Genomic DNA, 144,179 nt, shown 5'->3' with positions numbered 1-144,179 from the left:
AATTTTCGTAACAAAAATGTAATTCTGTCAAAATGATTTGCAAAGTGCAAAGTGTAATTCAATAAGAATTATGCCAAATGCATTTACTTGTTTTTCTTTGGAAAATCCTCAGTTATAATTATTAGTTTGTATGTGGACACGCTCACCCACTCTTCTGCCTGAGTGACTCCCGTCATTTAAAAGATTTGTTTGCTATGAACACATCGTTCAAGAGTCTTTTATCACAGCACAGCACATACATGTTTCTGTTTTTAGTGTCAAGGGTAGTGGTGCTCTGTCGGATTATTTCACTGTAGAAAGTATGCCATGGAAGTCACCTTTTCGGCGTCAAGGTTTCCCCTGAGGGGGTTCTCCCTGGAAGTGTCTTTTTCATAAATTTTCTGCATTTTTTGGTCTCTGCTCAACGGTCAACGCCACACCTAATGTACCCGGTGCAGCCTGCGGTTCAGGGATCCATTCAGTGCTTGGCTACATTCACAGATGTGTCATGTTGTCATGGGAGACACCTTATTGAAAAGCCAGACACGCACATGCAGATGGTTACAGGCGCCAGACACACCAACACAGACACACACACACACAGACACACACACACACACACACACACACACACACACACACACACACACACACACACACACACACACACACACACACACACACACACACATGCACACACATGCACACACAGACACACACACACAGGCATGAACTTGGACAGACACATTCGAGATGGGAAACTGGAGGGCTGCTTAAGTGTCGTTGCTTGATCAGAGTTGATGTGCAGGCTGCACTGTTAGATTCAAATTTGTAATGTGAGCAATGCAGCGCTACCTTTTTTGGCCTTTTTTTTTTTTTTGGTCCCAGTTATCAGGTATCTACAGACGGTAACAGTGTCACTCTAACTGCGTGTGGCTATTAGCAAATTGAATTGGAAGCTATTTGCAATGAGTCTCATTTGCATAGAAAGCGGCCAGTTTTGCAGCAAATGCATAATACAGCATAATACCTCATTGCATCATTAATACCTAATTGCAGCATAATACCTCATTTGAATACCGCAAATTGCACTGGCGCACCGGGATGCTATTAGCGTAGCAGCACAGTTTGAGGTGCATTTCATCGTTGGTTGATGCTCTCCTTTTCTCTTATTTGCGCCATTTTAGCAGCTGCAAAAGACGCATAATTGCTTTGTGAATTTGCCTCTCTATATCTTATCAGTATGTTTATGCCTTTTGCAATTTCAGTGTTACACTGTAGCCAGTCGTAAAAGATTTGTTACAGTAATGATATATCTACTCAATATATAAATATATGTGTGTATATATATATATATATATATATATATATATATATATATTACGCAGACATGAAATACAGTCACAAAACATTTTTTACAGTATTTCCAAAATGCAGAAAACGCTAGTGTTTTGTATGTTACACTTGACATATCCAACAGGAGAAAAACACTAAAAACATTCAGTATTAGCCCTTTCCCACTTCACCAAATACCCGGTAACACCCGCAAACAATCGGCATTTCACCAGTGGGAAAGGAAAAACTCGGGTCTCAGTCCCGGGTCAAATAGCTCAGCAATAGACCCGGGTTTTAATCGACTCCACCTCCGATCGGCTCGGATGTTAACTGGACACCCAGGTCGATACGCTAATTTTGCACAATGAGAAGTGTGTTAACGTTCCTGACGCTGGCGCGTAAATACACAACGATATCTGTGTATCACTCCATCATTTCATACCCGATTTAGAATCCAAAATCAGAAGTTTATGACTTTTTTCCGCGTGGGGGACCATTAAATGTTATGAGTGTGGGGATCAAACCGTGGGGGCCAGAGTGAAAACCCTCATGGTACCTGCCGGTCCCCGCCAGTCCCTGCTCCCCGCCGCCGAAGGACCGGTGCACGCAGCATGGAGAATCCATGCTGCGGGTGCTCCAGGTTACTTCTACTGTAGTGTTGGGTCATTCATGAATGATCAGATTCTTTTGAGCGGCTCCATAACTTTTTTTCAAGTTTTACAGTTTTATGTCATTGTTTGTTTAAGTTGCTGTCTCCTCTTCTGCCACACTGGAACCATGACACGCCCCTTTTCCGGCGTGTTTGTGACTTCAAATGTGATGCACCACAAAAAAAACGGCATTTCTCCTGGCAATGGGAAAGGTGTAAATCACCTATTTATAGCGGGTTTAAAACACCTGGGTCAACCCGCTAGTTTTGGTGTGAAAACGGTATAAGATAAAGGGGTGTCTGTAAAAAAAGACAAAATAAATAAAAGTGGCTCATTTTCTCAACACAAAAATACAAAAACAAATGCAAAATGTGAGAAAAAATAAATAAGGCTGCATCCTGCCTCCTATTTTGGTCTGGCCACAATACCTCATCAACATCATAAGCGATGTTCTCCCTGGGTAAACAGCAGGGGAAAGAATCTTCTGGAGTGACAGATCCAGCCATGTATCCTCCACTGCCTGCAGAAGAGGTATGTGTGCGAGGGGATGGGGGTATCATACACCTTCCAAAGCCATGCCAGAAAAAAACTCTTCAATAGGATAGGAGAATTTAGGAATGGGGAATATTGTGGGAGGTAAAGAACAATAAACGATGAATGATTTCTCATTGAACAATTAAGCAACTAGTGTTTACACCTGTGGGGAGTGGGTGTTGCCAATCTGTTAAGTAAAGCTTGGCATTGTGATTGGCGTTGCTTTCCAAAGGAACAAAATATATTTTTATTTAGAATGTTGTGCCTAATGTTGGCTGCAGGGATTTCCTCCCATTCCAACACAAGAGGCATGTTAGCCCAGTGTATGCACTGCTGCCTGGTTTGATTCCCGCCTGGGGCGCTGTTGGCACTGTGCTCAGGTAGGTTATATCCCAGATAGGGGCCTTTCTGTGTGGAGTTTGCATGTTCTCTCCACGCTCACATCGGTCCCCTCCAACACACAAAAAGGACCTCAATTAAGACCATGCAGTATGATTTCCTATCCTGTCCCTGACCAAGACATGGATCCACCACCACCTGGGTGCAAAACGAAGTGAGGGCTGCCCCCTGAAGGAAGGACAGCTAGGATGGACAAAATGCAGAGGACAAAATTCTCCAGTTCACGTGTGTGTAAGCGTGTGTGTGTGTGTGTGTGTGTGTGTGTGTGTGTGTGTGTGTGTGTGTGTGTCTGTGTTGCACCTATGAGATCAATAGATGATGATTTTTCTCAAGAGCGTTAGTGAGGTCATGCACTGATGTTGGGCAATGGGGCGTGGCTCGTTGTCAGCATTCCGTTCATCCCAAAGGTGTTCAATAGGGTTCAGGTCCTTCCACACCAGAGACAGTAAATCATTTCTTTATGGGCATCACTTTGTTCACAGGGGCATTATCCTGCTGAAACAGAAAAGGGCCTTCCCCAAACTGTTGCCACAAAGTTGGAAGCGCACAATTCTCAAGACTGTTATTGTATTTTTTTTTTCATTGTATTTTGTAGCATTAATATTTCGCTTTCCTGGAATTAATGAGTTTTCAATGGATGGGCAGATGATTCCTCTATGGGGGCAGGGCTTATCTCTGGGTGGGCAACGCCCACCCCAGCCCATCCATAAACACACCCCTGAGTAGTGGTGTGCCCAATGTGGGCAAGTGGCAATTGCGCTAAAGTAAGTAAGTACATTTAGTAGCAAAGTGGTAGCAATAATGTACAATAGCATTACAGAAACTGTCAATCCAGTATTTATAATGCAGGGAGGTATTATAATGAACAAAGTATAATATATAGTATTATAAAGTATAGTGTAGTGTACAGTGACATAGTATAATGATATGGTAATAACATAGTACAGTATTTCAGTATAATATTACAGTATAATATAATATATAACATGATATAATCCAGGGTTACAGTCCAACGGGGTCCAGGGTTTGTACAACGACAGGATATTCAATGGAACCAGTTGAAGTTTGAGTAAGATTAATCCACGGATGCATGTAAAAAGAAAAGATGCGAGAAAAGACTTGTAGTATTTGATATCCATCAACACAAAATTCCTGCAAATTCACGCCTGAAATTGCCTCGATGCCGAATAAAAAACGAAGCAGACAGACAGGTTGGCTTCCAGAAGCTGTAATGATCCTTTAGTGAGCGGATAATAGGGATCTCTGTATCTTTTGTTGCATTTTTTTGGATTGGAGTCTGTTGCCTCCAGTGGTTTAGTATGGTTCAGATCCCTAAATCTTTCTCCTGCCTTCCCTCTTGTGCCCTCCTCCCCATCTTCACCGAGTACCACATCTCTGGGGACACATCTGTCACGATGCTTTTGAGGGGGAGGAACACAGGTACGCACTTGGTAAATGAGCACATACACACACACATATACACATATACATATACACAAAACGCAGATAGCAACATATGACCTCTTCTGTTGGCATCTGTGTCTCTTCGTTTTATTTATAGATTTTTTTATTTTAGGATTTCTGGTTTAATGCATCAAAGGATTTTCGTGTGTGGATGCTTTCTTTATTTTTCACACCAGGTTTTAATTCATCCTCAGGTTATTTTATCCAGCTTAGTTCCGAGACATGCCTTGCCGAGTCATGCCATTCATAACAGAGCCCCGTTATCAATGGCAACTATTGTCAGCAGTAAAATTATTGCCAATAGCTCCGAGGCAGGGGTTTTTGTTTTCAACTTTGCTGACTAATTTACTTTTCCGCATTTGATTATTGAATTTATTAATTTATTTGATTCATATTCATTGATTTTCCACTTGTTTGAGACTTTACTCACAAAACAGTTCAGATTCTGAATCTGAATCTGTTTTTCGGGCCCAGTACATTTTCATGTTCAAGGAATTTTTTGTGGCAACAGTTGGTGAAGTGAAAAACAATTAATAAAATCAGACTGTTGCATAGAAAAATAATGCAGTCTAAAAATGTAAAAATAAATACAATATATACTAATAATATTACAAAATATAATATTATTATATATAATATACAAAATGTGCTCTAAGACACAAAAGGCTATGGCAGGAGTGGCAGTTAAGATGCGTATTAAGTATTTTATTAGTATATTTACTATTTATACCCCGTCAATACTATTAAAAATGTATAAATACAAATATCGCTAAATGTTTTTGTACATAAATAATAAAAATGTAACAATGATTGATTACAGTACGATTGGTCGAAATCAATTTCACCTCTAACGCTCAAATTTATCCAACGGACTGGTCTTCATCTATGCCCCAGAGGAGTGGGCCTGACTGGGACAGCTCTGGAGGAGAAATTCTTTAGATATAATCTATGGAGGGGAAAAGCAGTCACACAGCTACAGGAGTAAAGGAGCTTGAAAATAGTTGAACTCTGATACGACACCTCGGCTGATAACGGAGGGGGCCAATTTGAGGCTTAGCTTTGTTTCCATGATCAGCGTTTAAGCTGATCATGGAGCAAAATGTTACTTTCCTCCGGGGAGGAATGTAGCCTTTGTGATTTAGCAAGTTGATGGTCCAGGAAGATCAATGGGAGAATAGGGAGGGAGAGACATATGACCAATTTGTTACAAATATCTAAATGATTGCCACTTTCATACACATATTGCCTGCATTTTCCAATGGTTAATCTAAAATTTACAAATGTGCTTGCCTATCGCTGTATTCTCTTCTCACTTTCAAATGTAGAAGAAGCGTTATAGAAGTGTTAATGTGTCCCTAAATACTGTTCCTGGATTTCTGGTTCAGATTTTACTAGGCTGTCCTTTTCGACAAAAAGGATTAAAGTCCCAGTCTGAAAGGCTGTGTGGTCCAGTTTCAGTTAAAACAGTGGAACTATTCATGTTCTCACATCCCTCTCAGAATTGGATGTAGTGTCCCCATAATTTTCTTTTTTTTCTTTTTTACTTAAACTAAAGCAGGACCAGCATATTTGTTTCTCTGATTGATTGATTTGTTTAGGGGTCTATTTAATCATTAATTCACAGTCTTTAAGTTGTTTTGGGTGTTTTAAGGTCTTCATAATAGAAATTGTACTTTGTCTTCTTAATTCTCAATGAACCATACTCCAATGGTCAGTTATTGCTCCTGACCCTGATGAACATCAGCTTGTGTTCGCTTCTGTCTCGGCCAAGCGGCCATAACAGCCCTTAAGTGCACCATCAGGGTTCTTCTCGCTGCCAAGCACAAAATGCATTTCCAACCCATTTAAGTCCATTTTGAACAGGATGGATGTGAATTTCTAACGTAAATGTTGGGTTTCCTGCTCATCAAAGTTATAGGCAGAGGGTAGTGACCTCTTGATAATTGTTAAACGAGGCCACATTGGACCGTATTTTAGTATTCTGAATGAATCAGCATGATAATTTAGATCCTAAAGCATCACTTTCGCTCTTATTCTCTCTACCTCTCTCACTTAATGGTGCTGGATCCAGCGCTGCATAAAAGGAGGGACATAAACGGGTCTATTTGCGGAGCATTCCTGTCCTTCAGAAGTTCTCAGATGTTCTCATATTGAAGTTGAAGATTACTGCTGCCAACCATTCCGTTTTTATCGTGACTCAAAACATACTCTTATCATTTTGGTTGATACAGGCAATTTCTTCAACCATATAACTTTATAATAAGGCAGATCAATCACAAAATGTTACTTTCTATGAAAATATTGAGGACTCTGACTCTGTTAAAGTCCAAGGCAAATTGGTAATCTGCCAGTGAGCCTTTTTTTCAACCAGGCAAAGCTGGTTGAAAAAAGCTTCATCTCTCTTCACTAGCTCTCTGTAGCTGCCCGCATCAAGTTCAAATCGTTGATGCTGACCTTCAGGACAGTCACTGGATCTGCATCCAGACACATTGCATCACGTATCGCGCCACATGCCCCAACCTTCCCTCTGAGGTCTGCAAATGAGCGGCGGCTGGTCGTGCCTCCAGTGAGTTCTCAATCCAGACTCCAATTGTTGTATTGACATAATGCACTAACAACATATGAGTATTTGCACTAACATACAAAAACAAAACAAAACAAAAAATCTGGTTGAATTTTGAAACAAATTTGAGGTTTCTCCAATGTCAATGTCTGCTTTGATTGTTTCTTGCCATGTAAGTCGCTTTGGACAAAAGTGTCTGCTAAAAGAATAAATGTAAATCTAAATGCAATCATGTTACTTTCAAAGTAAATAAAATATGGATAAAAAATATTTAAGTCTTTGTGTCTACTTTTAATTTATCAAAAAGAGACATGAAAATGGGATTTAGGTTCAAGCTGCTGAGGGGCCATTCCTTTCCGTTGGGAGACATGCTATCAGCTAAGTTTCCTGGTCTAATGCGAATTTGCTACGCAAAATCTGTGGTACAAGTTAAAGGATACCGGTTTTTATTATTTGTCAAACCTAGATATCTAGGACTTTCGTTGTGTCTCGAGTCTCAAAACTATTGGGAAGACGGAAATAAAATAATCTGAGTAGTTAATGTTTGATCGATAAGGTCATTAGTAGCCAAAGCTTCAGTCACCAAATGCGGGGTTAGAATGAACATTTTTTTAGACTACTGTTGCGACTGCATGCCATTTTTATTAGTAATGCCGCAATACTGCTTATAATGACTTGTACTGTAGACTAACTATCACTTGCGAATATTGGGCTCATTAGTCAGCATAGTGCTACTTTATGTTCTGTAGATAGATGTGTACATACTGTATGTGTTATTTATTTTCAGATTTTAATTTTAATTGTCTCTATTTCTTGACTGCACTGTTTTTTTTACTGCTGTAATGCCTGACTTTCCCTCCGCTGATTAATAACGCCCCCCTCTGGACAGCGGTCCAGCCGGCCCGCAGTTGTTGACATAGGAACTCATAAACAATGTATGTTTTCTGCAAATTAAGTAACATAAATTGGCTAATGTGTTTAAAGTGCAAGACTTTTGGTGACGTTGTTAAATATATAGTAATGGTGCCTAGTCTTGCTCAAAGACACATCAGCACGCTACCAGGAGGAGCAATCTTCTGATTTCTAGACCACCCGCTCTACCTCGTGAGTCACTGCCCCCTAATGTGACTGATGGGAGTCACTATGTACATAGTTGTAATAATTCTGTCTCATACAGTATGATACTTGCCCTTGAAGGCAAACTAATTAACACATCCATAAATTATTTATCTGTGTCTCCCAATGACTACATTAGACAATAGGATGGTTTTTCACAACAACATGCAGTTTTTGCACATCGCCTTGAGGCTGTCAAATTAAGTGTTTACATATACCTGTAGTAGGGACTGGTCCATTGTACTTGTGTGAGCATTTATGTAGGGGGGGGGGGGGGGGTCCACTCTTCCCACACTGTTTAAGGCAGAGCGATCGGAACAGATGGTAATGTGCGACAACGTGGAACGCCTGCTTAGTAACAGAGTTTTACATCGCCAAGTAATGCTGGAAAGATGGATAAAGGAGAGCCATTGAAGCCCCCAACCACAGCAGTATGTTTTTCACATTTGAGATATATTTAACCTTTTTCTGTTGCACTCAATATGTTGATACTAATCTCCACCATTTATAGAGTATATTTGACAACAATTTGTATTATATATGTTTTAAAGTTTTCGTCTGTCTGTCTATCTATCTATCTGTCTGTCTGTCTGTCTGTCTGTCTGTCTACATATCTATCTATCTATCTATCTATCTATCTATCTATCTATCTATCTATCTATCTATCTATCTATCTATCTATCTATCTGTCTATCTATCTGTCTATCTATCTATCTATCTATCTATCTATCTATCTATCTATCTATCTATCTATCTATCTATCTATCTATCTATCTATCTATCTATCTATCTATCTATCTATCTATCTATCTATCTGTCTATCTATCTGTCTATCTATCTATCTATCTATCTATCTATCTATCTATCTATCTATCTATCTATCTATCTATCTATCTATCTATCTATCTATCTATCTATCTATCTATCTATCTTCTCCTCTAAACTTGGGGGGGGGGGGGCAGGATGTAAAGTTATTTTAAACACACTCACTCACACACTAGTTACGCTCATCCTGTGTTAATAATGACTTTCTGAAATAATTGTTGTTATTCACCCCAAAAGACGTGACGTGACATGGAATGCAGACATTTGCTGTCAGCTTTGTCTAACGGCCTAATAGCCGGTCTGGTATATGGTGTATTCCACAGTCGGCGGGTAACGATGCAGCCGTGCCACAGGGGGTCGGTGTGGGGGCCAGACATCTCCATCTTTATCCTCAGGCGGCACCATGACCTACACACAAACGCACACAAGATTGTATTTGAAGCCCTGACTTTAACACAAATACATTTTTAACCACTATTTTTTAAACACTAATTACCCAACTTTAAACTATTCCCGAATAGTTCCTGGTAACACGATTATAATTCTAATAATGATTATTGCAAGTAGATATAGCGATGTTTAAATACAAGGCATCAGAAACTTTAGCCAAAGGATTTGTGCTGCTCTCTATGCTTAATCCGCTTCCATTCAGTGGTAAAACATCAGCCGCCGCTCTTTTTGTTTTTGTTTGTTTCAGCCCATGTCATTGTGTGTTTAAATGTCACCTGCTGTCACACTGAATTAATTTGATATTTTTTCTCCTTTTTTGGTGTTTGCTTAGAAACGGGGTTGCTCCTGTGGATTGCGATACACAAAGCAAATGCACAGAGATGGATTTAATTAGCCTCTTAGGGTTAGGTGCTCTTTTATTCGAGCTCTGACTAAAATTGATTTGGGTGGGGGTGGAGGTAGAACATTTTAACAACAACAACATCAACAACATTTTATGAATCAAATTTCTCATCTGGGCTTCCAGCTGAGCATTAACCTTCCACTGAATGTTTTTTGGAGTTGAAAAGGCATTATGAAGACATCCAAAAGACGTCCCTAGGAAAATATCAAAATTTCAATTTAAATAGGAATCTACGCCTGAGAACAGTGCTATTTAAACCTTTTTTGCCAGCCCTCCTCCCTAGGATTTCAGGGACTAGGTACAAATAAAGAATGTGTCATATGCAGACTGACATAGTTTATCCTAAATCAGGTTGAGCAGTCACATTTATTTTCTGGCTTTTATTGTGTATTCACACAGGCTAACGAGGGCAGAAAGGTAAACAACTAATGAAAAAATAATAATAATGAATTTCAATTTTCCCTCAGAATGATTTGAATTGCAAAATTCCATTGCAGTTCCATTATCACTTTGTTATGTGTTCCACAATATTTCTTGGCGCTATAAAGAGTAAATTCCGATGTTGCCAACTGAGTGCAAATGAGAAGGCAAATAGGATCCAACATCTCTATATATTTTTGACTGAAATCGGTACCACCATAATTCTCATCTGTGCTCTTACTACATCCATTACGTGAAACGCTCGGCCCATAATGCTATTCTGAAAAACAGAAAACACAAATGTATTTCAACTACATCAGGCTCAAAGTGATTATATGTGAGTAACTTGATCAAGATATGGGCATGTGGTGGATGGGGTGCAATAGATTCTCAGCATTAATGGCGGATCGATGACAAAGCCCGTTCTTTGCCCACAGAGACATTTACATGGCTAAACATCAAAAGCTGTGAAAATAAATCCAACATGGCAGCTATGAACGGCTGTCAACAGAATCCGATGTGGTGTCCCTCAGTGAGTCAAAAGCTTCATCTTACCTGCAAGTGCGAGATGTTAAGTCTATTTGAAACACAACTCTGCACATCAAAGATGAGAAAAGGAGTATCTTTCTTTTTTTAATAGTTTGTATAGTTATTTTGTTGCAACGGTACAATCACACATTGACACCTCCACCCTCCTACATAAGAGTTAGTGCGTTAATTACTTCAGAGGTCTTTCTATCACAACAAGTAGCTGTAGTGGAGCAGCTCATACTTCATTCAGTCCAGTGATTTGCAACTGTATTCACATCAAGGACCATTAATTTGGGACCACGACCTGATGCAATCGTTGTTGTTTGTGATACAATTTAGTCCAGAATGCCATACTTCTATACGTCTATACGTCTATACTATAATTACAGTGATAACATTGAAACTATGATCAAAACAGTCATGATTGTAATTCTCTGGGGTATCGTCTTGTTAATGAAATAATGTTGAAGTTTAATTGTTAATCATTTTCCTGGAGACCCCCTGGAACCTCTTGTAGGACCCCTGGGGGTCCCTGGGCTCCATCTTGCGAACTACTGCTCTAGTCTATGTAATGACTTGTAACAGCAGCCTAGAATTGTTAAACCAGCATTTCAGCATTGTAATATTGTAGTGAGGCTTCCCAATACTTGTTTCCTCACCTTCTGGTCCTGACTGATACATAAATTGACAAGTTATTGCACTGAGATACGGAGACAGTTATTGGACACCATTGGAAAACAAGTGGGCCTTCACGATCAGAAATTTCAGGACCCTGGACAGCTCTTCATGCAGCCACATGCCACAATGAACGAACATTTTTGGTAAACATATCATTAAAAAAGAACCTTTAACACTTCGCCCCTATATAAAAATCCATGTCAAATGGAATCCCATGGACACTTCTAGTTGATCGATTCGTTCAGGCTGTGTTCGCTCGGTGAACTCCGGCTCATGTTCGACAGGCTCGCCATGAGGGATTTGACTTTGTGCGCATAAAAGTTCCTCAGGTTGACCGAGGGCGCCTCCTTGACGCCCTCGTCGAAGTCGCAGCTCCTCATGGCGATTTCCAGCTGCTTCTGCCTCTTGTAGAAGAGGGAGAACTTGTTGAAAATGAGCGTGATCGGGAGCACGACCACCAGGATGCCGGCCAGGATGCACGCCGACGCGGTCAGCTTGCCCGCCACGGACAGCGGCACCACGTCCCCATAACCTACGGTAGTCATGCTCACGGTGGCCCACCACCAGCACGCCGGGATGGTGGCGAGGTCCTCGCTGTCCTCCCTCTCCACCGTGTAGGCCATCACGGAGAAGAACGACACACCCACGGCGAGGTAGAGCAGCAGCAGGCCCACCTCCTTGGAGCTGTTCTTCAGCGTTGCACCCAGGGAGCGCAGCCCAGTGGAGTGGCGGGCGAGCTTCAGGATGCGGAAGATCCGCATGAGCCGCAACACCTGCGCTACCCGGCCCAGGTTGGCCAGTGCCGGGCTGCTCTCCGCCACCAGGTTGACCACCAGGGTCAGGTAGAACGGGAGCACGGACACCAGGTCGATGGCGTTCAAGGGGTGTCGGAAGAAATGCGTTAGGTCCGGCGCCACCACGAACCGGGCGACCAGCTCCAAGGTGAACCAGCCAATGCCGAAGTGCTCCACCGTCTCGAACCGGGGGTCCTCCCCCGCGGGTCCACCGTCCCCGCCGCCCGGCGAACCGAACTCGCTCATGCTGTTCATGCACATGGTGGCAATCGAGCCCAGCACAACCAGAATTGAGAGCACGCTGATGACGCGGCTGGCCACCGAGTAGCCCGGGTTGTCCAGCACCAGCCAAACGCGCCTCCGGACGCGGCCCAGCGGCTGCGTGTCGAACTTGGAGGCGTCGTGGTAGAACTCCAGCAGCTCGTCGAGCGACGAGGTGGCGCCGCTCGCCTCATCCTCGCCCTCATCGCCGCTGCCGCCGTCCCAGTCCTCCCGCACCGGGTCCATCTTCCGGCAGTGGTAGGCGCCGCTGCAGCACGAGTCAATGAAGAACTCGTTGATGCCCCAGTACTCAATCTCCTGGCTGAAGGAGAAGATGCACAGCTCGGCCATGACGTGCAGCCGGCCCGTGTTGTAGAAGTGCAGCACGTAGGGGAAGAGCGCCGGGTTGCGGTCGAAGTAGAACTCGTCCTCCGCGTCGTCGTAGTCGTCGCACAGCTCCAGGATGGACTCCTTCGAGCGGCAGCGCAAGAGGCGCGCCAGACGCGTCTCGGGGAACCGGGATAGCGTGTCGGGCCGGAGCCTCCGCTTGAAGCCGCCCACGTTGATGCGGATGGCGGCGTCCTCCCCTTCAGCGATGCGCGCCCTGGAGCCCGGCGGCGGCTCCCCGAGGCGCTGGCCCGTCATGTCTGGAGATGGAGAGAGAGGAGAACAGGTGTGTGGGGCCATCACTGAGCAGAAGTGTGTGTGTGCGCGCTTTTGTGCGTGCGTGGGTGTGTGTGTGTTATTCGGGGAGGGGGGGGGGGGGGAGGGGGGGGGTGGTCACGCCAGGGAAACTCAACACGTGTTTAACGCGCGATCCTCTCCCCAGATGCGAATGTGTGGAAAAGGGCGTTTGCCGGCGATTACGCCTACATGAAGATAATTAAAATTTAAACAATGGAATTTATCCCAACTAATGTAATTATGACTGCCTCAAACCGTTGTAATAAATACAGCCATGCGAAATGCCACCCTGTATTTTTAGAGGATATGGAAAATAATTATAATATAGTATTATAATTATTATTATACAATATAATAATACAAATAGGAAATTAAAACTTACTTTGCACGATGAGCCCTGTTCACCTCACACGCCTACAAAAACGCACCCGGTGCCCATGCAACTGTATTCATATTCTAACCTTTTTTGTTAGAACTTGTAATAAGTTGTGTCCTTTTTTGTCAAAGTGAAGATGCACGCTCCTATGTTCGGCTATTTACCCAGAAAATAAACCAAACAACAACAGCAACAACAACAACAACAACAAAAATAATCCAAGGTTTCCAAGGCCATGCACCATGCGTTCTTTCTCGCAGCTCTACATCCACCCATCCAGTGACACTCGCTTCTTTTGTTTGTGCCAGGGAATTCCTCTCTCCCTCACTCTCCCCCCTCACTCCCCCCCCGCTCTCTCTCCCGCTCTCTCTCTCTCTCTCTCTCTCTCTCTCTCTCTCCCTCACTCTCCCCCCTCACTCCCCCCCCGCTCTCTCTCTCTCTCTCTCTCTCTCTCTCTCTCTCTCTCCCTCACTCTCCCCCCCCGCTCTCTCTCTCTCTCTCTCTCTCTCTCTCTCTCTCTCTTTATCTGTTGCTGCGCAGCAACACGTAGCCTCTTGCACCGCCCCTCCGGGGTGATCTCACCATCTCGGGAGGCGCACGGAAAAAAAGGGAGTCACGAGCGAGAGAGGGAGAGAGAGGGAGACGAAGAGAGACAGGGGGAGAGATTGACGGGGAGAGGGAGAGTGAAAGGGAGAGGAGGAGAGCGAATCACACCCCGGTAGACAGAGAGAGAGAGAGAGAGAGGGAGAGAGAGAGAGAGAGACCGACAGAATGGGGGTGAGAGGGGACTAAGAGAGAGAGAGAGAGAGAGAGAGAGAGAGAGGGAGAGAGAGACCGACAGAATGGGGGTGAGGGGGGACTAAGAGAGAGAGAGAGAGAGAGAGAGAGGGAGAGAGAGGGAGAGAGAGGGAGAGAGACAGATAGAAGGGGGGTGAGAGAGGGTGCGACTGAGGTGGGAGGGAGGGCGACAGAGGGAGATAGGATGAGATCGAGGGAGTGAGAGAGAGGGGGGCAATGAAAGAGAGAGAGAGCGAGAGAGAACCACACTTGGATAGAGACAGGGGAGAGACAAATAGAAGGGAGATGAGAGAGGGAGAGGCAAAAGTGGGAGGGAGGGAGACGGGGAGATAGGGGGAGATTAAAAGAGGAAGAGACAGAGAGACAGAGTGAGGCTGGGGTAGACAGTGAAAGAGAGAGGGAGAGAGAGTCACAATTGGGTGGAGACAGGGAGAGACAAATGGGAGGGAGGTTAGAGAGGGAGAGACAGGTGGGAGGGAGGGGGGACTAAGAGAGAGAGACAAAGAGTGAAGGTTGGGGAGACAAGGAAAGAGAGGGGGGGTCTATTTTTACTGTCTAGTTCAGCATTCATTCAGATCACAATTATTGTTGTTATTGCTATTATCTCTAATATGTCGTTAATATTCTATATTCTGTATGTATTCATTTATTCATTCATTCATTATTTTCTTAAAGTCTTTACTTCATTTTAGGTAATGTTTACATTATAATAACATAATTATATGTAATTTATAATAGTAACATTATGATTATTATACACTGTATACATGACTTGTTATGCTTTGACAATGTAAGAATTCTTGTCATGCCAATAAAGCAAATTTGAATTGTATTGAGAGAGAGAACAAGAGAGAGAGAGAGAGAGAGAGAGAGAGAGAGAGAGAGAGAGAGAGAGAGAGAGAGAGAGAGAGAGAGAGAGAGAGAGAGAGAGAAGAGAGGAGAGAGAGAGAGAGGGAGAGAGAGAGAGAGAGAGAGAGAGAGAGAGAGAGAGAGAAATCATTTTGAGGGATGGTCTGGATAAAAATGGATGGATTTTTAATAACAAATTTGGGTTCATTGGTCAGATGACGCTGAGCTTCCGTTTGGCTCTAAGAAATGTTACAGATGCTTTTTGGATGGTAAAACTTTTGTCGTGCTTACTCTCTCTCTCTCTCTCTCTCTCTCTCTATGTAAAACTGTGTTTTGTGGGTATCTGACCTGAGCTGGGATGATGTGAATGTATGAGGTTTGTGTGATGCTGTAGGTCCGAATTCAACAGTGTAATTGATTATAATCTTATAGAGCCTTAAAGGGGCATTGTGTTATATTGGTCCGCTAGCGTTTACAATGTGAAATGCACTGAGAATTCAATACATAACAATGACAACAAAAGTAATTGACAGTGACACAGCACTTCTCTCGACCGGATTACTGCTAACCAATCAATTTTCAGAGGCACCAAGTGGCTTGAAACAGTTAATTACAAGATTCAAGAGGTTTATTTGTCACATGCATATACATACGTTCATACATATATGCAGTGAAATGTCTTTGCAACGCACCCGAAGATTTTGGCAATACTTTCTATACAAAAAATAATAGCTAACCTAATTTCTACCTAGCTATGTTACTGAAACTAACTGATTCCTAAATTGTAATGCAGTTAGTGAATATAATAATATAAATAAAATAAAATAAAAATAAAAAAAGACTCATAAAGATTATACAAAGTGGGGGTACAAATAGAAGTAGAAGATAGGCTATTTGCATTTACAGATATGTGCAGTAAGGTGCATGTGAATAAAGTGTGTATGGAGATATACAGTACAGTATACACAGTATGACACAGCAATGCAGTAACACCATACAGAACAGCAATACAGCGCAGTATGCAGTGACCCAAAACAGTGATATGGTAACTTGCAGTACAGTATGCTACATACAGTACAGTAAGGCAGTGGGGCGTGTGAGTGTCTCAGGGCTTTTTGTTAGGACCCCTGGTGAGTTCAGCATTGACAGTCCTTATGGCTTGCGGGAAGAAACTCCATCTCAGTCTCTCTGTTCTCGCTGTGTGACTGCGGAGGCGCTTGCCTGACCGCAGCAGCTGGAACAGTCCATTGTTGGGGTGGTGAGGATCCTTCATGATCCTGCGGGCTCTGCTACTACACCTCCTGGTGTATAAGTCCTGCAGGGAGGGGAGGGTAGTTCCAGTGGTACGTTGGGCTGGACGCACCACCCTCTACAGGGCCCGCCTGTCCTGAGCAGTACAGTTCCCAAACCAGGCAGTGGTGTGGCCTATCAGGATGCTCTCCACCGCTCCAGAGTAGAAGGACTTGAGGATCCTCATCGAGACCCTGAAGATCTTTATAAGCTGAGGTAATACTTGCATTGTGGACATATCTGCAGACGTGTTCCGTTTATTTTACGCTTTGGAACAGTATAAATTCTACGTAGGTCGCCGTTGAAAGACTGCTGAAAATGCATTCCAACATTTGAGGGCCTTTATTATGTGACAGGCTCCTCTGATAGAACTTACAACAAATCGGATATTTTGCTTAATTATACACATTTAGATCATTCATATCTCTTGTCTATTTTTATCTGTGCAAACCATAATTCTCTGGTAAACAATGACCAGTGGTACCCCCCAAAAAGTTTGCAGCAGGGTGGCAAGACTGGGCCCATGCAATTATTGGGACAACACCAGGGCTGAATTAAGCGATTATCTTGTTGATGCAGAAGAGATTGGCTTCTACATGCATCACGATGTGAGTGACTGTATGCATAGGAATACCATACATAACTATAGCACTTTTCCCCTGTAGACAATGGATGGCATCTCTTAAAAAAAGAAAATCGAAATGTAGACTGATATTTACCGCAATCATGGCTCTAAACATAGAATAAATACAAAAATGTTGCCAAGTGGCTTTCCCAGCTGTCGGTGAGCCCCGAAAATTCATATCGAGTTTAGATTAGCAAAGCATGTGATATCACCCATTGATGCACTATCAACAACAAAGCTGATTTAGCTGCTTTAAAGCTAGAAGCTGCTTCAAAGTCAAATGGAACCTGATTGCCACCACAAAATTTGATTTGCTGAAAGCGGCTCTCGGGCGTGCAATCCACATCAGTGAATGTATCCCAGAATGCAATTATGCTGAGACTGAGAACTGCAAGTTACAACTCCAATTGACTGAAGTTGCATAAATAGTTTTTTTTTACTTCTCCACAAACACTGAAATATCATTTGCAAATTGAAACCAATATTGTAGGTACACTGTGTGCGTTCATCTTCAAAGGCCGCATTTTTCATCCTTAAATGGTTAATTTGCTTGCTTTTTTAGAATCTTTTCTGAGATTATATTTTTTCATTTTTCAGACAGTCCTGGATATTTATGGAGATGCATATTAAATTTGCATGTGGGTGGGTGTAACATTGAGGTGCCCCATGTTGGGCACACGCTGCTACGTGTATAGGCACTTGGCACTCACGCCGGGCGGGGCGTCTGGTCGGCTGCGGTGGGGCGGGCCTCCCCCTTGTGTGGGGCGTGGGTGGGCATGGGGGTCCTGCCGGCTCACCCGTTGGGCGGGCGGCTCGGGCGGGGTGTCGGTCTGCTGCTGTCCGCCGTTCTGTGCCGGCGGCTGCATCTTGTGCCTGCACCCGGGGGTTGGTTGTATGTGTGTGTCCCTGGGGTGCGGGGTCTCCTCGTGCGCCCTAGGACTGGGTCATGCTCCTCGGGGCTGGGCGTGGGGGTTACTCCACGGCCTTCTGGCCTCTCTTGGGCCCCTGGGGACTTCTGTGGCCGCAGGGCAGGGTACTTGGGGCTTTCCTGCAGCCGTAGGGTGTCCATGGGGCTGCAGAGTTCGAGGGGGCTTTGGGGCCCCTTCCGCTGCTTGGAGGCACCGCGACATATTACCGACCTTCTACACCAATGCCAATGGGGATAAGTCATGTACACTCACCGGTGGACATTTTACACACACACACACACACACACACACACACACACACACACACACACACACACACACACACACACACACACACACACACACACACACACACACACACCATCACACCTGCTTTAAGTGCACCCCAGCCCCCTCTTGGTTGCATTCCTCTCCTTTCCTCCCTCATTTACTGCCATTATTATGACAGGAAGACGCCACGTGACCAGTTGTAGTTCCGGTTTTCCTGGACCTAATTCACTGTTTTTCAATACATGTTGTTGTCCAATGTTCATGTTTTTGTGTAAATGTTGTTTGTTTCTATGTTTATTTGTCTCACCCGTGGTGAATCTCCCCCTCTTGGAGTAGTGATCAGTTGTTTATAGACCCAAACATGATAAATAGTTCTCCAAAGAGGGGGGTTGGTGGTGGCTCTCCATAACCAAAAACTGTGCTCTTGTCATTCTACAGGTTATCCACAGGACAGAGTTATTGCAGCAGTTGTTGATGATTTAAGAATTAATAAAGAGTTGCATTGCAGCTTGAGAACTTGAACTCCACTTGCAGACTAACTCTGTCCTTAATGCAATGGCATACAAATACTCTGTGGTGTACGCCCAGCATGCTCACAGCACAGGTTTAAAAAAAAAGAAAAAAAATGTGATGGTATTTTGTCTTCTATTTGTCTGATAATTATTCTGATTAATCAACTGGGAACTGTACTGCCCAGGACAGGCGGGCCCTGCAGAGGGTGGTGCGTTCAGCTGAACGTACCACTGGAACTACCCTCCCCCCCTTGCAGGAGTTATTCACCAGGAGGTGTAGTAGCAGAGCCCGTAGGATCATGAAGGATCCTCATCACCCCAACAACGGACTGTTCCAGCTGCTGCGGTCAGGCAAGCGCCTCCGCAGGCACGCAGCGAGAACAGAGAGACTGAGACGGAGTTTCTTCCCTCAAGCCATCAGAACTGTCAACGCTGACCTCACCAGGGGTCCTAACTGAGCCATGCACTAGGCTCCACTACCTACTGTACTGTATGTAGCATACTGTACTGCATACTGTGTCACTGTTCAGGGTTGTTCAGTGATACCGTATTGCTGCGCCGTACTGTTGTATACTGTGCTGTATTATCTCAAACACTACCTCACACTATTCACATTCACATGCCACTTTAATTCACATGCCACTTTAATGCACATATCTGTATATACATAGGCATATTCCTTCAACCTATTCCATTTTATTTCAATTTATTTTTTATTGTATTTTATTCTATATATTTTTTATCTTATTCTATAAGTATTCCACTTACTGTATTACGTTTTAGGAGTCAGTAAGTCGGTCTATTAGAAAGGAATTTTCTACTTTTTATTTTATTTTATTTTTGTACTTTTTCCTAGGACTTATTGTGTGCTATCACCGGGTGCGTTGCATTACATTTCACTGCATATATGTATGGAAGTATGTATATGTATGTGACAAATAAAAATCTTGAATCTTGAATCATATTTGGTTACTGGTGGACAGCCACTCTTCATAAGAGGGCTTCTCCTTAAAGGTAGATGCATATACTGTACTATACAGTATATGATGAAGGTCATAGGGCTGAATCATTGCTATGGTCTCAAATTATTATTTTAATTGTGTGTTCGGACTTTAGGGTTAGGGTTTTCTTCTCACCTTCTCACCTTTCAGTTAATTTGTGCAATGAACCTGGTTTTCTTTGGGTTTCAAACAGAATAATATCACTATGGGAAGGAGAGCAAATGTTATTCACATGGAATTGTTTTGTCATTTGATCGTTAATGCCAAGTTACAGGTTTTCTCTAGTTTAGTAAAGGCAATTAGTTAGGTTAGTTCCCTGCTCATATTGTGATATTGGAGATTATTACGCAATTTACAGTCCTACGGATCATCTACCCCCTCATACCTACGCACACACCGTCACGCCCCCACACACACACACTGCTGCTCCCCTCTGATTAAATTATGGCAGCAATACAGATCCTCCCCTATGAATGTTTCTCACTTGGACGATCCATCTTACAGCTGTGTGGGACTGTGATTATAATTATATCTAAACTACAGTATTTCTAACCCTGTCCAGTGGGCTTGGAAAGTCCTAATGAAATGATTGCCTGGGTAACATTATACCACTCACTGCAATTCCTCTTGCGATATCCATCTCTTTCATTCACTGGACTAGAGGTGTTAGGGTGAAAATACTTTGTATGACAGCTCTTGCATGAAACTAAGTTTTAGGATTACACTGTTAATTCAATCTTGGCGAGAGCTACATTTTGTTTTTGTTTTTAAATCTATGTACGATCTTTGTTTTTAAGACTTTTTGTATTGTGGGCTTAGTTTCATGTTTCTTAACATCACCCTATGACATTTAAAAACTCTTCATGGTAGTCAGGGTCTAGGCACACACTGTCTCTGACTGGATTAAAATCAAAATAAGATAACACTTTATTAATCAACAAGGTAAATTCAGGCGTGGGTCACTGTCCCTTAAATGTTATTCCTCTTTCAATTTTTCTCACATTTACTCCTTATATGCTGTAGTCACACAATCCTGCATGAGGAAGGGAATTACTGCTGTCTTCTTCCGCTGTTTTGTGGAGAGTTTTTTTCTTCTTTCGGGATGTATGGATGGCAGAGAAAGGAAATAATTGGGCTTAGAGGTAACGGCTCAGAAGTGAATGATGTATAGAGAACAGTGTTTCCCCTAGTAAATGTTATATTATGGGGGGAGGTGTTACTCACATTTCATAGACATGTGGTCTGTTTAATATCATTTTTTATATTTCACTGTTGAGACTGTAGATGCTGATATCGGGATTGACCATCATTTCAAACCTTACCAGGAGCATTTCATCAAAAGAAGTTCAGCACCAGAATCTATAGAAGTACTAATGGACTCTGTTTATATAGTCCTAAAATGGGAAAAATCCACCAAAAGATCATGTAGGGATGGGGAGAAACCGATTAACTTTTATTTGTTCGTAGAAACTCACATGCAGTAAGACATGATAAGATAACTCGCTATTAATCCCTGGAGAGAAATTGAGGCATAACAGCAGCAAAAAAAACCCAGTGCAGTCAAGAAAGATACAAATTAAAAAGTGATAAGAAATACAACATGTGTACACTATTTATCTACACAAAGTTAATATTAAATGGCGCTGGGCTTACTAGTGAGCCCAATATAGGCAAGTGGCAGTTAGTCTACAGTAAGTACAGCTGGGTTACAATAGGCCTATTCCAACATTACTAATAAAAGTTTCATAGAGCAGTGTGATAAGGCAGCGTAATATGGCATCAAGCTGATCTGACCCTTTTAATAGTTTTTATCTATTGAAGGTGTTTTGATGTTTTGTTTGATGAATGCACAATCTGCAGAAATCAAAATTTGTTTGGTGACATGGTTAGAATAAGAAATGCACACACTTCATTGCATTTCCCAAACAATAAAAGAACACCAAATCCCTTCAGGGTTAGGCTAGGCACCCTAAATCCTGGCATTCAACTGTTTCCCATACAGATTAAAAGAGAAACGCTCTCCTTTTTTAAAATATATTTTTTATTTTTTTACCTGTGCTGTCAGCATGCTGACAGCACAGGTGAGTATTTGGTGAGTATTTGTATGCCATTGCATCTAGGACAGAGTGAGTCTGCAAGTGGAGTTCAAGTTCTCAACCTGCAATGCAACTCTTTTTAAATTCTTTAACTGCTGCAATAACTCTGTCCTGTGGACGACCTTGAGGATTACAAGAGCACAGTTTTTTGTTACACAGAACCGCCACCAATACCCCTCTTTGGAGAACTTTCTTTCCACGTTTTGGTCTATAAACAACTAATTACTACTCGAAGAGGGGGAGAATGACCACGGATGAAAAAAATCAACATAGCACCAAACATGTATATAGAAAAATGTACATGGAAAAACAAACATAGACACAAACATATATATGGAAAAACATAAACATCGGTCGACAACAATTGAGCATGTGGCCTCTTCCTGTCATAGTTATGGCAGTAAATGAGGGAGAAAAGGAGAAGGATGACACCAGGAGGGTATTGGGGGTGTGTTCAAAGCAGGTACTGGTGGTGTGTGTGTGCCTGTGATGAGACCGCCTGTATGTGTGTGTGTGTGTGTGTGTGAAGTGTCCACCTGTGAGTGTGCAGGACTTGTCCCAAATGGTTCTGAAGTATAAGGTCGGTATTATATTGTCGTGCATCCAAGCAGCAGAAAAGGCCCCGAAGCCACCCCTAAGGCCCACGGCCGCAAGGAGACCCTGCTCCCCAAGACGCAGCTGCAGGCGTAGAACCGGGGCCGTGGGCACCAGACACGGACCCAGGCCCTGGGCCGACAGACCAACACCCCACCCGTTAAGAGATGTTTAACTTTGGGTCTAAAGGTCAGAAACGGTTAAATTTAGGTTTGAGGTTAGACATGTTTCAGTTTAGGTTAAAGGTTAGTGATGGTTGTTTGAGTATAAGGTTAGAGATGGTTAGGTATTAGGTTAGATTTAGGCATTAGGTTAGAAATGGTGTTGAGGTAAAATTGGTGCTAAGTTAAGGTATAAGATAAGAGATGGTTAAGTCTAGGTTTTATATTGGAGATGATCAACTGTAAGTATAAGGTTAGAAATAAGATATACTTAATTACCCTGGGTGTTACAGCAGTTCAGGAGGAACGTGAGGTAAGTACGCAAATTAATGTAACAAAGTAGTTAGTAGTAGTTAACAAAGTAGTTGTATGGATTTTAGGGCCCTCCGGCACAGAGACACAAACGACATGAGGTTGTTAACACCAGTTTATTGAGATGAGGCTCGGTGGAATTAGCCAGGAGCAGATGGAACATGTTGTGACAGGGCTCCTCTAAGTGCGTGAGTGGGGTTTTTAAATCTGCCGCTCGTTAGCCCAACCAATGAGCATCAGGTGTGGCTGCTCAAGCCATCCATGACGGCGTGGCCGGACCTGGCTGCTGCGGGGGCTGCTAGATGGTCCCGTCGATGGCTGCAGGACAGAGAAGCTAGCTACCAGTGGTTACCTATGGTGGTTGCTGCGCTGCTTCTAGCCCGGTCCTGCGCCGGACCCTCTGGATGCTGCGGTGGCCAGTCGGGAGAGGGTTGGTGCTGGGGCCACCCGTTGAACCACTGGTGGCTCCAGGGCGTCTTCGGACGGCCCTTCTGTGTCCTCTCCCTGCACCGGAGCCCCACACCGGGCACCAGTGTGGCAGTTTGGCCACATGTCACTCAAGTGGCGTTTTCAGGGCCCTCCTACACAGAGACACACACACGACAGGGGGTTGTTATCACCAGTTTATTGTAGAGATGAGGCTAGGTGGAATTAGCCAGGAGCAGATGGAACATGTTGTGACAGGGCTCCTCTCCTGCCGCTCCATAGTCTAACCAACGAGCGTCAGGTGTGGCTGCTCAAGCCATCCCATCCACCACAAGGACATTTTTAGAAAGCACCATTTCAGGACATGTTCAATGGACCGTGGCTGCTGAAAATCCTCTTGTAAGCTATAGCATCTATGGGGACAAAGACTGTAACCGCTCGAGAAAGTGGTCTGTAGTGGGCCGCTCTCTGAAATCTCGACACCTGTTGAATCCGGATTCTGGCCCCCTGCTGACACCGTCACATGTCCTGAGGATCAAAGCTGCTGTTGATAAATTGGCCGTTCGGTCCAGCGGGACATTCGCAGAAGCTGTTAAAAAAAAGGAGAATCTGTTTAGTCACGTTCTTCCGACACATAAATGAAAAAAAAAATTGCTTCATTTGTCTCCGTTCTTACGCTTTCACGCCAAGGTAATCACATAAAATCAAGCTTGATTATCGCAGCGGAGATGGCAGGCCGACAGAGGAGAGCACAAGAACAGAGGGAGCAGGACTAAGCATACTGCTCTAACCAGAGTAATCTATTTCTGTGGCTTGCTGTGAATGTAGCTGGTACTGTCTGTAATTATAATCTGGCCCTCATGGCATAGAACACACACCCACTGGCAAATATGGATTAATATCACAATACTTTAATACATCGCTGCATTTTACGAAAATCCTACCAACTACTTAACTTTCATTGACAATCTTTTAAGATAATAACATTGACAACTATAAATAATGTAATATTATGTAATATAATGTATGTATTTTGATGTATATCAATGGATGATGGATGGTGGATGTTGGATGATGTATGAATTAATAAATTTATTAATAATAATTAAAAATAATAAAAAATATGTACAGTAACATGTCTGTCGTGGTGGGGTAGAGATGGACCAGAAGACAGGTTGAACAAAATGCAGCTTTAGCTGGGTGTTTATTTTAGAAAAAGTGTGTCTTGGGGTGCATTGTTCGGACAAACCACCTGGCCAATAGATCACACAGGAACATGTAAGGATGATATGAGTTTGGAGTGATTTTATCAGTGTCTTGGAATACGAAATGTATATATATCATATGAACTATCTGGCTGATAAAATACCAATGAAACAAGTGAATGCATAAACACGAGATAGGGTAGTATGTGTGTTGATAAATGCGAAAAATAAGCATGGCGTGTGTTGTGCATATTGTAATATATCAGATTACAAATGAGTCCATAGTGAAAGAATAGGATTATAATAAAATATATCTGTTGCTGGAAAGAATATTGCATGGCCTGAAATAATTTGGAAATAATTAAAGAGAAAGTGTGTACGTGCTAAAATACCCTGATTGACTAACTAATTGTTTTCCCCCTTTCTCTTTTTCTCTCCTGGATCCGACCGTATACTGAATGGGAGCGGCAAAGACGAAAGCCACTCTGATGATGGTATAGACTGGCCCGGTGAAAACATGGGATCAGGCACGGTACAACAATTACAATTATGGGCAAAATTGGGTTTTCTGACGAACCACAGTTTTAGTTTAAACTAACTATCATTTTTGAAAGGAAAGCTACAATGTTGTGAAAAAGGAAAGAAGAAGAGAAAAGCAGACTGGAAAGCGTATGGGAAAAGAAGCACAGAATAGGGAGACAAAGCAGAAACTAAGTAATGCCACTTGCTGCCAAAAGATGGTTAATGTCCCAGCACCACACAAAATAAATCCCCTCTTCGATCTCCCGTCATCCTATTTACAACCACAGGCCCAAAATTCCAATTCCAGCCCCGGCTTCAGAACATGCCCAGGCCAAGTTCCAGTTCATAAAATCTTCCTTTTCCTAGTCCTTGATCATCATCTCCACAGAACCCCCAACAAGGACATGGAGTGAAAAGCGAAGAAACCATCTCGCCTGTCACCCACCACACCAGAAGCCAACAAGGACAGATATTCCAGCGTTAAATGGTTCCCTACAAGCTGATAAAAACGGACATCGCAGAGTCCGTTCTCCCCATGGTGGAATGTCCTAATCCCCAGGCGGGTGGTTATCCGGTCTTGGTCTACCAGTCTTGCAAGGTACAAGAAATAGCCCTGGTGATTGGAGTTCTTCCCCAGGTGCCAGGAACGGTGAAGGCTACACCACCGCCATTCAACGATTAGTCCAACAACACCGTCCCACATTATTTGAGTTACAACAAATTTTCATGAAAGTCTTAGGATTATGATGGCAAGATGTAAATGGGGGATGGGAAGACACTGCAGTTTTTGATCCTGCTGTTGGGTCTCCATACATGCCTCCATGACCCCATCTTTAGGATGCTTGACCGCCGTCGTAGGAGCAGTAGGACTAAGAATGGTGGAGAGCTTCAATGTACCCTTAGACGTAATGGACAATGAAGCTGAAGCTAACACCACAACATTATGTCACAGACAGCTTCATACTCTCCAACTGCTGCCCTTTCCACCTGTGTGGCAGAGAACTGATGTGCTTATTAGGCATTAACATCGAGTGTACAGAGAGAGGTCTTAAAGTTGTGTTAGGAAGGATGCAGAATACTCCATGATTCAATGTAGTCCACATGTACCAGGTTATCACTATGCCTGGGATTTACAAGCGATCCACATTCTATCAGTAATGAATTCGTAAGAAAGGCTAAGGAATTGTAGAAGTACAGCAGAGATTTTATGGACCCCTCAGAATCGCATTGTACTGCCAGAATAAGTGATGAAGGACAGGATGTAGAGTTTGAGAAGAAAGGCTTTAGGAAAAGTAGTACATGTGAATTGTTATCAGGAAAGCTCTCCACAATATTGTGCGTTAACAGTGTAATTGACCCCGGCACAGGCCCTCTGCTATGACGTTTATGATACCCTTCCGCATGTGTCGTTGGCCAAATGTGTTAGCATAACGGATTGGCTGGTGCGTCCTGATGGGATTCAATTTAACCCAAAAAGTATTGTTTGGTAGTTTCATTATTGATACATCTTTACGGGTGTGTGATCAATCCACCTCCTCCCTGTTGATACAATAAAAGAAAACAGGGACTTTTGTTCATCTTAATGATGAGGAACATGCCACATTACAGCGGGCGCCATGGATGCTCTGGGCCACAAATAAATATGATGGTGGACTATTGAGGGGGGCAACACCCCTCACAGTCACACCAAAATCTTCCTACCGACCGTGTAAACCGCAGTATCCATTGCGACCAGATGCTGTCTTAGGAATTACCCCAGTATTTTAATCGCTATTAGAAGCAGACATTGTTGTACCATGACCCTCCTCTCCATGCAGTACACCAATACTCCCTGTTAAAAAGACAGACGGGGTCTCGTAGCATTTTGTACAAAGTTACGTGCTGTGAATGACACTGTTCATCGCAGAGTGCCTGTTGTTCCTAATCCCAATACCATTTTGTCTCAAGTCCTGGGTACATCAAAATGTTTTACTGTTATGGGCCTTGCAAATTCTTTCTTTGGCATCCCTGTAGACAAAGACTCACAATCCTGGTTCGTGTTTACCTTTAAAGGGAAGCATTACACATGGACTCGCATGCTACAGGGATATGTGGAATCTCCGGCAGTGTTCTCTGCTGCATTAGGTGCTCACACCTACCATACCTACACCCACACCAGACCCAGGGGTGAACAGCTTACAACGGAAAAAGAAAATTCTGTTCAAGAACACAGACTGGAAGCCGTGGGGATTTGACGCTACCGACCTCCAAGAAAAAGACTCACTGAAAAGTTTAACTCCTAGTACTCTTTCCTTACCTACATAGCTCGACACATGTATAGCACTTTGTCATCCCGCACTGGCTATACAGGGCCCCCAAGCTCATGGTCAAGTGTTTTCTCCCTTAAAGCTACTCTCACCATTTGCTTAGTAAAAATTGTCTCTATAGCCCATTATTATGCTTACAGCACGCTTACCAAACCCCCCCGAAGAATGCACTAGGCGCTCCTTGTCAATTATTGCTTGGTTTGAACAGAATGGCAAAACTTTAGGTGGACACAGCTTCTCAGGTGAACGTGCAGATTGCACAATACCATAAAAACATTACCTACTCCGAACACATTGAACAACATTGACCACATTCCTGATCATTTTCCCTCCTACTCATGTGTTTTCAACAGCGGTGCCGGCCAACATATGGGCTACCCAGTGTTCTCACATCCTAGTCAGCCTCCTTACTAGACGATCAGGACTCCCTAAGACAGTGATATTAACCTTCCAAAATAATGTTACTATGGATGCACTGATTTCATCTGTTTTACATGGCAGTTATGTTGTCAACGGCTACTGGCTATGTGGGAACCATGCCTATGCCTTCCTGCCCGCAAACTGGGATGGCCGCTGTCATTTTGTTAATCTCACAGTTGAAAACTTACAATTGCTCCAGTTACCAATAACAGCACACGCCCTAAGCCGTCTCACCACACCTGCCACCCTAGATGAGAAATTGCCAAATTGAATGACCTGGTGTGGTTTCACTGGCGCATTTCCCTGGCGCATTTCCCTGGATGAGAAATGGGCCATCGGCCTTTTCCCAGCCAGCAGGTTTTCCACCTGCTGGCTGCTAATGATAAATCACACAGACTTATATTGTTAAACATTAAATTGCCCATGATTATCTCCTAGCAAAGACCGGCGGTCTATGTGTCTTCCTTAATCTTTCAGGCGACACTTGCCTCACTCTGATTCCTGATATCTTAGATAACCTTACTAGTGTTATCACGGCTTTAGAAAAGATCCTTGCCGCCTTTGGACCTTCAGATTCAGCCGGCTACAGTTTCAATAAATGGCTCATGAAGAAGATGATGTTTGCGACTTTTTATGATGTGTTTGTCATTATGTTCACATAATACATTTTTGTAATTTAAGTGATAACCATTAATTAATCCCATTTTATCTGTATAGCATTATTTATTTGTGTAATCTCTCCATGTATTCGTTGATACCATAGTGTGACACTAGTGTGACAGAAAATACCTAAATTAATACTAGTGATAGAAAATGTAATAATTGATACTTTATATATTATATAAAGTATCAGATCATGGATTAAATGTGGGATATTTCTATAGCTACATATTCTAGTACTGTTAGGTTTAATGTAGAGTATTTTCCCGTTAATATCCTGTGTTTCTAACCTCTATAAAAAATAATTTAAAAAAAGGTTTCCCAGTCTCCGCTGACCGCTGCGCGTTCAGCTGCATCTCCCCACTATTGTGACAGATGAGGGGTCGTGGTCAAGCCACGGCCTGCGAGTGACAGCACTGGTTTCTTCCCGCAAGTGCAACTGTACCAGGTCCACCTAATCAGCCCCATGGGAAAGCTTTCTTATGTGTTGTCTTGTCTTACAGGGGGGATTGTGTGGTGCAGGAGACGTGTCTCTGCAGACCCGATCGTGAGGCACATGAACCCGGACTGTAATTAATCCAACATTGCTTTATGTTCACGTTTTGGCCAGTGAGGGTGGCGCGTCTGACTGTATGGACCAAGGGAGGGAGCCACCCCCCTGGGGACTTGTGTACCAGGAAGTGCAGAACCAGAGCCTGCAGGATCATGAAGGATCCTTACCACCCGAATAACGGACTGTTCCGGCTCCAGCGGTCAGGCCTTTGCTGTCAAGCAGCAAAATCAGAAAGACTGAGATGGAGTGTCTTTCCACAAGCCATCAGGACTGTGAACGCTGATCTCACCAGTGCCCCCCCGCAAGACACTCACGCACACACTGACACTGATACTATAATGTGTATACACATACTACACACCTACACACATGCTGCTGCTGCTGCTCATCTTCTATTTGTTGCACACTTCAGATGTAAAGAATGAGTGTATATGTATGTATGTATGTGTGTATATATGTTTTATATATTTTATGTATTTATATATTTTTTTCTTGGATGTACAGACTAGGTTTCATCTATTTTGCACATAATATTTTTCTCATTGTACAGTCCACATTTCTATTTCTATTTTTATTCTATTTTATGACACTTTCAAGATTCAAGTTTCAAGATTCTTTTTGTCACACACATACAGGTATGCAGTGAAATGCAAGTGGCAGTGCACACTTGCATTGCAGCAGAGATTGTGCACATTTTTAGCAGCAGCACATTTTTAGCAGCAATAAAATTACCAATATAATGTATAAAATAGTATATAAATATAATATAAATGTTGACTGGACAAAATCAATTAATATTCCGTGCAAAAATAGGTAAAATCAAGTCAAAAATCGAGTCAGTACATCCAAAGAAAGTGTATAGGTATGTAGTGTGTTGTATGTGTATACACATTATAATGACAGTGTCAGTGTGTGCATGAGTGTCTTGGGGGGGGGGGGACACTGGTTAGATCAGTGTTCACTGTCCTGATGGCTTTTGGAAAGAAACTCTGTCTCAGTCTTTCTGTTTGTGCTGCTTGACAGCATAGGCGTTTGCCTAACTGCAGCAGCTGAAACAGTCCAGTGTTAGGGTGGTGAGGATCTTTCATGATCCTGGTATACAAGTGCTGTTGGGGGGGGGTTTACCATGGTTGTTCAGCCAGATACACCACCCTCTGCAGAGCTCTTACCTACATCGAAAAATTTAAACACACTGTTTTGGCCACGATCACGGGTGCCCCATTGCTAGCGCGCCGTGGAAACAGTTGGTCGGAGAGACGGTCAGAGTCAGCACAGTCGGTCAGAAAGGGAGCGAAAAGGACAAAGGCCAACTTCTCTCTAGACTGTGGAGCTTCCAAAACAAAATTCAATTATTTTAGGAGGATGGGCATGGAAACCCAATATATGTGGCTGTGATCCTTCATTCAAGACTAAGTTTGTGTAATACAATAAATGACATCTGAAAAAAACAAACTATTTCTGCCCAGGAGCCAAAATGACCACACTTTCATTATTTTTATATATATATCTTTATATATATATTTGTTATATCAAAGATAACAAATTATGCATTTTTACTTGTTAAATTTATTTAACTATTCATTGACTACTGAACGTCAGCTTAATTTTCTGATTTACTTTGATTAATTGTTGCAGCCCTTCATTTAATTGGTTGTTTCATCAACAGAATCACCTAATTAATTAACAGATATGGTGAAATTCTGTACCGCATGGGAGATTCTGCCTAAGACTAATCTGTCCATTGAGGTGGTCAATGCAGCTTCCCCACCACAGGGCTTTACAAGGACTATGTGTCTTTTATAAATGTCATCCGAGGCTGTACTGGCACTTGCCAAACAGGATTTGGTCTCATCGAATATGTTGTTCAGAAAGTAAAATAAGTTTACCCCACACATGTTTTACATCACTGAATAATTCTGAATGTTTGTTTGAGGCATGAGCCAGGCAAGTTAAGATGTCTGGGCCAGAGTGCAAAATGCTTGTACATAGTGATCTGTGTATTTTGCATTTCATCTCCTAAAATGAAAAGTCATATTTGAATCGGGACAGGTGTGAAAAATATTTTATGCTCATAGCAAATATGGCGTAGCATTATATGGTTGATCTACTTCTGATGAAAAAATGGTCCAAAACAGCAAAACATTCACTTATTTAAATTTTCCCACAAAAGTGAACTGCTACAATGTCGATTTCACAGCCAAAGGCCTGGGATGCAACTCTTGGGTCAACTGCCTCTCTTAAAACTGCCATTTGTCCATCAGTCAGTGAGCTTTCTGTGTCTGTGAAAATGTTGCTCTTCTTTTGACCCAATAATATCAGCCACAGTGCAGTGTCCAGGTTAAAACTCCAGTTCTAAAGCCAGCACACTGGTGAAGTGCTATGGCAGCAGTTTTTAATCTAACATTCGTGTCTTTATAACTTGTGGATATAAATATTTTTTCAACAAATGTCACCGCAAGGGATAACTGCTATCAAAAGCAGTCAAGTTGTATATTTGGACATACCTCCATGTGATCTGGAACTGGAATGGGTGATGGATTCGACCCAGGGCCTCCAGCTGATTAGGGGTCATATGGCCTTCTGTTCTTATTGGGTGATTGTCCAAGCCACTGTGGAAATGGTCCACATCATCTCGTAGCCATGGTAGGAACACAAATAAAATAATTTACCGGATGATTTTACGATTTGTGTCGATCTCTATCAAGGGCTGGAGGCTTGGAACTGAGTAGGTTCTTTGAACAATGCAACCCAAGTTGGTCATACGTGATATGACTCTAATGTTGTAGACGTAGTGCATGGACGCTCTGACACGATCATACTGCACCGGCAGTCCTTGAGCTTGCAGAAGTGCTTTCACCATCCGATAACCAGAGCAAGGATGCCTGGATTTGATGTCTCTCACATACTGGTCCAATTCCTTATTTGTCGGAGTGCTGTACAGTACCCTGACTGAGATATCAGCTTCAGCCATACATTGGTGCAGTATTGTTGTCTTTACAGCCCTTAAAGTGCAGCTATGTATGGGATGGACAATTGTAAGTTAATTGTAAGTCGCTTTGGATAAAAGCGTCTGCTAAATGAAATGTAATGGACAGGTTAGGCAGTACGAGAGGCAAAGTTGCACATGGGCGTTCATGTAACATGCGTGTGGGAAGGATCTCTTGTTCACCAAGTGAACAGTGATGGGCACCTAGCAAGCAAATTAAAAAAAGAGCAATTGTATTTCTTTTAGGATTCTTAGCATCCTAGCAGTCTCACGGTCAAAACGTGAGACTTGGCAATTTCTGAAATCCTCTTCCTGTTGCTGCTATTCTGCAAACAGGCTTTTTCAAAAATGTTTCAAATTGCATGGCCTCAGATCTTCTACAAATTGTCACACATCTCTTCTTTCAGGTTTCTTCCAACGGGCACTGAAAACAGCCTTCAACAAGCTGCCCTTAAAAACAAGAAGAATCTAGACACCTCACAAATGAACAATTTTAGGCCTATATCCAACCTCCCGTTTTGAAGAAATATCATCGAAAAAGCTGTTTTTCAACAGCTGAAAAATTTATTGGCACTACACAACTGTTTTGCTGTCTTCCAGTCAGGATTTTGATTGAAATCCTACTTCAAGGACAGGGACTACTTTGTGTCTAAAGGTAATTACACATCTGAGTGGACAAAAATGACATGCAGAGTTCCCCAAGGCTCCATTCTGGGGCCTCTTCTGTTTAACATCTACATGCTCTCACCTGCTCAGATTATGGAAAACAACAAAATATGTCACCATTATTATGCAAACGACACACAAATCAACATAACCATATCACCAGGGCACTATGGTCGAATACAATCACTGGGCAAGTGCCTTGAACAATTCAACAGTTGGATGTGCCAGAATTTTCTTCAATTAAACAAAAGCAAAACTGAAGTAATTGTCACGAAAGTCAGCGCTCAGATTCAATCTGTAACGTTAAAAACGTGTAGTCATTGACTCTGACCTAAATTTCAACGGCCACATTTAAACAATTTCAAAGTCAGCCTACTATCACCTTAAGAACATATCAAGGATTGAAGGGCTTATGTCTCAGCAGAATTTGAAAAACTTGTCCATGCTTTCATCTTTTGTAGACTAGAATATTGTAACGGTGTCTTTACAGGTCTCCCTAAAAGATTGATCTGACAGCAGCAGTTGATTCAGAACGCTGCTGCTTGAGTCCTCACTAATACCAAGAAAGTAGATCATATCACTCCAGTTCTCAAATCTTTACACTGGCTTCCTCTCTGTCAAATGACGGATTTCAAAATACTACTGTTGGTTTATAAAGCACAGAATGGTTTAGGGTCAAAATACATTTCTGGTCTTCTGCTACTTAACGAAACATCCAGAGCTCTCAGGTCGTCTGGGACAGGTCTGCCTTCGGTCCCCAGAGGCAAAACTAAACATGGAGAAGCAGCGTTCAGTTTTTATGCACCACATATCTGGAACAAACTCCCAGAAAACGTCAGGTCTGCTGCAACTCTGACCTCTTTTAAATCAAGGCTGAAGACCTATCTATATGTTTGCCGTTGCCTTTTCCGAAACCAAATATTAATTTCTTACACAGCACTCTCACCTTTATTTGATATTATGCATTCTATTTCTCAACTTTATTATGTGTTCTCCCTTTTACAATGTGGTTATGTGTTCTATTATTTAACTTTTTGCATTCTCTTGGCACTTTGTCTTAATGCTTTTTATGTTTTATGTAAAGCACTTTGAATTGCCTTGTTGCTGAAATGTGCTATATACAAATAAACTTTTCTTACCTTGGTGATGTAATGTTCGAACCCCTGAAAAGCCATAGCGATTATATACACATCTGATCCCTATCTCGTCCATGATGATTTCGGCAAACGATTCCCTTACATTATTTATTCAAAAACAACACACATCGTACTCACAAGAGCCCCATTGCTCTCTCTGGTCATCATCTTCGGTTCTTATTGGGCATGGGCGGGTTGAAATTGTCTAGCTTTCTTGGATGACATGACTGACAGACCGTGCTATGATAGGCATGATTGGGTCAATTGCATTAAGGCTCGATTACCTATCCTTTCGTATGTATCCCGGATGTTGCTGTCTGAATTTTTTCAGCTTGAATCTTTGGATCTGAATTTCGCAATTCAAATAAAATTTTTGGATCAGCAGTTTTACAGAGTGAATTTGAACAACCTGAATATAGCTTTTTGAATTTCTGAAACTTGAATTTTTGTATTTGAATTTTTTAACATTGAAAAATAATTATATTTGAATTTCAAAAACGTGAATACAAAACCAATGAATACATGTATGTATACATGGTTGTCAAAGCAAAATATTTCAATGCCAATCCCATGTCTAACATGGCCTTGATCTCTGCATGCACCACCTTTCTTTTGGGCTCAGCTCAATTTATTCAAAGGGGCCCTCAAATTAAGGGAAGGGAGCGCAATTTTGCTTTTGGGGTGGCCGGTGGATTGACTAACTGGCATTCACGGCAGCATGCCCACCACCAGCGCACAACTGCGCAAATCCCAGACCAATAGAAACAGGACATTATACAGTTCAAAGTTACGTTGTAACCCCGGTGATCCGCCATAGGATTGTGATGAGCCGCCTGGAAAACCATTTCCTGGTGGCTTTTGGGCAAGAGCAATTGCGTAACCTCCTCCCCTGTTTCGCCTGTGTCATTAACCATTTATCCTGGATTACCCAGAAGAATGCGTAAGAGGGAGCTATGCCAGTGGACACCAGTTGACCATCAATTCTCATCACCTGGTCAAAGGCTGAGCAGAGGGTGCTGTTCTGTGAATGGTTGAGCGGGAAATCTGCTATGGGGCTGACCTCAGGAGCAGTGTGTACTCTCCCTTGGAGGCTCCTCTGGCTCTCTCCACCAGTCACATCGGATGACCACGTGTCTCCGCTGAGCACCGCACACCCCTCATACTTCTCAGCCGGTTGTGAACACTCCCCCACTAAGTTCTGTAGCTTTTCAATCCTCTGGATTGAAAATCTTAATATTTCTCAATCTTCTGCAGCTGCCCTAACCCTAACCCTAACCCTAACCCTAACCCTAACCCTAACCCTAACCCTAACCCTAACCCTAACCCAGATATGTTAAGGATTTAGCAGTATTTAACAAACAGCTTCAAAGTTCCATCTTCTTCTGCAATACAATTACTGAACAAACAGCCATGAACCAGCAGCCGCATGATGCGCACACAGGTGCGCCCGTATCAAATGGAGATCACAGAAGCAGACGGGAGGGTTGTATGTGCCATTTCTCTTTCAGTTGCCGATGAGCTCTCTGACAGGGATAATAGTTTGCAGAAAATTGAAAGAGGGCGCAGTAGACACATTATCATCTGATGAATCATCACCATCGCCATCACACTGCTTTTTTGAGTGAGACGTGTTGGCCGTCCATCAAGGCCACCGAGGGACTTACTCTGGCTTGTTATATCCTCGGTGTCATTCCTTCTGTAACCACTAGGTGGGAGTATACTGAACAGGAAAATTGGGTTGCAGCCAAAAAGGCAATAAAACAAGTTTTATTGAGTAAAATAGGCAAAAAATAAGATTTAATGGAAAACAAGTCGGTGCTTAACAACAGCAAAACTCCCTTCTGAATGAAACGTTATAAATCATCGGTGTCTGACACAACCTGGCCTCGTTTTGTTTGGCCATTCACTAAGACGTTGATTTCCTTAAAGTTCAAGTTCAACTTCATTTTCAAGTTCATACATATATGCAGTGAAATGTCATGACACCCGGCGATTACGCAAAATATATATATTCTATTCTATTCTGTTCTAATTTCATTCTATCCTGTTGAATGATGAAGATCCGTGAAAAAAGGCCACTTGGCAAGTTTCATAGTTAGTTCGTTTTATACTCTTTACCTTTGGTTGGATGTTTCTATGTGACCTTTGAGTTGAATTGTGTTTTTATCAAAAACATATTTTTTTTTCCAGTGATTTATTGTTTTTCTTTTGATTTCCACTTAATCGTGATTTTCATTTCATGAATTTCATTTCATATATTTTTTTGAGGAGGAAATTTAAAGTTATGGAACTAGGCAATATATTAGTATAATACTTTAGACTAAATATTGCACTTTTACTTATAAAGCACACATGTTAAATCATTTATTGATTTATACTGATTTCAACTAAATTATATTGTTAGCGGGCGGGAAAAGTAAAGGTTGTGAAAGAAGCTAGGGCTAGAATGAGGTATTAGAACATGTTTCTCAGGGGTATTTTAGTAAATTAACAGTAGAAAAGGAAAGGACGGAAAAAAGATGGTTTTTCCTTTATTATTATGGAACGGTAAACAGGGCGGAACCAAAACAAGTGTTTCTTTATCATGGCGGTGCACGTCCGCCCAGGTCCCGAGTGAGCCCATCGCTCGACGCGGGAATGTCGGACCATGAGAGGAGATTCACCGTCGCACCACAGCTGAATGCGTTCGCTATTGTTCAGCTGAATCGGGGGGCATCGGCCGCGGGTCAGAGCACGGAGCTCCACCCACCGGGAAGCCACCACGACCGTGCGAGACACCCCGGGGACGACGGAGGCTGAGGAGGCGCGAACAACGATGTGAAGGAAGGAGAAGTTGTATTTGTGAGGAAAGACATAATGGAGAACTTCACTTCTGGTAATGAGTCCATAACTACATCCCCCGCTCACCTCACTGGCTACTACCACTTCCCAATCCAGGTAGGTTTTTTTGTTTCAATAATTAATAATTTAATAATAATAATAATTTGATAATTATTAATATTAAAATAATTAATAATATTAAAGTGGTAATCCATTTGAATATTTAAAATAAAATCCCATATCCCATATATTTAATCCCAAAAGAGCATCAAATTTTGATACTCTTTTTCAGCTGGCACTTTTTAAAAAAACTGCCAATAAATATATTTTTGTGTGTGTGCGCTTGTATGTATGCTGTTTCCATTGTTGGTGGCGGGGTCGGCCACCCTAATGCAAATATCAGACGCAAGTGAGACGTGAAAGGCCACCCACTGTGAATTGTATAAACCGGCATAAATAGTTGTGGTCACTGCTGATATGGATAAACATTAATTTAAAACAAGAAAAAATAAATATACCTACCACCCTCAACTGATCGAGAAAGAAAAAGCAAATTGATCGGTAAAGGAGGCCAACCTTTGAGGGAAAACGTAGAATTTAGAAGACGAATGGAAAATAAATTGTAAATCTGAATGCTCGAAACAACAACAACGTAGCAATTTCGAATGGAATGCTGGGTAATCCACCCGACGCAGATGTACGGTACGGATTACTACTTTAATACACAAGCAATGCCGTTGAAAAACTTTGTGGCGCTCTCGCGGCTCAGCCCTATTCCAGAAAGTAGCACTGGCACTGCCGCCAGATCAGAAAAGTATTCTTAGTAAACAGTCCAGCAAAAGAAAATAGCTTTTGAAGTGTCTGTGGCCATCTTTTTGGCATGAGGGAATTAAAAGAGAGATATGGGGAGACAGGAAGCCTCCTTTTGGATGCCATTGTCCTTACGGAATAATTATATTGTGGACACTGGTCCCCTCTGTCGAACACACATTCCCGACACGCTGCATCTTCAACCAATTCTGTTCATTGCTGTTCTGTGTTTCTCTGGCACCCGTGTGTGTGTGTGTGTGTGTGTGTGTGTGTGTGTGTGTGTGTGTGTGTGTGTGTGTGTGTGTGTGTGTGTGTGTGTGTGTGTGTGTGTGTGTGTGTGTGTGTGGCACTCATGGGTGGGCTGTGAGAGAATTGAACTACTGTACCAGTCCTGAACAGCAAGGCTCCCCAGCTCTCTCTTGCTCCCTATATTCTACCCCTCCACCTCCCTCTACCCCTGCACTACCGCTACCCTACCTCCCTCTTCTCTACATCCCTCTGCTCTACTTCTACCCGACCCCTACGCTTCTCCAACTCTACCTCTACTCTACTCTACCCCCTCTACTCTACTACCGCTCCTCTACTAACTACTATAGTTTAACTTCATGAGTGATTATAGTTTAATTTGTCCACATAAAGACAAATTATTGTATCAAATATTTATTGTCCTTTATTTGAAGTGTATCTGTTTTCTTAGGTCTCCGTATGTGATGCTGATCATCAGACTCATATTTTACTCATCCCTGTTTATCACTACCTTTTCCCTCCACCATCTAGAGCTTATTGAAATGTCGTGAATGGAGCATCATTTTTCTTCTTGCTGGTTTCTTTATTATTTGCGGCCAACAGGCCAATACTTTGAGTTACGCCACAAGACAGACAATAAAGACCGTTGTTTTCACTGTAACTGCTCATTCATTCATCAGACTCAACCCACACAAAAGACATTTCTGTTACAGTGACCTTAAGGTATTTACAGTACTCAGTATTTCTAGTATAAGCCCCAACTTCTTCTTACCATCCACTATTTGGTAGCGGGAATTGAAGCGTGGGGCCTGTCCAGAGATCAGCCCATCCTGGGTGGGGACAGATCACCATTGTCAGTGGATACAAAGGGCAGCGTGTCTGTCTGTCTGTCTCTTCCCACTGTTGGCCTGTCTGCCCGTTCTCCCTGTGAAGCGGAGATAGATAGAAGTACTGTCTTGTCAGTTGCTCTGTCAACCTGTCGCCCAGGCTCCACTCTGTTCTATTCTGTCCTTTCCCATCCCTCTTTTTTAACAGTCCTAGTTTACATCCAGATGGGAGATTTCTGCTCCCTGACTTTGGCAGCTGAGTGGGGTTAGCGGGGCATTTGCTGTCTCTGTCTCTCTTACAGAAGTACATATATTAGTTTTGAATAGATGGTTTTGTTCAAGCTAATGAAAAACACTGTTGCGCGGGGATGGTTTGGTTTAAGCAGCCACACCTGTCTTGGGTCTAGGTAATTGGGCCCGGGATCAGGGTGACTGTACACCTGTTGCTCATTTGAGCAATCACCGAGCAACCGGTGACCCCCCCCCCCCCCCACACACACACACACACACATACACACACAGGGGGAGCCTCTGTCATGACAATGTTCCATCTTGCCCACTCTCTACAATAAACCGCTGTGCTTGCAACATCTCTGGCTGTGTCTCTGTGTTGGAGGGCCCTGTAAAAGCCACTCGGCTGGCGTGTGACAGGCGGAACTGCCACAAACACCTTGTTTGCCCATAGCCACTTAGTAAAGGTGTTGTTTGCCTGTGTGTGCAGTGTGTGTAGCATTCTCTTAGTGCATGTGCAAACATAGATAAAACCTACAAAAATGTGTGATAACTGTGTGTGTGTGTGTGTGTGTGTGTGTGTGTGTGTGTGTGTGTGTGTGTGTGTGGTTTTAACTACAGCAGTTCACCTTAACCCTGCAGCAGGGAACAGATGAAACCTTGAATTATTTGATTGTTTGGCAATTGCCACCGGCCTTTTCTGAAATCCAGATAAAACTGTCAAGTTAAAATGACGGCTCAATGAGATAGACGCCGCATTTTATCATGTTTGTCAGGGTTTTATTGACTCACTTCCACAAATAAACTATTTTGGCTTACTTTGGCCATACTTACTGTATGTAAAAGACTAGAAACAGGACTTTCAGCTTCCTACTGACAACCAATAGCCAAGGTCACACTTGGATGTAATGCGCTGTATTGTATCGGAAAAAATAGTTATAAAAATATTGTGATATTACTGTTTTTCCAAACATGGTCAAAGAATGCACGACCGTACATACTATGAATACAATTTGTGTTTCCTGTTTTTTAAAGATTTTCTGTTTTTCTTAAACCTCATTGGACCGCATTTAAGCACAGTGAAAAGCTGCAGCAGAACGGTACGTTTCTCAACGTTAAAGCATTCAGTTAAAAATGATGGGAACCAACATTTCAATAAGGCCTGGGTTGGAAATTGCAAACCTACCCTTAATAAAATCATCCCTTGTATTTTGCAGAGAGCCATAATCCCTCTAAATGTGAAGACCTGGAGGAACCCAACCCTGCAGAAAACACATTCATTTGTGTTAATGACATGAATATATTGATATAGGTACTGTTATATAACCATACTGAAGCAGATATGAGTACACACACGGTTTTTAATCATGTCAAGTGGTTTTGTCACTCACAAATTAGCCAACAAATATCCCTGCTACTGCACGCTTTATCTTGGAGTAGAAAAAAAGTAAGTGTCGTGTGAGCTGGAGACTCCTCCTGCCATGCTCCGTAAAGTGAGTAATATTTGTCAAGTAGGTAGGCCAGTAGCTGAGCACTCCCAGTGTGTCAGCTTGGCCTGTCCCGGTAGCTCTGTTTGCTTTTCCTGCCTCAGGAAAATGCTCTCTCTTTCTCTTTCTCTCTGTCTAACAGACTATTTTGTCCTCCCTTTCAGCACATTGTTCAAGTCTCTCTCCCGAATTTGTGATGTCTGGTGGGTGAATTACTAGTAATAGAGAGTAATGAGAGGGTGAAGTTGCATTGTCTCAACAGCTCACATCAAGACTGTAGCCAGAATAATAATAAAGAAATACAACACAAATATGGAAAAATGGAAAATGGCAATATATGGAAAATTTTGAGAATAATAAACCTAAAGATAAAAAAATAAAAAAATAAATTAAAGATTACAATGAAAAAGAGGTCATTCTCAAATTAATATACAATTCGGAGCCACTTGGAGAGGGCAGCTGGAACATGACAGGAGCCAGGCAGATCCGTGATTGTGGCATGGTTGACCCATGCCACCCTGTCGAGTCCTTGCTCGGATCTTGCCTGTAATTATATCCCCCTTGATGACGTAATTTCGCGCTGGCGCCTGAAAACGCCCCAAGGCTGCATTTGTGGAAAAGCAGTTACAATGCTTTATCTGTCCACCGAGAGGGAGCAGTGGTTCAAAATGTAAAGCAACTCGCAGATACGGGATAATCCTGCGTTTGTTTAATGAAAAATAAACATGTTTTGGAGTGGAACATTTTTTCTGTACATCTAATAGAATCAATATATACATCTCTGATTTAAAAGGACGAATGGTTTGAAAGAATGAATTAATGTGGGGGTTTTTTTTATTGTAGATTAATTTAATTGAATGAAACTAATAAACACTGTGAGTGACAGGTGTTTTATTTTACATAAAATAGTTGTGAAATATCGCAACAAATATAATTGCAATACTAAATGTATCGCAAAGCACGGCATATTGTGCGTTTTCGCAATGTAGGAACTTTTTCATCGTTCTAAGGACCTTTTTGGAGGAACCTTCCCTTTTATTGTGTCCGCAGGAATTACTGTAGGAACGAACGTTGCTCTTAGGACTCCGTTTTGACCATCTTATTCAGCTCCTACTCCAGAGCAAAGAATAACCGGCACAAGAAGAACCTTCAGTGATTGGGTTGGTGATGGGTCCAGACCTAAGACCAGGGGGGGGGGGTTCTCCGACAGAAGCTCAGATGCAGAAATTTGTTGTGATATTTCACAATTATTTTAAATAATATAAAAATTTGATAGTTCAAAAACCCTTATTTTGAAATTTAAAGTCCAAAGACTAGAACTTATAAATCCACACACTTGGCCACTTTAAAAAGAAGGAAAACTGCTGTTTACATCAACTTCCGCTTTTTTTCCGCTAAAAAAAAATCTGACAGCAAGCATACACTTGTGAATTAGCAAATTCCCATTCTGGTGGTTGTGTAAATGGTTGGTTGCGCAAGCGGATTCAGGCTGGGTGGGAATATGTCTTAATGTACCTCCAAAACAATTGGTCAAATTGTGAATATTCACCATATTAGGACTACAGGGACTGCAACTTCATGTGAATTTAGGTATTGCATACTGTGGTTTACTGACCACAACTAATTTCCGGGCATGGCGGACCCCGCCACCAACAATGGAAACAGCATAGAGAGAAGCATGCAATGGTTTCCTAAAAAAAAAAAAAATATGGAAAGTTAGATTTTTATTTTATGCATACAAATAACCTGTGTTGTATGCTAAGCCTGCTGACAGCACAGGTAAAGAAAAACAAAAGGGATCTTTAAACAAACAGCAAAAAAAGCTAAAAAATGCCTTTCCAACCGGCTCAAGATGAGGTTAATGAAAGCGATCATAGCCAAGTAGTCTCAGAGGAGAATGCAAATGCGACATCTCCTGTAATGAGAGCATCCTCGGGCGCCGACACCCACCCACCTTTAATGCCCTCCCCGATCTGATCTCTATTTCACGCTCACACACAAACACACACAAACACAGCCACAGTTAGAGCACGATCTGCCCTCGGGGCCCTTTGTATTATTAACCAGCAGTCTTCTCCTGGAATCAGTGGCAGCGGAACGCCACTTAAACTCTGTCTTACAACGCTCAACGAGGGTATCGATCTGAGTTTAGGGAACAGGCCCACACAAGAATACATTGCAGTCTTGCTTTGAGAGTTACTTAATACCACAGAGACACACAGAACTATTATGGCGCTACAACAGTGTTTCTACTTTGTTGTTAAGTCATAGAGAATAATACAGTAATGATATGTTTCACTAGAATGATCTCATAGTTAATTTATAGATTTACTATTAAATCTGTGAAAATTAGGGATGGGCGTTTTCAACGACTAGTAAGAATTTCAGCCAACTTGTCAACCAGCCACGATGACCCCACCCCCCCAACATAGACCATTAACCCCATGTTAAAACAGTTACCAGTACATCAATTATATAACTACAACACATGCTATTTAAAATTATTCTTTTATTTTTCTAAATAGGCCAAGTGCTACAGTGACCAAACAAAAACAAGTTATGCGATGACAAAACGAAAATGGTGAACATTGCAAGTGACTCACAGTAGTAGAACTGTGGTAAGACTTTATCCCACTTTGTGAGCACTCTACCTTTTTCTCAAATTGGGTAAAATAACGCCACACTTAGCTCCGTCTCACCCCCATCATTCTCTTATACACACACATTGCACAGTCTTCTGTGTGCTACACTTACAGTCCGGGCAGAGTTTCTCGTGATGTGTGTGCCAAACTTATTAGAGTCTGGGTGGAGCTTCCCGTCGTTGTGCGTGTGCTACATTTATTAATCATGAATCGCAAGTCGATGTCACTCCCTGAATCGATTAATTGACTAATCATGCCCATCCCTAGTGCAAATTAATCATATTATTAAATGAACAACTAACGCTTGGCAGGACATTTGGAAGTAAAAAAATAAGATACTGATACAGACTATAATCATATTGAAATATTATGAAAGAATTAAGCAATGATTACAAGAACTATACAATTAGACGATTGATAGTCCCTAAAGTAATACTAAAGAGTGATTATAAGTAACCATAAATAATAACTACCATTATCTTTTACGCTAATTAGATTTAATACTATCTAATACTATAGTGTATGCAGTACCAGTCTACGTTATTAATGTTATAGACTGATATACCTGTACTACAGAAAAAAACTAAGATTAATTAAATATACTTGAACTACGTGTTACTTCGGCAGATAGATAGATTGATAGACAGACAGATATAAAATATATAGACAGACAGATATAGACTGTAGATGTTTTGAATACAATTCTACATGATCAATGCTATAGACCATATGTGTCAAACTCAAGGCCCGCGGGCCAAATGTGGCCCACCACGTCATTTTATGTGGCCCGCGAGAACTTAAAAGGTCTGATTATCTTATAATGCCGATCATGTTACCCGTGAAGTGACAGCATCCCATCACTAGATTGCAGTGTTTCTACATCAGTGCCATTTTCCTAATTAAGAAATACAAACAATGATCCCAAAATGTCCAGGAAGAGAAAAATTGATGCAGATGGAAGGCTGTTTCAAGAAAGATGGGAAGGTGAATATATGTTTGTGCTTCAAGGAGAAAAAACGGTATGTCTTTTGTGTTATGAGGCAGTGGCGGTTGTCAAAGAGTACAATCTACGTCGGCATTTTGATACCAAACACGGAGCTAAGTCTGCCAAAGTGAGCCTTCAAGAAAACCAACAAATGGTGCAAAAATTAAAAGGCAAATTGCGATCGCAGCAGGATGTGTTCAAGAGCGCGACAACCAAAAACAATGCGGCAGTGAAAGCTAGCTTTATTATGGCTGAAGAAATTGCCCACGCTGTCTTTTTCAGAGGATGCATTTTTGAAGCAGTGTATGCTGAAGGTCTGTGAGCAGGTGTGTCCCGACCAGATACAGACTTTTAAAAATGTCAGTTTATCAAGAAACACCATCATGGACCGAGTTAAGGAACTAGCAGGAAACCTGGCAACACAGCTGGCCGAAGAGACACGCAGCTACATAGCTTTTTCATTAGCTCTTGATGAAAGCGCAGACAACACGGATACAGCGCAGCTATCCATTTTTATTAGAGGCGTCAAGTCGGACCTTTCTGTCACTGAGGAGCTGTTGGATGTAGCTGCCATGCATGGGACCATAACAGGATGGGACATTTTTGATGCGGTGGAGAAGTCCGTAAGTAAAAATGCATTGCCTTGGGAAAAATTGGTGGGATTAACTACAGACGGTGCACCTGCATTGTGTGGAGGAAAATCGGGCTTTGTTGGATGAATGAAGGAGAAAATGCAAAAAAGTAACTGTCAGACGCCTCTGATAATGTTTCATTGCATTATCCATCAAGAAGCTTTGTGTGGGAAGGTGCTGGGCATGAATGATATAGTGACCACAGCCATGAAAACAGTGAACTTCATTCGGGCGCGTGGCCTAAATCATCGTCAGTTCCAGCTGTTCTTGCAGGAGATGGGCTCGGAGCACGGCGACGTGCCGTACCATACAGAAGTACGGTGGCTGAGTAGGAGCAAAGTCCTCAAACGATTTTTTGAGCTTGGGAAGATATTGCTCTTTTCATGCAGAGTAAAGGAAAACCCTTGTCTGAACTGTCAGATCCAAACTGGCTGTGTGACTTTGCTATGTTGTGTGACATAACTGAGCATCTCGCCCAACTGAATCAGAAGCTGCAGGGACGCAAACAAGTCATCACGCAGATGTCCGACATGATCACGGCTTTCCAGCGTAAACTTGATCTATGGATGTACCAAGTGAAACAGGACAATCTTGCCCACTTTCCTGTTTGTCAGAGCATCTCAGCCGCATTTCCTGGTACTTTTTCATCTACTCAGCTAGCTACTAAACTGAGCCAGTTAATCAATGAGTTTGATCGGCGCTTCTCTGACTTTAGAGCACAGCACTCAGGCTTTGCCATCTTTGCCAATCCTTTCACCACCGACGTCTGCACTGCACCCCAACATCTTCAGATGGAGTTAATAGAGCTTCAAAGCGATAGTGGCCTGAGAGCAAAGTTCCAGGATGCTGCAATCCAGGACTTTTGCCGTCAACTGCCCCCTGGTTTGATGCCACAGTTTCGACTTCATGCTGCCCGTGTTCTGTCTATGTTTGGGAGCACCTATCTGTGCGAGCAGATCTTTTCAATCATGAATCTAAACAAGACCAAGCACAGATCACGCATCACTGATGACAACCTCCATGCTGTTCTACGGATTGCCTCAGCACAAGACCTAAAACCAGACATTGAGTGTCAGACATCTGGTCAGAAAACACATAGGTAAGCATTTTTAAAAACCAAATTAAAATATAATAAAATGTATTTCAACCAAGAACAAGAATAGTTAAACTGTGTGCAATTTAATGATTGTGCTTGCATTTTGCTTTGTGTTTGTTATTTTCAGAACATGATCAATGGAGGAGGATGGTGGATCCATGTGGTGTGTTAAAGGACAGGCAGCATCTCCTCATCAACTTCACCTTAAAACTGACCAATATAGTTGTGAACTGAGACAACTGTTGTGTTGTTATTTTGAGTTTATTACATATACTACGTTATATGTGTAGCAATGTATTTAGTGTTTGCAGGTTTATGTGTTTATGCAGACAAATGTTCACTGTAATCAAACCATCTCTCATTAGTTGGATGTATCCCCTTGCAAGGCTGTGTGCAGCCATTTGTTTATGTAAAATGCTACACCTGTCACACATGTTCTTAGCAGCTCACAATTGTTAGTTGGACCGTTATTCTGCCCCTCTCAACTATGACAAAAAAGTTTTGAACAAAGTTAATGTCATAACTTGTTATTTATCCTTATTCACTTGGATAGTTTGATCGTTGATTGATGGAATAATGTGGGTTTCATAAGCTGACAAATTAAAAGGATTTATGTTATAACAGAGCAACAAGCAAACAGTTCTTTTTACATTTATGCAAATATATATGTAATATTTCTAAGTTGAATAATAAAAATCCAGAGTTATTTAACATTAAGGAGTAGTTGCATTTATTTTACATCACATTTAGCTACATTTATACCGCCTCAAAGTTACATCTGGCCCTTTGAGGGCAACCATTATGCTTATGTGGCCCTCTGTGAAAATGAGTTTGACACCCCTGCTATAGACTAATACCTATACTATTAAAAACTATTATGATTGAACAGTGAATAATATCACACGAACACACTATAGCATTTTTATACTAATACTGTAATAGACTATTACAGGTTGTCTGATGTTGATGTCTGTTTTTGTCCCACAGGCCTATTTCCTGGGAATCATCATCTCTATAATTGGGAATGTCATCATCAGCATTTCACTCAACATACAGGTAGGTATACCCTGTACCTGATGCTCAATCATGATTTAGAGTATCAAATAGTGCTTGACCTTCAGCATAATTCCTTCAGTTTGTCTTTTCAGTTTTCCATTGTTTTGTAATCACTCTACTAAATGTTATTCTCTGTGTTTCTGAACCATGTTTGATAATGATCTATGATTGTATTTTCCTTTGACAAATTTCAGGGGTCTATACCCTAAAGGTCGCTAGGATCAGACGGCCATAACCCATGATAGCTAACGTAAGCGGCAACTGGCAGTCTGAGCTCAGCGGGTTCTCTACATGCCGCTTTGAGCTAAAGTAGTCTGACACAGTAAAGTCTGGATCAGATGTGCACGCTCTCGATATTTAAAGGATCAACCAACGCAGGAACGCAGTTGAATACAGGATCAATACAGATTGTGATGTTTCCTTCATATCTACAGAGCAAGAATTACTGATGGAACAATATTTAAACAATATTCAAACACATGATTGCTAAAAAGGATGATGGCGAAGAAAATGCATATTTTATAATGTTGTCATAGTTGCCTTTCCACCTAAACTGATCTGAAATAAATGTTCTGCATGTCCCATTGATACAAAATTGCGTTCCTCTAAAATTGGTTGTTTAAAAACAAAAATAAACTGATGCGAGGCCTACACCAACTTGCAATTTTAAACTTATGTTTTTTAATCACGTTTTTTTTTTTTTAAAGAAAGGGCAAATTGTTGCAAATAATTGTGTTCATATTGTGTGTGTGCACACTTTTTTGCCAGGGTATGTTCAGTCCCACTCATATCATAACCTATAATATAAAATAATATCAATATACAGTATATAAAATATGTAGGCACCTCCTATATATAGCTGCAGAAAATAAGATCCAAACATATTGTGTAAATTTTGAGGGAAAATAATTACCTGCAATTGAATCTAACACTTGTTTGATGTGCCTCGCACTTTGGTGGTCCTGGAATATACAGTAATAAATAAATCTCCAACAAAACTGCAATTGTTAAAAAGCGTAATACAATGCATTTGCACTACACTTAAGGGCTGATTGCTGCTTCACAAGGCTGCAAGTTACATACAGATAATCCTCACTTAACGACCGAGTTCCGTTCCTAGGACCCTGTCGTTAAGCGAATCGGTCGATAAGGGAGGACCCATGTTATTTCACGGTAAGGGGGCGTGGCGATTGTGAACACTAGTGTAGTGAATAATGACAGACTGCGGGAACTAGACTGAGACTGAAACGGTGATGAGAAGTTTAGTGTGTATATAGTATATACAGTGTATATTGTGTATATAGTGTATATGGTATATACAGTGTATATAAATACACATAAATACATAAATCTAGCTACTGGGGGTGCACAAGCCAGTGTATCATCAGTCCCGGCCCTAAGCCCGGATGAATAGAGAGGGTTGCATCAGAAATGGCATCCGGCATAAAAACCATGCAAAATCAAACATGCGGAAAACAAATCTGATTTCCATACTGGATCTGTCGAGGCCCGGGTTAACAACGACCGCCACTGGTGCCGTTAGCCAACAGGGTGCCAGTGGAAATTGTGCTACTGTAAGAAGAAGAGGGGGAAGGCGTGTCTGGAGACAGCAGGAGAAGAAGAAGGGTAGAGAGTAGAGTTGAGAGTAGGAACTTTGAACGTTCGCACTATGAAGGTTAAAGAGAGAGAGCTGGCTGACATGATGGAGAGAAGTAAGGTAGATGTACTATGTGTACAAGAGACCAGGTGGAAGGGGAGTAAGGCCAGGAGTATCGGAGCCGGGTACAAACTGTTCTCCCATAGAGCGGATGACAGGAGAAATAGGGTAGGGATAGTCTTGAAGGAAGAATATGTCAAGAGTGTTTTGGAGGTGACGAGAGTGTCGGACAGAGTAATGAGCATGAAGCTGGAAATTGATGGGCTGATAATGAATGTGGTCAGTGCATATGCTCCCCAAGTTGGGTGTGAGAGGGAAGAGAAAGAGGAATTCTTTGGTGAGTTGGATGTAGTGGTGGAGAGCATCCCCAAGGGAGAGAGAGTGGTCATTGGAGCAGATCTCAGTGAGCATGTTGGGGCTCAGAGAAGGGATCAGAGACATAGGTGACGAGAAGGTGATGGGTAGGTATGGTGTCAAAGAGAGGAATGTGGAAGGACAAATTGTGGTGGATTTTTGCCAAAAGGATGCAATTGGCTTTTGTGAATACGTATTTCAAGAAGAGGGAGGAACACTGGGTGAGACATACAAGAGTGGAGGAAGGTGCACACAGGTGGACTACATCTTATGCAGAGGTGCAATCTGAAAGAGATTAGTTACTTCAACGTGGTGGTAGGGGAGTGTGTTGCTGGGCAGCATCGGATGGTGGTCTGTAGGATGACTGGAGGCCCAGAAGAGGAAGACAGTGAAAGAAGAGCTAAAGATAAAATGATGGAAGTTCTAAAAGGAGGAGTGTTGTATGCAATTTAGGGAAGAGGTAAGATAGGTGGGAATGAACAGTTACCAGATGACTGGGAAACAACTGCAGAAGTGTTGAGGGAGACGGCCAAGAAGGTACTCGTGTATCATGTGAGAAGAGGAAGGAAGACAAAGACTCTTGGGGGTGGAATGAGGAAGTACAGGAGAGCATAGAGCAGAAGAGGTTGGTGAAGAAGAAATGGGATAGTCAGACAGATGAAGAAAGTAGACTGGAGTACAAGCTGATGCTGCGCAAGACGAAGAGAGAATTGGCAAAGGCATACGACGAGTTGTATGAGCGGTTGGACAGTAAGGAAGGAGAAAAGGACGTGTACTGATTGGCAAGATAAAGGGACCAAGCTGGGAATAAGCAGGTTAGGGTGATGGAGCATAATGATAGGAATGTGCTCACTAGTGAGGAGTGTGTTGAGAAGGTGGAAGGAGTACTTTGAGGACTTGATGAATGAAGAAAATGAGAGGGAGAGAAGAGTGGATGATGTGGGGATAGTGGATCAAGAAGCGCAGCAAATTAGCAAGGATGAGGTGAGAACAGCATTAAAGAAGATGAAGAGTGAGACTGAGTGAACATGGACTTTACAAACAGACACTCTGGTGAGAAAGGTAGCTGAGGAAATTCCGGGTCTCGGTGAGGATCCTCAAATCCTTCTACTGTGGAGCGGTGGAGAGCATCCTGACAGGCAACATCACTGCCTGGTTTGGGAACTGCACTGCTCAGGACAGGCTCAGGACAGACTTATACACCAGGAGGTGTAGTAGCAGAGCCCGCAGGATCATGAAAGATCCTCATCACCCCAACAACGGACTGTTCCAGCTGCTGCGGTCAGGCAAGCGCCTCCGCAGTCACACAGCAAGAACAGAGAGACTGAGACGGAGATTTTTCCCGCAAGCCATAAGAACTGTCAATGCTGACCTCACCAGGGGTCCTCACTGAGCCACATACATAGGCTCCACAACCTTCGGTACTGTATGTAGCATACTGTACCGCATACTGTGTCACTGTTCTGGGTTGTTCGGTGATACCGTATTGCTGCGCCGTACTGTTGTATACTGTGCTGTATTATCCCACAAACACTACCTCACTTCATTTACATGCCAGTTTAATGCACATATCTGTATATATATATTTGCCTATCCCATATACATAAGCCTATTCCCTTTATCTATTCCATTTTATTTTATTTTATTTTATTTTAATCTATATATTTTTATTTTATTCTATAAGTATTCGACTTACTGTATTATGTTTTAGGAATCAGTTAGTTGGCCTAGTAGAAAGAAATTTCCTTGGACATATTGTGTGTTATCACCAGGTGTGTTGCATTACATTTCACTGCATATATGTATGAAAGTATGTATATGTATGTGACGAATAAACCTCTTGAATCTTGAGTGAAAAGGCAGTTGGCCCAGATTACATACCCGGGAAGCATGGAAATGTTTAGGTGAGATGGCAGTGGCGTTAGTATCGAGACTAACGTTTAACACCATCCTAGAAAGGGAGTGGAGAAGAAGTGTACTGGTACCCATCTTCAAGAATAAGGGAGACGTACAGAGCTGTGGTAACTAGAGGGGAATAAAGTTGATCATCCACAGCATAAAGTTATGGGAAAGGGTAGTGGAGGCAAGGTTAAGAGGAGAGGTGGGGATAAGCGAACAGCAGTATGGTTTCAGGCCAGTAAAGAGTACTACAGATGCAATGTTTGTTTTTAGAATGCTGATGGAAAAGTACAGGGAAGGCCAGAGGGAGTTGCACTTCGTCTTTGTGCATTTAGAGAAAGCATATGATAGGGTGCCGAGAGAGGAAGTGTGGTATTGCATGAGGAAGTCAGGGGTGGCAGAGTAGTACGTAGGAGTGGTACAGGATATGTAAGAGGGCAGTCAGATAGTAGTAAGGTGTGCAGAAGGCGTGACAAAGGCATTCAAAGTGGAGGTGGGATTGCATCAAGGATCAGCTCTGAGCCCTTTCTTGTTTGCAATGGTGATGGAGAGGTTAACAGATGAAATCAGGAAGGAGTCTCCGTGGACTATGATGTTCGCGGATGACATTATGATCTGTAGTGAGAGTAGGGAGCAGGTTGAGGAGAGCCTGGAGAAGTTGAGGCATTCATTTGAGAAAAAAGGGATGATAGTCAGCAGGAGTAAGACAGAATACATGTGCCTGAATGGGAGGGAGGGCGGCGAAAAGCTGAGAATGCAAAGAGTGGAGGTGGAGAAGGCGAGATGAGATGGAGATGAGATCAAGTACTTGGGGTCGACCATCCAAATCAGCGGAGAGTGCGGGAGAGAGGTGAAGAAGAGAGTACAGGCAGGGTGGAGTGGGTGGAGAAGAGTGTCCGGCGTGATCAGTGACAGAAGGGTTTCAACAAGAGTGAAGGGGAAGGTCTACAGGACGGTAGTAAGACCAGCCATGTTGTACGGTTTAGAGGTGGTGGCAATGACAAAAAGGCAGGTGGCTGAACTGGAGGTGGCAGAGTTGAGGATGTTGAGATTTTCATTGGGAGTGACAAGGATGGACAGGATTAAGAATGAGTACATTAGAGGGACAGCTCAAGTTGGACAGGTTGGTGGAAAAGTGAGAGAGGCCAGATTGAGATGGTTTGGACACGTGTGTAGGAGAGATGAGAATTATATTTGGAGAAAGATGCTGAGGATGGAGCTGCCAGGCAAGAGGAAAAGAGGAAGGCCAAATGTATTTCCCGAACAAAGACTTAATTAAGGTTTATGGATGTGGTGAGGGAGGACATGCAGGCAGTTGGTGTAAGGGAGGAAGATGCACAGAACAGAAGGTATTGGAGGCAGATGAACAGCTGTGGCGACCCCTAACGGGAGCTGAGACAGCGTGCACGCAGGGAGCACACCGCGGTATTGTACTCGGCGTACAATACCGAGTTGGAGAGTTGGTCGTAAGTCCCAACAGTCATTAAACAGGTAGGTTGTTAAGTGAGTAGTAACCGTATGTAGTTTATTTTGAAATGTGATTCAATACCTTTCATAATGAGGTTATTCTGGGACCATAAATGGGTCTATTCCACTGAGAACGCAGCTCCTTCATCAATCAGTCATTTGCGTTCGTGTAAATAAAAAGAAATATTTTGATATTGTGTATATATACAGTATATATATAAAACAATATTGCTTGCTCCTGTCCAGGCTAGCTCCAAGGCATACTGTATGTTGCAATGGTAACCTAGCTGGCATCTTTTCTAGCTGGCTCTTAGAGCCACCCTAAGAGAACCCTCTTATACTGGAAGTTAGTCAGGCTAGTGGAAGTGAACCTCGCTTACGGCGTAAGTAACCTTTAGGGAATATCCCCCAGCTTTGCCCGACACGCGAACAAAGACATTCGCGTTTTTGTCAAGCCTACAAGCCTAATCTACCTCTGGTAATTTGCCTTGCGTAGTGCTTGGGTATGATGGCCTGCTGCTAAGATAAACTGCTAATCCAGCCCTTCTTTTGGACAGAAATATGCCCACGTTCGTCAGTCCCAGCGCGGCTCCAAGCCCTACTACACCTCGGTGCTGTGGTGGTGCGGCGTGGTCCTCATGGGCATCGGGGAGCTGGGGAACTTCGCCGCCTACGGCTTCGCCCCGGCGTCGCTCATCGCCCCCCTGGGCTGCGTGTCCGTCATAGGTAAGGGGAGCGTCTGCTTTCTTGCTGCGGATCCTGTCGTATAATATGAGACCATCTCACATCATGTTAACCCCAGCCAACCAAAAATAAATCCCTCTTTTCTCTGGAAACGTGGAAAGCCCAATACTCAGAGGAAATGTCAGGTTCTGTACATCGCAAATCTGACATCTTAGCTATTTCTTTACTGTCTCCTTTTATTCACTTCTTGGAAGTTGGCCTAGTTCATGTCATGGCCTTGAAAGAGGACCATTAGAGGTAGCTTTCCCTCGGAAAATACATTTAGAAATGTATTTCCCGAACAAAGACTTAATTAAGGCTTATTAGACTTATTAATCTTAATATTGCTCATGGTCTCATTGAAAACCCATACCCATTCAAGATACCGGTGGCACCTTTGATCAATACAGCATGTTTGTGGAAAAGGCCTGTTGTTTTAAGTGGTTTGTTTGTGTGCATGACACACCTTTCTGGACCTGCAAAAATGGTCTTAGAAAAGACATCTCAAGAGCAAATACCTCAGCCAAGCCAACGCTTTCATATAGGGCTGGGCGATAAAACGATTTTGATATTTTTCAGGAAAATATCTTCCACGATAACGAGGATTGATTTCTGAGATTTATTTTCAATACAGTTCTTTTGAGTCCGCTTTCCGCTACGTAAAAAGACACAACATAAACAGCCAATCGTACAGCAGAGAAACAAACTTAGTTTAACTAAAGCAACACATCCCCAACCCCATTTCCATGTCTGAATCTCATAAAGAGGTGTCGCGCCAATCCGTTACGCACATATTAACGTTATTATCAAACATGAAGTCTGACCAGTGTTGAGCGCTGAGGCTTCCTCTGCTCTCTCTGTCCCCGGCTCGACAGCGCCCGTATAGAATTACAAAGTGCAGATTCTGAAACTTCTTGGACTGTTCTCAGACAGCAATGATGATCATATATTTAAATGTATATAATATATATGTATTTATAATTTATTTTATTTATCTCTATTTTGGTTTACATGTTTATTCTTTTATTTATTCTGTGTTTAATGTAAAGCCATGAGAATACACGTAAAACTGTAAATTTAGCATTATTATTAAGATTAATAAATATATATTATGATAACTATCGACAGCGATCAATATAAAAAAACATATTGTGATAACATTTTTGGCCATATTGTCCAGCCCTACTTTTATAGATGAAACCTAGTGGTCGAAGAATCGCAAGTACCATGAATCCCAAATATTTCAATGAGTCGTGACTAATACCTCAAGAGGAAAGTGTCCCCTTTATGAACAGACTGAAAAAGGAACGCCAACCTAAGGAAGCGACCAACAGTCGTGAAGTACTGTACAGTCGTGAAGTACTGTACAGTCGTGAAGGACTGCGATAAAATCATTTTTATCATTATCATTATTATCAGCCATTTATTGTCACAATATTTTTTTCCTCTTCGTCAAAATAAAATTAGCAAGATAATTTCAATAATGTCTTCCGCAGATTTGTTCATTTATATAGGCAAGGGGCAATGGCAATGACAAGCCAATCAGATTGGACGGTCTAAAGCTGACCTTTCATCTCTGGCCAATTGCATTTGTCGATATAGAAAGAAGCCCCACCACCTCCCTCCTGGGTAGGTTGAACATGTAAACTCAGTGGAGACCGAGTCAGTGTCTAAAATTAGCAACTCTGAGGAGAAGGAGAAAGATGATGGATGGTTGATAACAGAGCCACATACATCGGTTTTTGGGCATTTTTTGGGGATATTTATGTTCCGACCCAAAGTAGACGGTAAATATCCATTGTAAAATATGTCGCCGAGATGTGCTGAGGAAAGACGGGCACAACACAAACGTAGTTATTTCGATTTAGGCCTACTTGCCATTATTATTTTGTTTTTGATTTTATAAAATGTTTATTTATGTTAAATGTTAATTAAAGAAGCTGCACTTTTATTACTTTTTGTTTTTGTTGACTTACGTTACGAGCACTGTGCAATGTTCATTAAAAATGCTGTTTACAATTGAATCTTCAGATATTTTTCCCCCTATTTTTCTTTGAGATTTCTATTGTTGGAAAAGAGAATTCGAAATGCTGCTGAGTTTTGTTGTAACCATTTTTTTACAATACAGATTAAAATTTTAGTGTTTGTTTTGGACAATTTCATTCCACCGATAAATGTGTTTTTAAATTGCATCACAGCATACCACTGTCTTTTTTATAAAAAAAAAAAAAAACTTAAGCGCTAAACATGAATTGGGATTTTTATATACGAGTATCGTGGTCATTATCATTATCGAATGTTATGCAGTATTTTATGGTGATAACATTTTTAGCCATATCGCTATGGCCATATTATCGGCATTCAGGCCATTGATGATGCTCTTTAGCCAATTGGAAAACAAAGTGTGTGTGTGTGTGTGTGTGTGTGTGTGTGTGTGTGTGTGTGTGTGTGTGTGTGTGTGTGTGTGTGTGTGTGTGTGTGTGTGTGTGTGTGTGTGTGTGTGTGTGTGTGTGTGTGTGGACTATGTGCACAGAGAGTGCACATGGCCCGTTGTTTTCCAATTTTTCTGCAGCTGCCCAATGCAAACACTCTGTGAAGACAGGTTAAATATTGAACAGGTACACAAGCACCCAGCAGCCCAGTCTTCATTGCACAGCAGGGAGGGAGGGATGGAAAGAAGCAGTGACTCACGGTTATTCATGTTTTACTATTACAAAGCTGTTCAAGTGGTTTTCCCATAACAGTGACAAACAAAGAGATGAACAGTCAGCGGATAAAAGCCCCCCTGATAGAAGCCGCAAATCCTGTTAAGTAGACCGTACCTTTTGGGGATTTACGCTGTCGGGGATTGGCGTAATGCTTTGACGACACAAAGGTATACATTTAGGACTTGGAGATTCTCTACAGTGCTGCGGTATCTCCTCCAATAACAAAATCACGTCTAAGCTTTGTCAGTTTTTATCGTGGTCAATGTCCTGGATGTGCACTCCCATGAATATCACATGGAAATCTCACATTTGCAGCAGTCTTTAAAGTTTTTTTTAAAAGAGCGTCTGGGACAACTAATGAGCAGCCGGAGATACAAGTGGGTGAAGGACTCCACCCCATTCAACACAATGCATTCTAATACACACACGCACGCACACACACACACACACTCTCACACACACACACACACACACACACACACACACACATAAATCCCCCCTTGTGAGGACACACAACAGGAGGCGGGAAGTAGGAAACAAAGAGGAAATTCAAGTGGAAGATGTTGGAGTTTGATCTAGAGAAAGCAGCAATACGAAGGAGGATACAGCTGACTGTGTGTGTGTGTGTGTGTGTGTGTGTGTGTGTGTGTGTGTGTGTGTGTGTGTGTGTGTGTGTGTGTGTGTGTGTGTGTGTGACGGTGTGCGAGGCGGTTGACGTTGTGTTCCGCAGACTGACACGGCGAGCAATTACCACTGTTCCCGTGTTCCTGAACACCCCCTTTCTGATTCCCTGTTGTGTGAAAACATATGGGGGGGGGGGGGTCATAATTCCTGCTGTAAACCGCGCCAGGGTTGTTTTAAAGATTGCCGATCCTGGCACGGAAAATATTGAGTGGTTGAATTTCACCCAATATGTGCTGTCAACGGTGACGAGAGAGGAATCGAGTGACATGAAGCTTACATGAAGCTTTGGGTGCTGTCTCTATCGGACAACTCTTTCTACAGCGTATTTCCCCAAAAAAGCCACAGAGACAGCTGGTGTGAAAATTCACTGTGGTATTACTGAGATTTATTGTAGAAGTAGCACAGGAATGACACAGTCTTTAAGGAGAGTGCCTCAGGCGTAGGCGGAGTATGACACAACGGGCCCCTGGGCACAGACGCCTTTTATGACCTCCCCCAGAACTCAAAATATATCGGAATTAATGTTTCCCTTTGGATTGACATTTTTTTGAGGGAGATTGTGAGATCACATTTTGGGGTTTTTCTCTCTTTCTACCTGTTTCTGTGCAGAGCTGATTAATACCCACAGTGGCGGGGCAGTGCTCTATAACCCTATGGAAATCTATCCCAAAACAGTTTGACTTATTAGTTGTGAACATCAAGCTATGAAATAGTTAATCATTGTCAGTGGTTGGTTGTTATCGCCTTCCATCAGCACCAGCTTGTACCCTAGCAGCCTTACTACAGCAATTTGACTCCCTAAATCTCCATCAAATCATATCGCTCCCTACCAGGTAGGACCCCAAAAAGCCTGAAAAGGCTACATTGATTGATGCTATCTTCACAAACTCCCCTCATACGTACCATTCTGGTGTGTTTTCCAATGGTATGACCGACCCAGCGTTTCCGTTATCCATTAATTGCCGGTTTTTGACCAGAAAAATCTGTTGAAGTCAAACTTATATTAAAATCTCTCTGGTCATAGTGTTCGGTGAAACTAATTCCCTCCAAGCACAATTAGTGCTCGGTGGATCATTTAGATAAAGTCCACAGATCTGTTCATTTTCAAGCTTGGCAAGTTGCAACGGGAAGACAATCAGGTCGGACGATCTAAAGCTGATCTGAAAGCTTCACCTCTGACCAATCACGTTTGTCAATATAGAACTAAGCCCCGCCCCCTCCGCCGTGGACGGGTTGTACTTGTAAACACAGTTGACACACACAGTACATACGGAGTGGAGACAGCCAGAGCATCTAGAACCCTGAGGAGAAACACAAAGATGACGTATAGTTGACAACAGAGACACATACATCCGTAGTTTGGCGGGGGGTTTTTCTGTGTTTAAGTTCCGACCCAAAGCAGACTGTAAATTTTCATTGTGTAAAATATGTCAATGGGATGTCCCAACAAAGACGGACAACACCACAACCTTTATTATTCAACCTACTTGCCATATTTATTTTGTTTTTTGATTTGATCAAAATGTAATTTTAGTGAAATGTGAAATCAAGCGGCTGCACTTGTTACTTATTGTTCACAAACAGAAATGATCTGATTTCAAGTAGTAATATTCGTAAATTTAAATTATTTATTTTTTAAATGGCTTAACTGACAGAACTTATTTTATTTTAAATAATGAATAAAAATATTATACATCTACATGCCATGATGATCTCATTCTCTATATATCCTGCTTATCAATTGTTTTTAAGCTCAATAAACACAGATCATATTTGTGGTGTGGGGATGGTCTAAATGAGCAGCCACACCAGACCTGGATCCAGGTGATTGGGTCAGAGTGGCTGCATACCTGTTGTTCATTGGTTGGTCTAATAAGCAGCTAGGTAAAACTGCCATCCCCACACTCACTCAGGATAGGAGCCCTGTCATGACATGTTCGATCTGCTCCTGGCTAATTCCATCCAGCCTCCTCTCTACAATAAACTGGTGTCTACTTTATTGCCTGTGTTTGATCAAACTGCTCTGCTAAACAGCCTGTCAGCATCAGTCATAAACAAATCCTAAAAACCTTCAACACTCAAGCCTTTTTACATGACCTGGCCAATGGGGAATGGTTTAGAGCCCGAAGTCATCATCTTCAGTCTTAATAAAAGATCTGATCTGAATTAGTTCACCGCCTAAACTACCATCTCAGTCAATTGGGTGTGAAAATGCCAGAACGTTTGGCTTTTCAATCTCTGAGGCATTGGACTCAGATTCTGCACAGAAAAGCACACTAAACAAACTGCACAGGTAACCATAGATTACCCAGAATGTGTTCGAGGTTTTCTCGAAAGCCCCTTTCTCACTTGCACTGAAAGCCGTAAGTCTACTGGCAATGTTCTGTATTGGCGTCACGTGGTAACAGGAGCCGGTGTTTATGTTCCGTAAAAGTCATTCCCTATATCTCCCCACTCTTGACCTGGTATCGTTTCCAGGAAAATGCCGGTAAGGCTGTGAATGGGAGTGAGTAGAAATGGAAGCAGTAACATTGCCGTAAAGTCGGGGTGGAGCACAATCCAAATAAAGCACAAATAGTGGGTTTTTACGAATATTTATTTCGTACAAATATATGAAAAAAGATTTGTTTTTGGAAAGAAAAAAAAAAGCATTTGGAAAAATGCCAATGAAAATGATCACACTAATTACATAACATTGGGTTAGGGTTATTGCGTTCGGGGACAGGGGCTCTGTCAGCGGAGGGAACTGAGACCGTCCAGGAGGGGTGGAGAGACAGGGAGCGAAGTGTTGGTCTAAAAAACGATTCTGTTGCCTAGTCTTGCGTGATATTAGTCATTAAGCATTACCAAATGGATCCATAACAGTCATCTACATGGGAACAGACCCCTAAAGTCCTATTGATAATATGAGGTGAACACTCACTATGACAGTGCCATGGCGACACTTCAAAGTAAATGTTTAGGCCGTTACAGTAAAAAAAATTGCAAATATAACAATAAAAAATGTTGGTTGTATATGTGTGTGTGTGTATATATATATATATATATATATATATATATATATATATATATATATATATATATATATATACATACACATGCATACATACACACACACACACACACACGTGTGTGTGTGTGTATATATGTATATGCGAGGCTTCAAACAGGATGTTCTCAGAGGGAAGTGGCCACTGAGCTTAGAGTGTCACAGAGTGTCATCAGCAGGTTCCAACAGAGATACAGAGACTGGAAGAGTCACAGAAAGGCATAGAAGTGGACGTCCTTTGGCCACATCCCACACTGATGAGCGCCTCATTATGAACAGTGCCAATAAGTAAGACAATAAGTTGAGACAATAAGTCGACTTATTGTCTGCTGAGGCATGGCACCCCACTCTTCTTGAAGGGTGGTCCTCAGGTCATTGAGGTTCCGGGGCACAGAGTTACGAGCCTTTACACGGCCACTCAGCTGAGCCCAGAGGTTTTCTGGGATACAGGTCTGGAGAAAGTGCAGGCCACTCCATTTGAGGTGCCCCAGTCTCCAGCAGCTGTTCCCTAATGATGCAACCTTGATGAGCTGGAGCATTGTCGTCCATGAAGATGAAATGAGGCCTGTGTTGTTCATGCAGGGGCACAATGACTGGATTAATGATGTTATTCAGGTAGTATGGGCTTGTCACTGTACCATTCACCAAGTGTAGGGCAGTTCTGTATTGACTAGACACACCTGCCCACTCTGTACCACCACCACCACCAAAGACTCGTCTGGTGACAACTGGGCTGATGCATAGCGCTCTCCTTGACGTCTCCAACATCATTGGCGGCCATCATTTCTGCTCAACGTGAATCAGCTTTCATCAGAGAACAGCACTGAGGCCACTGGTCCCTCATCCAGCGTAAATGCTCCCTGGCCCATGCAAGACGATGATGCCTGTGCCTGGTGGTGTGGTCAGGTACTCTTGCAGATCGTCTAGCACGCAGACCACGCTGATGTCAACGGTTTTGAATGGTCTGACGTGACACTTGGGTGCCTCTCACCTCCCTTAAATGTGCCTGGAGTTGAGTGGCATTCATCATCCGGTTCCGCAGGGCACTGTTCACAAGGAAGCGCTCATCAGTGTGGGATGTGGCCAAAGGACGTCCACTTCTATGCCTTTCTGTGACTCTTCCAGTCTCTGTATCTCTGTTGCAACCTGCTGATGACACTCTGTGACACTCTAAGCTCAGTGGCCACTTCCCTCTGACAACATCCTGTTTGAAGCCTCACAATGGCGAGGTACTGTTGATCAGTTGTTAGGTGTCGTCTTGGTCTCATGATGTCAAATTGTGAACAGCATGATGAAGAGGACTGTTTAAATACCAATTCTAATTGAACCAGGAAATGTATTGGTCGATTCATGGATCAAACACCTGTTGTGAATTTTGCCGTTCAGCTCCTTGTTAGAGAACAGCAAGTTGTGCAAAAAGTACTGAAACATTAAACAGTTGGACATGTGCATTCAAAAGTTTAGAGAAGGTCAAATTGAGTTCACCTGTAAAGGTTATAGTGCATTTTAGGTTCATCCTGAAATTTCACCGAAAGCCGAATATCCCTAACTTTTTGTGAGTAGTGTGTGTGTGTGTGTGTGTGTGTGTGTGTGTGTGTGTGTGTGTGTGTGTGTGTGTGTGTGTGTGTGTGTGTGTGTGTGTGTGTGTGTGTGTGTGTGTGTGTGTGTGTGTACTGTATATATGTATGTATATATATATATATATATATATATATATATATACTGTATCTCAGAACACATCAGAAGGAGGGGAATACCAGCCGGCTGGGATCCACATGGTAATCGCCTGGGAACTGACTGGGAATTGGTTGCCATGCGACACTGCATTGTTGTGGCCCAAGGCTATTTAAGATGTCCACCATCAAATTGACTATCAATATAATCTTCTCTATATGATACTTTATCTTTCTTTTAGGTAAATCATGTTGTTTTAGTTATACTGCACCACTTCTTTGCATTTTAGATTTTTCAAATACTGTTTTTATATACTGTTTTTAAAAAGTTATTTTAATCACTACTATGCCCTTATTTTACTTATTATGTAAAGTTGAGTTGGCTCTGAGACTAAGAATCTCATTATTGGTAATGATGCTTGCATTGTTATAAAGTATCTGAGAATAGACTTGAAACTTGAAACTATAATTATATATACCTAGTTTGAGTGCTCCCATGACAACAAAAACTATTGAACTTTGTGATTTAAAAAATGTAACCCAAGAAAGCAGCTTCTTTTTTGTAATTGAAAAGCTGTGCAACATGTAGATTAGATCTCAGAATCATAAAGACCTGTTCTTCTTCATATGACAAAAAAATTCTGTTGAACTCTGAAAAGGTGACCTCTGGTCAGGGTTCAAATATCTCAGGTCCACTGAAATCTCTCTGAAATGTGAATGTGCTTGTGTGAAGTTAGCGCCATCTCATGGTGATCCACTGAAATTGAATGAATGGGCGCGTTAACAGTTGAAATTAAACACGCCCTGGTCAGGACACATCAGAAGGAGGGGTCTACCAGCCAACTGGGAGCCGCATGGTAATCGCCTGGAACTGAATGGGAATTTGTTGCCATGCGACTGTCAGCCATCAGGCTTCCGGCTGGGACAGCCTTCTTTAAGTGGCTACCACTGTACAGCCAATCAGTTTACAGCGTCACATTAGGAGCCACGCCCACCCAGTGAGTTGAGCTTGCGTCACGTGAACCATCACAATTCTCATTGGAAGAGGGCGCTAGTGAGTCAGCTCATGAATATTAATTAGGGCAAGGCCACTCCTCATTAGTTCTTTGGAGGATTAAAACTTGCTTCTTACCAAATCCAGCAAACAACAACAACAACAACAAACTGGAAGTCCATTCCTACACATGCAATAAGCTATGACGCGCCTCATTCATTTAAAATGGTAAATGTCAGACTACTAGCTATTGAATTGGAAAAAAAGAGGTCTCCCATTTTCCCCGACATATTTTGTGACGCAAAACCCAGATGCACTTCATCTGACGGCCACTAGTGGGGAGGATCTGACTGTCAGATGTGATTACAGATTCGCTGTGAAGCAAGCTTAAAAGTCATTATAGATAAAACGATAGAAATACATAATTAGACATAGAAATAAAATAAAAAACATTGCTGATGGCCATGTTTTATAACGCGGTGTTTGAAGTTGGTAGATATAAAGAGACTTAAAATTGTTATTTTTTGCTCAGTCTTTAAGACTGTATCCTCACAAGACAAGACAGTATCAGGCAGTAGCTTAGCTGGGAGACGTGAGCGAGACTCGTTATATCTTTTTCTTTTTCATTTAGCCTTTGTATAAAAAACAAGTCACATGGCGCACCTAAGAGAGCAGGCTACAGATGCAGGAACACACACACACACACACACACACTAACACACACGCTTCCATATGACAATAAAAAAAGATGGATTCACAGACGCACGGTAGCGGTGGCTGAACTCCGCATACCTCGGCACGCCCACCCCCGACGCCGCCACACTCGCCGCATTAGCGAGGGTGGCGGGTCTCCATACTTTTTGTGTGGGGTTGCCATGGTTACGCCTCAGATCCAGCGGATCCAGCCGGTCCCAGAGGCGAGAAGGGAAGGAACAGCCACTAAAGGCTCGCCGGATGATAAAATATTAACAGCCGCTCCATGTACTGCCGTTATTGACGCCGGTTCGACGTTGACAATTTCGGATCTGGACCCGGGGGGGCTCCTCGTCCCCTCCCCCCCATCACCAAATCACCCCCATCACTCTGTAAAAGAGTCTGCAGGAATGAGTTTGACGCCTGGACTCCTGTTTAACATGGGTTTTGTTAACGACAGAATCGGTTTATCAGTGTGTCAGATGCTGCTGTAACCGTCTGTCTGCGTGCCTGTCTGTCTATCTCTTAACGAGTCAGTTCTGCCTGTCAAATATTCTATCCACCCCTATCTGCTTGTCACACACATCTATCCACTCTTTTCTGGGAGATTGTGGCGTTTTTTATTATAGCCTGCCTGTCTGTCTCTCTGCCTATCAGCTTCTTCATCTCCCACTCTCTCCGTGGGCACATATCTCTGTCCATCAATGTGACAGTTCAATCTGTGTTTATTCCCCCCCTGAATCTGAGTCCCTCGCATTTCCAATGGAAACATTAAGTGGTGGACTTTATCTGAGACATGGCTGATGGAATTAAAATCTATATTTTTTTTGTAGCTTAGGCGATTTCATGACTTTGATATGTTGATAATGGATTCATTAAAAAAATGAGCCACAGCATGTTTTCCTCTCCATTTGAAAAGAGATCAATTTATCTGCCTGGTTTTACGGTATACTTTATGAGAAAAAGTTCCTTCATTTCTTAAAAACCAAAATATAATGCATGGCCCACACTACAAGATATTTTAAATCTTAACAGATGTTAACGACATATCATGATAAACTTAAGTTTTGTTCTTATACTCAAAAAATCGGGACTTTGCTCACGATTGTCCGAAGGGAGGAATCGGGCCCAATATCGGCTTTATTATGTTGTAGTGCATATCCCGCTTAAGTAATAAAAATTGCCAAAATGCCAAAATGTACTCTCTGGCTGTAAAACATTTATTTCATATTTAATTTGATCGCACGGATTCGATTGGATTCAATATTGACGGAATCTGATGATGAGACAGCTCACGATATGATTCTATATTTAATATTTAATTGAAGGTGCAAATGGTTCCTTAACTACAAAACATTCAGTAAACAACAGTAGCGTTACAATTTTCGAATAGATTCAGAAATTTAAACGTTATAGAAATGAATCGTATCGCAGTTTCATTTTTTTGTTTTAAATACAATGGTTGAATCATATGCACTCCAAAGACTAAGAGTTGAGTGTTAAACTGCATGTAGCACCGTTGTAAATATTAGAATGAGCTTGTCTTGGCGGATGGCTACATTTAAAATACATTTAAACATCTATTTCCCCCTTTGTTTTTTCCTTTGCAGCCAGTGCTATCATATCTGTGCTTTTCCTCAAGGAAACGGTGCGGGCATCGGACATTTTTGGTAAGCAGATGGTGAAAATCACAATCCCTGCAGGGGGCTTCCTGTAATCGAAATATCTATTGTCAAATAAAAAAGCAAAAATATTATTTTTGTATTTATTAAATTTTTATTGTAAGAAATGATATATTATTATATATCACTTTTTATTGTTACTATTATATATATTTTTATTATTGTTGTTTAGAATTCAATTTTTTATTGTTCATTTATTTTTATTGTTTTTTTTGTTATGTTTTGGTTTAAATTCATTGTTTATAGATTATCATCACATTAATTGTAAATGTCCAAATTATATGTATAATATATATTGTGACATTTTTTCTATCTTCTCGTCAATTCTTAGGTTTATTGCATACTGCAGATAGTTGTATTGCATATATGTGCGGCATTTATGTGAGCTGCTGTGACACCGCGATTTTCCTAGAGAGATAAAGGATGAATAAAGTATCGCTTACCACTATATATGCCTTCAATACTTCTTCTCTCCGTCCTGCAGGTGGCACCCTGGCAGTCACAGGGACTTATCTCCTGGTGACCTTCGCCCCGCACACCTGGGCACACATCACTGCCCAGCTGGTCCAGTACTACGCCATGAGCTGGCAGTTCCTTGTTTACCTCGTATGTACTGTATCCTTCATCGATGGAGAATCCAAAATTTCTTGATTAGAATTCTCATCACTGTCCGTTACTGTCAGTACTTACTGAGGCTTGACTCTGACCCGTTCTCCAACGACTTAAGAACTGTCTGTGACTCATCCTCTAAGGATTTGAGAATGGACTCGGACTTCAGATTTGACTCCGGTTCGCCCACCAAAGCCGTGAGACTTTTTCAGACTCGTCCTCCAAGGACTTGATAACTGAATTGGACTCGTCCTTGAAGGACTTGCAAATTGACTTGTACTTCAAAGACTTCGGACTTGCATTTGATGACTCTTGATTTTTCTCTGCTTGAAGTGACTTGAACTGTGAACAAAAGAAAAAAATATGTTTTAGCTTGTCCCTTTCCTTATCTTTCTGGTTTTGAAACCTCTCTATTGAAAACCAAGTTGAGGTGCTGTTTTAGCCGAAGTCCTTCATCCACCAAAGTACTGTCGGACTTGCAATTACATTGCCAGGACTCCTCCCGCCATTCATCTTAATTTCTCCCTGACATGTTCATTTCTTTAAAATTAAAGGACAGTTCTGCACAGTATGTTAGGCTGAGAGAAGAGCCATGTGGTGTGTAGGAAAAGAAAGAGGGATTGGAGCAGAATTTCAGTCCATCTGTTTTGTTTGAATGAGTCGTCTGCATCACTGATATGAATGGGCTGTGGAATGCAAATACAGTCAAACCCGGTTTCTCTGACCCTGACTTATGCAAATGTACGGCTCAACCCTATTCTAGTGTTGATCAGTAACTTCACAATGCAGACCTGAAAGGCGCAAAAAGAAGATCTCTGTTGTCTATTGTCAAATGTGGGTTAGGGTTAGCCTGACAAACAGTGATATGATGATATGATGTGATGTGATATGATGACGAAATGTATATATTGTAAGTCATTTTGGACAAAGGCGTTTGCGAAATTACTTAATGTAATTAAGGAACAGTTCTACTGGCGTCTTCAATGGGTCAATCAATCATCTCAGAGTTTCTTTTTATGAGGGAACAGAATCCCCATTAAAGGTTTGTCTGTACCCCCCCCCTTCTCTCTCTCTCCGTCTTATCCTCCAGCTCATAGAGGTCATCGTCTTTTGCATCCTGCTCTATCTGTACAAGAGGAGGAACATGAAGCACATTGTCATTGTGATGCTACTGGTGGCCCTACTCGGTATGGACGAGGGGAGAAGGGGTGATGGATTAAACCGTTTTTTTAGACAGGCCGAGGTTCCTCTGTTGCCTGGTTACCAAAGGTTGGACACGTACATGGTTCCATTATCATTTTTCCCCCACAAAGGTTCGGATAGTGCTGTGGTGTGTTACTGGCGGTAACAGTAACAAGGAAAGCAAGATGGAGGACAGTTCCATCCTCCTTGAAACATAACATGTTACAATTGCCTCTGTTTTATAATCGTTATGCAACAGAAATATACGCAACAAAAATATGTACTGAAAATTGTAATTAATAATATATTTGCATTTCACATATAACAAAGCGTATAACCATATATTGGGAAAAAAAAAATAAAAAAAAAAAATATATATATATATACAGTATATATTTGAATAATTGTAATAATTGTTTTATTTATAGATGTGTGTATGTGTGTACTATATATTTGGGTATACAATTCTATGTCACAATTGACAAATATACACTGTATATAAAAATGTAAATTCATAAATACAGCAATCCTCAAATTTCAATTGTAGAATATTAAGATTTGTAAATAAAAAATGATTTACACTTCACAAATAAATAAGTAATACATTTTTGGTGGATGGAGCGATATACAGTATGCCTTTTGTTTGGCGTATTAAAAATTCATAATACAGATGTGTTTAAGGCCAAAAATGAGTGTCAATACTGACTAATACGTTTGTTTTTTTGCATAGAAATAGGACCAGTACAACAAATCTCGTTGGTTTCACTTCACTATGCAAACCTGCATGGTAGACGCAAACAACACGTCTTTTCTTTCCACGTCACTTTCTGCACAAGTGTGTACCCAACCTGTGGCTCTCTGTGTTTTGCGGCAGCCTCCCTGACGGTGATCTCAGTGAAGGCTGTGTCCGGGATGATCACAGAGTCGCTGACGGGCAGCCTGCAGCTCATCTACCCCATCTTCTACGTCATGCTCATCGTCATGGCCGCCTCCTGCGCCTTCCAGATCAAGTTAGTCAGGGGTTTTTACTATATCTGAAATTGTGTGCTCAAATAAATCAATTACGCTGTTGATTCTGTAACAACATAGTAAGTACATAGCAATAATTTATTATTTTGCTCTAAACTGCCGTTAAACCTCACAGAAGAAGAATTCTGTGCATGGTATTGCATTTTTGACTATTTCATTTCATTTTTTATTATTTTCAGACTCTTAAGCAGTTTTCTTTTTTCAATTAATTGTCATTGCACAGAGTACAAGCACTGAGGCAATGAAATGCATTTCACCCATCTTAGTAACATCTTAGTATCTAGGAGCAGTGGGCTGCCATATAGCGGCGCCTGGGGAACTGGGTGTCTTGCTCAAGGGGACACATCAGCACGCTATCAGGAGAAGCCGGGAAAGAAACCGGCAATCATCTTATTACTAGACGATCCACTCTACCTCCTGAGCCACTGCCCCCTGAGTGGAAAAAAATGCTAGTTGTCTGTAGAGAAACACACCAATTCTCACCCTGCCAAATTCCTTGTATATGAAAACATACTTGACAGAAGAAACTGGTTCAGATTCTGAAATGTCATACTATGGAAACACTTAACGACCCGTAACACACACTCTCTCTCTCGCTCTCTCTCGCTCTCTCTCTCCTAATTTTCTCAGACATAAAAAAATTGTATGCAAAATCATGTATTGGACGCCGTGATGGATGAGCACTCTTGTGTTTCCGCGTTCGGCAACCCAAGGTCATCGTAGTCCTTGTTTTCCCCTCGAATAAACAACCTCCTCCCTTCCTTCCACCACAGATTTCTCAATCAGGCGATGAAAATGTTTGACGCCACCGAGGTGGTTCCCATCAACTTTGTGTTTTTCACCGCGAGCGCCATCATCGCAGGTATGCCGACTGATAATTCTATATAAAAAAATAAATAAATAAATATATATATATATATATATATATACACACACACACACACACACTACATAGTTAGTTATAATATATATTTGTATTATATTAAATATGATATACTATGTTATACTATGTTATTATTATTAATAATAATTAATTTTTAATTTATATATTGCCTGAAATTTCCTATGGGGGATCAATAAAATACTCTTATATTGTATATGTCGATATTGGTTGGATCTATTTGTGTGTCTATTTATGAATCTTGGCATAAAGAAAATTGTATTCATTTTAATTAATAGGCGCCACATTGCATCAAACATGAAATTATTGCTTCAGTATAAAAAGGCATAAATTACTATTTAAGGGCTACTGCTAAAATATAAATCCATAAAAATAAATTAAAACTATATAGAAAATACATTGAATTGATAACCTATATTTGAATAGCACCTTTCATGACATAAGTGCTTTACATTAAAATAAGGCCATCAGATAGAAAATGAAAATATGTATAGACACCTCAAAATGTCCTCTAAATTCCTTAGTTATTCTAAGGAACTCTTCTCTACGTGTGAGAGTCAACGGCGTATTTTTTTTGAAGCTTGAGGGAACAATCCCCAATTATTTTCAATGATATGACTTGCTAGGATGTCATTTTTTGATGTACGGTAAATATTGTTGAGCTCTGACAGGACTGTGGATCACCTGAAGGCCTGTGATGTTTCCAATGCATTTATTTTTTTGGACTAAAATGCATTCGAAAATTAAACCCTGGAGTCTGGTCCTTCTCAGGGGGAAACATTTTCCATCAAAGTAGATTTTTCAATGCAAAAGGCATGCTGGCTTGACTTCGAATACATTTGTGGAGGCTTTTATCACTGCTGTAACCTGCTTCCACTGTTAAAAGTCCATTTCGGCCTCCAGTTTGTTCTTTTGTTCTTTTCCCGCTAAATCAGTATAAAGATAATCCTACTTAATCTAGAATTTTGTTGCTTAATTTAAGATGAATTAGCTGCAGACGAGGAAGTCCTAGACTAAGGTCTTTAAGGACTAGTCAGGTCCTTCTGTCTAGTCTTGGTGCTGGACCTAGTCCAGATAATCAATTTTCTCTATTGTCAAAGTCGACCTGGGGGCCCACGTCCATTCACCACCTCCAAAGATAAAGCCGCCTCTGACCAGGTTTGAGATTAGCTCTATTCTTCCTTCTGGAAATCCGATTTTTCCGAAGACGAATCCGAAGAAATGGGCAAGCCTGAGACTATTTTTAAACCAAGACCGAGAAAGGCCATTTTAGTCAGTCCTAGACAGTCTTAACTGTTTCCGCCAAACCCCCTTAATTATTTACTGATGGTGCTTTTTCGAGGTTGCAACTCACTCATTCATACAGTCGACATCCATCATTTTTGACGTGAAACTGATTTTAGCACGAAAAGCTAAATTTTCCAGCTCCTGTTAAAATGGTAAGAAAGTGACTTGTGCTTATCCGAGGCCGAGTCATCACGGAGTAAAACCATGTCTTCATATTCGTTCTGCCTCTTTTTGACGACAGTATTGTGATTATAAGTCTAATAATACAGTGGTACCTTGAGTTACGAGCGCACTAACATACAAGTTTTCCGAGTTATGAGCCGTCATTCTGGCGATTTTTTTGTATTGATTTGCGAGCAAATATTTGAGTTACGAGGAGCGAGCTTCAGGTACACCACCGCTGGTGGGCGTGGCGAGCGAATGGGGCCAGCATCCCACGTCTCTCCTTCACTTCACGTGGTTACCTGAGCGTGGAAGCATCTCTTTTGTGTTTTGTGCTCGTGATTTGTGCTTTTTGTGCAGTTATTTTGCCAATTTTAAAGTAAGTGCTGAGGAGAAGAAGAAGTGGATTATGTCCATTGACTTAAAGCGCAAAATAATAGAAAAACATGAGGGAGGTGTGCGTGTGATGGAATTAGCGAGGCAGTACGAGCGTAGTACTTGTACGATATGTACCATACTGAAGCAGAAGGAGACGATAAAGGGTATTACGCCAGCCAAGGGCGTTAAAATAATGTCTAAGCTGCAGACCGCTGTCTGAGAATCTGCTGTTGGTGTGGTTGACGGAGAAGCAGCTCGCAGGAGATAGCGTGACGGAGGGTATCATCTGCGAGAAGGCAAAAATGATCGACACATTCTTTAATTGTGTTTTAATACAATATTTGTTATTTATAAATACATTTTTCTTATTTAAAAACACGTAACAAAAACAAATTGGGGTGGTTTTTTGGGGGCTGGAACGGATTAATGGCATTTAAATTAATTTCAATGGGGAAAATTGATTTGCAATACGAGCAGATTGAATTACGAGCTCTGTCACGGAACGCATTAAACTCGTAAGTCAAAGTACCACTGTACTAATCTATACAGAAAAAACCTCAACCACTTTGACTCATTGGTGCTCGGTAGTAGCGTAGTGTTAGGAACAGAACCACATTTTAAATGAGAACCTTTTGAATCTATTACCGTGTCTGTGTCAAACTGATTTTATTGTATTCATTCATTTTGCAGGAATCTTGTTTTACCAGGAGTTTGAGAGCTTGTCCGTATTGAACATCTTGATGTTCCTTTTCGGGTAAACACTCACCATGTGATATGCATTTTGCTCTATCCCTTTCATCCTTTATACAATAAGGTTCAAGTACAGATATTTTTTATTTGGTATATAACCCCTCTGCACAACTCCACAGCTGTCTTCTGTCTTTCCTCGGTGTGTTCCTCATCGCCAGAAACAGACCAAAGATCAAGCAACAAGACGCCGCTTTTATTGCCATGGATAAAATCCCCGGTGAGAGATTAGAGACTGGATTCACCTCGAACAGTTTTTCCCCACTTAAATAATGAAAAGGCTTTTCCATTAAACTCTTTTCTTGGAGATGTGGTTGTTGACGGGTCACCTGGTAAAAAGTAAAAAGGTAAAAAGTTTAATTCAGTGAGTGTTACGCAGTGAGTGGGGGAGGACTTTCAGTGAATAATGAACGAGAGTCAAGGGTCAGTTCGGAGTTGCGAATGGAAACTAATTTGAGTGAAATGAAAAGAGTAAATGCGCCATTCGACATGAATGTGACCTTTTTTTTTTTTGCCTTGAACTTTAATTTAGTTCTAAGGAATCCTTTCAGAATGTGAATTGGAGATCCACTCGCTAGCATCCACTCCTTAAGTCGGAATGGCTCCCGACTCATTAAAAAGGTTCGCTAGTGGTCCATAATAAGCACGCGTCAACATGTTTCTGATGTTTTTTATTGGGTAACAAGGATAGTGGTGTGCTGTGGGATTAATTGGGTTGGGTCCGTTTAATGAGCTCTGCCGTCTTGCCGTCACAGGGAGGAGAACGGACAGGATTCAGCCTGAGGCCAAGCCTTCAACATACGGCTCGCTGGCAGCCAAGCTCATGTGCAACAGAGCTGGCCAAGTGGACGATTTGTAGGACACTACTCCATCTGTCTGAAACGGTTCGGTGTGGATTCAGCCGTTCAGACAGCACAAATAACGGCTGTTTACAAATGTATATATAAAAAAAAAAAAAAAAAAAAAGCATTGTATGTATTCAAAATGATGGCAGAAGAAAAATCCAGCTCAATGGAATTTTTTGGCGGTCCCATTCAATTCTGTATTACAATTGTATATTATGTTCCACTTGCTTTCATACTCAATACACTAAACGCAAATCCTTTCAGTGTGGCTTTATTTTCATTTTGAAAGAAAAAATAAGACACACACACATCCCCCTATCCTCACAACAACAAGGCAGAATAGAGTCTTCTCAAACCTCATCTCAAGAAAGCTAAAACCTAAACCTAAAGTCAGGCAAACAAAGCAGGTGCACCAGTGCCCTCTCCTGGTAGGTCCCCCATGGCTCCAATAACCCCCCCCCCCCCAAAAAAACACTGCACATGTTGGTTAAAATGGAGGCACTCAAACCAAGTAGTACTTTCGAAAGGTGTATAACATCCCGTCAGCTTTTTGCTCAGCCATCGACTTGAGATAATGTGCCATAACAAAAATGCTGGAGGTATGCTTCCGTTGGCGGTCAACCCTACTTTTGTCATGCTATTCAAACAAAAACATTCCAACACACTGGCCAGAAAATAAAATAAATGCACCCAGAGTCCCCGTTCAAAAGGCTTAAGGCTTTTTACAATCTGCCCAAACTCAAACCGAGACACCAAGCACACGCCTCCATCTTCATCTAGCAGTGCCTCAAATAAACCAGACTCAAGTATTGGAGGGGGAAGTTTTAGTGTTGCCAAGCAACAACACTGCCACCTACACATTATGGGATGTGTGGGAAACCAGTGTTGGCGCAAGGTGCAACTATAAAGAGAACAATTGCTTAGAAAATAAAGTTGTCCAATTGCATTTCTGCATGCAGTAAATACATGCTGTTTGTGGAATTTCAATTTCAATGACAGCTGAGTCAGAGATTTGCGATGTCATTCATCTTTATTGCGAGAAAAGGAGAAGCTTCAATGGTCCTTGGAGGCCGTTCAGACTTAATACAATTTTACTGGCTCATAAATAAGAAAAGAACCCTCAATAGCTCGGAAGATTAGGACCTTCACTTTCATAACTGAAATGCAAGACATATTTCTAAATAACAAGGTGATGAACACCCTGTGAACTTAGAATTTTATGAACACATGCCTCTATGGGGGACTTATATGTGAATAATAAAATTGCTCACTTCCAACACTTTCACTAAACTCATGATTTACAATAATTATTCAAAGTAGCTCAAGCTAGCCGACTCAACGTCCCTCATTTGGAAGACGTTAATGTGAAGAAAACTTTTCACAACTTGAGAAAAAAAATAATAATTTTTAAACAGAACCAAGTATTTCTCTTGTGATATTTACAATTTGATGTTCTCCTTCTTAATCAATGCTTCCAGCTTCAGACACTGGGTTTACCCCACATACGACATTGTGAGATATACACCACCAACACTTGGTGTGCATTATGAAGCACATTGGGGCAAATAAAGTAAAAAAAATTGCATGACTGTCAAAATATCAACATTAAATATCCCCAATATCCTGTTTAATCATTTGTTTCTGGTTTTGTTTTGTTTATTTTCAGAGATTGCAGAACAATTGATGGAATCGAGAATGGCTCGGTAGCCTTTGGGTGAGCTTCAACCTGGTGCAACGACTTAAGGCCCAGGGAAACCCAAGATAAATGTCCTTTCAGAACACAGGAAATCGGTCCAAAATATGCATTTTGTTCCTAAATTTCACTGCAGACGATCAAATAGCTAGGCGGATGCTTAAACCGGTCGCCTCCAGTACGCAAAACCAAAGTACAGAATCTGAGGGAACCTCACTTAACTGCAGCCACTTTTGACCATGGTTACGACTACCCTGCTTCAAGTTTTATGAAAGGATAGTTGTGTTTTGTTCATGCAGTGACTTTATGTGGTATTGATTTAAAAAAACATATAATAATAATAGATCTATCATGATTTAATCGCCATTTTCTGCATGGACTGGGATCAAACCTCTATGTTGACTTTTGCAAACCGGTACTGGAGCGAGTTGGGGTTACGCAGCAGCAGCCAGCCTCTCTGCTCCACCGGTTGGCTGAGGAGGGTGCTGAGGAGGCCGGCCAGGCTCACAAAGCCCAGGGCCTCGCCACAACCGGAGGACAGGGAGAAGTCTCCCTGCGTGACCCAGCCCAGTGCCACGCGGGAACAGTGGCCGGTGACACTCGGGAGAGGGCGTGGCCACAGTCCGAAGGTGAGGTCAGGGGATGAGGAGGGGCCGGGGATCTCAGTCAGGAGTGTGGGGCGGGAGGACTGGGAAGTAGTGTCAGAGGAGTGGGGTGTGGGCCCCAAGGGCTGGTCTGTGGCGTTGGAGGGCTGGTCTGTGGCGTCAGAGGGCTGGGGAGTAGGGCCAGAGGGCTGGGGAGTAGGGCCAGAGGGCTGGGGAGTAGGGCCAGAGGGCTGGGGAGTAGGGCCAGAGGGCTGGGGAGTAGGGCCAGAGGGCTGGGGAGGTTTCGGGTCAGAGATTTTGGGCATTTCAGACTGCGAGGAGTCCATCTTGCGGCGCTTTGTTTTGCTTTTGAAGTGGTCTTTGTGAGGGGGCTCCTGCGGCCCGCTGCAGCCGGGCTCCTTGAGCCGCAGTCTCAAGTCCTCCAGGGTAGGTGCGCACACCAGGGCGTGGAGTTCCGGTTTTCCCTTCAACGGCAGCGATAGACGCACCCAGACCAGGCTCCGCCCGTGGGCCGAGAGTAAGGAGGAGGCAGACAAGCTGTCCAGAGGCAGCGTGTCCCTGCCGCGACGGGACCTCTGACCTTTGGAGGTGGTGGGTCTGCACCAGTCGGAGAGCAGCCTCAGAGACTTCCTGTGCCTGGACAAGATAGAAAAAAAACACAGTGCAGTGTAAAACTCACAATGAATAATTAATGCTTAACAAATGTATCAACCGAGTGGTCTTAAAAATACAAAATTCCTCACTTGCTAATGGACAAATTCAAAGGGCAGCCAAAATGAATTATGAAATCAATCTGAATTGTTTTGCTCATAAAATGTGGCATCATTCACTGCTGGTGTTGCTGTTTTTTTTGTTTTGTTTTTTTAAATGAGGATAGATTCAACTCTTCCCCCTCTGCTAATCTGGATGATGAATTACAGCAATTTGAAAGTGGATGTACTCTGGGTATTCTCATCATGGGGCGCCATGATGATGGCAGCAGGGCAGGATTAGGGCTATGTATCACGCCTGTCAAAAGCTGCAGAAGAAGCTCACAGAAAAAAGCAGAGGGATTAAAACCCACAGCAAAAGTCAACTGCTACGAGACAGTTATAAATTCGATTTAGTGGCACACTGTTTTAAAGTATGAATCCTTAAGTTGGTTTGTAATGGGTGGATTACACTACAATACCCAGAATTCCGTGGTTTAACCTCGTCTTCACAATAAAACGGTCACATTCTTTTCTTGAAAGGGTGTGTCTTAATCTTTTCTTCTCATTGATCACCTCATTCAGAAAGGTAAAGAAATAATCTGCTGGAAAATATTATGAATCCACACAGGTGGAAAGGATGGGAAACGACAATGAAACTCTCTGTACCTCAGGACAGAGAAGGCACTTTGGAATCCTTCAGTGGCCGCCTGTGCTCCAGCATTTTGGGCCCAACTCTGTCCTTGTCTATCACTTGTGATCAGCTCCCACTCCTCGGCCAGCTGTCGCCAGGGGCAACGGAACGGAGCCAGGCAACCATGTTTGATGTAGTTGGTTCTCTTGGCAGGCGGGCGCCTATGGGAGAGGTGGGAAGGTTAAGTCCCCATCAAACTGCTGGGGCAGCCAAGTTTTGTAGAGAATTTTACTGTTCATGTGACCCGCTGCGTGCTAAGCCACCGCATTTCACTGCGCTGTAAAAACATCGAAAATTCTATTCTTGTGTCAAAAATGAGACTGAAATGTTCCTCAAGTTGTTTTCTATCTCTCAACGTATTTTCAAAACTGAGTTTAATTTCTAAATATTAGATAAATATTAAAATGTTGAGGATACATGATCCATCAGCATTAGACAGCGTGGGGTCACGCAAGTATAGTGAGCATGAACTTAGAATGAAAAAAATCACATGTGTTACACATGGTTCCGCTGCAGAACAGCTCCGCAACTGCGATCAGAGCAATCTTTTCTCCAAACAAAGCAAATAAAAAACAGTTTTTATTCTGGATGTATTTCATTTACTCCTTTCCTGCTGCTGCGTAGCAGATCACTTCTGAAAAAATTCCTGCCCGTGTTCTCATGTGGCGGTGGCAAGGGCCCTGTGGTCTGGAACCTCACTAGAGAACATTCCAACTCTGTGATGGTTAGGGGGCTTGGGACCATGTACCTCGGCTCAAGCTCACGGATGAAATCTTGGAATCCAGACCCATGCAAGAATTTAATTGCCCGCATATCTTCAACATGATCAACAGGTCAATTTATCTGTGATCGCCGTTTGGCGGTTAGCTGGTAATCCTTGCGATTACCAGTGGTCATTTGTGCCTGCTTTGGCTACGGTGTTGGGGGAGGGGGGGGGGGGGGGTGCTGAGACTGATGCCGGAGAGTGACAGACAGGGCAGCAGAGCACACGGCGTGGCACAGACAAAGCTCATTCATTTGCGTGCACAAACAGGACGTATGTGAGCAACATTTTTATAAAAGAATTCTGCTGAAACACTGCATTTTTTCACCCAATGTTAATTTGCAGATCTGAATTTCTTTTTACCCCCCCCAATTCAAATGGCATTCAAATAACAAAACATCTTTTGGCAACCCTAATGTTCCTTACTTTTATAAAAGTCCACACACTGTCATTCAGATTTAATGGTAATGCTGTGATGCTTGGTGAAGTTTAAAGATTTCCGTTCTCAAACATGTACAGCATGTGTCTGGTTAATCTATGAAGCAGGTCTTGCATTACACTAGATAGTCATTTTTTGGCAGACATTCTGGTGTTCCTCAGAACATTCATACTACTTGAAAGATGTTGAGCGTTTCCCTTCCTTCACAGATCGTATAGGCTCTGGGCATTTCAACGGAGAGGCCTGTCGGCAGAACTATTGTACAGTCACAGCTGTTTTTGGGGGTAAACTGGAAAGTAATAGATATGTATGGAACCGGGTTTAGGTGGAATGTAGGTGGGACAAAGCGCCCCTCTTAAAAGGCCAAGACTCTCTTGTTGCCGTTTCTCCCAATGTAATCACCTGTCCCTTTTATAGTTATGTTTGGCTAAAACGGTGCCATTTTGGTGGACACAATCCGTTATGAAGAAATCTGATTATGTTGGTGTTAAGAATGCGTAAACATCTGTATGACTCATTACATTTGTGTGACTCAGCGATATTACAAATAAAACTCTGTTGCTTGTGTAGCGTGTGTCGTTGGCAGTGCAGGGAAATTTTGCTCATGCTTTTTAATTGATCATTATCAAATTCACTTCTTGTACATGTCTGATCTTCGTCGGGGAAAGGCGGAACCCAACAACAGAAACTACGTATAGTGGAGCCCATGCATAATGCAAATCCATTGAATGGCTGTTTGAAAATGGGATTCCGTCACAAAATACTATTACAGATTATCTCTTTAAACTAAATGTAGCGAACCTGCAATGTGCAAGTAAAATGGCTTCACTTTAAAAAAAGGAAAATCCATCTGGGTTGGTTTATATAAATTGAATAAATCAAAATGTAAAATCCATAAATTGTTGCTGGGAAAGCCGTTAGAAATTATGGTAAGGGCTGGAAGCACTGCTAACCTTTTAAACTTGTCCAGGAGCTCTGCCTCCTGTTCTTTTTGGAAACGGACACCAGCGGCGCAGTCCGGGTAATCGTGGGGGAAGTGGGGAGCTCCTTTGTTCTGCGAGTGTTTTAGGCTAACCTTCAGACCTCCAATACGGACACCTCTGTACACCTGTGAGAGAAACAAATTGCACAGTTCCACAGTGTGGAAATAATGTCTGATTATTGTTTGTTGGTCAATAGAAACTTTCTCACCTCATAAACCAATGCCATCAGATCCAGAAGTTGCAGAGTGAGCCAAAATTTTACAAGTGGAATGGCAACTAAGCCAATAATAAATGAAATCTATATGAGGACCAGCCAACTCGTCAACCACAAAACATTTCATATTCTAAGTCTTCAGGTACAGGGAACGCTATATTCTCAATTTAGTCCCCTTATGATTCATTGATTTCCAGAAAATATATGATTTTTCCCCAGAGAGAACACAAAGTTATGAAACTGCTGCAAATACTTTGATTTAGTCATTTAGTAAACTATCCAAACCAACTAGCAAATCAGTACATTTCACAGTAGAAGTTGAATGAGAGTCCAGGTGAACCAGACCTACCAGTGGGACCCAAAAGGCCATCCCCCAGCCCTTGGGGAGAAGTAGGTCCCAACCGCTGCCCCAGGAGCTCATCTCCTGCCCCGTCTGCTTCCCAGGCTGGTGTACCAGCAGGACTGGGACCCGGCCCTGCAGCGGGGTGGGGCTCAGCCTGGAGCCTGGCACCAACACCTCCCTCCTCATGCGGTTCATCTCCTGTCGAGACGGCGCATGGGAAAGATTAAAAGGGGGAGGGCTACTTAAAACCCTACGCGCTCTGTGACGCACAAGAGATGGATGCTCCACTACATCACAAACTAAAGATGAACATACAAGGCAATAACACCAGAAGCGCGGAAGGGAACGTCCGAGCCCTGTTTTCATCCTGCCGTGGCCTTTCCTAAATATCTGCACTCCAAACGCCTACAAGGCTAGAAGTGGAATAGCGCAATGAGAAAAAAACAGATGCATTCGATTTTCTAACATTTAGCAACACAATTTCCACCTTAATGTGCACAATCTCACTGTACTGCTGGTACCAAACTGGAAAAAGGTCTCTACCCCTGCATTGCACTATTTTCGTAATAGGCGTTATAGAAAATATCATAATTTAAGATATACCAATTATACAATCTGATAATATATAATAATCAGATAGAATTTCACCTGGGACCAGATCAGATGAAGGATGCCAAGATACAGTGATGGGTGGTCAAACGTGCGCTCAACAAAACTAAGAAGCTTCTCGAGGAGTTGTGGACTGTTGAAATTAGATGACGCACCTGCATTTTATTCTTACCAAAACAGAATTGCACTTATTACAGTTTTAGACTGGGTATTCATTACCTGCTCTGACATCTTGTTGTTGGTGACATTGTCGCGGACTTTGGCGTCCCACAGGGAGCTCTGACAACAATGCTCTGGCACGCCGTGCAACGTCAGCTCCCTCCTCTTCTCCACATCCACCTCTGAGGGACAAAAAAAAAAGAAAGAAAGAAAGCGGACAAACGGCCGTCACCCGTATGACCCGCGTCCGCATTGCGCAAGAGATTGAAATCCTCAGCCCCTGGTCACACCGGCACCTAGGGCTGCGACACTTTGCGCCAAATTAAATTAATTACAATCCAAATAGACTTGATCTACTGAATATTCCAATATTCAAGAATATTCAGTCTTCAATTAAATTTGCAAATCTATGCCATCAACTATTTGTTGTCGAATGAGGAAGTCAACATTTGAGCCGTATCATTTATAATATTTCACACAGCTCTGCAAGAATATAAACTGTTACACCGTAGAGTGACCTGGCGTGGTTTGCGATCAGTTGTGAGCCAGGAGTAGAAGGCTAAATAATGCTTCCTTTGCAGTCTACTTCGCAATGCATGCCGAGGAATCTCGTCTTGTCAATTTCTGTCATGACCGGGGCTTTGGGTTGAAATGTCTGGAGAATTATACTTGGTGCACTTGGCAGATTTGTGTTTGACACATGTTTTACTCTGCTATTAAGACCACTCTTTTGTTTTTGGGTTAGGTTTTGCAAAAGAAATAAAGAAAAAATAACTAATCTATACTGCTTCAAAGAAGGGAGTTAGTTTAAAATTGTCTGCATTCCTCTCTTAGCTACCCGGCAGGTCAATTGGGACACAGTAAATCATTTGCAAAGGCTTTTGGTTGTTAATGGAAATAAGGTTTTACAGCACATGGGAGTATATGATAACACAATGTATACTCACCCATGAGTTCCTGTCAAGAATTGGCATAACTGGCAAATTAGCTTATATTTACAGGTTTTGCAAATGATCTGTAACTCCCTAATCATTTGCTATTTGGTCCCAGAACCCGACTAAATAGTGCTGTTGATTGAAATGCGCAAAAATGTCAACAGCATTGCTGCAATTCTGCTGCAAAAATGACTCCATCCTAGTGTTTTCAGTTTGGATGTTGCGGTGAGGCCCCAGCACTAACCATTTACAGTGGGTTGCATAAACACTTCTATACTACGACTAATATACTTAATCTTCAGGTTGGTTTCCTCACTGTATCATTGTGAATACACTTTGTGAACTGTGTTCAGAGGTGGTCGTTTTGGGTCAAGTTCTTCATTTGAAATGTATGCGTCAAGCCTGCCCACAAGGTCTTGGTCTGAGTACAGGGTCCTGCCAGGATTCGAACCTGGCACATCTGCATGGCCAGGCAGAGGCTCCCCAGGAGCACAGAACCAGATTTGTACTCTGTGAACCAGCCTCGGGACTTCAAGCGCCTCTCCTCAGATATTGCCTATGAAACACAACTTTTTGTCCCTATAAAACCCTGCAGCTCTGTTGACAGTGTGGCTGTCACACACTGTCTGGTGTTTTGGTGCTTGACAAACCATGGTGCACCGCTTATAACACAGTCACTATAAGACGTAATGTTTCAAATTCCGTATTGGCTTTCTCTGAACATTGCTTTACGTTCCACATTGCAGGACATACTCGGATCTTGATTTGTTTAAGACCCTGCACACTTTTAAAGAACATACTTATAACAATGAAACTGACTACTGCTAGTTGTGGAAAGATTTTCTACCTTCAGTTTGTTATAGCTGGAGGATATCACCCCTCTTGAGTATCATCGAGATAAAATAAGACAACACTTTATTAATCCCCCAGGGGAAATGCATGCTAGCTTTTACCTTGTGCCAGCAGTACATCGGGCAAAGCTTTGCCCCTCTTCTTAGGCAGGTTCACTCTGGGGTCATCTACATTCAGACCCAGCACTGTGCCTGGTGGGATCTCTCCTGTGGAGTAGATGCCTGGGGGAAACAAAACCAGGTTATAGCCACACACACACACACACCATCGTGTAGCAAGGTAATGGGCTGCAGGCCCAGAGGAAAACTGGAATGATAACCAATTCAGGAAGGGAGGATGTCAAGAATATGGAAAAAAAAAACAAAAACAAAAAAAAACTGTTTTGGGTAGAACTTGGTGTGATTAACTGGTTTCACTATTAACAAAGCTTCAAAAAGCCACGATTCCCAAATGTATTTTAGAACCTAGCGACATTCTCTCAAAAGGCAGCATTTAACTGGGTTTTGTGTCGGAAACCGCCATCACTTTCAGGGCGAAGTGTCCTGTAATTGATATTAGCCACCAGTCCACCCAGAAGGGTTTAAGTCAGTAGAGTGTTGCATTATAAATATCCCAATAATGATCGTACGGTCAAAATCTCATAGTGTGAGATACCTACCTTTGAGAATCTGAAAAGTATCTGCTTGCTGCCGATGTAGGGCCATCTTACTCCCGTCTCTACAGTGCTCAGGCCACCAAAGGGAGGATGTCTGAGATTTGTTAGGGGGCTAAAAACAGAGAAATCAGTTATACATGTGAAACAATTGCGACTCCCATTTCAACGTTTGTAATACAAAATGTCTCACGTCGCAGTCCGTAGCGGGCTCCAAGGTTTCTGTGAGAACAGAATGTGACTGTGGTCCAATGAGACGATACCGCACAAGCTCCATCGTCAGGTCACTGCAACAAAAGAAAACACCTGAATATGAAATGCAAACTGTATAATAAAACTCTTTAAGTCAATAAGCCAATATCTGGAACCAATGAATCAGTCTGGAAGAGTTCAAAAATGATTCCAATACAACTTATTAGATACCAATTTTCTTATAGCTAAAATACATAATTAAAAATCCTAAAAGGTCTTCCAGCATGAGTTAAAGCCATTGTGCAAGGCTAATGTTTTTTGAGTGGCACTGTGCAATGTATAATAAAGTTAAAAAAAAAAAAAAAAAAAAAGTTCTCCACAAAATGATGTGGGGAGAAGGATTTTGCGATTTTGACAATTTTCCTCCAAAATTTTTTTGCAGAATAGCCAACATTCTGACATTTTCATAATCAGAAGACAGCAAATCCCTCTTTCCCTCATCCAACGTTTCTGTTACACAATTACTGAATGTCTACTGTAAAAATGTGGATGCTGCATATTTTGTCACACCGACACTGATGTTAGTTGGTTAATAACATAAAATACATATTGTGGTGGATGGGATGACTGAGCAGCCACATTTGATGCTTGTTGGTTGGGCTAACGAGCATCAGGTTTGAAAACCCCATCCACACACATCTCTACAATAAACCGCCGTGTGGTGGCGAATCTGCCAGAGTGGGTACTGTGGCAGATTCGCCACCGCATGCCACCCAAGGGGCGTGTTCATGGACCTCCGGCACAGAGACACAGAGGACGGGGGGTTGTAAACACCAGTTCATTGTAGAGATGAGACTAGGTGGAATTAACCAGGTGCAGATGGAACAAGTCATGACACAGGCCTCCCATCCTGAATGAGAGCCATCCCATCCGACACATAGATATAGGAGATAAATAAAAGATAGATATCTATCCAGACATTGAATTATCTCAAGTTCCAATTTGGAATAAATGGATATCTGGATTCACAAACTATAACTAGTGAGGTTCTGAAGCCAGCTTAGATTACTGGACTAACTTTATAACAATTCCTGTTGATCTGGAGGTCCAGGTTGTGGGGGTGTTCGGAGCTCTGGTTCCATCCCCGAGGATCTTCTTCACTGGAGGTCCGTCAGCATCCCTGCAGCTGCGCTTCCTTTTAGTCCCGATTACCTGTTCGGCCTGGGGGGGCTTTGCAGGCAGCGGCTCTGGCGTTGGGACCACACCTGCGGGGGCCACTGCTGGAGTGACGGGCAGGAAAACTGCCTCACAGCACTGGCATGCGCTTTGCAATTCCGGGAGCAGATCCTAGAAGCAGGAAGTGTGAAGGTATGCAAGACTGACCCAAGAGAACATCCTAAATTCACGGGCCAAATGATTAAAGACATTAAATAAAGTACAAAGTCAGCGGTCGGTGAAGGGAGTATTTTTCCACTTCAACAGTAGCTGCTACCTAGTCAATCTGAAAAACACACCCTTTTCGGTAAACAGCCATGTTCCATCTTTATCTGACTCATATATAGAATATATATAAGTATGATACTTTTTATTGGTAAAGGCAATGGAAGTCAAAAAATCGTATTAAATCACACTTTTAATCTGGACTAAGTAAAATGGCCGTTCTTAGTCATGGTTTAAAATAGTTTCAGACTTGCCCTTGTCTTGGTTTAAAAAAAAATAATAATAATCTCCAGGAGGACGATAAGCGCTAAACCAGGTCTATCATAAATCTTAAATTAAACCTGGCAAGAGGCAGGTTTAACTTTGGATTAATGGAATTGGGCCTACAGGTCGACCTTGACAATAGAGAAAATGGTTTATCTGGACTAAGACTAGCATTAAGGCCAGACAGAAGGCGCTGACTGGGTCTCCATGATCTCAGTGTAGGACTTTCTAGTTTAGAACACATTAATATTAAATGAAGCATCTTCTCAGAAAGGTATTTTAAAAATTCTCTTAAAATCTTGTGACAGTAGAAGTTCAGGCGAGACCCCATGAAACCCACCGTACCTGTTTCAGTGTGGGATGTGTCCAAATCCATAGCTGTCTGTGTGTGGAGCCCTGCGTCCGGGGTTTCCAGAGAAAGGTGACGGGGCCCAGGGGCTGCGAGGGGTAGTGCCCAGCTCTGTAGACGACCACACTGCCCTGCCTTCGCCCTGACAAGGAGACTGCCGTTGCGAACGTAGGACCTGTTGTTCAATACTGATACGATTAGCACTATAAAGTATGATATTATCAGAATAGTTTTTTAATGCAACATAATAGCGCAAAAGATTCAACAGGCAAAATAAATAGCGAAGCTAAATATGAGGAAGAGTAGTGCTGATCAGTGCGGGTAACAGATACTGTATGTGTACAGGTGCTTTTGTAGACGATTACCTGTTTCCTTGCTGGTGAGCTGCGACAGACAGGCCAGTAGCTGCTCCTCCTCCCCCTGCAGCTCGATGCAGCAGTGGTAGGACAGATCCTGCACAGATTAGACAAATCAAAATAGCTTTACATGAATCCATTCATTTGAAACATTCTTTAACATTAAAATAATACGATAATTCTCCTTAAACATTCTCCTTCTGCTACTTATTGAAAACATTGATGTGACTTTATAGACATGTAAATGCTTCATGAATAACATAAGATAAAACATTATTTACCTTTGAGGGAACTAGCTGTGTAAACAGTTACTTGAGGTATTACAGTAAAAAAGGTGCATAAAAAGTGAAAAATTAAATAAAACAAATTATGAAAATCACTGTTATGTGTTTTTACAGCATTAATATAACGCATAATGTAGCTAAAGTAGGATGTTGCACTTAAGTGTGTAAACATAGAAATTAATTTAAAATCACAATTACTGTCACTGGACATGTAATGAGAAATAGTAACCACTAAAGGAAGCTACAGAAACTACACCGGCAATGCCAAAAGTGACTGCTCCACCATTATAAGGCTTCTTGGCCTAAATAAATAAAGAAGACATGATTGCCTGTTTGCCATTTGGTAGGGGGGGCATTTAAAAGAGGACTGACACACACACACACACACACACACACACACACACACACACACACACACACACACACACACACACACACACACACACACACACACACACACACACACACACACACACACACACACACACACCTGTAGCAGGCAGTGGCTGCTCATGGCTCTGTAGCAGGCGCGGTAGCACTTGGTGGTGGGCCTGTCTCCAAGGCAGTAGCCCCACTTCTTCAGCACGTGGAAGCGTTTGGCGTGCCAGATGTGGGTCTCCAGCCACACGTTCTTCCTCTGCCGCCGGTTGAACTCCAGCAGCATGTTGCCGTGGCGCCGGCGGGCCTTGCGGCTCTTGTTCTTGGCCTGTTCCTTCTTCTTCGGACCTGCCTTCAGGCTTTTCTCTCGCTAAAGAGACACGGGGGAGAAGAGCAGAATTTTAAAATGTCAACACTTTACTATCACGGTTAGGGATGTTCCGACCCGATCTCAAAGATCTGGTCAGATCAAGGAATTTTTTTTGACTGCATCGATATCTGTTCTATAAGCCTGATATGCTGAGACGGGAGCAATGCTGTGAGAGATGGGAGCATGCTGTGCTCTCGCGAGAAGAAGAAAGTGAGTACAGATCCAACATGGCAGCGCCCAGCTGCAGGAATTTTTTTTGACTGCATCGATATCTGTTCTATAAGCCTGATATGCTGAGACGGGAGCAATGCTGTGAGAGATGGGAGCATGCTGTGCTCTCGCGAGAAGAAGAAAGTGAGTACAGATCCAACATGGCAGCGCCCAGCTGCAGGAACTAAAACACAGAATCTGCTCTAATACACACACACACACACACACACACACACACACACACACACACACACACACACACACACACACACACACACACACACACACACACACACACACACACACACACACACACACACACACACACACAGAGAGAGAGAGAGAGAGAGAGAGAGAGAGAGAGAGAGAGAGAAGAAAAGAAACACCATGCGAAACCAAAGTGGAGGACCTCGAGAATTATATTGATTATTATTATAACGAGTATGTGATGGAAGAGAACCAGGACCGAAACAATCCAGCAAAAAGGAAGACGGCAGACTCATCAATGGATACCGATGATCTAATATCCAGCGTTGTAGAGGTTAGTGTTTTGGATGAGATTAAGAAGAAGCTGGACATGTTTGGTCCGCTCCTCAGAGACATTTCTGAGATCAAAGCCGGACTTTAATTCCTTTACCCACGGTCGGCAAGATTCAAAAAGACAACGCGGATCTAAAAACCTCTGTGAAGCCTCTCAACACGGAAATGGAGGCTGTAAAAAAAGAAGAGAAAATAATGAAAGACTATCCTGGATATCCAATCCAGAAGTATGCGGGAAAACCTCATCTTTTCTGGGATCCCAGAGAATACAGTCTCCAGAAAAAATGGTCAGAGACTTCCTCCACACCGCCCTAAAACTCCCCCACGGACACCTTCAAGCAGATCACCTTCCACCGGGTTCACTGACTGGGACGACGCGTGGGGAACCATGCGTAGCGGAGCCTCCGCGACCGGTTTTGAAAGAAAACAGCAGGATTGCAGTTTGGAAATACTTTGCATTTGAGGCAAAATGTCAACCTAAAAACCTAACCTTTTTTTCCCCTCCTCCAGACAGCGCTGTACCGTGTTTGCAGTCCCATGGCGATTTTACTGTCTTTTTATTTTACATCTATTTAAGTTTATGTTTGATTTTCTTTAATACATTTTATATTTTCCTAACTTGTATGAAGCCAATAGTGTAAGCACAACACAGATCTTTTTTGTTTCGGTTCAATAAGGGAACGGAGCAGCAGGGGGGCGCACAGTGGAGCGCAGATCACGGGCGCAACATCAATGGCGTCCCGATCCCGGAAATGTGCTACCTCAGTGCCCATTCACGCAAAAAAACAAAAACAAAAAAAATGCTGCACTGTGCCGTGGCGCATCGCATCCCGTGAGGAAACACACTGTCTCCTCTTTCAGTTGCTATGGGACTAAATTGAGTAAAAAATGGATGTTTTTTGTGTAAATACTTTACTTGTAAATAATAAATCCTACACTTCTGTAACGGGGAGAGTCTCTATTTCCCGACCAGACTTTAATATGACACAGTTTATTCATATTTAGAGCGTTTCAATTATTTTTTTTTCATATTTTTTTTTTTATAACACTTTTTTGATTACCTGTGGACATTTAGTTGATACATTTATTTAAAATACCGTATTTTCGCGACTATAAGGCGCATATAAACGTCTATTTTTTTCCTCAAAATGTGCGGCGCGCCCTAAAGTGCGGTGCGCCCTATGTGTGTTCCGCGGACATAAGGCGAGGTGGCCCGAGTTGGAGGAAAGACTCGAGCGGTGGATCATCGAGCAAAGAACGAGTGGGGCGAGCGTTTCGACGGTCACTGTTCGACTAAAAGCAGTAACGCTAGCGGAAGAAATTAAAATTGAACATTTTCAAGGAGGTCCGTCGTGGTGCTTTCGTTTTATGAAACGGTGCCATTTTTCCATCCGGACCAGGACTACAGTAGCGCAGCAACGTCCGGCGGATTATAATGAAAAGCTGGCGAGCTTCCACTCCTACTGCAGCAAACACATCGCCGACAAACGCATCCAGCCAAGCCACATCACCAACATGGACGAGGTGCCGCTCACTTTCGACATCCCGGTGAATCACACGGTGGAGAAGAAGGGGACCAGCACGGTAGCGATACGCACAACGGGGTATGAAAAGGCGCCGTTTACTGTTGTGCTTGGCTGCCACGCAAATGGACAGAAACTGCCGCCTATGGTGATTTTTAAGAGAAAGACTTTGCCTAAAGAGACTTTTCCAGCTGGAGTCGTTATTAAGGCAAATGAAAAGGGCTGGATGGATGAGGAGATGATGAAAGAGTGGCTGAGGGAGGTGTATGTAAGGAGACCAGGTGGTTTTTTCCACGCATCACCATCGCTGTTAATCTGTGACTCCATGCGTGCCCATCTCACAGCCGATGTGAAAAACAAGGTGAAACAAATGAACGCTGTGCTTGCTGTTATTCCGGGAGGTCTGACAAAGGAACTTCAACCGCTCGACATCGGTGTGAACCGGCCGTTCAAAGTAAGGCTGCGAGCGGCGTGGGAGCGATGGATGACCGACGGAGACCACGGTTTCACGAAAAGTGGAAGGCAGCGCCGGGCAAGTTACGCCACAGTTTGCGGATGGATTGTAGATGCTTGGGCTAACGTGTCTGCTGGCACTGTTGTTCGAGCTTTCGCAAAAGCCGGCATCATTTCCGAGGAGCCGCACGGCACGGAAAGTGACTCTGACAGCGAAGAAGGGGAAACTGGCATGTCTGATTTAGCGCAGCGGTTTGATTCAGAAACAGAGGGTGATGACTTCGATGGGTTTGATTAATACTTTGTAATAAATACATGAATAAAGCACAAACATACTCAGTTTTGCTCCCGCTCTATTTTTAAATACGCAGTAGAGGTATTTAAACGTAGTAGAGGATATGTACCGGTATATAAAACCCGCGCCCTATAATCCGGTGCGCCTTATGTGTGTGTTAAATACAGTAATGGCACACATAACTGAGACTGCGCCTTTTAGTACGGTGCGCCTTATGGTCGTGAAAATACGGTAAGTGTACTGCAAAGACAATACAGACAATAACATGAGTGTCAAAATTGCTGAAGCTAAAAGAACATTTGAGTCTCATTTATTATTATTATTATTATTAAATTATATATATATATATCTGCCACCCAGCGCTCTAAATATTGGCATCAGCAATTTTAAAACCCATATTGCTTGTCCACTAGCCATTACAGTAAGTATAAAATAGGGATGTTCGCCAAAGGAGGACAAATGAGTGTTCGGCTCAAGGCTGTGCTGGTAGATGGACACGGTTCTTCAAAACTGGACTGTCCGATCTAAAACTGGACGGTTACATTGTCTTTTAGGGGCTAATGTGATTTACGTTCAAATGTTTTTGCAGCTTTTTGAGATGTGACATTAACGCTGAACCAATAATCATTGGTTTTACACATATGTTGATTATGTTTATTGGTTATATATAATGTAATCAGACTTTGATTAAAGAAAAAAACTTTAAAATGATGCATCTGTCTGTGTCTCTGTATCACTGATGATACAGTGATAGAGAAACAGTGAGAGATAAGGTGTTTTCGCACTGAATAGTTGTGGGGACTCCCTGAGGGGAACTAGGAACTGGGGAGGTCCCCCAAGAGCTAGATACCTTCAAGGGCTTTTTTTCTGGTTGTATTTGCACTGTCTACATTCGACCGCACTCGTCTCTGTGCCAGAGGGCCCTGAAAACGGCACTTGGGTGGCGTGTGGCAGGCGAAACTGCCACAGTGGCACTCCGTTTGCTTCGTCACCCTGGGGGAGGAGGTGGGCCGTGCTGTTCCGGGGAATAAGCTCCCCTAGAAGGGGACCAGTTATTTTTTGTTGGACAGGTTGGTCTGAGGTATGGGAACCCTGTTTCAGAGTCTAGTGTTTTATCATTTTAGGTATGGTAACCCTGTGTCAGAGTCTGTATTATTAGGAATGGAAATCCTGTGTCCGAGTCCGGCATTTTTCTTTCCTTTGTTTCCCTCTGCTTGGTGTTGGGGGGGTGGGGTAGGCTTTGATTCTCCCTGGCCTCAGTTTGGTGTCCGTGGTATGTGGTGTGGGGATGGTGTGGTTTGAGCAGCCAGACCTGTCCTGGGTCGAGGTAATTGGGGCCCAGGATCGGTGTGGCTGTATACCTATTGCTCGTTGGTTGGTCTAACGAGCAATCAGTAAAACTCCCATCCCCACACAGACTCAGGAGAGGTGCCCTTGGCCGTTTCTCAATACCAAGAACGCGAAGTCCGGACTTGCGGACTTGGTAGTTCAGACTTGGCAAGTTTCGACTTGGTAGCACAGACTACCGGGGACGGGAGGACGCAGGACGGTCATTCTGCGAAATGCATTCTGGGATACTTGGCTGTCCCAAGTCCACACAAGTCACCACCGATGCAGCCTCGATAAAATGGGCGGAGCAAGTCCACATCCGGGCATTTAGACTGGACTTGGCTTGATGCGTACTTTGAATTGGAACAGTACTTGGGCTGCGACTGATGACGTTTCACAAGTCCACAAGAACACAAGTACAGACAAGAACGCAGATTGAGAAAGGGCCCTTGTCATGGCATGTGACATGTGTCCTCGGCGCCAGCTGTGGCCAATTGGACTGACTGGCCAATCACAGCAGCTGGGAAGGTTCTTATATGTCTGTTTGTCTTACAGTGAAAGAGCCACGGCAGGGAACGTGCGGAGCCCTCCGGAGAAATCCCAGTCGGAGCCTGTCTTTAAGTTATCTGTTTTGTTCAATGTTCCGCACATGAGCGTTTTTTGACTGGAACTGATATTAATAAAACAAGCCCTGCCGGCGCTTCTTCACGCTTAAAAATCATTACAATCTTACGATGGTTAAATTATGATTTTTGGGAATGTTGCTTTTTCTTTTATAGGGAACCCCAACATCTTCCAATTATTTTCCAATACTGTTGTAATTCTTACCATTCTGTTCGCCGCATCTCTCAGCCTGCAGGGCAGCCTCTTGGTGTTGTGGCTCATGGCCCGCCTCCTCATGTGTTTCGGCATGGCTCCAAACACATGGCAGCTGCCCGTAGCCTTTGTCACAGCTTTTAGCATGGCGGTAACTTCCGCAGCCCTGGCCGCCACAAACGCTTTGGCTGGATAGAGGCAGAGGGGAATGAATGGTTGTTATTTGTTTAACATTGCCATTTATTCACCTGCTGAAATAATGCCATGGATATCAGCTAAGACGAGGCCAATGCAGGTAGTGCACTGAGCCCAAGATTGTAATGACCTAATCCATAAGATTGTCTGTGTGTCATTCGTTTTTCCCTTGTCTTTGCTCTAAGGTCCTTTATCTACGTTTTGGCCAAACACCTTCCAGGGTAGCGATGTGGAACTCTGTTTACTGTGTATTCGTTTGGACAAGTACAACGATCATGACCTGAACATGCGCATGCGTCAGGACCCTACGAGCGATGGCTGACAACCATTGTGTTGTCCACCGCCTCCATTAAAAAGCAACTATCAGGTACTTTTTTATTTTGTATTAATTTACAATCTTGGGCTCGTACATCGATATCGGCCGATATTCACCTTGTTGCCATCAGCCTTTCAGCAGATAAGATGGCATTCACCGATGGCAGTGGCCGATGTATCTGTGTCACATCAATTTTGCGCTGGCTAAATACTGCAATGTGCGAAAGCAATTCTTTGATATTGCATTGGAATAGCTAGCAATGCTGCTATCCCCAAAATATCTCTCCCTTATGTGTATTAGACAATGTATGCATTGTACTTTTAACCTTTGTGTAACCTATGGTGTAAGTATGTACAAACTTGGATGTTGTTGGAACTAAATGTCCCGATTGTGCTGCGCTGAACGTCTAAACTGGAGCTAATCCGGTGAAACTCACATCACTAAACCTGTTGTTAGAAAGCTGATAGACCCTTTGTCGTCAAGCCAACCACAACAAGAAGTTTTTACCTGATTTATCACTATCATGAGCTGAGTATGCAATTTTTATTTATTTTTTTTTAAACGGTCGACCCCAACTTATCGTTGGAGAACCTAACTGGAACTCGAGTGAGAGCATTTTTTCCCTCTGTGCTTTTAAACACATTAAATAATAACTGAAGTTGTTGTGTAATCAATTCTTTATTTGATTTGTCTCATCCCTGAGTACAATAATACAAAATAAGATGCCTGCAGTGGTAAATTTCCACCACAAGTATTTCCCACACATAGACCGCCCAGGTACAGGTACTCCTCACTTAACAACCTACCTGTTTAACGACCGTTTGGACTTACGACTAGCTCTCCGACCAGTCGGTATTGTACCCTGCGTGCGCACTGCGCCTCCATGTCAAGCATCTCATCACGCATCACTGTTCTCAGTCTCGTTCTTGCAGTCTATCACTATTGACTACACTAGCCTTCGCGATAGCCACACCCCCTTACCGTGAAATAACACGGGTCCTCGCTTATCGAACAATTCGCTTAACGATATTTTTTATAATCTCAGATTTCCACTTAAAAACTGACTACATGAAATAAGAAACATAATTATACATACAAGTAGAACAGATAAAAGCTTGATTACTAACACAGTTGCATATAAGAATAAGTTTGTATGTGTGCCTTTACCAGGGATGAATTTGGGCAACTCCTTATCGTATCCCTCGCCATCTTTCTGATGTCCCCGGTGCCATCCACCACGGTAGTTGGGTTCCCCTTCATGGCTAGATGATCCGTGACCACTGTGACCTTGTGGAAAAACAACAATAAGACTATTGATTGATTGCTGCAGGAATAAAATGATGGGGAGAACAACCTTTTCACAATTATTAGGGCTGTACCCTAAATCAGAATTTTGTCGGTCGAATCCGATTTGGCTTTTCTATGGGAATATTCGACTAGTTGGTGGTGGGCAGGGCCGGCTCTTTCTATAGGCAAGATTGGCGGCCGCCCTAGGGCACCATCCCAAAAGGGGGGGGGGGGTGATTGGGGTGCATTTTGCACACCTGTCTCACTCTCCAATGGTACCGCTGATGTGCGCGCTGGCGATGGGGTGCCCACGATTGGCGTGCCAAAACAGTGGTTTTATTTTAGCTGTAGGTTGTTTTAGTTTACGTCTCCTTATGGAACGAAACAAGTGGGTATGGAATAGTAGTTTAGGGCCGCCCCGTGAAAGGGGGCGGCCCTAAACTACTACTAAACTACTATTAAAAATGATCGTTATTTAAAAATACTATTGATTTATTTAATATCAATATTCAATCTTCTCTTCTGTGTGCCAAAAATCCACTCATGTCTTCATGTCTATGTGATGATGGTCCCATTATGGTTTAATCCGCTGTCACAGGGACACTTCCTGAGAGGCCTCCAGTGGCGATGCCCTGTCTCTGCTGATCACACACACACACGCTTGGAGTGCACCCCAGAACCCTTCTGGTTGCATTCCTCCCGCCCCTCATTTACTGCCATAACTATGACAGGAAGCGGCCACGTTGTAGATTCAGTTTTCCTGGACCTAATTAACTGTTTTTCCAATACATGTTGTCCAATGTTTATGTTTATTTGTCTCACCCGTGGTGATTTTCCCCCTCTTGGAGTAGTGCTCAGTGGTTTTTAGACCCAAACATGATATAGTTCTCCAAAGAGGGGGGTTGCGAACGGATACGCTAGATGGCGGCTCCGCGTAACCTGCGTTCCTTTGGAGCATTGCTTGTGCACATCCACAGAAATAAACGCTACGTGTCCGTAAGATGCAATTCAACACATGACCAGCGGGGGGGGGGGGGGTATATTTGGATGTGACAGGCAGGTCTGCAGCAGACTCTGAACGAACTACAACAATGGTGGAAAGTTTTAAAGAGAAACTTGTATTGCTTGTCCGCAATTAATTGCATTTACAGCGATAAATATTCTTGCCGGACTAGCTGCGTGAGATCGTTATCATTTTACAAGTCGACGTGGAACCTCCTTGGTTTTTTTCACCTGAACGTCAGCAAAACCAAGGAGCTGATTGTGGACTTTAGGCGTGGATCACAATCGAGGACGCACGCGCCCTTGTGGATTAATGGGACTTCTGTCGATAGGGTGAGCAGCTTCAGATATCTGGGAGTCCACATCACAGAGGACTTAACATGGACTGTTCACACAGACACTCTGGTGAGAAAGGCGAGGCAGCGTCTCTACCACCTCAGGCAGCTGAGGAAATTCCGGGTCTCGGTGAGGATCCTCAAGTCCTTCTACTCTGGAGCAGTGGAGAGCATCCTGACAGGCAGCATCACTGCCTGGTTTGGGAACTGTACTGCCCAGGACAGGCGGGCCCTGCAGAGGGTGGTGGGTTCAGCTGAACGTACCACTGGAACTACCCTCCCCCCCTTTCAGGAGTTATACACCAGGAGGTGTAGTAGCAGAGCCCGTAGGATCATGAAGGATCCTCATCACCCCAACAACGGACTGTTTCAGCTGCTGCGGTCAGGCAAGCGCCTCCGCAGTCACGCAGCGAGAACAGAGAGACTGAGACGGAGTTTCTTCCCTCAAGCCATCAGAACTGTGAATGCTGACCTCACCAGGGGTCCTAACTGAGCCATGCACTAGGCTCCACTACCTACTGTACTGTATGTAGCATACTGTACTGCATACTGTATCACTGTTCAGGGTTGTTCGTGATGCCGTATTGCTGCGCCGTACTGTTGTATACTGTGCTGTATTATCCCAAACACTACCTCACACTATTCACATTCACATGCCACTTTAATTCACATGCCACTTTAAATGCACATATCTGTATATACATAGGCATATTCCTTCTATCTATTCCATTTTATTTCAATTTATTTTTTATTGTATTTTATCCTATATATTTTTTATCTTATTCTATAAGTATTCCACTTACTGTATTACGTTTTAGGAGTCAGTTAGTCGGTCTATTAGAAAGGAATTTTCTACTTTTTATTTTATTTTATTTTTGTACTTTTTCCTAGGACTTATTGTGTGCTATCACCGGGTGCGTTGCATTACATTTCACTGCATATATGTATGGAAGTATGTATATGTATGTGACAAATAAAAATCTTGAATCTTGAATCTTGAAAACCCTGCAAAAACAAATGGAAACAAATCTGAGACTTATGTACGAGCACGGAGGGAGATGCTGGAGAAACTGAGCGGGAACGGCGCCAATGCCGCGTTTTGTCCGGCAGTCTTTCTTGATCCCTTCTTCTCAAGAAGATATTTGATATCCCTCATCTGCCCCCTGCTGGATTTACTTTTTAATCATCCAGTCACACACAGAGTACGCAGGCAAGTATGTGGACAATAACGCACACACCACAGCCACTTGTCTATGCGTTAAAATAAAGATGTATATAAAAGATATAAATGTATATATACACATGTTAAAGAGCTTTATATTCATCCAGTGTTTCAGAAGTTGCACAGGCTTCTTATACTTTTAAAGGTGCAGTGTGTAGAATTTAGTGGCATCTAGCGGTGAGGTTGCAGATCGCAACCAACAGAACATATCTAGAGATGTTCAATTTCGAGACTGTGGGCGTAATTCTAAAAACCTCTAAATGTACGACAATTTCGACTTGGCATCGTTTCAAGGTATTTTTCCGTCAAAAGTGAAATGGTATGGAGCTGACTTGGAACCAGCCTGATTATTCACCTGTCAATAATGTATGACGAAAAAATGACCCTGCATCTTTCATAAATAATCCCATCACGGCTCTCGTCTCGGGCGAGTTCTGACAACGGACATATAAATAAAGATAAACAAGACATAAACAAGAAACGGGCCATGGCAGTACCTGACACGGGGGTTTCTCTGCAGTTCCGCGGGCCGTATTGTACACTGGCGGGCTGCTTGCTCAGTTTCTTCTCCCGCATCCTCTTCTTGGCTCCGGACATTTTTTTCCTGCAGAAATGCGACCAAATTATTATGGAGACTTGTACTTGCCCATCCAGGCGCACTAAATACCATCAGTCCAGTCGGGAGACAACTGAAACGTCACGTAGACGTACCGCGTTCAACTTCCTTTCACTATTTTACGAAATCCTGTGTAATGCAAGTCCAACCTTCAAAACGTTATAACGACGGTTCGGCGTTTTCTGAGCATCAACTTTACACACACACGCACGTCGTCAGACTACACGTGAGCGTGTGTTGGCGCATGCGTACTAGTGTCTTCCGGGTATTCGGCTGTATGTGTATTGTATAAGCGCCGCGAAAAAAAATCATACACGTGAAAAAAAACAAAAAAACAATCGGCATGCTTTTACTTTGGCTGTTTTATTCATACGACGTGTATAAAATGTAAAATTATATTTTCACATCTTAATTTCAAATCGACGTTGGATCAAAACATTACTTTTTTTCCGCAATCTTTACGCTATTTACGGTCAAACACAACAAGCGTGACCATGGTTGCGTTGCGTTAAAGAGCTGAGCTCGGTCAACTCGGCTCAGTGGTTCGCATCTCCGAGTTAAATGGGTTCCATTGCGATCTGTTCGGGGGTAATAGTGAATCCTGTCGCAAATAGTTGTTCGTTTCGTCAAGCTTGTCAATTCTACAAGTCGGAAAACGCATAACAATCTCAAAACAATATGGTAGTTTAGGTCTAAATAAGGGTATTTTATTATTTTTCTTCAAAGGGGTTCTATTCTCTGTTACTACAACGTGCGTGCCGTCGTGTCGCTCTGATGCCAGCTCTGTTCTCTCGGTGAAGCAGGGCCAGGGAGCTTTACTCTGAAATTCTAACTTAAATTGCCGTCCCTTCGCACATTCCCAAGTGGGACGTCTGATTTTTCCGATTTCCAACAACAATGGGATGCAGCACCACGCTGCCGTCACCGCGTTTAAGCGCAGTGACGGCAGAGCGCAGGTCTTGATGGACAGTAATGGCTGCGCTCGTTAGAAGGATCGTCAACACGGCTAAGGCTCCTGAAGCCATCGGCCCATACAGGTGAGGTCTGGTGGTTGTGCTATTGAGAGGATCACCGCACTGTGCGCAGGGTACCCAAGTATCTTCTCCGCTATAGTACCGGAGTATTTATTGAAGGTGAAGGAGGTACATTTGGACATTATTGAATTAATTCATTGTCAACTGAATTGAGCTCAAAACACAATTGAACACGTCCGTTATGTTCCTGTTGGAGGGTTTGATATCACTCCCCCTCTAAAAGGGGCGCGGCCGATCTTGTCCAATAGCTGCGAGCGTTGAAAATGACTTGACTATAAATTCCTTAGAAATATTAAATACTAAATAGTGTGTAAAGACCCCTCGTTTTCAACATTATGATGCAATTCTGTTCTCCAACCACAAAAAGTTGTGCCATTTATATTGTTTTTGTTTGCATTGTTTGCCATGTAATAGTTTTCGAAAGCTAAACGAAATTTAAAAAAAAATGGATCATGAGGATGAAAATGTTGATTATAAATTGCTCCTATTTTTCGATACATTATTGTAATAAATGTATTTATTTCCTACCAGCCAAGCGGTTGTGATAGACCGGACCGTGTTCATCTCAGGACAGCTGGGGATGGACCCTGCTAGTGGACGGCTGGTTGTGGGGGGTGTTCAGGCCCAGACCAAACAGGTAAAAAATAAAAATAAATCTAAAAAATAAATGTATACATACAGTATATAACCTCGAGTTTAAACACAGAAACATATGGGATCATCTTAGATGCTATCGGCAGTCTCTATATTTGAGACAATAGATAGATAGATAGGTAGGTAGATAGATAGATAGATAGATAGATAGATCGATCTGGCAATATACAATAAGATTCAAGATTTTTATTCGTCACTTACATATACATACTTTCATACATATATGCAGTGAAACGTAATGACTAATAAACAATAGAAATATACATAACCTAAAAAATTAACAATAAACAATAGTAATAAAATACATCTCCATGTTTCTATTAAAATAGTTCATGGCACTTTGGACATGCATATTTCTACTTCTTCTCTGCAATGAACCCCCCCCCCAAAAAAAAAATGTCCAAACAGGCTCTCCTAAATTTGGGCGCAATCCTCAGTGCTGCCGGGTGTGGTTACAACAATGGTAAGAAAGTAGTGATTGTTTGTTTATTCATTCATTCATTCATTCATTCATTCATTCATCCATTCATTGATTCATTGATTCATTGATTTATTGATTCATTCATTCATTCATTCATTCATTCATTCATTCATTTATATTTTTTATGATTTTATTATTGTTGTTGTTATTATAATTGCATTATTATTATTATAAAATATTTATATCATTTAAAATAAGAAAGAAAGTAGTGTTGATTAAAATGGGATTTTTTTTGCAACGGCCGCTTTTTCCTTCAGTTGTCAAAACCACTTTGCTGTTGGCTGACATGAACGACTTCACCAATGCCAACGATGTTTACAAGCAATGTGAGTATTAATGCGGTCAATGTCTCAAACCTATTCATTTCTATGTCAGCGTGTTGTCCACGATAAGCTCATAAGGTTAAAAAAAAAACAGACATTTCATAGACACTTTTTTTTGTGTGAGAAATTATAAAATAATAAGTCATCAGCAAATGCATTTTCTGTGTAAGCATATATACATCCACTGTATATACAACATATAAGTAGGTCTTTTCAAATTTTTGAATCACGAAGGTTTGTATTTCGGCAGGTGCAATGACATGTACGAGGGGTATGTTATGGTGATCATTGGTGAATATCTACAGGCGATTAACATAAAAAAGTATAATAATAATAATAATAATAGTAATTAATAATATAAAATGAGACAATGAAAATAAAGTAAAAATAAAATAATCAAAATTAAGAATCTATCAGTCTATACCATACAAACTATCCACTATCCACTGTAGACTTTGGACGATTGCACCTCACATTTTGTCCACTAGGCGTTTTAACAGTCCAAACGAACAAAGTCAACATTTCACCTGGTTCTGCACACTAGACTTGACTTGAATACCACTGGAATGGTACTTAAAACCCTCCAGTTCACTTCTTCATTACATATCAGTCTATTTGTAATCCACTGTAGGCCTGAGTAATCAATCAAATACACACCACATTGCTGTGATGGCTCTACAGTAAAGGTTTTGCCATGTTTTAACTCCCCCAAAGCACATTTAATGCCATTAGTCATTCATGAGTTATCAAAGATGTATTATAGTAATAGTAATAAATAGTAAATTATGTAATAGTAGTTAGTAATAATTGTGTGATTATTTGTAATATATTTGCCCAATTAAGTTACAGTTGAAAGCTGAATGAAGACATGGGCCTTCATATTCTTTGTAATGTTATTGTCGTTGTTTTGTTTTGTTTTGTTTTTTATGAAATTCACAGTGACTTTTTTTTGCCAATATTAATGGCAAGGATTAAAAAAAAACAACACAAAATTAAAGTTAATGAGGGTGCTGAAATCCAGATAGCTGAGTTAAAATACTGGAGTGGACTTTTAATTGTCATCTCCAATATTTGAACACGACAAAAAAAGGGCAATACTTAAAGTTGGCAGTATGTCCTTTTCAAAGTGGTAATCCATGAGATTGTTTTGGAGAATATTTTTTGTTACAAAACTAGAACCATTTTCGAAGCCTTACATAGAGAAAATGCGATATCACACATTGCAGCAAGTGTTTCCATGGAATGATCATAATATCAGTGAGAGGACGTAAACACCGTTTGGTCCACAGTTGTAAAGCGTCTTTAAAGACAGTAAAACAGTCTATTGTGGATATGCAATGCCTCAAAACACTAACATTTAGATTTTAATATACACTCGCAAAAACAGCTTTACCAACAAGCCAGAAAAGTCTTAGAATAGAATCCTGGAAAAAATAAAAAATATAATAATAATAAATTTGATTTGTGTGTATAAGAATATTTTTGCAAGGCTTTGGAAAAGGATTTCCTAAAGTATTTCTTTTAATTAAATAATTAGTCACTTTTCTAAAGGCAACAGAAATTTCAACACAGCTTTCTGTCTTTTAAAAATACATTTTATGGACCGTTTTTTATGGATCCCTCCCTGTCAAAAAATCTTGTTCTTATTTAAACAAATCTCACCAAGTAAAATAATGTAAATAAAATATGTGCCCCCATTGGCCAATTATTTCACTTGATTCAAATATATAGATTTTTTTCCATGAGATTTTTTGGAGAAAAAAAAAATCCTTGTTTGATATATTTCAAATAATGAACTATTAATAATTTACCTGATTTGATACGATTGCACCTCACATTTTGTCCACTAGGCCTTTGAACAGTCTAAACGAACCAAGTCGACAATCTGTGAGATTGTTTTGCAGAAAAAAAATCCTTATTTGATATTTATCCCATATTTGTTTAGCTGGAACTTTAGAAGAATTGGCCTTTCAATGTATTTGTGGTTTGCATGTGCTTCTCTGTATGATATTTCCATTGTTGGTGTATGGATTACCACTTTAAATCCTCTGTCCACTTGTATTTCCATGTATTTTTTTATGTCTATGTGTCCGCTTTATTCGTCGAACATATGTATTAATTTTCCTAACTGTAGTTTTCAGCACCAATTTCCCAGCGAGAGCCGCCTACCAGGTTGCCGCTCTGCCCAGAGTAAGTGCCTGCTAAGGATTTATGGATTTTTCTTCATCTATTAACTAGAACTTTGCCCCCCTAAAACAGGGCCCTCGAAGGAATTGCAGGGTGTTCAATTTCTTTCCCCACTGAATTGTGGTGTGGGGTATTGTGGTTTCAGGAGCCACACCTGTCTTGGGTCTAGGTAATTGGGCCCTCGATCAGGGTGGCTGTACGCCTGTTGCTCATTATAGCAATCAACGAGCAACAGTTAAATCACTCATCTCCCACACCACAAATATATTTACTTAACTTACTTAATGCCCGGATTAGACTACACAATATTTTTGTGTATCAGGATGGTCACCATGTCAGATTAGGTGATCATAGTGCCATCATTTCTTGCCGTGTCTTGGTCAGGAGACTGGCAACACTACGTGTATGACCCCGACCAATCATCGTTGCGCGAGCTCACAGGTCGTTGCGTGGGAGGGTCAAGAAACTGTCAACAAATATGGCTACAGAAGTGCTATGTGTGATGATGGTGGTCTTGTGCTGCGAAAAGAAAAATAAAAGAAAAAAGCAATTGTGGCCCTGTTCCAGTATAGATGCAATTGTTTGGACAATCCGCATCGCCTCCCAGACGGACTCCGTTTCCTCCCGACGGAGCCGGGACAGAGTCTCCGTCCTCGGATGCGCCTGGAGCGGGGGGATGCATGCTAATGACCAATTGTCATGTAAAACGTTCTTACTTTTCCCTCCCACTGCATCTGTCTCTCCGACCTCATCTCCCTGTCACTCTTAATTAGGGTGGACTTGTGGAGATCGAAGCAGTCGCTGTGTTGGGGCCCCTGACCGATGCATAATGGCTCACAAACAGTCCCCTTAGACCTTCCAACTTCCAACCTCTAGATCGTGTTGTATAGCAGTTGCTGAATTAACCCATTTCCCGCATTGAGGTTTATTTTAATTTTTTTAATAATTTTATCAATTTTTACAGGACATTAAAGTGATAAACTGAGCACCACTGTGTGTGTGTGTGTTGCATTTGTTCAACTTTTCCATTAGTGTTGATGAGAATTTACAATGCGACTGTGACCATAGTTCCACATCAATCCACATAGGCTGAGATCGATTGAGAAAACTTTTTTTCTTTACTTGGGGATGGTTGGGGGTGGGGAGGGGAGGGTGCTTGAGCTGAATCATCCTACAAACAGGATGTGGAAATCACAAAAAAAATCTGTTGGTTTTTAAAAGCACTTTATTAATTACCCTAATAGGCACATCACTAGAATGCAGAACTTAAAAATGGACTTGGTTTGTTAGACCAAGCTTTTATGAATTCTGGTAAAAGATAAAATTGGGTTAAAGTAAAAAAAAAAAAGGCACAACCATCTTATGCATGAGTAGATGAAGCTTTATTGGTCTGGCACAATAAAATATCAGCGGTATCATAGGCAAGAGTGTGGAGAATATTTTTTGTTACAAACCTAGAACCATTTTCGAAGCCTTACATAGAGAAAATGCGATATCACACATTGCAACAAGTGTTTCCATGGAATGATCATAATATCAGTGAGAGGACGTAAACACCGTTTGGTCCACAGTTGTAAAGCGTCTTTAAAGACAGTAAAACAGTCTATTGTGGATATGCAATGCTTCAAAACACTAACATTTAGATTTTAATATACACTCGCAAAAACAGCTTTATCAACAAGCCAGAAAAGTCTTAGAATAGAATCCTGGAAAAAATACAATAATAATAAATTGACTGGTCTAGATTTGTGTGTATAAGAATATTTTTGCAAGGCTTTGGAAAAGGATTTCCTAAAGTATTTATTTTAATTAAATAATTAGTCACTTTTCTAAAGACAACAGAAATTTCAGCACAGCTTTCTATCTTTTAAAAACACATTTTATGGACCGGTTTTTATGGATCCCTCCCTCTGTCAAAAAATCTTGTTCTTATTTTAACAAATCTCACCAAGTAAAATATGTGCACCCCCATTGGCCAATTATTTCACTTGATTCAAATATATAGATTGTTTTATTGTTTTTGCAGTGCACCTGTATTGCACAACAAGCTGAAACGAAGGGGGGGGGGGATCACATGGTACCTTAGATTCATCATGAAATAATTTACACTCCCAATACAAATCATTTTTTCAGCTGTGAAAATAGAAAGGAAAAACAAAGAAGCTTTCTGGAGTACTGTAATGAAAAAAATCAATAAATCGCCATATCGTTTGCTTGTATTCCACACAGAAGCCCCTTCAGAGAGGAGTGTTCAAGGTCAACCTTTCTACTCGACTAAGAAATTAACATCCAGTTATTCTGGTTGAGTGTTCTTTGCACCAAAAAAAGTGTAATACATGTTTTAGTTGTAGTTTAAGGCACTTAACTTCCACTTCATAAATTTCCCATTACATCATAAACACCTTGGGGGAAAGAACATCTGGGTTTCACAGCATTGCTGTGCATTTTGAGTTATGATAAAAGTAGGACTTTGTCGGCCTGGTTCCCATCTACTGTACTTTTGCACTTGCATTCTTATCACCTTGGTACTTTCCTGTCATCAAAAAACAAAAGTGGAACAACCACAGTACCCTTGAAATACAATTACAATATTAAACCGCCAAATCCTGTTATTTATTTAATATCAAAATTCAATCTTCTCTTCTGTGTGCCAAAAATCCACTCGTGTCTTCGCGTCTATGTGATGATGGTACCATTATGGCTTAATCCGCTGTTACAGGGACACTTCCTGAGAGGCCTCCAGTGGTGACGCCCGGGTCTCTGCTGATCACACACACACACACACACACACACACACACACACACACACACACACACACACACACACACACACACACACACACACACACACACACACACAATCAGTGTGCATGGACAGTGTATGGCAAACAGACAACATCATAACCGTTGGTGATTGATACACAGATTCAAAATGGATTCACCAACATCTGCAATCACCTCACAAAGAAAAAGTCAAAATGTATTTTTAACTAGTACATGCCTGTTCAAAACTTTCTAAGACAAGACTTTCTAAGACATTTTAATAGCACAGTTTAACAAAATGTCAATGATTCAGCCCTGTGTTCCACAATAGAAGATGAAACTGCTGGTTAAAAACATACACCAGGGAAAGACACTCTTTGTAACCCAGATGCGTTTATTGAAAGTTTATTAATATATTACACGTGCATTGTGACCTGCGCAGCCTTGGGTCCCCAGCAATACACCCGCCAAGTGTGAAGTAGATCGGATGTGGAGATAATTGAAGGACTTTCTAATCGAAGGACATACAGTACAGACAGACAAGAGATCCTGCCTTTATAGTTATATTATAGTTGGATAACCAAGTTCTGTCAAAACAGTACAGTAGTGAATAGACGTATCTCAGAATGATTCTTAAACCTCTCACACGTGCATGCATGCACCCATTCCCGATGAATAAAGTCTACCATGCGGAGATTGAGTCTTACTTATGTAATGCCTCTCCCAGACCAAACCAGTATTCTGCATATGCTGCCTGCAGGGGCCTCTGTGCCCCAAAAAAGGACAGTATGTTCTTTCAGTGTTCAAAAAAGGTGTGGACTGGAGCAGAGCCCACTCAAGACTGGTCCATAAAAGTCAGCCGCTTACAGATAATGGAAATTAACCCGAGTGATACATTTAAAGAGGATTCTATGCATTACAAATATGCTCAACTGGTATGGTGAGGCAGCAACATGAACCTGAAGACTACACATTGAAAAGTTTCACAGCGGAAATTAAAGCCCTTTTACTATTTATATAAGCATTGACACCCATATTAACTCCAAACTAATTGTGTCATTTCATTTATTTTCCAAAAGGTTAAAATTCCACAGCTAATCGATCAAAACGTAGCAAATTTTGGGGAGAAATGCAGACACGTGTGGCGTTGCAGGAAATTGGAATGGACCACTTCAAACACTCCATGTTGGGCCATTGTGCTAGCAGCACTGTCTGGATATGGCCAACAAACTAGAGAAAGACTGTGTGTATAGATTTGGCATTGTCCCTCACACTGTCTGCATTATCTGTTTGGCCACCCAGTCCAACACTATCTGCTCTGTAAATTTTGTCAACTAGAATAAAAATCACAGCAGCAGTTAGAGGGGATTGTTCATTATCAGAACAGTTGAATACAGCTTGTTGCCGCCTTCAGGGATATGGCAATGTATGTGATGGATATTCTCATAGCAACCACTCAATGCATTGGAGGTGAAGGGGCCAAATGTAAAAAAGTTAATTAAAATAAAACCTAACTGACTTGGATGGGTGAGTTGTAGACTGCTGATTAATAATTACATTTACATTTAGTCATTTAGCAGACGCTTTTATCCAAAGCGACTTACAATTATTCAAACACCGACGGACGCAGCCATCAGGAGCAATTAGGGGTAAAGTGTCTTGCTCAAGGACACTACAGCATGCTAGCAGGAGCCTGGGATCGAACCAGAAACCTTTAGATCACTAGACCACCAGCTCTACCGCCTGAGCTACCATCCCCGTAATGGTCGTCCACGATGTTAACAAGAGCTTATCTTGTTGATCGTGTCTGGTGTGAAGACTCTAAGCTTTGGGAACTAATCCATCAATCTCTTCTACTCTGACATGAATGCCTCAGTTCTTTCAGCCCCTGGCAGTAGTGGGCAACCCAACCCCTTGAGTGCCAAACCCTCTGTCATTCTCCTATTGTCTGTCTTTAAATTCTGCTTCAGGTTAGCATGACAGGTTTTCTGAAGTAAACATGCACCAAGTTAAATCTGGTTAATAAATTGGATGATAAATGAGATAAACCCTCTGTGGGATATTTTATGTCAACAATCAGAGTTGTCAATCTCTATTACAATCATTCGACAGCCCTGGCTGGTTTGTGCACATCCGATAGAGATGAAATGTATCAATGTGACTTTGCAGTACCAAACAGACGCCATTGCAATGTACTCCTAACTTAACAACCTACCTTTTTAACGATCGTTCGGACTTACGACCAGCTCTCCGACCATTCTGTATTGTACGCTGCATACAATACTGCGGCGTGCGCACTGTGTGTGCGGCGTCTCAGTGTCAAACATCTCATAGCGCATCACCGTTCTCAGTCTCAGTCTCGTTCCCGCAGGCGATCAGTATTCACTACACTAGCGTTCACAATCGCCACGGCCCCTTACCGTGTAATAACACGGATCCTCGCTTATCGACCAATTCGCTTAACGACCTAGTCTAAGGAACGGAACTCAGTCATTAAGTGAGGAGTACTTGTATATTGAAAAACTAAAGCACCGTTTTAAAAATATATTAGCTTGATATAATTTGAATAGCAAAACAGTGTTGAACCAAAAACTGTAGTGGTTCTGCTTTAATTTAATTTGTTGTCGCCTACCTGCAGGTATGGGTTCAGGGGCTGGCGCCAGGTGATTGGGTCACCTCAGGGTTGTCTGAAGTAGGCTCAGCCCCAGACGCAGCTGACGAGTCTGCATTGTCCACTCCAAGGTCTGAGACTTTGCCTGTCGCCTGCACAGCCTCAACGACAGGTTCCTCAGCAGGTATTTCTGGGGCTTCTGCCGCCTGCACAGGCCCAGCAGTGATGGGTTTGCCTTCCGCTGGAAGGACAGTTTCGGCAGGGGTTTCTTTGGTCTCCTCACCAGCAGGCTGACGATCGGCCTGGGTCTCAGCTCCAACTGGAGCTAAAGGTGGGAAGACTGGGATAGTAGCTGCAGCAATCTCTGGATCAATTAAAGGTACCGTAGCCCCAATTGGTGACAAGATTCCACCTATTGCCACTAATTCAGCTGGAGCTGTTACTTCCATTGGTTTGGAGGAATCAACTATCAGTGAGGGTTCCACTGGTAGCAAGGGTTCAACTGGTCCTGAAACCTCAACTGGTGCAAGGGCTTCAACTGGCACAGAGGTTTCTACTGGTCCAGGGAATTCAACTGGTTTCAAGGTTTCAACTGGTTGTGAGGCAAGTGCAGCCAACAATTCAACTGGTTGGGAGGCTACCTTTTGAACTGGAGAGTCTCCGCCCACAGGGACAGCAACTTTGGCTACAGCAGGCACATCAGGTGCATCTTGGACAACAATGGGGGCATCTGCCTGAACATGTTCAGGTTCAGGGGCCTTCTCTGAAGACCCAACAATGGCCTCAACCATGGGAGAGGCCTCAGTCACAGTGACTTCTATGGCAACAGCCTCCTCCACCTGGTCAACTGTTTCCACCATTCCTATAGTGAGTATAGAACTAACAGGGACTTCTACTGGAGCAGCAGAAGCTTCTACTGGGGCAGCAGGAGCTTCTACTGGGGGAGTGATCAATGGAGTGGCTTCTACTGGGGCAGAAGGGGCTTCTACTGGGGCAGCCATGGAACCTGGGGCTTCTACTGGGGCAGCAGGAGCTTCTACTGGGGCAGAAGGGGCATCTACTAAGGGGGCAATGGAAGCAAGACCTTCTTCTGTGGCCACAAAGGCTTCTATTGGGTCAGCAGGGGCATCTACAGGAGCAGCAGTACAAACAGAAGCTTCTACTGGTGCTGTGGGAGCTTCTAGTGTGGCAGCAGGGGCTTCTCCAGGAGCAACAGTGGAAGCAACGTCCTCTGCTGGGGCAGCAGGGACTTCTACTGGGGCAGCAATGGAACCAGGGGCTTCTTTTGGGGCAGTGGAAGCCTCTAGTGGGGCAGCAGGGGCATCTACTGGGGGAGAAATGGAAACAGGGACTTCTACTGTGGCCACAGTGGTTTCTATTGGGGCAGCAGGGGCTTCTACAAGGTCATCTACTGGGGCAGCAATCGTAGCAGGGGCTTCTACTGGAGCAGTAGTGGGAGCAACATCCTCTACTGGGGCAGCAATGGAAGCAGGGGCTTCTTTTGGGGCAGCGGAAGCTTCTAGTGGGGCAGCAGGGGCATCTACTGGGGGAGCAATGGAAGCAGGGACTTCTACTGTGGCCACAGTGGTTTCTATTGGGGCAGCAGGGGCTTCTACAGGAGCAGCAGTGGAAGCAAGGTCATCTACTGGGGCAGCAATCGTAGCAGGGGCTTCTACTGGAGCAGTAGTGGGAGCAATGTCCTCTACTGGGGCAGCAATGGTAGCAGGGGTTTCTACTGGGGAAGCAAAAACATCTACTAGCACAGCAGTGGAAGTAAGGTCCTCTGTTGGAGCAACAGTGTCTTCGTCTAGAGCAGCATGGGCCTCGGCAGCTGGCTCTGGTTCTGGAGCCGCAAGGAGGTCTTCCCCAGAGCCCAAATCCTCCTGGGCCTCCAGGGCCATCAGCACATCCTCTGTTTCATAATCTGCTTCCCGCTGGACACTGCCTAGTAAAGCAGTCTGCACAGAGAGCTGCTTCTGGATGCTCTTTGAATCTTCAGCAATGGTGCCATTAGCAACTCCTGAAAACAGAGACAGGTAAGGTTAAGTTTGAACAAAGAATGTATTGATAGCTGGTCAACAGTATTATTTTTTAGTAGGTAGATTCTTCCCGATCTGGCTTTCCATTGAGAATAATGCAAAAAAGATTAAGAAATGAACATCCAACTCAATAAATTGATAACCTTATGTTGGCAAGTGACAATGATTACAGTACACATGAGCAATTAGCAACACAGTGTGTTTAGGTAAGTTAAGGTAAATTGATTTGCAAACTTGGAAGGCGGGTGCAACATCATTCTTTATGCTAATTACTTTGTTTAATAAATTGCCAAATTTGTCATGACAACACACACTCTATAAAAACACACCTTAACTGTGATGAATTCCTTTACCCCAAATATTTCCTAGATATGACTCTTGAGATAAGGGCTGTATCCGACTCAGAACTTTGTCAGTCTAATCAGATTTGGCTGTTCAATGCAAATATTCGACTATTCGGTGGCTGTGGGCGATGGCATTAGTGGTATTAAAGGGGCCCCGGGGCTAAATTATCGTAAGACCGTTGTATCGATAAGCTTTGATGTTACCGGTACGGTTAACGAATTTTAGAGAAATTAAGAAAAATGATTTTCTATTAAATTATCTAACCCATTTCTAAATTGGAATAAGATTTATAGTATAATTTATATATATTTATATGAATAATATTTATACTAAGATATTTGTCTAAGAAGCATTTTCGCTATTATCAGAAGAGACATCTCTCCTCTCCATCGCCGGAGATATGTGCAGGCGGGGGTGAGGTGGGGGCGGGGCCGGCTCCCTCTGCCTGACTCTCACACACGCATGAGGAGACGAGGGTGCAGATTGCGCCCCGATCACCCCCTCTCCATGTGTAATGCGCAGAAAATAAAACACTGTTAATTCTGCTCTTAATTTGTTTTACTTTTACTCTTCAAACAGATGAAAAAACAACCGATAAGAACACTGTTAAAGTACTGGATCGATAAGTAGTATCGATAAGAGTAGTAGTACCATTAAAATCGTAATGATACCTATGCCTACTTGTGCCCTGTTCCTCCGTGCCCCTGAACCGTTTCTCGCCGTGTTCGCATCACACAATTCACACATATAAAAGATATATTTATGATTCCCCTTTATAATTATTAAGCTTCCATTTGTCTTATCCTGTTATTGTAATGCACACTGACTGGGAAACAAAAACAACAATAAACACTGCTCCACTTGAAGAATCTTAGTTGGCTGACGGGTTTCTGACTGATGATTAGACTCGTGAACTTTCAGGGGCCAACCGTACTTTAGATATTAATGTATTCTGTCACGCAAGGTGGGGAAGCATTTCTTTATTTTTGGGTATGTATAATTGCTGTATTATTATACAGATTAGTTATTATTATTAACTACTTTATCCTACACAGGCATGCAAGTAATACATACAATGTTGCATCAATCAAACCATTTACCACATTCCGAAGAAATCCTTTAATTTCCTTTGCTGAAAGTACTGGCCTCTTTGCCTCAGGGCAGAAAGGCACATCCAAAGGAAATAAAATAAATTTGAGTGTGGCTGCTATTGCCCCTCATGTTGACATGGAAATCACTTATTTTTATATACTTTTTCCAAGAGTACTATTCCTATACTCAATAGGTATAAATACACCCTAACCTCAATGACTAAAACAAGGGTAGGTGAGGAACTTGAATTGACATGTCAGGTTCTGAAATGTCAGGTTGAACAGGGGGGCAGGGCCGACTCTCCCCATCGGCGGCCGCCTAGGGAGCTATCCCGAGTGGGGGGGAGCGATAGGGGTGCATTTTGCACACCTGTCTCCCTCTCTGACAGCACCATCGCTGCTAGCGCATACCAGCGATAGGGTGGCTGCAATCAGCGTGCCAGAACAGCTGGTTTGTATTTTATTTTACATCTGCTTATGGAATGAAACAAGTGCATATGGAAGGGTATGAAATTAAACCGTGCGTAATGCGTACACTTTCTCCATGACTCTCTCCTCGATCACCCCCTCTCCGTGCGTAACGCACAGAAAATAATCGTAACAAGTCTACAAGTCGTGCCCCGTTCCTCCGCTCACAGTTGTAAGTTGTTTTATCTTAAGTAATGGGGCACAGCGATCGGCGCACGGAGAGCTGTGCTTGTGTCCTAGTCCGGACAATTCACAGTTAAAAATATATTTATGATTCCCCTTATTTATAATTTCCCACTGAAATTGTATCCCTCTGTAATCCCAGTTTATATCTCTTTCATCCTGTTATTGTTATGCACAATGACTGACAAAAAGACAAAACAAAAAACACAACGGCTCGACTTGAATAATCTCAGTTGACTGACGGGTTTCTGACTGATGATTCGTCTCGTTGACTTTCAGGGGACAGCCCTAAAGACAATAGTATTATAAAATATTATAATGATGAATGGAAAAGTTATCCATTCCTCATTCTACTCAGACAAAATAATTAAGTATGTAATTTACTCAAATATTGAAGTAACAGTGAAAGTACTTTGTCAACATGGTGACTTTCGGATTCATTGTAGAGACACATTCCGGCCTCAGTGCATTAACCTCTTGTGTTGATCGTCCAGTTTTAGTTTGCCTAGTGGCAGTGAAAAGATAAAAGTTAAAAAAAAAAAAACCTTTTTAAGAAATTGATTGTGCCACTTTATGAAAAACCCTGTTAGTAAAAATGTATATTACTTGTGGGTTACAGATAAATCTAGTGGTGTAAAAAACTAAGATATGGGCTTTGAAATGTAGTGGAGTAAGTATGAAGTTTACTGAAATGGAACTGCTCAACTTAAATCCAAATACCTCAAAAAGTACTGTTACTTTCCACCCCTGGTGTTTTAACCAGGGTGAAGAGCTGGGTAGTTCAGACACAGCGGCTTCCTGATTTTATTCATCTGTCAGATGTGATGAAAATAATGGGGAGCAGTGAGTAGAAGGGAATGTGACGGGCTGGCAACTGGTGTGAAAAGAAGCCAAGGGAAGTAATGTATGATCAACATGTAAAAAGACATCAGGGAAACTGATAATACCAGCTTTTGGAGTTCTAGTTTAGTGAGGATTTAGAGCTATAGTTTTTGATGACCGGAAGACAACAAATACAATTTTCAAGGGTTATGGGTAGAGATGACACAATGTTTTTTGGGGTGGGGGCCAACAGGACACATCTGAATGTAGTTACTACTCTTATGATAAGTCAAACAACTCTCACCAAACAACTGTTTGAATTTGCAGTTACCCCTCATGACAGATGATTTCTGCTTGTCCTCAAGCCACCAGCACAAGACTATATAGTACTACAAAGTCTGACATTTGAGTTCCCACACCATTGTTGGCTGTTGTCTCCAGCGAGGTCCGTTCAGTATAGTGAAACGGCTGGTTTTAGGGCAAGACACAGAAGGACTGAGCATGGATGACCTGTGTGTCAACAAGATTTAACTGCCAAAGATGACAGAGATCCCAGTCAAAACAATGGCACGGCTGGCCAGAGGATCCCTGCCAGCGCTATGACAGCAGCATGAGGGATGACAGGGGGGGGGTCCAGACAAGGGGATGGGACGTGGTGGTTTCGATGACCTACTGCTAATGGAGAGACAGGCGTTACAGAAGGCTGCCCGGGTAAAAGAGATGGAAACAACGCAAAGTGTCATAGTGTCAAGAGGAAAACGCTGCTCGTTAAAGAGGAACGCATATCGTTTCATTTATATCAAAATATCATTCTAATAAATGGCAGAGTGCTTTTTATGTGCAACCTGACTTATGTGGAAACAGAACAATTGCTTAGTTCTAACCCCTCCTTCCTCATTTAAAACTCTGCCTTTCCTGTATTTCTCCCAGGGATTTAATTAAGTGTTATCTTATCTTAAACAATTGTTTAGTTTCAATTCAAGCATCACATTGATTTAAGCATTAAAAAATAAAATTAAATAAAAAATAAAAATCACACAGAGAAAGAAACTCTCAAAACAGCAATGGGGGCCAATCGAAATGACCCATTCAAGTGTATGCTATAAATAATAGTTCAGAAAAATGTAAATAATAGAAATACATTAAACATTTTTAAAGGCCTGAATCAAGAAAAAAAAGCTGCCAATGGGGGAAACATACTTGATAAAATTATTTAACCAACTGAAGAATGATTATTTCATGACCTGTTAAAATAGATTACTAAATATTGTATTCTTCAATTAAGGAAATACATATGCCCTCTTTCTCAGTAGAAGGCATTTATGTTTGCTGTTCTCTTAAGAACGTTTCTTATTTGTTCAAAGAAATCTCTATGATTACCTATTTATACCATGTATATAATTATGTACTGTCAATGTATCTCAAAATAAAGGAAAAAAAAGATTCATTAAATATTTTCAAGATTTCCAGGCTTATTAAGATTTCTCTGTGTATTATTCATTCTGGGACAGTGGCAGTAACCGCATAAGCCCCCACATACTCTGCATGATGTTCTAGCATAACGGTCCGGATATAACCTACACCAGCAAGCATCTGCATGGCTATAGAACAAATGGGTTTACATGAAAAGCCAATTAACCGATGCAATTACCTTCTTCCTCAACAGAATGTAGACGATGGCTACACTTTTTCGTGCAAGAAATAATTCACCTTTTCCATCTTATAGCTCCTTGTTGAGGAATACAATACAGACTGTGTACATCTTTAACACAAATCCAACTTAAACACGTTCACGGGCAAAAGTTCTACAAAACGCAAATATCACTCAAATCGTGTTCTGACTTGAATCAGAGCAGCAGCAACAACAACAACAAAAGGTTGTGTGTGACCTCTTTTGCCTTAGGTCACAGATGAACTCCAGGCACTTAATGTTGGCTTTTAACAGTGGCAAGGCGTTGTGTCGAGCCCTATTTGAACTACACTGTAGTGGACACTATCATCATGTAATGAGTAAAACAGGGAGCTGTGAAATGTGGTCAAAGTTTTGAAAAGGGGATAAAAGGTAATATTGTGGTGAGCAGAGGGCCAGTGTGTGGGAAAGCACACCGTGTACCAGAACCAGGCAGAACCCCCCCCCCCCACACACACACACACACACACACACACCGCACACACGCCCCTAAAGGAACGGCATGTTTTATTTTACACCTGGGGGGAGGGTGCTGAACAATAAACCCACGACAACAAGACAAAAGATCGTCTGGTTAATTTGACTCCATTGTTTTTAACGCCATTTAGTTTTAGGTGAAAACAAACCGGACCGATACGTCACCTAAGGTCTCTCCGCCGTTGCTCTCCGCCGGTTCCGGTTTCGTTCCCGGTCTTCTCTCCTGGTCCACGGTCTGCGCGCTGGATGAGGAGCAGCCCATTATTTTGGGGTTTTTTTTTTTAAAGCGCTGAGTGAAACTTCCCGAGTCGAGGATGGGACGGCACGCCGAGGAGGCTCTTATTTGGCGAGGGAAAACAAACAAACCGCCCCCTCGCCCCCCGGGAGGTAGGAAGTAAGGACGGCCGGCGGTGAACGCGTAAACCGCTCCCGGGTTGTGTGGGAGCAGCCGGGTGCCGTGACACCGTGGTCCGCTGCCCTTCTCGGTCCGGTGGTGCTTGCGGCGCGGGGCGTTCTGTGCCGACGGACCTCCTCGATCTTGACTCCTGGCGATGCAAGAAGCGCGAACGATTCGGTCCGTGGGGAACGAATGCTCCCGACGACTCACGGCGTCGGGAGCCACTCAGGTGTGGCGACACCTCGTCCGCCCCAAAACGGATTTCCAGAAAGTGATCGCAACGTCTACCTCGTCACTGAAAAGCTTATTTATGACTCAACACGACTTGGTGTCATTCGTGAGGGTTGTGATTTGAAGATTACAGCCCGCCCAGTCCCTTTTGCACTCGTTGAAATACATACATACAGGGACAATACAACTCACAAGATGCAACTTTGTGTTCCAAAACCACAAAATGCAGATTTACACTTTCACTTGCCAAAATGTAATGATTGCAGCTCCTACCGTGTGACTGAAAGGTCATTGGTGCTTCACAGTGACTTGGTTTCATTCAGGAGGTTGCGTTTGACTTGTTATAACCCAGCCAGCGGACGGCGCTCACCCCTTTTTTTGGCACGACACCGGCAAAGGCGTGGACGAGCGAGGGGAATCTTGGACTGAGAAACAGGAACTAATTCCTGTGGATTCAGTGACAGTCAACGGTAAGAACGAGCCATGGCCTTTGGCGCTATTCATAATTCACATTGTACGTGACTGGTTTACACGTTGCATTCCCCCAAAAGAAATAATGATTTGTTCTTCTTTTGATAAATGATTTCTGTGGGAACTCTATTCACGACTCAGAACCAGCGACTCTTCGGACTCCCGTTCATCCGCTCCTCGTCGCCGGACGTACGCCCTCGCTCAGGCGTGCGTTCTAGCCAACTGAAATCGAATGAACAACGAGTCCGGGGAAATCGGACGCGTCTTTACTGAATGACTCGACGGGAGCCGAATCAAAAAAAGAGTCTAACTTTACACCGCTATACACAACCGGCTCTAGGAGGAGGCACGTGTGTGTGTGTGTGTGTGTGTGTGTGTGTGTGTGTGTGTGTGTGTGTGTGTGTGTGTGTGTGTGTGTGTGTGTGTGTGTGTGTGTGTGTGTGTGTGTGTGTGTGTGTGTGTGTGTGTGTGTGTGTGTGTGTCTGTCGGGCTCCGCCTCTTCACAGCGGGGTGTAGCGCTGCATTCCATTGGAAGGCGAAACTCGGGGGAGCAATTTCATCGCTTTGTATGTATTTTCACGTTAGCTCCTTTGTAGGTATTTGTAGAATTTTGCATGACAAAAATAACACCAGATTTGCATTAGGCGTCAATGTTTTCCTGAACTGAAGCGACTTTAGCTCGATGGGGACGACCGACTCGGTTGAAAGGAATGCGGCATCATTCCGCAGTAGTGGAAAGCCATCTATTATTTATGAACGAAAAAGCGATTTGGGCCTTTCGGAAAAATACAATATGAAAATGAGGCCAATTATAACTATTATTTATTTATTCTTATTATTAGTAGTCTTTGGAAATACTGAGTTTTATTGTCAAACTATATGTCTTTGTGTTTGATTGAACCGTCTGTCTTCGTGTCACTATGTAGATGGCAATACATTATTGAATCTTGAATGAAAAATTAATGTAAATACAGCTCTTTACTGTTGGAGGAAATGGCTGACATGAAATATTTAACTGGGACAACTGGGATATTTTCAAGCCATGTCTGTATTTAGAGTGGTTCTGCTGTCCATAGATGCTAGTCCCAAGAATCCTATTTAGTTAAATTCATTGGAGATATTGAAAGACTGTAATATCTCTCTTCATAGTTTGTCCATGCTCGAAAACTATTCTGTATTCGATGCCAAATGCCTTCCCAGGCGGTCATTCAAATGTCAAATTAAAAGGAATTGCTCTTAGGACATTTAAAAAACAAACATTTAAATACATTTAAATCAATACAGAGTGTTGCTTTTGGATGTTCATCATATAATACTGTAACGCTGGGAATAAGTTCCTGTTTATCTATTGTTGTTTCGAAATGTTTTATTGAGGGATGTGTTCACTGAAGTGGGTAATTGGCTAGGAAGTTCTTCCGGGGCAGGATAAGTGGCGTTAAGTGGAAGTGTGTCTGGGCAGAAGGAGGGAGGAAATCAGGTATCGAGTTAACCACCTGTTTCATTTTGTTACCGGGGACACCTCAACCTCGGCTTAGCTGTTGTTGCGGCAAGGAGATAAAACCGGCTCGGTTGAGCTATCGAACGCGTCATCGTCTCCTCGTCGTTCTTCTCCACCCGTTCAGTTACACCGCAATGCTACAGTATAGTGAAATGTTCAATATCAAATCATTTTATAACTTTAAGTTTTTTTTGTTTGTTTTGATTTTATTTCTAAAAGAAGAAAATAATGGTGTCGAATACCCTATGAATAGAGATAGCAGTTGCAAAGCGCGTTGATGGGAGAAGCAGCGTAAAAGACGGGTGTCGGAGTGATCCAATCTCAGCCTTTTCACTTATTGTACTGTAGTTGACGCTCCAGTTTCCCCATCCGCGCTGACATGGCTTGAGTAGACACATTAATGGGGGGCATTGTATCAACCTATAAAAAAAGTGAATACAATATCTATCAAAAGAACCGCAGCAAAGAGAAAATAAGCACAAGCTGAATATCTCAATTCAACATTTTTTTTTTGCAAGACCAGACTAGAAAGTATCAATGTTTCTTGTGTTTTTGTTTCAGTTTTAAAAATATATTTTGCTGTGTCACTTTTCTCAGTTTCTCTGTGACCTGGTTCTGGAACATGACAACATTCTCACACTGGCACATCACTTCATCAGATGGCTACCCTGCGGGTAAAAGAATAAAATAAGTGGAAAAACATGTGATTCCATTGAAAAAAAAAAAATCCACCGTGAGGCAGATCTTGTTCAGTTGTAAAGGTGGGAGTCTGATCACAGCACATGACAGCGGCAGGAGGAGGCAGAGACCACCGGGGCTGTGAGGAGATGGCCACAAGAGGTTGATGAGGCTCCCCGGGACTATTTTGAGATAATTGTTCTCTGGCCACATCAGCACCAGTGCGGTGTTCTACGTGGTTGTTTGTCGGGGCAGCAGCATCAAGGCTGGTGATGCAAAGACACTGAACAATCTTGGCAAAAATTCTGGTTCTGGCCTCAGTGTCACCCTGGACTCTGGAGGAGGTGGCTAACTGTAGGATGAGGGCCAAACTACTGGCCATCATGGACATGCCCTCCCACTCCCTACATGACACTGTGGCAGAGCAGAGAAGCACCTTGGTTGGCTTAACCTGGGTGATCTAAGTCAGACAGGGGATCATCTTTTTAAATATTGTATATATTATATTGTTATAACCAATTTGTTTTCCACCCTAGCACACACAATATATGCAATGATTGTATTTTATGTCTTCTAAACTTGCACAATTTACTATTTTTGGCAGAGTGTGAATTGTTAATACAGAGGATTTTTGTTGATTGTTAACTTTTTTTTGTTGTGTATTGAAAATTAGGTTAAAGGAATCGTAATTCTTCAAGCTCATTTTAATAGTGTATTCGGAAATATCATCTTCACCTTATTCTGTACTTGTACTTTGTACTTCACCACTGTACTGTGGTTCCCTTGACAGAGCATGCGTTTAAATACCTTTAATCGTAAATGAATCACAAATTTCCTTTGTTATGTATTGAATTCTAATGGAGAATGTTTTAATTTCCTGAATTGTTTCCTTTGCATATCATCAACTTCAACTTGTTGGAGATTTCTCTAATCTTCTCACAGTTTTCACCATGAAACAGATGCTTCCCATCTGCTCTGAGGCTATTTGCCTCAACTCCTCTTCGACATGGACGGCCAAGGCGTACATCATCAATCCTGAAAGTGTCAAAGAAGAGGATGAAAAGAGTAATGATTACAATTATTATCAGATGGAAATGGAGAAATGGCCTTCTTTGCTTTGTCCACCAATTCAGAGATGTCATATTGCGACCTTCCTCGGTGCGCACAAAGCTCATGCGTGGCATGCCTGCCCTGGCGCCCTCCCGGGCCGTGAAGCAGTGCTCCAACATGTGACGCATCGCTGAGCCGGTCATGGAGCCCTTCCCCATGTACTGCATGCAGGACACGGTGGCCTTGATCTCTGCGCTGGTGGGCTGCCCCAAGGTGAACTCTGTGCGCACTTTGGTGGAGTACTGCAGGAGCCCGACGTATGTGCATGTGGTGGACACAGCCCCACATCGCGTTGACAAACTGCTTGACCAGATCAAAGTTGGCAGGGCCCAGGCTCTTGGAGCCATCAATCACTAGGACGAGATCCATCGCTCCGTTCTTGCACCCTGGCTCTGTCGGGGAGCACATTTGACACGTTTCTGTTCCTACAGTATATGTGGACACAGCACAAAATCGTCTACTATGTACTGCGTACTACATGTTCGTACTATCATCCAGGTTGCTTTAGTACATGAGTAAGCGGCTTTTCGGGCATTCTACATCGTCATATAGCCGCTCCACTTCCTTTCAGGAACATTGAGGATTGATGAGCAACTGAAGCAGCTAGCCCCCGCACTCACTAGGATATTCAACGCCTCCCTTGCCAAGTAGGTGATCCCGTCCTGCTTCAAGAGGTCCACCATGATCCCTGTGCCGAAGATCGCCTCTCCAGCCTGCTTGAATGACTACCATCCGGTGGCCCTTACCTCGGTGGTCATGAAGTGCTTCAAGAAGCGGATTAAGGATTACATCTGCGCCTTCCTCCCCCGCACCATTGACCCGCTGCAGTTTGCATACCGGCCGAACAGATCCACGGGCGAGGTGGTCTCCAAGGTTCTGCACACCATGCTCATGCACTTGGATGAGCAGAAGGGGTGATATGTGTGATTGCTGTTCATTGACTACAGTTCAGCTTTCAGTACCATAATCCCCACCAGACTGGCTCTCAAGTTGCGGGAGCTAGGACTGAACACCCTGCTGTGTGCCTGGAACCTGGACTTCCTCACAACTAGACCCCTAGTGGTCAGGGTGGGGAGGCACTTGTCCAGCCCCCTCACCCTGAACACAGGATCCTCCAGGGCTGCGTCCTCAGCCCCCTACTGAACTCCCTGTACACACATGACTGTGTGGCCAGGTCCAGCTCCAACACCATCATCAAGTTTGCTGACGACACCGTCGTGGTGGGCCTGATCACCGACGACGACAAGAAGGCCTTCCATGAGGGGGTGGCAGACCTGTCACTCTGGGGCCAGGACAACAGCCTACTCTGAACGTCAGCAAAACTAAGGAGCTGATTGTGGACTTTAGGAGAGGATTATTGATGGAAATTCTAGCCGCTCAGCTCAATGCGTGGGGTGAGATAGTTCAGGTTCAACAGAAAATATAACAACTGTCACTTAGTCTAAGTTTATTGCAGAGAAGGTTAATCAGCAGGGAGCACTTCACAAGTCACACAGAAAAGTAAAGAGAATCTCCCTCGAAGTCAGTTGTGCGGCGGATTATATTAACTACGTTACATGGGTTGTTACTTCAGTGGGAGTGTTGCCTGTGTCACGTCGGCAGTTAGATTATGTTCCTTTCTAGACCATCTGGTACAGTGTGATAAATCAGAAGTGAAAGGTGACTTCTCCTTTCGGTCACAAGGCGGCTTCAACGATTTTACTGTAATCAACAATACAAGATGTTCTCCTTGTTAATGAAGCAGATATGGGGTCATAGGCTTAGTTCAATAATTTGATGTAACTGCCATTACGTTTCCCCCCTTTGATTAATCTTTTAATCAACACACATAAATGCCACTACTCATTCCGGCATGGGCCCGTCGTCATCCGAGTCGTCATTGGCAAAGAGAGGGACCCACTCGAGTGGTATGGCAGTGAATTGACCTTTGGGGACAATTTGATTCTCCAGGGTCTGGCTGATGAGGTTACCACGGGAATAATACTGTCAGGATCCTGCCCTGCTTTTGTTCTATCTGTCTCTATCTGTCTTCCTCTAGCTCTCTCTGGCTGTCTCCGTCTGTCTCTAGGTCCCTCTGTCCCTGGTGTCACGGCACATCCCTGCACACCTGTCCCCAGTCAGCAATCGCACCACCTGTCTTTACCTTCCTCCTCACTCCTTTTGTATTTAACCTGGTCCCAATTCACTCTGTCCCTGTCAGATCGTTGCATGTGTTCCTGCCTGTGTTCGTGCCTGTGTTCGTGTGTGTGTCTCTTGGTCGGATCAGTCATCTGGTGTCCCCGGGTTGTATGGCTTCTAGTCAGGATGGGTTCGTGTACGTAGGTGTTGTAGGACGAGGCCAGGGACAGTGGTGTGGTCATCAATGGCGGATACAGTGCCGAAGTGTTGGGCATAAGGGCCGGCGTGATCAGCACTGCAGCTGGCGGGGGCAACGGCCACAGCCCATCTAAACTTTGGTTAACTTTGGGGAACTGGCCGTAGCCAGGGTTATTCTAGGGCATGTCTTTTATACTTGCACACTGACAACGTTGCCTGTCTGGTTCCCCTACATAGGTCACATTCCACCTCCCTTATCACTGGGACCCCTGGCAATGTGTATGTGACAATGTCAGGCCCACGGCCTCCCAGCACCACTAGAGGCCGCTCTTGCCTCATCTGCAGCTCCCCCTTGAGCCAATTGCACACACCTGGGATCAATTACCTGCATCACTCCACACAGTACTTAGTCTCCAGTTCGTGGTAGAGGTGGACGCTTTGGATGCGGGGGTAGGAGCTCTACTGTCTCAGCGTTCTCCAACTGACGGTAAGCGCCACCCCTGTGCCTTTCTCTCCCGCAGGCTCACCCCACCCGAGCACAATTATGACGTGGGCAACCGGGAACTCCTGGCCGTCAAACTAGCCCTGGAGGAGTGGCGACACTGGCTTGAGGGAGCAATCCACCCTTTCATCGTCTGGACCAATCATAAGAACCTGGCCTATATCCGGACGGCGAAGCAGCTCAACTCCCGGCAGGCCAGGCGGGCGTTGTTCTTTGGCCGGATTAACTTCTCTCTATCCTACCGCCCAGGCACCAAGAATACCAAACCTGACGCCCTGTCCCGTGTGTTCGCGCCAGAGGAGAAGACGGGATCCAGAACCCATCCTTCCACCCCTGTGCCTTGCCGCCGCGCTCACCTGGGAGATCGAGTCCCTTGTCACCCAAGCGCAGGAAGACCAGCCCGACCCAGGTACCGTACCCCCAAAACGCCTGTTCGTCCCTGACTCCGCACGCTCCCAGGTTCTGCAGTGGGCCCATGCCTCCCCCCTCAGCTGCCATCCCGGGATCACCCGCACCCTGGCCGTCGTCTGCCAGCAATTCTGGTGGCCGACCCTGCTCCCTGACACCCGGTCCTTCGTCTCTGCCTGTCCCACCTGCGCCCGGTCCAAGACCTCCACCCGACCCTGCTTCGGCCATATCTGCCCGTTACCCGTCCTTGGTCCCACATCGCCCTGGACTTTGTCACCGGTCTACCACCATCCTGGGCCAACACTACCATCCTCACGCTGGTGGACCACTTTTCTAAGGCGGCCCACTTCCTCGCCCTGCCCAAACTACCATCGGCAAGGGAGACCGCGGACCTGCTGGTGGCCGAGGTGTTCCGCCGCCATGGCATCCCGGCAGACGTGGTGTCGGACAGAGGAACCCAGTTCACCTCCCAGGTCTGGCACGCCTTCTGCTCGGCCCTGGGGGCACAGGTCAGTCTCTCCTCCAGTTTCCACCCCCAGACCAACGGCCAGACGGAGTGGGCAAACTAGGAGGTGGAGGCCATGCTCCGCTGCCTGACAACCACCAGCCCCACCTCCTGGAGTAACCAGCTGCCATGGGCCGAATACGCCCACAACACCCTGGTCAACGCCTCCTCTGGCCTGTCGCCTTCCCATGCTCTCTGGGCTACCAACCCCTGCTGTTCCCTGCCCAGGAGGTTGAGATCGCCATACCCTCCGTCCAGGCCCACATCCGTCGCTGCCGGAGGACGTGGGGGAGGGCCCGCTCTGCCCTACTCCAGGCCTCCGCCAGGTCCCAGCAGCAGGCAAACCAGCACTGTGCACCCGCACCCACATACGTCCCTGAACAGATGGTATGGCTCTCCACAAAGGACTTGCCCCTCAAAGTGGACTCCCGAAAACTCGCTCCCCGGTATGTTGGTCCTTTCCCCATTGTGTCAATCATCAACCCCTGTGCCGTATGCCTCTGCCTCCCTCCGTGTCCACTCCCTTTCATGTGTCCCTGCTTAAGCCTGTGGTTTCCAGCCCTCTCTCCCTCCCCGCCAAGGCCCCACCACCCCCCCGCACCATCGACAGTCACCTGGCCTAAACTCCCCCGGCGCCTGCTGGATGTGCGGCGCCGGGGGAGGGGCCTCCAGTACCTCGTGGACTGGGAGGGGTACGGTCCGGAGGAACGCTCCTGGGTCCCTGGACACAGATCCTGGATGCCTCCCTCATCCGGGATTCCAGTCGGACTCGCCCTTCCGGTTCCAGATGTCCGTCAAGGGGCGTCCGTAGAGGGGGGGGGGGTACTGTCCCAGTGCCACTAGAGGCCGCTCTTGCCCCATCTGCAGCTCCCCCTTGAGCCAATTGCACACACCTGGGATCAATTACCTGCATCACTCCACACAGTATTTAGTCTCCAGCTTCCCAGTCATTCTTTGCCAGACCGTCAACTAGCTTACCAGAGTTGTACAGCTACTGGCTCCATTTCTCGTTCCAATTAACTAGCTCCTAGTGCTTGTTTCAAGTCTGTCTCTTTGTTTCGTCTTCCCCTTACCTGCTTGTCTCCTCTCGTCGACCCAGTCTGTCAGTCCATCTCCAGCCAGCCCGGTTTACCTGCTTGTCGACCAAGGCTGTCCGTCCTTCTCTATCCAGCCCGGTTCCCCGTCTCTCCACCCGGGTCCTGGACCCCTCCTCCCAGTCATCATCAGCCCTGCTCCATCCCTACCTGACCGGGTCCCTCCGGCCAGCTCCACCGTGTGGGCTAATAAACATCCTTTGTCTGCCTCCCGTCTCCCCGTGTCGTGCGTTTGGGTCTCTCCTAGCCTTGGTCGTGACAGACAAAACATCTTGAAAGGAACTTTTACCGGCGTCTTGCCTTCATAATGCATTGTGGGATAGGTAGTGTATTATGCATAGAAAAAAATGTCATATTTCACCAGATGTCATCATGGTACAATTCATATATTTGAACATACTATGGTTTTCAACATGCTGAACACTAATTCAAGGTACTAACAAGAAGGCTAGTGTCCCATTTTGGACACAGTAAAGGTGTACACAATTAAACTACAGAAAAATCCTATTGTCGAATCAGCCCGAGAGTCGGAGCCCTCTAGATTTGCCAATTAGCACGAAGACTTCAGGGGAAAAAAAAAATGAATGAAATGAGCTGGGTGGAGCAAAAGCATTGCATGAATTTCACTTTTAGTTTTAACAGGAATAGAAGAGAACAGGGAATCTGTAGCCAAAAAATATATTTGGCCAACAGCATCATACTTGTGGAGCTTTTTCCATCTTCAGCCAGTGTGAAACCTTCAAAACAGGCACGGACTTAGGACTCAAGGACGCTGATACACTGCTCTTCACAGCCATGGTCATTTGTGACAGAGATAGAGACCTAGAAGTTTCAGAGTCAGTTTATTCCACCAAGTACATTTTCACACACAGAAGGCAACAGCAAATCACATGGTTAGTCTCTAATGGCCCAACCTTTTCTCTGCATATAAAGCTGGCTTTTTCCAAAGAAAAACTAGAATGTACAGCATCAGGGTTTTGAAGTGCATCTGTATATTTCTCTTTATTCTGCAGAATTAATATCTTTAATACCCTCAGTTTGTTTTCCTGTAGCGAACAGGTTAACCTCACCGACCAAACTGAGAATTCTCCAACAACCACATACACAAACAATTTTATGTTTTTGTAATGTGATGTAATTTTATTGACGTGCTCATATGCAGGCCTGCTCTTTGTCTATTTACTTTTGTGCATTAATTCACCGAGTGGCCTCTTTTGAACCTGCTTGATCAGAACTGTGTGTCATCAGCAAATAGTTGTATTCAAATCAATCAAGGGCGACAGCCCTACTGTCTCCCTGACACCTTTGATAATTGTACACTATTTACATACTGTATGTAACAGGATATTCGGCTGCTCGGTGTGAAACAGAGCACAGTGGTAGACAAACATGTGGCAATTTGTTGTGTCCAGGAAATCCATTGTTTCGTGAACGACTGTCTTTGTTAGAACATGACTCTTTGATTCAAGACGGTACAAGAGATGCTTTTGAGTGGAACGGAACCTGTCAAAGACAGCATCAACTTGTCACACTGAAAATATGCAACAAATATGGTAGAATGGCTTAAAGTTGTCAACAACAAATACGTCATCTATAACATGCAACGATGGCATAGTGCATCAGAGTTGTAATTATCTTTCAGTCATACGTTTTTACACTCAAGCTATAGTTCAGCTGAAACATTGCTCTGACCAGATAATTTTAAAAGCTTTACAAGGCTAAAACGAAAAAGATGCAGGGTGGTAGTGTTCCGTTCAAGAATGCTCTAAATCAATACCCATGGCTACCACACCAGGGCAGCAGTCAATCTCTGCAATTAAATCCTCATTGAATCAAGCCAAAACGGTTGACGATCAAGCAAGATATCTTTTATCTTGTAACCAGGTAAAAAAAATACCGTACATTGTTATGTAAATTATGTTAAGATAAGGTTAAAATGTTATAAATATGGTTAGAAGAGCTATTTCATTGGAGAATAAAAGGTTACAGTGTAATAAATAAGTAAAAAAGACAGATGTATAATTATAACTATTTTGTTTTATTTTGAAAAGTTCATAGTAGTAAGAGGAAGTGGCATTCGAGAATAAGAGTAATACTGGTCATTCATTGGTTGAGGTGATTGTGAACAAAGGTGTGCAGAGAGAAGAAGAGGTGTGTTAAATTTGTAACGCAAACAAAATGTAGTTGGTGTAAGATTATCTACTTGACAGTCTTCGCCCGCACATTCATTCTGCTTGTTTCTACGGGCAGCTAAATATATTTCTACTTGAAGTTTGCCGTAGTTGTTCACGTGTGTATCAGCTTCACATGTGTATGTTAGCTCATTAGCCACTTGAGCGTTTGTTAACAATCATTAACAAAGTGAAAGGACTCCTAGCCTAGTAAAGCTAACACCATAGGCTTAAGTTCATCGTTTTCGACGTGGAAACTGTTGGAGAAATTCTCCTGCGTGGTCGGTGAGGTTAATCTGCCCGTTTCAAGAAAACAAAACTGAGAGTATTAAAGATATTTATTCTGCGGAATAAAGAGAAAGATTCAGAGCTGCTCCAAAGCAGTGTTCTGATCAGTCTACCCCCATGCTGATGAAGAGGGCTTTATACCAAACAAAGGTTGTGTGCCATTGGTCAGATGTCATTTACAACACTGTGCCCCTCAATTGTCTCCCTGGTTGTTACCCTCAAACAGTGATTTCACAGGTACAATCAAACTCCGGCCACAGACGCAACCCTACTATCCCTTACAATGCTCTTTCAAGCTCCCATGGGGTTATCCTTATCTCCATAAAAGGTTGAATGAGGATGTGATCTGGTTCTTCAATATTACAATTGACATTAGGAAGAATTGACATCTTTACATAAACTCTGGGGGCTCCTTAAAAACCCAGAGGCAATGTTTTAAACCCACGTAACATACAAAAGGCTACTGTGCTCATTCAAATAGTCGATCATATGCATTTTTCTCTCACAAAACCCTGAAGATTCATCATACAGTGTTATGACCTTTTAAGTCAAGGCTCAGAGTTCCTGGGATTGATGTTACGGGGACGGACGCCATCTTCGGACCCCCTTCGGATCTCTTTCTGCACCGCTGACTGACAGACTGGCAAACGTTGCAGATTAGACTCAAATCTCCTGAATGAGGTACCACACTTTTATTTTTTTGCTCTCCAGAGTGAAGCGACTAAATCGTTTGGGGCCTCTCCACTCTCAAGCATTGCATCAGGCCTTTAATGGAGGGACTTTTCCTCACTTTGATATGCCGGCTTGTGTGTGTGTGTGTGTAGTAAGTGTGGGCCCACTGCGTTTGGTGTGAACTTGAATTCGAGGTAACCTGAATTTTTGTTAGATTATACTTTTTTTATACTTCTTCAGTAACAGCTGAGCAAGCTAGAAAAACAGAGATAAAGACTAAAACAGTTGTGACAGTTGTGTACAGGAATGTAAGATCTCCTGATAAAGAGGAGTCGGGAGTGGTCTCCAAACAAACATATGCCTCAGCATTTAGACATCACTTGGTTGTAGAGTTATATCATCCATGAACATGGATCATCTGCATTTTTCTCTCACACTCCCTCCTGTGGTTCCCAGTGTAACAATACAAAAGAAAAATGCAATAATGCTAAGATTTCATTTAATTGAGGCAAAATAAATCAGAAAATTACATATAAATCGGATACAATACAATTATACTACAGAGATATCATAAGAATAATATCTTGTTGAAATCAACTGGGAAACACATCTAATTAAAAAAAATATATAACCAAATATATAAAACATAAAAATAAAAAACTTCCTCAGACAGAATCCTTGAACGTCTCCACCTCAAATTCGCCAAAACTCTCTTCCCACAGTTAATGAAAAAAAGTGTAAAAGACCATTAAGGGTTTATCTACACTATATTATAACAGCACACTTTGGAGAAAAAACCCAAATTGCATTGAGGGAAGAAATCTTGTGTGAAGCCATTCTACAATTCTAACTAGAAAACAACAAACCATGAATCAAATTATGAAATAAACGAACATGGAGAGATTACACAAATACGTAATGCTATGCAGATTAATAATGATTAATGATGACAACAACAAAATTCATTGGGTGAACATAATGATTAACACATCCTATAAGTAGGCAGAAACGTAATCAGACAAACATCTTCACATCTGAATGTCTCAACATCTCCGTCATCATCACAAGGTGCTTTCCAATTATCTAGTGAGTCGACATTTAACCATGGGTGGACTACGTTTGGGACAGAATCTTCATTTCTCACTTGGGCTCCTCTTCTGGATCTGAAGTGTGGGTGGATTGGATGAGCGGCTCTTATTTAAGTCCCATTGTGGAACTATGTTCCAATGTTGGGTAATCAACAACAGGATGGCGATGGTAATGAGGAAGATGGTCACAGAGACGTGACCAATCTTTTCCCCCGTTAGGACCGTGATCTCAGTTCACATGCAATGATTCTCTGTCATTGACCTTTTTCTGGTCCTCTGGAAGGTTGGACTTTCTTGCAATGAGATGTGTGTACCCACGTTGATCGTTCTGCCATCTTAACTGCTGCTGTGTTGAGGAGGATCTGGAATGATCCAAGGAATCTGGCTGAGTTCCAGCTTTTCCTCCAGAAATCATGGATCACCACCCAGTCACCTGGTCGTGTAGTGGTCCTTTAAGTGGGACGGGTAGAGTTGCTTTCACCTGGGCACACAGACTTAAATACCTTGGTGAGAGACACATGTTATGACAAAATTGTTTGGTCTAGGTCCACGATTGTAAAAGTGGGGTACAAGTAATAATTCTGTGATTTCCAGACAGTTATGTTGAATTGCCGACTAGTCTGAGTACCAAAAGAAGTGCATGCACCTTTGTGTGCATGCACAGTATAATATTATCACAATGTCTAATATGTAGGGGATAATGTCCATAATATCGATTAGGCTACAAAATAACCGACAGTGGGTAAATCATGCAGGGTTTTAAAATTTTCAGAAAAAGCATTTCTTGAATGTTGCCTGGACATAATACCATCTACACAATCCATAATTAAGTAAAATCTAAAAGGGATAAATCTGTCTGATGACTACTGGTTTACGTGATGTAATTCATATGTGGCTTTTGTCGACAGAAGACAGACCTATCCGCATTGTCTCCCAGTCAGCACTTCATGCTTGGACAGTTGGGTCAGACCATGTGATCGTCCTTGCATTCCTGTCATCACTAATGGCAGGAATGAAACTCAGTCTAGCTTACCTGCACTGGGATTCCATTAAGAAAAAAAACGTATAAACAATTATCACCAAACAATATTTTGAGCATGACAAGGCATCAGCTTGACAAGTATATCATGAGGCGTTTGAGAAGAGCACTTGGAATAGAATGCAGAAAACTGGCAGCAGAAACACCTCTTTCAGCATTGTTCTGAGCTGTTCTGTTCATAATGTTTACTTAATTTTCTAACTATCCCTCCTTTTTGACAAATGGTACTTTGCTATGTCAAGCAAGCAAAACAATGAAAAACTAGTGGGAGAGATAAGGCTCAGTACATACAGTACCAAGTGGCTCTGCCACTACAATAGTTCAGTGCAGAGTGCCTTTGAGTAGAGGAAAACAAGGTTAGTTTACACAGGATTCCTATCCTGTGTCCTCATCTGTGGAGGAGACAACTATTATTATACAAGAGCAATATCAGGTACGCCGTCTTTGTTGGCTGTGTTGGCTCCAACATTTCATATAGAGATGGGTTCAAGTACATTAACATAAACACAAATAGGAAGATTAGAATGTGGGGATTATGTAATCAAAACATTAAACGGATGTTCTGGATGTGTCAATTATGAGCTACACCGCACTGTATCACATTTGCCCGCACAAATTAATGCAATCAAAATAAAACAAAACACAGTTTACAGCAGATATAAACACAAACACAGACAGTTGTATTAAACAGACAAACACGGTTTTATACAAAAAACAGTTGACGGAGACAGACAAATCGAAAACCCTCCTAATAGTTGTACTCATGAGTCTAAATCATTGAAGTTGGACTGTGGCAAAGCCACAACGTCTTTTGCTGCCAAGCAGTCATGTGGATCTCCATAAGAGGGACAAAGAGAAGTTGGAGTAGGGATGTGCACCACCTCAAAGTGATGTGAACAAAGTGAAAGTTGCACATGCTCATGTTGTTGATGGAGTGGTGTTGCCAGAGAGAAATGAGACAATTTGCACCATAGCGAGATAAAGGCTACACCATGTAATCAACCCAATAATCCTGGTACCAAGTATCTGAGCATGGTTTGCAATAAGACATAATTAATCTCCATAAGATTGCAACAACACAGCTAACATAAACCCATCTCCCTCATCCACAGTTAAAGTAATCCAGTAAACCCAACATGGAGCAGGTGCAAAAGCTTGTTTGAAAAGCAACAAAAATGATCTCCCGTCTAATGGCTGGGCAAGTGTTGCCTTATAAATCAATCCAAAAACCAAAATATCCACAACAGCTCAGAAAGGCCATGCCAGGGTGCAACCCTGAGGAGAAAAGAAAAATAAATAAATAATTGTAATGACTCAAATAGTTCTTTTGTTCTGTTATTTTGTATCAGCTGAAGTTATATGGAAAAAAATAAACTTTGTGACCATCTTGTTCAAAGTATTTTAGGAAGTCCTGTGTATCCATGACACAAGTAATCAAAATACATTTCCGTAATGGGATGTGATTCACATGCCAAAAACATTTTGAAATTTAGCGTTCAATCCTATATTCCTATTTTTTATATAATGTTTTACTTATATTCTTAAAGGTACAATTAATTACTGCAACCAATAAGCCTGAGATGTCAGCAGTCATCAAGCTAATAGAAGCCTGACTGGCATTGATCAACTATCGATTTTCTCATGGTCAATTAATGTACCTAACTCCTAAAAAATCACATGAATTATGTGTTAAGCTATGAACTACTAGTCTTACCTTTTGGCCAGGAAGTATTCAACTATAAGTCACACATTCTGCAGTCTGATTAGAGAATGATGGATAGGTTATTTGGCATTTCCAATCAAGTTAACACCTTGACTTAAAAAAAAATATATATGACAATAACATAGCCATTATTCAAATGAGACCATCTAAAACCTAGAAGAGCTATTATTAACATAGAAAACATAATCAGTGTAGCAATCCCTTTCATCTATAATCTGTGCCAAATTATTTTTCTACTTGATTATTTAATTTACTAACTATTCAAACCATTTCCTTCAATTTCATTTAAATTTGGAAAGGAAAGGAAAGGTCTAACACAGTAACAGGGTTCTCTGATAACAGTGTCCCTGATTGATAACACAGTCATCCTTAACTCAGCTTCTGAACATTGCTTCAACAACTAGGTAACATTTTGTAAATGTCATATTTAAATAAGAACTAATCAAAATGACAATCTGACAAGTTTAACGATGGAGCTCAATAAGAGGTATAGAGCTAAATTCAATCGAGGTCTTTCCATTTAAGATTCAAGATTCAAGATTCAAGATTTTTTATTTGTCACATACATATACATACTTTCATACATATGTATATGTATGTGACAAATAAAAAATCTTGAATGCTTGCATTTATATGCTTGCATGCATTTCATCTCATAATAATTCCAATTGAGCCTATTAAATAATCATATTTGCAAATCAGTTAAATACAAATAGCAATAATATCAATAATTTACAAGGACCTTTGAATGCTGGACATGTTATGGCCTTAATAAATTGTTGTTTTATCTTTGATTAATCCTGTTGTCAAGCCTTAAGGTCTTCTTGCATGTGAATGCAGCCCAGTGGATTCCTATTAAAATGCTTAAAACTGCAGAAATAAAAACACTGAATAGATGGGTTGGTTAATATCCATCAATACACAATTACAACATTGATTGATTCACAAGGTATTTTAAAATTACAATTTTGGAATGCCCAAATTAAAAGCCATTTATATTGCCAACATATTTCACATTTATTTTCATGTTTTAATATTTTAGTAAGCGGACGTATACATTCCATTACCTCGCTGGTGTACAATACAAAACAGTTACTCCTCTTTGTTAAACTACTTGCTAAGTTTCATACTGTACATCAACAGCTACCATATTCAGTGTCAAGTTGAGATCACTTTTCGAGTAAAAAATAAATAAAAATAATAATGCTGTTTGATTATACTTAAACAATTACCAGCCAAGTAACTGGTAAGGATTTGAACACACAAACACCATATCACACCAAAACTGACACATCACTCATGCAATATTACTATTTAATGTATAGTGTTTAATCTATACTCTTTACTTATTTATCATAACCTTTAATTTAGAATTACCAATTTGCTAATGCTTCAAGATATTGTGCCAATCCGTTGCTGCTGTGCAAACTACCCCACCGTGGGATAGATAAAGATTAATGATTATCTTACCTCAACCAGCAGATCACTTTGACACAATAACACAAAACAAGAAACTCAAAAAAAAGAAATAACTGAAATAACTCAAAAATGAATGCATTTTTTCTGCTATTACGCATCATATCTGCTCTCTGAGACTTCACAAAAATATTTTTCTTAAGCAATTTTTCCCAATTTATATTGATGAATTTAATTTTGTCAATTTGTAATGGTTTGTGATAAAATTCTATTAACAATGCACAAACTACAGTTATGAAAACAAAACACTCATCATACTCCTCATCTCCACCAAAGTTGCATTATTAATACTAATCCAACAGTTCAAACCATTCAATATCTATTCATACTACCTTAGCATAGACTACTGTTGTTGATTTGCACTTAAATTCAATTTGATTTTCATTTAGTCTGCTAAACACCACAAGTTAACTATAATCACACAGTGCACCATTAAACTATAAGTAAAATCATTCAGTCCTGCAGCTTCCTCTGCTGACTCAATATCTTACTAAAATTACTTTTACAACTCGCTTTGCTCCAAGTTCTATCCTTAACAAAGAATGTGAAATGCATCATGTGCTAACTTTCCCACTTTCATTGTCTTTCACATCATCTTCCATAATCCTTTCAGTCTGTCAACTAACTTTACAACTCTCTCTTGCCTTGTTATATTTTTTTCAAATTTATTTAAAGCCTTGCAGTATCCTTTCCAGCAATCCCACCAGATATTTGAATATAATGCTTCTGTTACACCAAGGACTTATGTGTGAAGCTAGTTTGACATGTTATGTACAACACACATACCACGTTTTTCTCGCATTTATTGACACGCACACTGCATCACTGCAAATAGAGTAAATACAAAAGCCAACCACCCAAGTGGGCCTTTTAACTCCATCCTCTCCTTAACTATTCAAAACATACAAAAACTAGTCAGAAAGTAAGTCCCAAAGCTGGACTACCTGTACCAAAAAAAAAAAAGATCGGATAAAAATTTAAAATATATGTATTATTTATTTTACTTGTATTTTTTGTTCCTTTTTAATCACAGGAGACTGTTGTCTTTATTTACAAACGTGTATACCAATACAACTCATGACCTACAGGAATGGATGCCAACCTGTGTCCCAATACACCGCACAACCGACAGGTGGCTTTATTTATTGTTATTATCAATTTTACTTTAGTTATTAATTGATTTTATTTTATTCTGACAACACCAGAAGTTCCTCACCTACCCTCAACGCTTTGCTACAGAAGGTTCAAGAGTAATCTGTATACCTAATGTTTAATTATGTATTCAATGATGTCGACTTTATTTTTGATTAACATAAAAAAAAAATAAAATAAAGAATAAACAAACAAACACCACGATCTCTCTTGATCATTGCAAAATTGGCCACCTTATCCACGGTCCTCCAGACTGATAAATCCACTGCCCTGAGGGGGGGATTTTGAAGTTTAAAAAAAGCTTCTTCAACGATCCTCTAGATCATTACAATCTTTAAGCTTACTTAAAGCTATTTCATTCGATCTTCCCTGATCGGCACAATATCTAAGCTTACTCAAAGCTTTTTCCTACGTTCATCCCTGATCAGTACACTATCTCAGTAAGTCCTCACCTTTAATTTGTTTGGGATCTCATGTTGCCGCTTCTGGATCTGCTGTCACGTCCAGACGACTCCTATCCAGATATCTTACGGCTGGTCTCCGACTGCCGTTTTACACACAACCTGGGCATGAAGCGGTCCAGCAGAGCCAATCAGAGAATCTCATCATCGTCACCAGATTGTTGGAGAATTCTCACTGCGTGGTCGGTGAGGTTAATCTGTCCACTACAGGAAAACAAACTGAGAGTATTAAAGATATTTATTCTGCAGAATTAAGAGAAAGATACAGAGTACTTTGAAACAGTGATCTGATCAGTCTGCCCTTGCTTCTGCTAAAGAAGGCTTTATACCTATGAGAGGTTGTGTCCCATTCTGAGATTAGCCATGTGATTGGCTATTGCCTTCAGTAACAGCTGAGAACATTTTTTAACAAAGAAAAACATTGAACACTATCGGTGTTGGGAAAGCATACATTGAGTGTTTACACAAATGGTCCTTTTACGAGCATAGCCCGGTGTAAATTAAAGGGATTAAAACAAGTTAGTAGTTCCTAAAAGTTAAAAGGCAATTCAACTGAAATAAATTTAGTTTAATAAAGATAGAAAAATGGTAAAATAAAAGAGTAAGACAATTTAATCATAAATAGGGTAGAATGTAAATAGGTGAAAAGTAGTTAAAATAAACAGTTCTAAGAAGAATCTTTAATCGTCACACTACAACACAGGCATACACATGAAATGTGGCCTCTGCATTTGACCCATCCTGGCTTGTCCTTCCTCCGGGAGGTCAGCCAGGAGCAGTGGGCAGCATTCGATAACGCGCCCAGGGACCTGGTTCCATATGTCCATTGCTGGTCAGACGATGCATGTTTTTGGTTGGGGTCCTTACTGATGTTAGATGGAGGAAACCCCATGTGAGCATGGGGAGAACATGCAAACTCCACACCTAATTTTGAGATAGCCCGCTGGAGCACAGTGCCGGCGCCCCAGCCAGGAATTGAACCCAGGATCTTCTTGCTGTGAGGCAGCAGTGCAATGCACTGTGCCACAAAATGTATTTTCACCCTTTACAGTAAAGAGCTACATTTTTGCCATTTTTTAGCCCAGGCGTCATTAAAATGTCAGTTCCAATTATTCACAACAGTTCATAGCACTACCTCACTGAACCTTTTCAATTGAGAAACTTACCACTCTGCTGCAGCTTCTCACTTAAATCATCCAATGGGGCACAATTTTAAGACTTAAAAATTGTGAAATCTCCATTTCTGGAAAACGGAAACTCACATTATAGTCTTCACTTTGTCTGGAATGTGTTATTATAATAACAGTAATATCAGCAATATATAAGAACAACTTTGTTTGCAATGGCCTCAGTACAGCCAAAGCGTAATGTTGGCTACAGTCAGATGCCTTCAATGTTAGGGAAGGGAAATTAAGCTTCCAACTTCCTGTTTCTAGTCCCATTGGTGCGCATATAGCTGGGTTTTAAACTCTTAAAAACCAGATTCAAATGTATTTTCATAATTTCTGTAATATATATAACGGCTGAACAACAATATGACGTTTGCCGTTAAAGGTTAAAAGTTTGCCCCGCTGGACTATATTTAAGCACGGTGAGAAGCAGCAGATTGGTAAGTTTCTCAATAGTAAAGCATTCAGAGAGGATGTGCTTTGAAAACTTAAGAATGTTGGAATCCAACATTTCAATAAGGCCTGGGTTGAAAAATAACAAATCTATAATTTAAATATATCCTGAAAAACTGATTTCTTTCTGTATAGGGTGCTACCTACGTACAGAACAAACTGTTATAATATTAGATTCTGAGCACACATACCTCCCAGATAGATAGATAGATAGATAGATAGATAGATATAGATTAGAGGCGTTTAACTTGAGAATGCAAGCTTCTTTACCTTTGCATGTCTTTCCATCTGGGTTGAGGACATAGCCTGTCCTGCACTTGTACCTGTAGGAGGCTGGGGAGCTCACATATACAGTATACTGTATGCTGGCACTGATGGTCCACCACTTCACACATGTCTGAACCTAGTGCATGTAGTCATGCATGTAGGCAAACACACATATATACAATCACAAACACAGATTCTCAAACAAAGGCATACGTGTGTGAATATATTCATATACAGTAAACAGGAGGATAGAGAGGGAAGGGTGATAACCAGAGAGCTTTATAGTGTTTCTTATTATCTGGAGGAGAACCAACTGATCTTATCACTCTTTGTTCTCCATTTTATAGTCGCAGAGAAGCTTGCCCATTCAGTACATGTCCTGCCCTTTTCAGTGTCATGAATTACTCAAAATCCCGTTTGAGCCAATCACAGATCGTGGTCTTGTCATCATGCGTTCTGATGTCACTTTCCAAACAGCCAATCACAGCCTTCGTAGCTGAACAGACTCCCCTTTCTTGGAAGAGGGCTGTCTCTACGAACTCCTGTAATTTTCCAGCCAGCTGTTACTATATCAGGAAAGAGCTGACTCTCCAATTGTCGGCTGCACCGTATATGGGCATGTATTTTTGAAGCCTCCAGCTGCATGGTGGCGCGGTGGCGCAGTGCATTGCACTGCTGCCTCACAGCAAGAAGGTCCTGGGTTTGATTCTCGCCTGGGGCGCTGTTGGCACCGTGCTCCGGCGGGTTATCTCCCAAATAGGAGCCTTTCTGTGTGGAGTTTGCATGTTCTCCCGGTGCTCACATGGGGTTTCCTCCACCTCACGTCAGTAAGGACCCCCACCAAAAAACATGCACCCATCATCATCTGACCAGCGATGGACACTTATCACCTGGTCCCCGGTTGGTCCATGTATGCTGCCCACTGCTCCTGGCTGTGCCCCCAGAGGAAGGACAAGCCAGGATGGGTCAAAAGCAGAGAATCCATTTCACCGGCCACCATCAAAGCATGTGCGTGTGTGCAAGCATGTGTTGTAGTGTGGTGTGTTGCGAGATGAATAAAGACTGTTTCTGTTTCTACATGTTTGTGGAAGGCTTTGGATCCCTTTGCTGGTTGCATGAAGTACTAGACTTTGGCTCCCTCTGCTGGTTGCATGCAGTACTACACTTTGGCGCCCTCTGCTGGTTGCATGAAGTACTAGCCTTTTGCGCCCTCTACTGAAATTAATGATGTACATTTTTCTAAAGTTTTTTTGATACATTTATCTTGAGTATTGAGGGTTTTAGTATAACATGTAATAGGTTATTTTCATGTTGGGTTACTTATTAACCAAACATTGCCCTCTTTGTGACTGGAAGAGGGCGGTCTCTACAAATCACAACATTCTAACAAAATAACAAGGATAAATGAAAGACTTTAAGTGGTCACACTGGTTATGCTCAATAACATATGGCTTATAGATGGTAGCAATGAGCATGCGGGATATATTGTATGCAAACAAGCGGCACCTAGATGTACCTGTAAGCAAATGCATAACACAACAACTGTGGTGAGTATAAGAAACAAATGTATAACACAACTGTGGTGAGTGCACGAGTACTACAAGGATATAGGTGGTGTAAGTTATGTGTGAGGATCAGTGAATTATGTGAGAAATACGGGTGTGGGGTTTGCTATGCATAAACATTTGAGTGGTCAAATTTGGTTATCAGAAAAAAACTATATATACTCGATTATATTTGTGATGGATAAAAATATGCAAAACCATCTTTTCTGTGGTATAAACAGAAAAACATTACCAAATAACAACCTTTACACAACAACAACCTTAACATAACAGATACACAAGAAAGCATTCATCTGTGGTAGCTTTTTGGAGTTGAAGTTCACAAAATCCCCCTTCACAGCCACTGAATATGCTGCAGTCCTCGATTGAAGGTGGCCACCTGCTGGTGCAGATTGTTATTGGCGATATTGAGTATGGCCACTTGATCTTTGTATAATGCCAGTTGCTCGAGGTGAGCCCTAGCTCTGAGGCGGGCCCTTAGTGCCTGGATCCACCGTTGTTCCCTGACGCATATTGTACGTAGATGGATGGCTGTAGCTTGTTGGACCCTGGTCAGAACTGACTGGAAAACAAATAAAGACATAGCTGCCACTGTGGCAGGTCAAGCAAAGAACGGGTCCACTATGGTTTCTCGGCCCTCCTGTGGGGAGTTGTTTGGAGGGGCAGCATCCGACAAGGAGCTGAATGATGTGTCGGAGGAGTCTGGTGTAGTGGGGCTGTGACTGAGGGGTAGTATTCAGTCGTCCTGGTCGATGATGGTGTGTGAGGAGTCCACGTAGACTGGAGTTGCAGAGGTGAGGGGAGTCGGCGATGCATGGGAGGCGATGGTGTCCTCGGAGCGGTAGGGCATCGTGGTGAGGGTCGAGGTGGTTGGGCAGTCTCAGTCTGGAGCTGACACGGTTTGAGATAGTTGGTGTTGGGAGTGCAAGGCTCAACTTCAAAGTGACATGAGCAAAGTGAAAGTTGCTCATGTTGATGATGGAGAGGTGTTGTCGGAGAGAAATGAGCCGATTTGCTTTGTAGCAAGATAAAGGCTACAGCATGTAATCAACTCAATAACCCTGGTACCAAGTTTCTGGGCATAGTATGCAACAAGACATAATTCATCTCCATAAGATTGCAACAACACAGCTAATCATAAACCCATCTCCCTCATCCACAGATATAGTTATCCAGCAAAGCCAACATGGAGCAAGTGCAAAAGCTTGTTTGAAAAGCAACAAAAATGTTCTACCATCTAATGGCTATGCAAGCGTTGCCTTATTCCACGATCCAAAAACCAAAATATCCACAACAGCTCAGAAATTCCATGCCAGGATGCGACCCTGAGGAGGAAAGAAATAATAAAACAAATGTCATGACTTAAATAGTAAATGTTCTTTTGTGCAGACTAGAATTATAAGGAAAAATAAACTGTGTTCTGTTCTAAGTATTTTAGGAAGTCCTGTGTATCCATGACACAAGCAGGTCAATAAACTATCAACATTTGAATTGATGTGCTGCCATTAATAAACTCAAAATCAGCCAAAATAAATGTCCGTAATGTCACAGAATAAACATTACCAGCATTACAGGCTCCACATAACTTCAACAATAAGTTAAGCAACTAGAGAGGGTAAGGAAAAATAATGCAATTCACATGCTAAAACATTTTAAAATGAAGCCTTCAATAATATATTCCTAATTAATTTATATAATTTTAGTTATAAAATTAAAGGTACAACTAATAAATGTATACAATAAGCCTGAGATCTTCAGCAGTCATTTTGAAAATTATTTAATGAAAATTTGCCAATACTCAAATTACAATGTTGTTTTCTATCACGGCAAACAAATTGACAAGACAACAGCTGTGAACATCCACAAAGGCAACCACCACAAGGAATTACAAGGATATAATTTCCAGCAGGACTTGAGGCATTTCCACAGCTCCCAATGGGAGCAGAAAAACATTCAGATTGCAGTCATTCAGTTTGATGCTTTGTTTGATGCAGTGGCATCCACGAATGCAAGTCCATAGGACAGGCCAGGATGGCCAGGATCCACAACTGTGCATCAACACCATTTCAATTGTGTGTTTGCGGTAGTTGGAGGCCAAATACAATTGTGCTCATCAGTGGAGAGAAGGAGCAGCAGAAGTCAATGCTTGCATTTCATTTCATATAACAGAACCTTGTTCGTTGTTTAGAAAATCTCCCAAGTTATTCAGCCTGATGTTGGCCAAACTGGATCTCTGTACACAAGGTTTACACAGACCTTCTTGCAATGCAGGAGTAGAGCGTCTCCCAGCAGAGTATCAGGTAGATTGGAATGTCCTTTGGGCCTCGGTGAAAGCCCGGGACGCTTCATGTGCTTGCTGCAGATATTGTCAAACAGGCAGTGTCATAAAGAAAAACTCCAGGGTTGTCTGATAGCAATGTCTCTCAGTGATATCACACTAATCATTAACTCAACTTCTGAACATTGCTTCAACAACTAGGTCAATTTAGGAGAATGTGATATTTAAGTCGGAGCTAATCAAAATTATCAGCCAAAATGATTCTGGTTCTATAGGGCACTCTATAATATCTGACAATGATGGAGCTCAATAAGAGGCATAGAGCTAAATTTAATCAAGGTTGTTTCACGTATTGTATATTCTTACATGGATTTCATATCACAATAATTCAAATTGAGCATATTAACTAATTGCATTTGCAAATCAGTTAAATACAAATAGCAATAATATCAATAATTCACAAGGACCTTTGAGTGCTGGACAAGTTACGGCCTTACTTAATTGTAGAGCAATTCTCTATGACCAATCAGACGCAGTCACATCTACACTGGTCGGAGAGCTGGTCGTAAGTCCGAACGGTCCTTAAACAGGTAGGTCATTAAGTGAGGAGTATCTGTACACAATTACATTAATTGATTCACAAGATATTTTCAAATTTTTAAACTTTAAATTTTGGAATGCCCAAATGAAAACCCATTGAAACGGCCAATGAATTTCACCTTTATTTTAGTGTTTAAAAATGTAGTAAGTGTATACACACATTCCATTTTCTCTCCAGTGTACAAAACAAACCCCTCTTTGTTAACCTACTTGCTAAGATTTATACTGTATATCAACAGCTACTTTATTCAATGTCAGGTCGAGAATACTTCTAGGGTAAAAAATAAAAATAACGCTGTTCGATTATACTTAAACAATTCCCAGATTTTTCCTTAAAAATGTAACTGGTAAGGATTTGAGCACACAAATGCTACTGTATATCGTAGCAAAACTAACAATTCACTAATGCAATATTTCTATTTAATGTGTTGTGTCTAATCTGTACTGTTTACTTGTTTATCATATTCTTTAATTTAGAATTACCAATTTACCAACGCTCAGGGAAATCCCTTCTTAGGTGGCCAGTTTGCCCACATCCCCAGCATGCGCCATTTGGTTGGTAGCTTGGGTTGGTATGGGAGCGTCTGTGTTGCGCTCCAGGGGGAGATTGTCTTCCGTTCCCTTTCTTGTATTTTCTTCTTTGATCTGTCTGTACCTCCCTTAGTGTTAGGGTAAAGCCTCCCTGTAACTTGCCGGTCACTTCTCGTTTTTTGTCTTGGCTAAGGCTTAGTGGGTACTGTCCTATTCTAAATGGGCTTTTATCACAAGGACGGCAGCTGATCAGTTGAATAAGGGGGAGCTATGGGGTGGGGCCTCTGGCCTTCTTCTATTTCTCTCCCTTTTCTTTTTTCTCCTTTCCCTGGCTCCTAATTTTCCTCCATAACTGTCTTTCGTATTGCTCTTACCATTTGTTGGTGATTGCTTCCCTCTGGTCTGAACCAACTTAGCACTTCCCTTTCTTTAGCTCTTTTCTCTGCCCTCTTGTCACCCGTGTCTTTGGCTTTGTGACGTTTTATGTTAGTCTCCATCTCATTAAGCTCTGCTTGGGACCCCTTCCCCTTGCCGTCCACCGACCCCCCTTGTCGTGCACCGCTCAATAGAGATCTAAGTATTTCTGGCTCCTCGTCTAGCTCCCTTGTTCTAATTAGTACAATTATTTTCCCTGCAGTGACTACGGCTTTGAATTTATTCCTTTTTCAACTTGTATGTTAGACAGCCCCTCTGATTAAGGAATCATTTCACTTGTGCAGACCTTTTATTGATACTTTTCCCAACTATCTACACTGGGACGTCACCCCCTATTCCCCTTTTCTTTCCAGTAACAGGTGCAGTAAGGTAATCCAAATAACACCAGGAGTTGCTTCACTCCTGCGTTGGTTGTTCTAATAAGCTCTGCATGGTTTTTTTTCTGACTCTCCCCTCAATCCAGGTGGTTCATGTATAATATTTTAGCGAAATTACAGACACAGCTTATTTTATGCTTATTCTAGCAATATTTTAAAGCACTTATATACAGTTTCTTGGACAATTGTCTCCGCCTTAAAGGCTCTCTAGTGACACCCGCGATTGGCTATTCCCTTAGGCAATTTATAAACTCAATTGCCTATCCCCCTCGGCAATTTTTAAACTCCCCGTCAGTACGATCCTCTACTTCACTTGGGAAGTCGCAGCATATGGCTGTGATGACACAGCACGAATAGCGGTATCCACAATAGTTATGCCGGCTTTAAGTTCATCTTGAACTTTTTAAAATCTTAACTTTAAACTCTTAGTTCCTCTGTTCTACTCTATTTTCTTAAGTTCTTATTGATCTTTTATCTTTTACCTATCTAGAACTTTTTATCTTCTACCTATCTGGAGTTCTTTCCAGATAAAACTTTTTCAACACTAGAAAGTTATATGCAATTACTTTTTGATGACCCTCTGGATGAGCTGTACATTTACCCACATCCACAGTGTAAAAAATATTTTTTACATTTTTTTCCAATACATTTTGGACCATTTATATGTAAATGGTCTTAAATGTTATGGTACTTTTTGTAATAACAATAGTAATTTTACTGTACTTAAGCCTTTCTTAATCAATTTTAAAGATAATTATTCTGTTTTTTAGAGGTGTATGACTCAATTCTAACAATTAATATATGTTAAAAGTAATAGATTTCATGAAATAATATGGAGATTTCTTGTAAAATTACAGTAATAGATGTTTATTATGGTAAAGATAATTACTCTTTTTTTACAGCCAATCTATGTTTTTAAATTGATAGTAATTTATAATTTTTTTTAGCAGACATTTTCTGGCACCCCTGCTGCCAGAAAATTACTGTTTCTTTATGGGTTTTTTTAGAGTGCAGGCTCTGCTCAGTCTCAGAGAAATTACAATATACATGCCGTTGGCTTTTACTAGACCTTGGAAGACTATATTTTTTATTATATATTATGTATTATAACTACTCTATTTTCAATAAACACAACAATCTTTTTACACAAGACAAACCACACACCAACCGAGTATAGCAACATTCAACAGAGGATCACTCATTCTTTTCACACCATAGTCTTTCATAAACACACATACACAAAGATTGTTTGCATCAGCTTCTGTTTAAGTTTCTTTTTCTGATTAAATTTATAATTACAGTAATTTTTAATGAGGTCAATATTTTAGGTTTGTTAAAGAAGAGACCTTTCATACACCTACAGCCTGGATGGAGTCCTGCACTCAGACACAAACCGAATTTGTAGAATAAAGGCTTTGTTTACCTTAAAAAAAAAAAGTTTTCTTTTGATCAATAGTGTCTCCGGAGTTCTGGCTAGTTCCTCCCAGGTGTCCGATCCCAGTCTTAGTCATCGTTCTCTCCTGGCTCACCTCCACCAAATGTCGTGGTTAAACAGAGGTCCTGATCTGGGGACAGTAAATAAATCTGGATCTCTGCACGACATATACCAATAAACTTTGAGTTGGCATCGCGAAACCAACTAATCTTATATCTCTTTGTTCTCCACTTTATAGCTGCAAAGAAGTTTGCTCATTTACATGTTCTGCCTTTTTCAGTGTCATGAATTAATCAAAATCTCGTTTGAGCCAATATATGCGCCGCATGTGGGCATGTGTCCTTGAAGCCTCCAGCTGCATGTTTGTGGAATGCTTTGGCTCCCTCTGCTGGTTGCATGAAGTACTTGACTTTGGCTCCCTCTGCTAATGGGAGCTATAATGCTGCAAATTTTTGCCAAGCCAAGTTTGAATCTTGTTTGTTAAAGGAAAAAGAAAGAAAGGACGACACTAACACACGTAATGCAGCATCAGGGAATAACTTGCTTTAAGTGAAAATAAAACTCTAGACTGTATATGAAGTTGACTCTCAACTCAGCTGCCAAGCTGCATAAGCAGCATTGAGGGATTTGGTTCAGACTGTGCTCCAGCACAGACTGTTTCCCTATCAAATTTGCTGGAGAAATGTTTATTACCCCACATATTTGGACTGCAGGCCTCCGAAAAAGAAAAAAAGCATATCTCAACTGAAATACAATTATGGCAAATCTACTCTCCTTTAAAAATGGGACTGCTGTGTACTATTACGAATATTATTATATATATATATTATTATTATATATAATATATTATTGTTATCCAAAACATGTTCAATTTCACATTTCACCAATAAATCTATCAGGTTTGCAGGTGACGATGGGGTAGACTTGCACATTTAAACTACTCAAGTCCCCCTCCTTAATCTTTGTTGACCTTGCCGTGTCATGCAGCCACCGTTTTCCTGTCTTTACAAAGCTGACTAATGGCTTTTCATGATGCAAGGGATGCACACGTACTGGACCCACGGGAATACACAATGACACGAACTCAACTGCGAGGCAAAAGATGCGTTTCTTGTCAGTTCCACGTTTTATCCTTCTAAAAGAAGATCTTAAGACACGTTTCACTCTACGGTATGTTGTGGTTATAAGCATCCGTGGTGATCCCAGGAGACACAATATCAGCAGAATATCCTCTTACCTTGTTATGTAAAGATTACAAAACGACAACTTCAGATGGAAAGAAAGGCAAGTTGATCCCAGTCAAGGTTACTTCAATTCAGAACAAAGTCTCTCATTAGCTTTGGACTTTTGACTTGTATCTACAAGCCTCCTCTCTAGGTCTCTGTGTCTCACTAACTGTGTCTCACCCCTTCTGTCAGAGGGACATACATATAGAAACCGTTTTCTCCATTCACTCCCCACCCCCAACCCTGTTTGGCTGCCACATGTTCAGCTCACTCTCCAAAGCTAATTTACACAATAACTGGGGGTTGGCGTGGAGGGGTCAAACTAGTGTGGATGGCGTTACAACCAGAGATTCTAGTCACAAAACGTCAAATGTCCCCCAATGAGTATAGTGTGTGATAAGAGAATTACATTTATTTATTTATTTTTTGTTGATTTTTTGAATGTTTTATGTTCTTTTCACCCACACTTGATTCCAGTCAGCTCCATACAAATTTGACAAGCTGGTTTTGGCGCTCCCGCAGCTCAAAATGTAAAGCTCTTGTCAAAAAAGAAAAATTACACACGGTTATCCAAGCTGATACAGACACTCACTGTGAAACAAAACAATTTCTTCATGTGCGTTCTGCCAACAGCCTTTTCATGAGAGGTGAACTTGGCTGGTGGCGACCTTTAATTAATAATGAGATAATTTCTGAACTCTAAAATGTATGCGACATATCTATATGTAACTGCGATACTGTGATGAATGTTGTAAACAGAAACAGTCTTTATTCGTCACGCAACAACACAACACATGCTTGCACACACACACGCTTTTGGAAGGTGGCCGGTGAAATGAGACCTCTGCATTTAACCCATCCTGGCTTGTCCTTCCTCCGGGGGCACAGCCAGGAGCAGTGGGCAGCATACATGGACGCGCCCGGGGACCAGGTGATAAGTGTCCATCGCTAGTCAGACGATGATGGGTGCATGTTTTTTGGTGGGGGTCCTTACTGACGTGAGGTGGAGGAAACCCCATGTGAGCACGGGGAGAACATGCAAACTCCACACTCAAAGGCTCCTATTTGGGAGATAACCCGCCGGAGCACGGTGCCAACAGCGTCCCAGGCAGGAATCGAACCCAGTACCTTCCTGCTGTAAGGGAGTAGTACTGTTGTCCTTGTAGGTTAACCTGCTACTTCGTCAAAGACAGAGCAATAAATATTAATATACAGGTATATATGTTCGAAACCTGACTTGGTTCTAACTTAATTCACAGGAACAGAGGATCATCTGAGCAGACAGGTTTGAATGACATCTACAAAAAAGGTGAATGAAAATGTATTTTAATAGACAAATAGATAGCAAATAACAATATAACTTTTTTTTTCTCACACACTGGATTTAATTTAGAAATAAACAGGTCATTTTATGATTCTAGGCTGTTATTTTATCAAATAACAGCCTAGGATATTTCGCCTCAGACATTATGGACAAGCTTACACCAACAAATTCACAGATGTCAAAGTGAGTCCAAGTCAACAAAAACCCTGTGTTGCAGTAATTCAATAAACACATTTCTCTCAGAATACGGGCAGCTTGAATACTTCTGGAAGGGTTTTCACTTCACACATTGTTCAGCAAACTTCACACAGGGAAGAAGGAAACTTTATTCCTTATTGCATAATAGCAGGGTCCCCTCATCAATTCTGTGTTGAGAAGACTATCTCCATCATAGACAGGGCTGACAAAATACTATTACATAACACACACGAGTTTTCAAGGACATAAATACCTGTATATATTTTCCCCAAATATATATCCCCGAATATGTATTTTATTTCTTATACTTTCCATCAATTTGTTATTATTTCCAGCTTCAAATGCATACAATGCATATAATTTGCTGGAATTTTACCATTCGACTTAGATATCAGTAAAATGGAATGATTGTAAAACAGTATCATACATTTTTGCATAACAGTAACATAATAGATGTATGGAACAATAACAATAAATGTACCAAGTCACAGTAAATATCTCATAAATCAATCAGGAAAAGATGGGGTTAAAAGATCGTTATATGAATGTAGTCTATTTATGTTTTTTGTTGGGAATACCTTTTCAAAACATTCTAAAAACCTGCTTTTGGTTTGTTATCATGGGGTACGGTGCTGATTGATGAGGGAAAGAAATGAATTAAATCAATTTTAGAGTAAGGCTGTAATGTAACTGAAAGGTCTGAGAAAGGATCTGCATATTTTCCAAATTAACGCAAACAGGGACACAGACTTACTCGCGAAAATTAATTGTGCTGTAATGCAGTCCAATGGGGCAAACATTTAAACATTCAATCTCCTTTTCAAAAATGTAAAGCTCACAATATATGTTATACCGGCCATTTTATCATATTTTTTTCAGGGTTTTATTGTATCTTGCACTTCCACAAATCAGCCATTTTGGCTACATACACGCTACCATAAGAGACTAGAAACAGGAAGTTGTGCCGCTTCCAGCTGGCAACATACTGTAGCCAACGCCACATTTTGGATGTAGTGCCTAAATATGTAAAAAATTACACAAAGACGTGACAATAATGTGAGTTTTCTGTTCATGTTTTAAGGCTTAAAAGTTTGTATTCAAGCGCAGTGAGAATTTGCATCAGAGCAGTAAGTTTCT

At 42.2% G+C, this 144,179-nt stretch overlaps 5 protein-coding genes and 1 pseudogene across 8 annotated transcripts; 2 read left to right on the top strand and 4 right to left on the bottom strand.

The window, feature by feature from the left end:
• Window positions 1-11,571: 11,571 nt before the first annotated feature.
• kcns2 (potassium voltage-gated channel modifier subfamily S member 2) lies at window positions 11,572-13,047 on the bottom strand (the record flags this gene model as incomplete). The annotated part of the gene is made up of 1 exon (XM_080004891.1): window positions 11,572-13,047. One exon carries the CDS (start codon window positions 13,045-13,047, stop codon window positions 11,572-11,574), a length of 1,476 nt encoding a protein of 491 aa, XP_079861017.1.
• Window positions 13,048-36,569: 23,522 nt separating this feature from the next.
• On the top strand, window positions 36,570-71,641 carry nipal2 (NIPA like domain containing 2). Of its 2 annotated transcripts, XR_013844271.1 has the most exons (12): window positions 36,570-36,716; window positions 46,543-46,611; window positions 52,546-52,714; window positions 64,123-64,182; window positions 64,679-64,800; window positions 65,894-65,990; window positions 66,860-66,995; window positions 67,788-67,876; window positions 70,433-70,496; window positions 70,612-70,709; window positions 71,022-71,110; window positions 71,245-71,294. XR_013844271.1 is itself a non-coding variant. In XM_080005152.1 (11 exons), the coding sequence occupies exons 1-11, from the start codon at window positions 36,636-36,638 to the stop codon at window positions 71,346-71,348; spliced, it is 1,089 nt and encodes a 362-aa protein (XP_079861278.1). In that variant the 5' UTR covers window positions 36,570-36,635; the 3' UTR covers window positions 71,349-71,641. The 2 variants fall into 2 exon arrangements, 1 of the variants encoding a protein (XP_079861278.1); XM_080005152.1 differs by lacking the exon at window positions 71,022-71,110 and having other exon boundaries at window positions 71,245-71,641.
• Window positions 71,642-71,951: 310 nt separating this feature from the next.
• On the bottom strand, window positions 71,952-94,717 carry pop1 (POP1 homolog, ribonuclease P/MRP subunit; the record flags this gene model as incomplete). The annotated part of the gene is made up of 15 exons (XM_080004890.1): window positions 71,952-74,268; window positions 74,991-75,176; window positions 77,171-77,325; window positions 77,764-77,955; window positions 78,586-78,707; window positions 80,414-80,533; window positions 80,971-81,079; window positions 81,158-81,251; window positions 82,235-82,503; window positions 83,206-83,384; window positions 83,575-83,662; window positions 84,340-84,597; window positions 89,776-89,951; window positions 91,442-91,561; window positions 94,618-94,717. The coding sequence occupies 15 exons, from the start codon at window positions 94,715-94,717 to the stop codon at window positions 73,413-73,415; spliced, it is 3,024 nt and encodes a 1,007-aa protein (XP_079861016.1). The 3' UTR covers window positions 71,952-73,412.
• An 803-nt stretch (window positions 94,718-95,520) lies between these two features.
• On the top strand, window positions 95,521-100,401 carry LOC307233707 (2-iminobutanoate/2-iminopropanoate deaminase-like). Its single transcript, XM_080005098.1, has 6 exons — window positions 95,521-95,773; window positions 96,302-96,407; window positions 96,833-96,887; window positions 97,163-97,231; window positions 99,363-99,418; window positions 100,189-100,401. Exons 1-6 carry the CDS (start codon window positions 95,709-95,711, stop codon window positions 100,243-100,245), a joined length of 408 nt encoding a protein of 135 aa, XP_079861224.1. The 5' UTR covers window positions 95,521-95,708; the 3' UTR covers window positions 100,246-100,401.
• A 1,424-nt stretch (window positions 100,402-101,825) lies between these two features.
• LOC307234220 (uncharacterized protein) lies at window positions 101,826-112,366 on the bottom strand. 2 transcript variants are annotated; one of them, XM_080005831.1, is made up of 3 exons: window positions 112,070-112,366; window positions 104,811-106,809; window positions 101,826-102,178 (listed from the first exon to the last, which is right to left on the bottom strand). In XM_080005831.1, the coding sequence occupies exons 1-2, from the start codon at window positions 112,164-112,166 to the stop codon at window positions 104,825-104,827; spliced, it is 2,082 nt and encodes a 693-aa protein (XP_079861957.1). In that variant the 5' UTR covers window positions 112,167-112,366; the 3' UTR covers window positions 101,826-102,178; window positions 104,811-104,824. The 2 variants fall into 2 exon arrangements, with proteins under 2 accessions (XP_079861957.1, XP_079861958.1); XM_080005832.1 differs by having other exon boundaries at window positions 101,826-102,175.
• Window positions 112,367-114,385: 2,019 nt separating this feature from the next.
• LOC307233552 (cartilage matrix protein-like) lies at window positions 114,386-135,221 on the bottom strand (annotated as a pseudogene). Its single transcript has 7 exons — window positions 135,158-135,221; window positions 133,077-133,209; window positions 116,330-116,714; window positions 116,120-116,214; window positions 115,415-115,630; window positions 115,090-115,164; window positions 114,386-114,454 (listed from the first exon to the last, which is right to left on the bottom strand). The product of its transcript is annotated as a cartilage matrix protein-like (transcript).
• Window positions 135,222-144,179: the final 8,958 nt, after the last annotated feature.

This window comes from Zeus faber, assembly GCF_960531495.2.
Source record: "Zeus faber genome assembly, chromosome: 8".
Lineage (NCBI taxonomy): Eukaryota > Metazoa > Chordata > Actinopteri > Zeiformes > Zeidae > Zeus > Zeus faber.
Note: the sequence above shows the minus strand (reverse complement) of the source record. Positions and strands in the feature narration are given on the sequence as shown.

Coding starts and splice junctions, on each gene's coding strand:
- nipal2 (XM_080005152.1), top strand. CDS start 36,636: ATGGAGAACTTCACTTCTGGTAATGAGTCCATAACTACATCCCCCGCT. Junction 64,183..64,678: donor GCGGGCATCGGACATTTTTG/GTAAGCAGATGG, acceptor TCCGTCCTGCAG/GTGGCACCCTGGCAGTCACA. Junction 65,991..66,859: donor GCTACTGGTGGCCCTACTCG/GTATGGACGAGG, acceptor GTTTTGCGGCAG/CCTCCCTGACGGTGATCTCA.
- LOC307233707 (XM_080005098.1), top strand. CDS start 95,709: ATGGCTGCGCTCGTTAGAAGGATCGTCAACACGGCTAAGGCTCCTGAA. Junction 96,408..96,832: donor TTCAGGCCCAGACCAAACAG/GTAAAAAATAAA, acceptor ATGTCCAAACAG/GCTCTCCTAAATTTGGGCGC. Junction 99,419..100,188: donor AGGTTGCCGCTCTGCCCAGA/GTAAGTGCCTGC, acceptor ACTCTTAATTAG/GGTGGACTTGTGGAGATCGA.
- LOC307234220 (XM_080005831.1), bottom strand. CDS start 112,166: ATGGGCTGCTCCTCATCCAGCGCGCAGACCGTGGACCAGGAGAGAAGA. Junction 106,810..112,069: donor CAACGGCGGAGAGACCTTAG/GTGACGTATCGG, acceptor CTCTGTTTTCAG/GAGTTGCTAATGGCACCATT.